Consider the following 115,508-nt stretch of genomic DNA (forward strand, 5'->3'; position numbering starts at 1 on the left):
GTAGTCGTTTTTATGATTTTTAGCCAATTTTAGTGTTTGTAGTCGTTTTTATGCTTTTTGGCCTATTTTATTGTTTGTAGTCGTTTTTATGGTTTTTGGCATATTTTAGGGTCGATATTTGGGATTTTGGCCAATTTTAGTGTTTGTAGTGGTTTTAATGTTTTTGGCCTATTTTAGGGTCGTTCTTTAGTTTTTGGCCAATTTAAGTGTTTGTAGTCGTTTTTATGGGTTATGGCCTATTTTAGTGTTCGTAGTTGTTTTTATGGTTTTTGGCCTATTTTAGGCTCGTTTATATGGATTTTGGCCAATTTTAGTGTTTGTAGTCGTGTCGTTTATATGGTTTTTGGCCAATTTTTGTGTTTGTAGTCGTTTTTATGGTTTTTGGCCTATTTTAGTGTTTGTAGTGGTTTTTAATGTTTTTGGCCTATTTTAGGGTCGTTTATATAGTTTTTTGCAAATTTTAGTGTTTGTAGTCGTGTTTATGCTTTTTGGCCTATTTTAGGTCGTTAATATGGTTTTTGGCCAATTTTAGTTTTTGTAGTCGTTTTTATTGTTTTTGGACAATTTTAGTGTTTGTAGTCATTTTTATGGTTTTTCGCCTATTTTAGGTCGTTTATACGGTTTTTGCCCAATTTTAGTGTTTGTAGTCGTTTTTATGCTTTTTGGCCTATTTTATTGTTTATAGTCGTTTTTATGGTTTTTGGCATATTTTAGGGTCGATATTTGGGATTTTGGCCAATTTTAGTGTTTGTAGTGGTTTTTAATGTTTTTGGCCTATTTTAGGGTCGTTCTTTAGTTTTTTGCCAATTTAGTGTTTGTAGTCGTTTTTATGGGTTATGGCCAATTTTAGTGTTCGTAGTCGTTTTTTTTATTTTGGCCTATTTTAGATCGTTTATATGGTTTTTGGCCAATTTTAGTGTTAGTAGTCGTTTTTTTTATGGTTTTTGGCCTATTTTAGGTCGTTTATATGGTTTTTGGCCAATTTTGGTGTTTGTAGTTGTTTTTATGGTTTTTGGCCTATTTTAGGTCGTTTATATGGTTTTTGGCCAATTTTATTGTTTGTAGTGGTTTTTTATGTTTTTGGCCTATTTTAGGGACGTTCTTTAGTTTTTGGCCAAATTAAGTGTTTGTAGTCGTTTTTATGGGTTATGGCCAATTTTAGTGTTCGTAGTCGTTTTTATGGTTTTTGGCCTATTTTAGGGTCGTTTATATAGTTTTTTTGCCAATTTTAGTGTTTGTAGTCGTTTTATGGGTTATGGCCAATTTTAGTGTTCGTAGTCGTTTATTTGATTTTGGCCTATTTTAGGGTCGTTTATATAGTTTTTTGCCAATTTTAGTGTTTGTAGTCGTTTTTATGGGTTATGGCCAATTTTAGTGTTCGTTGTCGTGTATTTGATTTTGGCCTATTTTAGGTCGTTTATAAGGTTTTTGGCCCATTTTAGTGTTTCTAGTCGTTTTTTATGGTTTTTGGCCTATTTTAGGGTCGTTTATATGGATTTTGGCCAATTTTAGTGTTTGTAGTCGTTTTTTATGGGTTTTGCCCTATTTTAGGTCGTTTATATGGTTTTTGGCCAATTTTGGTGTTTGTAGTTGTTTTTATGGTTTTTAGCCTATTTTAGGGTCGTTTAATAAGTTTTTGGCCAATTTTAGTGATTGTAGTCGTTTTTATGGTTTTGGCCTATTTTAGGGTCGTTTATATAGTTTTTGGCCAATTTTATGATTTTTAGCCAATTTTAGTGTTTGTAGTCGTTTTTATGCTTTTTGGCCTATTTTATTGTTTGTAGTCGTTTTTATAGTTTTTGGCATATTTTAGGGTCGATATTTGGGATTTTGGCCAATTTTAGTGTTTGTAGTGGTTTTAATGTTTTTGGCCTATTTTAGGGTCGTTCTTTAGTTTTTGGCCAAATTAAGTGTTTGTAGTCGTTTTTATGGGTTATGGCCTATTTTAGTGTTCGTAGTCGTTTTTATGGTTTTTGGCATATTTTAGGCTCGTTTATATGGATTTTGGCCAATTTTAGTGTTTGTAGTCGTGTCGTTTATATGGTTTTTGGCCAATTTTATGATTTTTAGCCAATTTTAGTGTTTGTAGTCGTTTTTATGCTTTTTGGCCTATTTTATTGTTTGTAGTCGTTTTTATAGTTTTTGGCATATTTTAGGGTCGATATTTGGGATTTTGGCCAATTTTAGTGTTTGTAGTGGTTTTAATGTTTTTGGCCTATTTTAGGGACGTTCTTTAGTTTTTGGCCAAATTAAGTGTTTGTAGTCGTTTTTATGGGTTATGGCCAATTTTAGTGTTCGTAGTCGTTTTTATGGTTTTTGGCCTATTTTAGGGTCGTTTATATAGTTTTTTTTGCCAATTTTAGTGTTTGTAGTCGTTTTATGGGTTATGGCCAATTTTAGTGTTCGTAGTCGTTTATTTGATTTTGGCCTATATTAAAGTGTGTATATGAAGCATAGCATGGCATATAGTTGAGTCATAGGTGCCAAATGGGGCGATTTGTTATTATGTGCCAAATGGGGCGAATACGCTACTTGGGGCATAAAATTCCAAGTGCCAAATGGGGCGAATACGCTACTTGGGGCGTTAAATTCCAAGTGCCAAATGGGGCGATTTGTGCCAAATGGGGCGATTTGTGCCAAATGGGGCGAATACGCTACTTGGGGCGTTAAATTCCAAGTGCCAAATGGGGCGATATCCGGATCATGGTCTAGTTGCATTTCATGCATCATTAGTTTGTATAAATTGTTATTAAAAAGAGTTTCTTGCATCGATTTTATTTTATTACTTTTTATGGCCGAGTATTTTATTTTTAGTTTATAACATTTACCTTCCGTTCGGCATGATTCAATTTGGATAAGGAAATTGACCCTTACATTAAATATGGTTGTAGGTACCAAAGGTGAAATATGAGGTGATGTGTTGCTTGTACGTGCGCGGGGCTAAACAAATTTGGGTTTTATAAATTTGTAATTTAAATGCAATATTCTCTTTTATTGTACAAAGATTATTTACAGGCTTAAGTAATTATTATTCTATATATATATATATAAAAATATATATATATATATATATATATATATATATATATATATATATATATATATATATATATATATATTCACACCTTTTTAAAGAAACAAAGTATTTTTATGAGTAAATTCTTTATAGAAAAATATGGGTTGTTACAATTGGTATCAGAGCAATAATCCTCGGACAAACATTTTTGGGTGGGAGCGATTTTGTGCGTAGGACTTTATTGATGTGTGAATTTTTGTGGTTGACTTTGTTATGGTTGGTGCTTCTTTGTTTGATTATTGGAAGTTGATTATGTGACGTTCGTGTTTGGGTTTAAAGAAATGACTTTGTGATTGTTTGCAAATATATTTCCATTTGTGAACTTTTTATGGAACAATTTTGTAGCTTACTATTACTTAAGAAAAAAAAAAGTTTATGATGAGCTAAAGTTTAAGAAATAAAATTATTTATTTTGGGTGAAATACTTGATTGAATAATTTTTTTTTTTTTTTTGTCATTAGTCTTGAAAAGAATAATTTTTACATGATAAGAATATAGTAGTAAAGCTCTTGATTCCGCCGTCTTAAATTATAAAATTAAGTGTTTCCACGATGATATTTTGTAGCACGATTGTACAATGGTATAGTCATATTTTTAAGAATGATAATTTTTTTAAAATATAATATTGTTTGTCTGTTTTGAAATTTTTATAGGTAATTTTGTTTCCAGGCTTGTATATGCTTGATTAATGAAGTATAATTGGATTTAGTAATTCATTCTTGACTTTGTGAATAAAATATATGACCTTATTGTGTGATTAGTTCGTAAGCACTTAAGGATATGTTTGGTAAAAATAAGCTATAAGCTAGCTGATAGCTGATAAGTTAGCTGATAGCTGTAAAACTAGCTTATAGCTGATAGCTGAAAAGCTAGCTTATTGAAATTAAAGTGTTTGGTAAAATAAGCTTTTAAAGTGGTTATTAAATATAAAATTACATAATTGATAGTGGGTAGTTTATTTTTTAGAGTGGGTAGTTATTAAATTAAAGGGTAAAAATGGAACAAAGTGTAAAAAACTATAAACTATAAGCTCAAATGCTACTTGAAATAGCATCTGAAAAAAAGCTATAAGCTAGTACAAAAAGCTTGTTACCAAACACCTCTAATTTTTTGAAACAAGCTTATAAGCTCATATAATAAGCTATAAGCTAGCTTATTTGTGTTACCAAACAGAGTGATTTTCTCCTCCCTTCGCTTAATGGGCCGTTTGTTTTTGTTTACTAATAAATATTTTTTAAAATAAATATTTAAGGTTAAATATGTTTGGAAAAGTATTATATTTTTCAAATGTTTTTAGATATATATATTTATCAGTACTAATAAAATAAAATATGGGTAAATAGAGTTTTACTCCCTCTAAAATAAGACAATTTTGCATTACCCCTGCAAAAAAAAAAACTTGGGATTACCCCCTGCAATATGAAGATTCTCTCTTTTTACCCCCTGCTTGACAACTTGGCATAGAATCTTTATTTTTTATGAGGTGTCATGCATATGTGGCATTTATTTATTTTTTATTTTTAAAAATTTGCACATGTCATTTTTATTATTAAATAAACTAAAAATTAAAAAAATAATAATAAATCCTTTTCTAATTTCTCCTTCATCCCTACCACGATAATTTTCATCATTCAACAAGAACAACAACATCAACACCACCAAGAATAACAACAACATCAACAAAATCATCAACACCACCAAGAACAACAATCCAAAAAGAACCCAATTTTTTTTATTCCAAAAATCAATCTCGGTAAACCCAGAAACATAATCATAAATTTCTTTTGTTCTTCTATTCTTCATCTCTTTGCAACAACTCAATTTCTTCCTAACCCAAAAACATAATTCTTCTTCTCAATTCTTCATCCCATCAATTCAATCCCTAACCCATAAATTCAAAAACCCAGTTTCTGCCTTTATAGGAAATCCGGTTCCTAGTTCCTGCCTTTGTTCTTCATCAATCATTTGTTTCGACGAATTCGGCGGAGTGATTCGGCGGATTTCTAGGTTTTATTTTAGAGAAAAAGGATTCTGGGATTCTGAGTTTGTGTTAGAGAAAAAATAATTTTGGGTTTTGAGAAGAAGAATGAGAAGGAGAAAGATTTGTGTTATGTTATAGTAAAAGATTGTGAGTTTTTTTTTTTTTTTTTTTTTTTTTGCGTTAGAAACAATGGATTAACATATCTTTTTGAATTAACATATTTTATTTTTAATAATTTTTTTTTGACACAATATTTTTTATTTTTTTAAAAACTAATTAAGTAGAATTTTTTAAATATTTGTCACCAATTTATTTAATAATAAAAATGACATGTGCAAATTAAAAAAATAAAAATGAAATAAATGCCACATATGCATGTCACCTCATCTATAACAATATATAAAGGGGATAAGGGAGTTTGGGCTGGATTTTTTTTTGTCCATTTTGCCCTTAACTTCCTTTATGGTTTTTTAATTATTTCATAATTGCCCTTAACTTCCTCTCTTTTTTTTTTATGGTTTTTTCATCTATATCTATTCTATACTATATCTATAACAATATATAAAGGGGATAAGGGAGTTTGGGCTGGATTTTTTTTTGTCCATTTTGCCCTTAACTTCCTTTATGGTTTTTTAATTATTTCATAATTGCCCTTAACTTCCTCTCTTTTTTTTTTATGGTTTTTTCATCTATATCTATTCTATACTATAATATATAAAAAGAATACATGAGTTTTGTGGTAGATTTTTCATAATACCAACATTACCCTTGCTTTTTTTTAGTAGCAACAAAAATCTTTTATTAACAAACTCATCATAACATAAAGCGTATCTTTTTTTTTGGGTACATAAGTTAGACACAGGCAGGCGCGGAACGCGCCTGCCTGGCCCGCTAGTAAAAAATAAAGATTCTATGCCAAGTTGTCAAGCAGGGGGTAAAAAGAGAGAATCTTCATATTGCAGGGGGGTAATCCCAAGTTTTTTTTTTGCAGGGGTAATGCAAAATTGGCTTATTTTGCAGGGGGTAACAGGGGGTAAAACCCTATTTACCCATAAAATATTCTATTTTTTTGGAAACATATTTAACCTTAAATCTTTTTAAAAAATTATTGTTATAAATAAATATTTAAAATTTTATTTTTAGTTTTATAAAAAAATTTAATTTTTTTCTCATAAAGCAGCTTTGCAAAAAAGGAGTTAAGTTTTAATCCCTCAAATATTTTCAGTCATTATTTTTTGTCATGCTTTTCAGTCAATTCGTATATATCATTCGAAATTTTAAATTTTTTTCCGCCATCATGTTTAGTACATTACGAGGATCTCTCTTGCAAAAGTTTAAATTTTTTTAACTAAGGATAAATTAAATATGAATATTTTAGTTTTTTCGCGCATAAAAATTCATAAAAAATTAAATTTTGTGGGAGAGGTTATTGTAATATAATACACATTAATACAAAAAAATCATTCAAAAATTTGAAAGTATATAAGAGTTTAATTAAAGTAAGGAGCAAAACTTGTGGAAGAAAATATTTTTTATAACGACTAAAAACACAATTCGAGATATTTATAGAGACCAAAATCTTATTTAACCCAAATTTTTATAACAAGTTTAGAGATTTGTGCAATTGTACAAGTTAGTTGAGTTTTATTCAATATTTAAATTCGTTATTGTATTAAGGTAGAAAAATTATTTAGAATGAAATATTTAAAATTTTGTTATAAAATATTAGTGAAATTACTGTAAAACTTATTAAATCAACTGTTAATATATATGTTTATGTGATTGCATTGAGTTACTGCAATTTTATTGTGCAGATATGGATAAAATAAATAAATTAGTTAGGCGTGTTAGAGGTAGTAGCTCCTGTGCTAGGCGGGGCAGGGAGGTGGAGCGCCAAATCGAGCTTGCGCCCGTTAATGATGAAGATAAAGCTTTGGATCTTGAGCCACGTGAAGATGAAGACATGCAGGAGGCTTAACATGAACCAGAGGCGGAGCAAGCAGTTGACAATGAGTCGGAGGTCGATGATTTATCGAATTTCCACAGTCCATTTTAGGGTCAGCCAGATCCAAACGTTTTTCCAGGAGGCCCGTCTGATAAAAGCGTATTGACTGAGTACGGTGGCCACATTCCAGGATGTATGTACGAAAATATTGTAAGTTGCTTAGTTGTATGACTTTTCTAAATATTATTAGCTGCATATGATTTAATTGTCTCATTTGTCTGATTATGGTTTAATTGTCTGATAAGTATGTTATGTTTATTGGTTTTTGTAAAATCGTGGGGTGATAAGCATTGTCAGCAACATGAAGAAGCTAACAAATTTGAATAAATTGGTTCCAACTAGTGAAGAGTGGTGGGATCAAACCAATAGAGCTACAGGGTGTGGGGCCTAGCCAACACAGGTTTCTCATTTCTTGATCGGACACTGCTGGCTTCGTTTGTGGATAGGTGCCACAGAGAGACCAGCAATTTTGACATCCCTAGTGGGGAGATAACAGTCACTCTACATGACATGTACTGTATGTTTTATTTCCCCATTGAGGCTACTCTGTTAGACCACCACAACATTATCAGTAAAGCTGGAGGTATTTATTTGATGGTGAGGTATATTGGTTCAAGCGCCGCTGCCGCCGACGGTGAAGTTACTCAGACCAGGGGGGCTCATGCTCGGTTTACATACTTGAAGAGGCTCTTATGCACCACCTTAGAGTTGCACTTCAGGTTGAGTGAGATGGTGAGGTTGCAAGCATGCTTATGTAGCGAGATACGCTACACTGTTTCATGTAACCAAATTTTTTTTTTTTTTTTTATAATTTAACTTTTGCGCATGTTTACATGATTGTTACTTACTTATATTTTTATACAGGCACGGATTTACCACCACTTCAAAGGTATTGGTGGGGAGGAGAATGTTAGGTATGCAGAGCACTTACCACGTGCGCGAAAAAATGTTCTTGTCAGAGGACAGACGAGAGTCATTGCAGTTTGAAAGACAGTTGATTGGTTACTTCCGCACGATATTCCTATTTTTTGCATATAGGAGTATATAATTTCTTTGTTGTATTTATATTATTTATTCCTATTTTTATGCATATTATCTTTTTATTGAATTTATCTTATAATCTTTTTATATATTTGTTTATATTTTTTAGTGAAATTACAATGAATGATACAAAACTTGAAACGTGATTAAAATTACTAAGGATAAATTAGTAAATTTGGTAGTGATTAATTTTATTATAGTATAATAAATAAGCCCATACATTTCTTGGAAGAAAGTAATTAATTTTATTATAGTATAATAAATAAGCCCATACATTTCTTGGAAGAAAGAAAAATCTTGTTTTTTGACAACGGAAGAAAGAAAAATCATGGAATAAAAAAATCGTGAAGGCTGGTAAAAAAAATAAAATAAAATCGTGAACTCAGAAATCCCAACGAAATCGAAATTGAAACCCTAAACCAAACGATTTTTGATTCCTAATTCGATTCGATCAATCAAACACTGCAATTCCATCGAATTGCGATTCGTTCCAATTCCATGACGACGCCACCTTCTTCATCATCTTCTCAATCGCAATTCGTATATTCCAACGCCCCTTACTTCCCTGTTCCCTTTCATCTTCAACAACCCGCAACCACCACTCACTACGCCGCACCGTACGTTGCCACCCCTGCCGTTCAACTTCCTCCGCCACCAGTCGTCGGTCCCGTTCCACCTCCGGCTGCTTACTCCGTTCCGCAATATCAGGTACTTTTTTAAATTTCTATTTGTATTTGGAATTTATAGAGAATTTGGTATTACTTTGATAAATTGCTTAATCGCGATGTGTGGTTGAACAGGCACAGCAACTATTTGAGAGGGATGCACAGATAATTACGCCGGAGGCTCTCGAGAATGTGAAGGCTGCGATTGCGAGTAGCGACGTTGAGCATAAAGCTGAGACGAAAAAGAAAGCGGTTCCTCGTAAAGCTGCTGGTCAATCTTGGGAGGATCCTATACTTGCAGAGTGGCCTGAAGGTATTTTCTGATTATGTTTTTGTTATTGCAAGTTAATTTATTTTGATTTTAATGTATTTTGGGAGTTTGGTTTTGAGAGATGTTGTTATTCACTAGTTTGGTTTTGTTGAAGTGATTTGGATTGCGTCCTTGTGTTTTATGTTTGTTTCCTGAGACTATATGAAATTGCATTCGTGAATTTGAGCGTTTTGGTTAGGTATGTCACATGATTGTAACCTGTCCACGTAGTGTTTGATTATGAATTATGATACTAGGGGGCTAGGAAGGTTTTTAACTTGAGGACCGTGATTGTATGGCAACAGTCTTGATATGTTCAAATGCAAGGTAGAAATAAAAGTTACGCCCGAAATATTATGAGAAACAAGAGGTTGAAGCATAGGTTATTTATCATAGGGGTCTTTTTATGTGGATTTACTTGATGCAAGTTTTTTGTTGATATTTTGAGCAATAGATAGAGAAATTAAAGTTGTCGGTGTAGGGACCTGAAGTTTTATTTACCTGTCTCCAGCCTTTCTTGGTTACAAACTATATGCAGAGATTAACTATTCCCTTGATCCTTAATTGATGAGCATGATTTCATTTTTGATGGATTCTTTTCTTCAGGAATTAATCTTTATCATTTTTATGCAGAGACTGAGTAGTGTATCATTTTCTTTTTGTGACATTTACACAAGTTAGATAACTATTCATGGATTGATTTGTCTTTACTGCTTTGTATAATCAGATGATTATCGACTCTTCTGTGGTGATCTTGGTAATGAAGTCAATGACGATGTTCTTTCAAAAGCATTCACAAGATTCCCTTCTTTTAACATGGCACGAGTAAGTGGACGCCTTATCTAACTGAAATTCTTTTATTTTTAGTAATGATTGGGTTAGTTTTAGCATTTTGTATTTCCTCTTCAGATTTTTGTTTGAAGGGACAGAGTTGTTAATGATTTGTGTATCTTAAGGTAGGTCTTGCTTCATAATTTAAATTTTATCAGTCACTTTTTTATTATTAAATTGATGCATTATTTTGTCATCCCAGGGCTTCCTTCATCATTGCTCATTGTTCACTAATCAGGGGCACTTGAAATTATTAAATGGTGACATAGTTTAACATGATTGAATTTAAATGCTTAATTTGTTTTAAATTAGTGTTGTGTCCATTGTTTATTTTGTTTTATTTAATTGATATTTGTTTGATGCATTGTTCACTACACATGTAGTATAAGAATAAGAACATAAATTACATAGGAAAAAAAAATCATTCTTGTTCAATATATACATAGGAAAAGAATCAGTCAAGTTTAATATACAAATCGTGTTTTTGGTGCTCAATACATGCATATAAGGCCATATTTCCTTTTTCTTGCATAGTTTCATGTGTACATTTCAACTTCTGCGAATGATACCTGCAAGAAACATTAATTAAGATATAAAGCCAAATTTCCATCAAAGAGAAATGCATATATTCATAATCTAGTTGCAGAAATAAAACATATAGAATAAACATTACCATAAATCCCACCAAACATAGAATCATATAGAGACAAAATAAGATACATCGAGAACTCTTCTCGTCCATAGCAAAAGTAAACCATGAAAATAAGCATCAACTTAGTTCCTGTAAAATTAATTTAAAGAGAATGAGGGATTACAAAGATCTGAAACCAAGATAATAACAAAAAAATAAAAAATAACTATCAATCTTTACCCCACCGCATCAGCAACACCATTTTGTTTTTCATTTGGGTTCCTTCGCCATTTCCAATGAGGCGTTTCAATGAAAGAAAGCAACTCAAAGGTTGAGGAGAGGTTTTTGAAAGGGAGAGGATAGAAAGAAAGAGGTTCCCAGAAGGGAGAGAGATGAAGAATTGCAAAGATAAGATTTAAACATTTTGAATTTGAACTTCCAAAGGAAGGGGTATGGACACACAAAACATAGATCGTATAATAAAGTCTAAATAAAATCATAGAGTCCCCGTGCATTTTTGAGAGATACGAAATTTGAAATTTATTTATGGTAAAAGATATATCATATTACACGGTTACATTATGAAATTATAAATTCAATTAAAAAATTAATGTAATCTTGAATGGATAGACAAAAATGGATACACAAAACATAGAGCGTATAATAAAGTCTGCATAAAATCATACAGTCCCCGTGCATTTTTGAGAGATACGAAATTTGAATTTTATCTATGGTAAAACATATATCATATTACACGGTTACATTATGAAATTATAAATTCAATTAAAAAATTAATGTAATCTTGAATGGATAGACAAAATGGATACACAAAACATAGAGCGTATGATAAAGTCTACATAAAATCATACAGTCCCCGTGCATTTTTGAGAGATACGAAATTTGAAATTTATTTAGGGTAAAAGATATATCATATTACACGGTTACATTATGAAATTATAAATTCAATTAAAAAATTAATGTAATCTTGAATGGATAGACAAAATAGATACACAAAACAAAGAGCGTATGATAAAGTCTACATAAAATCATACAGTCCCCTTGCATTTTTGAGAGATACGAAACTTGAAATTTATTTATGGTAAAACATATATCATATTACACGGTTACATTATGAAATTATAAATTTCATAAAAAATTAATGTAATCTTGAATGGATAAACAAAAATGGATACACAAAACATAGAGCGTATAATAAATTCTACATAAAATCATACAATCCCCGTGCATTGTTGAGAGATACGAAATTTGAAATTTATTTATGGTAAAACATATATCATATTACACGGTTACATTATGAAATTATAAATTCAATTAAAAAATTAATGTAATCTTGAATGGATAGACAAATGGATACACAAAACATAGAGCGTATGATAAAGTCTACATAAAATCATACAGTCCCCGTGCATTTTTGAGAGATACTAAATTTGAAATTTATTTATGGTAAAACATATATCATATTACACGGTTACATTATGAAATTATAAATTCAATTAAAAAATTAATGTAATCTTGAATGGATAGACAAAAATGGATACACAAAACATAGAGCGTATAATAAAGTCTACATAAAATCATACAGTCCCCGTGCATTTTTGAGAGATACGAAATATGAAATTTATTTATGGTAAAACATATATCATATTACACGGTTACATTATGAAATTATAAATTCAATTAAGAAATTAATGTAATCTTGAATGGATAGACAAAAATGGATACACAAAACATAGAGCGTATAATAAAGTCTACATAAAATCATACAGTCCCCGTGCATTTTTGAGAGATACGAAATATGAAATTTATTTAGGGTAAAAGATATATCAAATTACACGGTTACATTATGAAATTATAAATTCAATTAAAAAATTAATGTAATCTTGAATGGATAGACAAAATAGATACACAAAACAAAGAGCGTATGATAAAGTCTACATAAAATCATACAGTCCCCTTGCATTTTTGAGAGATACGAAATTTGAAATTTATTTATGGTAAAACATATATCATATTACACGGTTACATTATGAAATTATAAATTTCATAAAAAATTAATGTAATCTTGAATGGATAAACAAAAATGGATACACAAAACATAGAGCGTGTAATAAATTCTACATAAAATCATACAATCCCCGTGCATTGTTGAGAGATACGAAATTTGAAATTTATTTATGGTAAAACATATATCATATTACACGGTTACATTATGAAATTATAAATTCAATTAAAAAATTAATGTAATCGTGAATGGATAGACAAATGGATACCCAAAACATAGAGCGTATGATAAAGTCTACATAAAATCATACAGTCCCCGTGCATTTTTGAGAGATACTAAATTTGAAATTTATTTATGGTAAAACATATATCATATTACACGGTTACATTATGAAATTATAAATTCAATTAAAAAATTAATGTAATCTTGAATGGATAGACAAAAATGGATACACAAAACATAGAGCGTATAATAAAGTCTACATAAAATCATACAGTCCCCGTGCATTTTTGAGAGATACGAAATATGAAATTTATTTATGGTAAAACATATATATCATATTACACGGTTACATTATGAAATTATAAATTCAATTAAAAAATTAATGTAATCTTGAATGGATAGACAAAATGGATACACAAAACATAGAGTGCATGATAAAGTCTACATAAAATCATACAGTCCCCGTGCATTTTTGAGAGATACGAAATTTGAAATTTATTTATGGTAAAACATATATCATATTACACGGTTACATTATGAAATTATAAAATCAATTAAAAAATTAATGTAATCTTGAATGGATAGACAAAATGGATACACAAAACATAGAGCGTATGATAAAGTCTACATAAAATCATACAGTCCCCGTGCATTTTTGAGAGATACGAAATTTGAAATTTATTTATGGTAAAACATATATCATATTACACGGTTACATTATTGTTAGATATAAATTTGGTACTTATCAATGAAATATAATTGGTAGGTCCAACATTTATTTGAAGGTTATATTGTTAAAGTAAAACTTTCAAATGTTGTGTCGAAGTATCAATCATGTCGAAACGGAAGAGGGTTTCGAAGACTTTGAAAGGTACGTTTGGGTTTAGTTTTGTCAAGAACCTGTCGAAAGCACAGATCGAGTCGAAGGGCTAGCTGGGTCAGGCCCAAAAGAAACAGCAACGGCCCAATAAGCATTGGCGCGCACTGAAGGAGTGAAGATTGAAAGTGGAGAACGTGGGTCGACGTGGCCGATCGAAGGACGTCCAGATGATCAAGAAGCAGTTACCACTTCACTTTAGTATTTATAGCAGTTTTTCATTCAGAACAAGGGTCACAAAATTTTATACAAAACTCTCTCTGAAAATTCTAAGTACTCAGCGTTCGAACGAAAGGAATATCTGAGGAGAAATGTATGTTTTGTGAACCATTTACTTGTAACTGCTTTACATTTCAATGCAATTTACTTTCCAGCAATGTTCTTTAGCTTTATTTAATGTTTATTTATGAAATTGCTGTTTCGAGGCGATTCGAACTAGCAATGTTCTTAAGTGTTTGTTTTTCTTTTAAAACGAACATTCGAACAATTTTTCTAAGTAAACAAAACACAAAATTGTCCTGAGATTTACTAGTTGGTCTCGCGAGTTTAAATACTTAAACTAGCGGTTGTTTACCAAATTTCCACGTAAACAAATTGGCACACCCGGTGGGACTGGTTTTGTGTTTGTTTAAAATATTTTGTGTGTTGTGGAATGAGAAACTTGTTACCTGCACATAACTGACGATAGGTTAGGTTATGGTTAAAACTACTTAAAGATCTAACTCTAATAAAAATCAAAGTTCTAGCGCAATGAGTAGTGAAGCAAGTTCGAGTGGTGGAGTCGATCCACCCCCACAGAGTTTGAACACGTCTGGTTTGGTAAACGTTCCAATATTTTCCAGTCCAACAATCTCGAGTGTTCATGATGTCATTCCAACTATGCCAATAACAACTATGGCAATCCCGTCCGTGACTGCTGGTCATGGACGCTCGAAACCACCATCAGGTTTTAATTCCATGTATGGGCCTCCCCCTACACTTGGCCTTGGGATGCCAGTTTTTGAATCTGATAGGTATACTTCAGCAAGGGTGACTCCCACACCCTTAACTACTGCGTCTGTGTTGTCTCTAAGACAACAAATGGATGAGAGTAATCATGAAATGGTTAATCTCTTGACGCAGCAAATTGGTACTGTGTTTAATCCATTGATTCAGAACACCAATGAAAGTTACCAAATGTTAGCATTCCAAATGAGTTGAATTGCTGATTTTTTTGGTACAACCCCTCCACCTCCCAGAGTAAATCCTGTTACCCCACAAGTGATATTACCTGCAATGTCTGCAACTCCAGTGCAACAAAGGCCAACTTATGTGGCCAATGAAACAGTTCCAAACCCAACACCTACACCAGTTGCACAAGAGGAAACTTATTACCCTTACGAGGTTAACCAAAATCCTCAGGTAGTAAATCAAAATCCTCAAGTGGTTCACCAGAACCCTCCAGTGGTAATGGTTAGGAGGAACCAGGATCCTAATGAGGTAGTGCGAGAGGTTCAGAACAATAACTTACTTGGCCAGAATAATTTGGCTAACATGGTCGAAACGATTTTGGCCCAAAATGGCCTAAACACAGGTTGTCGAAGGCTAAACTTTGTCTCTGCCTTCAATGAATATGTGTTGCAAACAGAGTTGCCAAGAGGTTGGAAAGTCCCAAAGTACACTAAGTTTGCTGGGGATACTAATTCTGTAGAACACATTGCTAGGTACTTAGCTGAATCTGGGAATTTGGCAAATAATGAAAATCTGCGAATGAAGTATTTCCATGAACAATTCTATATGGGCCAAACTAAGATAAGCCTGAAAGAACTTGCCAGTGTAAAAAGAAAAAACCAAGAGTCAATTGATGATTATTTAAATAGGTTTCGTTTACTGAAATCCAGGTGCTTTACCCAAGTGCCTGAGCATGAGCTAGTAGAAATGGCCGCGGGTGGCCTAGACTATTCGATTCGAAAGAAGTTAGATACACAATACCTTCGAGACATGTCACAGTTAGCTGACAGAGTGAGACAGATCGAAAGGTTAAAAGCTGAAAAAGCTAGAAATTCTAAGTTTCAGAAAAAGAAAGAAATCAGTTTTGTTGATTCTTATGATAATGAGGTCGATTATGAAATTAGTGATGAATACTTAGAATTTGAAGATAGTGATATTAACGTGGCTGAATTAAAGCCTGGAGCTCCTTACACATGTAAGTTGTTAAGGCCTTCGAATGGAAAAAACCCAGTCGAACCAAAAAATGATAAGTTTGTCACAAAAACTTATACCTTTGACATTACAAAGTGTGATGAAATTTTTGATTTATTGGTAGCTGATGGCCAAATTGTTGTGCCAAAAGACATGAAAATACCACCAATAGAACAAAGAAAGAAAAGGGGTTATTGTAAGTTTCATAATTATTTGGGACACAAGACTTATCAATGTGTTGTTTTCAGGGACTTGGTGCAAAAAGCGCTGAATGAAGGAAGGCTGAAATATGCTGATAAGGCAAAGCCTCCAATGAAGGTGGATGCAGACCCTCTGCCAACTGCTGATGCCACCTATGTCGAAGTGTATGACTACAACATGGTTGAAGTTGTAGATGCTACTGCTCCGATCGAGGCTGTGCCTGAAGAAGAGTATGAAAAGAGGGTTCGTGAAGTGTACCCCAATGCTGAGGAAGAATTGGTGGACTTCCTGAATAGGTGCAAGCTCAAGAACTCTGAGGTGATGCTTTGCCCTAGGTGTAGTGCTGTGTGTGACAAAGAGGCCACTGCAGGCCTTCAAAATGTTGTACCCTATGCTGAAAACAAGAGAAAATGGCCAAAGGCTAAGCCAAACCAAAAAGCTTGGCCATATAAAGGAGCCAATTGGGGAAAGCCTATTACTAAAGGTCTTTCGATCCAGCAAAGGCTAGGGCCCCAAAATACTTTCAAACCATCTGGAAGAGCACCCATTAACCAGTGGGTAAGTGGGCACTATGTAACGTTTAACAGGAGAATGATGGAAAACGGGAGTTCTAGCAATGTGAATGTGAACATTGTGTCTGAACCTAAGGGTTCGAAAGTGGCAGCTGGAAAAGAAACAATGAATGCTGCTACAGAGGCTAATAAGTACTCTTATAGAAACAACTATAAGGGGAAAAACCTATGACTCGCACTCAGTGGCGAAGGTTTCAAAGGAAAAAGGAATTGGCAGGTAAAGATGCTGAGGCTGGGGGCAAAACTGTTGCGGCCCAGAAAGTTGAAATGGCCAAAAGGTCAGTGAAAGAAAGGCTTTCCATAGTATTGGAAGAGCCAACAGTTGAAGCTGCCAAAGAAGTGGTAGAAGGTGAGGATGACATGGATGATGATGATCTCTTAGATGAGGGATCAGATTTCGACGTGATGGTTAATGTGGTGTCTATCTTGCCTTTAGAGTATGATGTGCCTACAGAAGTCAATGAGTTAGAAGAGGATTTTGAGGCTCTCAATTTGGCTGATCACAAGCCAATGTGTTACTATGTCATGCAGAATGGCTGTGTCGAAGAACAAAAAGCCGTCTTCGAAAAGCCAGATTTGGGAATGCAAAACCATTTGAAAGCTCTATTCATTAGAGCAAAAGTGAATGATGTGGGGGTGAATAAGGTCCTAGTTGATGGTGGAGCTGTAGTTAACATCATGCCCCACTTCATGTTGAAGAAATTAGGTCTTTATGACAAAGACATTCATTCACACAACGTGGTACTGGCCAATTATGAAGGCAAAACTGGTCATTCCCTGGGGGCAGTGCAATTAGAAGTGTGCGTTGGTAGCACAGTTCGAAAGACCCTTTTTATGGTCATTGCTGCTAGACCCAATTACAATTTGTTATTGGGAAGGGAATGGATTCATGGTGTTGGGGCTGTCCCCTCAACCATGCATCAGAGATTGATCATCTGGAGAGAAGATGGTTTGGTCGAAAATGTAGAGGCAGACTAGAGTGCATATGTTGCAGAGACAGACATTGTGACTTTACAGAATTTCGACAAGCGCCTAGCTTCAATTGCTCCTTGTGGTGAGCAAGATGCTGCCTTCGATCCAAATAAAGTGGTGTCAAAGAATGTATACCACTCAGTCAAACTGCATCCAACCCATGGCTTTTGTTGGGAAAGGGAAGACATAGAGAAGCCCTTATCTGAGGATGCTTACCCACCAGCTTCTGGGTGGGTCAATTTCAACGAGTATGATGATTAAGTCCCCAGCATGGGATCGTATTACGGCTTACGCAGCCGAAAATAGAATCAAAATGGCTCTCGAAGCCATTAGTTCACAAGAAGATATGGCTGTCGATGCCAATGTTAACTTAGAAGATAAACTGGCCTTGGAGGCTAGTGACGTGAATAATGGCGAAAAGCAAAGGTTAGATTGCATCTATGATGATGAACCTTTGGGTTTTGAAAAAGATCCACACAGTTCGATTCAAAGAATGCAAGCCCAAGATCCTTTGCAAGAAATTGATATTGGAGATGACTCTGTTAAAAGGCCAACTTACATTAGTGCCAATATTGATCCAAGCTTAAGAGAAAGAATGGTTGAATTGCTTAAGTACTACAAAGACTGTTTTGCATGGGATTATAGTGAGATGCCTGGGCTAAGTAGGAATTTGGTAGAACATAGGCTACCTCTTCGACCAGATAAGAAACCTGTGAAGCAGCTTCCAAGGAGGTTTGCGCCAGAAATCATGACAAAGATCAAGGCAAAAATTGAGAGGTTGCTCAAGTGCAAGTTCATTCGAACAGCCAGGTATGTAGAATGGTTAGCCAATATTGTTCCTGTTATTAAGAAAAATGGATCACTTAGAGTTTGTATAGACTTTAGGGATTTAAACAATGCTACACCAAAAGATGAATATTCTATGCCTATAGCAGAAATGTTAGTTGATTCAGCAGCAAGGCATGAATATCTAAGCATGTTAGATGGCTACTCATGCTATAATCAAATTTTTATTGATGAAGATGATGTCTCAAAGACTGCATTTCGTTGCCCTGGTGCCTTAGGCACTTATGAATGGGTAGTAATGCCCTTTGGCTTGAAAAATGCTGGAGCAACATACCAAAGGGCCATGAACTTAATTTTTCAAGATTTCATTGAAATATTCATGCAAGTTTATATTGATGACATTGTGGTAAAATCCTCTTCTCAGGATGAACACATAGATTATCTCAGAAAATCATTCGAAAGGATGAGAAAATGTGGATTAAAAATGAATCCACTAAAATGTGCTTTTTGTGTACGTGCAGGAGATTTCCTTGGTTTTGTTGTGCATAAAAAGGGCATAGAAATTAACCAAAACAAGACAAAAGCTATCATGGAGACGAAGCCTCCAGGAACAAAGAAACAGCTTCAATCCTTGCTAGGTAAAATCAATTTCTTGAGAAGGTTTATTTCAAACCTAAGTGGTAAAGCTCAGCCATTCTCTCCATTGTTAAGGCTCAAGAAAGATGACGTATTCGAATGGGGAACAAAACAGCAAAAGGCATTTGATGAGATTAAGGCATATTTGTCGAGAAGCCTCCAACTTTAATGCCTCCTATTCGAAACAAAGCAATGAAGCTGTATATTGCAGCATCAGATGCAACTATTGGAAGCATGCTCGCTCAGGAGGACGAAAATGGCGTAGAAAAGGCTATTTACTATCTAAGTAGAATTTTAAATGATGCTGAAACTAGATATAGTTCAATTGAAAAGCTTTGTCTATGTTTATATTTCTCTTGTACCAAACTTAAGCAATATATCAAGCCAGTTAACGTTTATGTTTATTCGCACTTTGACATCATTAAGCATATGTTATTAAAACCAATTTTGCATAGTCGAATCGGGAAGTGGGCTCTGGCTTTGACTGAATACTCATTAACTTACCAGCCTTTAAGAGCGGTCAAAGGCCAAATAGTTGCTGATTTCCTCGCTGATCATTCAGTAGTCGAAGTTTCAATAACATATGTAGAGTCTGAGCCTTGGACTTTATATTTTGATGGCTCGAGACATAAACATGGTACAGGAATTGGAATCTTAATTATTTCTCCTTTAAGAATTCCAACAAAGTTTAGGTAAAAGATTAATGGAACTTGCTCCAATAATGAAGCTGAGTATGAGGCTTTAATTGCAGGCCTAAAGATTCTCTTAGACCTGGGGGCAAAACATGTTAAAATCAGAGGAGACTCTGAATTAGTAATAAAGCAATTAACAAAAGAGTATAAATGCATTCAAGAGCATTTGATGAAGTACTTTGTTATTGCATTTTCTTTGCTAAAACGTTTCGATTCATGTGATATTCAACACGTACCTCGAATTGAAAATCAAGAGGCAAATGATCTTGCCCAAATTGCCTCTGGTTACAAGTTAACAAAAGAAAAACTAGAGGAGTTAGTGGAAATTAAAGAGAAGTTAATTTCATGTGAATCAGTGCCAAATATGTCAACAATGTTCGAAACACTGGGGGCAAATGACCAAAATGTCGAAACTGATTTCGAAATAGTGGATACTCATTTTGATGAGGCGATGGCGGAAATCTTTGTCATTGATAACCTAGCTGACAATGATTGGAGACAACCTATTGTCAAATATCTGGAAAATCCAGTAGGTACGACTGAAAGAAAGGTCAAATACAGAGCCTTAAGCTACACAATCATTGGAAATGAGTTATTTAAGAAAACATCTGAGGGAGTTTTGTTGAAATGTCTTAATGAAAATGAGGCATATGTAGCAGTTTCCAATGTTCATAGTGGAGCATGTGGGGCTCACCAAGCAGGCCACAAAATGAAATGGTTGTTGTTTCGACAAGGGTTGTACTGGCCATCCATGCTTAAGGATTGTATAGAATATGCAAAAGGATGTCAAGAATGCCAAAGACATGCAGGGATACAACATGTTCCCGCAAGCGAATTACATTCGATTGTCAAGCCTTGGCCTTTTAGGGGTTGGGCCTTAGATTTAATTGGTGAAATTAGGCCTGCCTCATCAAAGAATCAGCGTTATATATTAGTTGGAATTGATTATTTCACTAAGTGGATAGAAGATGTGGCTTTAACAAATGTGGATCAGGAAGCTGTGATCGATTTCATCCAAAATCACATCATCTATAGGTTTGGGCTTCCTGAGACTATTACCACAGACCAAGGAACAGTGTTTGTTGGACGAAAGATGCAAAATTTTGCTGAACAAGCAGGCTTCAAATTAACGACTTCGACACCTTACTATGCTCAAGCAAATGGGCAAGTCGAAGCAGCCAACAAAGTCATAATTGGTCTAATTAAAAAGCATATTGCTCAAAAGCCAAAAAATTGGCACAAGACTTTGGATCAAGTCTTATGGGCATGTAGAAATTCTCCTAAGGAGTCAACAGGTTCAACTCCTTTTCGACTAACATATGGCCATGATGCTGTATTGCCAGTGGAAGTTATGATGCAATCAATACGAGTGCAAAGACAATTGGAATTGCCTACGGACCATTATTGGAATTTGATGTTAGATGAGTTAGTAAACATAGATGATGTAAGATTGCAAGCATTAGATGTGTTGGTTCGACAGAAGGAGAGAATTGCCAAAGCCTACAACAAGAAAGTTAAACTTAAAACCTTTAACTTAGGGGATTTGGTATGGAAAGTTATCCTTCCCATGGATAGAAGAGATAGAGTCTTTGGGAAATGGTCACCTAACTAGGAAGGACCATTCAAGATTTCTCAGGTGCTATCCAATGGGGCATATAAAATTGAAGAATTAACGCCTGAACAACGTTCAGTAAACATGAATGGCAAGTATTTAAAGAAATATAAGCCAACGTTACAAGAAGTATGCATAAAGAATGAATAGTTCAAGAATTAAAGGTGCAAAATGGTAAAGAAAATTGCCAAGAAAATAGATGTTTATTCATTAAAATCAACATTACAACCAAGCATTCAAGAATGTTCAAGAAAAGACAAGAATGGTTGAATGTTGCAGGATAACCACTTAGGGTTTACCCTGTTTCTTAGTTCCTTCATCCTTCGAATCAGCACTGGAAAGCTCAGATGCCTGAGATTCTTCTTTCTCAGACGAAGGAGATCTTGGAAATTCTTCATCATCAGGCTCCCAGGTGCTGAGGAACTCAGCATAATCTTCATCAGTGTCATCTGAACTTGAAGAATCAGAAGAGAGGACGATGGTTTCCACTTCTTTACTTTGAGACTTCTCAGAGGGAGGAAGTCTGGTGTAAGCAGGTTTGAAGGCTGGTTTCTTTATTCTTCCCCTTCCAAGGGCGCGTAGGGCTTTGCAATCCTTGGTGGTGTGAGATTGTTCTTTGCCTCTATTCATTTTCAAAGGTTATATTTTCGTTTGTGTGATTGATTATGAAAATGAAAGAAAATGGATATAAAGGCAGTATTTATAGATGAATTTATGAGAGATGATGCGCTTTTAATGTCTAGATGGTTACAAAAAAAAAAGGGGGCCAAAGTTCAAACATAGCTTAAATCACAAAGAGCCTAAGGATGCTGGTGTGACGACGAGGGGGGCTTTCGATTAGCTGCTTGGAATTGATAATATTGGTTTCGAATGGAAACCAACTTACGCTGCAGCATCTCTTTATCATTGGTCAAACGCTCCACTCGTTTCTGAAAAGCCAAGCCATCACTATAGTGTTGAAGTCCTTCATGGGCTAGTTCATCAATCTTGATCCTATGGACTTCGACAGCTAGATTGGCAAAGTGCTCCATCTTGGTCTCCTCTTGTCGAATCTTCTCTTCTAACTCTTTGATCTCAGAGCGCCATTTGGTGATGTTGCCCTCACAAGTGACAATCTGGTTGAGAGCATCAGAGGTAGTAGCTTTGACCCTCGAAACTTCTGCATTACAGTGGGCAGCCTGGTCGAAGCTACGTTGTTGTGTAGAGAGTTGAGACTTGAGCAACTCATCAGTTCTGCTCAGGAGCTGAGATTGATTGACATACTGCTCAAGGTAGGCTTCAGCTTGAGTAACCAAGAGGAACATTGCTTCGTTAGTCATTGGATTTTGAAGCTTTTTGAACAGGGCTTTAATGTTGTAATATATGGAGGAATCACGTTCAAGTAGGCCTAACATATCCCCATGAAGAATTTCTCGCCTAAACATGATCTCCTGCTCAAATTGCTCTTGCCCGAGCAAGCTTTCCTTATCTTCAGCAGTAGAACTAGAGGCACCATGGCTTGAAAGAAGTTTATTAAGTGCGTCTGCTGGAGTTAAATCCTTCAATTCTTTAGCAAGTTCAGCTGGCAGGATAATGGTAGGAGGTGGTTTCGAAACAGAGGTACCTTCTTCATCAAACGAATCTCCAGTGTGGGAGTCGCTATCATCAGAGTCGAAGGTATTAGCATTCATCGAGCCGGAACCACGGCTTGGCCCACTTGGTTGGGGTTGATTGGTAGTAGAATGCTCACCATCGAATGATGGTCTCTGCTCAGTGGAAAGGTTGGCAGCATGATCAGATTGAGCATTGGTTGGAGGTTCATTGGCAGTCGACACTTGAGCTGGATTTGGCAAAGGGTTCTCATGTGGTGGCCTTTGATCAACATTAGTTTCTTCATTATTAGGCTCAAGAGTGTTGCCCTCTGCGCCATGATGTGGTGAACCAGTAGGCTTGGGTGATGGTGACTTGTTAGGAATAGCAGTTTCGACAGGCTAAGCAGACGGAGTCCTTTCTAGCACAGTTTCATGCTGCGCAGCAACTGGTTCTTCGACCACTTCTTTAGCCACTTGGCTGGGAGAAGGATTATCCTGAGGGACAGCTTGTGAAGGATTTTGTGGCTGAAATAAATAAAGTCATAAGATAAATAACAAGCCCAAGGAAATAGTAAGAAATAAAAGAGATGGCTTACTTGGGTTTGATTGTCAAAAGCAGCTTCAAGTACTTGAGGCGCTTCTGTTGTGACAGCAGGAGTCTCGACAGCAGTAGTCGAAATGGGAGACTCTCTATGCTTCTTCTTCTTCTTCTTCTTTTCTGTCTGCTCTAGAAGAGGATTCTCATGAGGCATAGGAGTGTCTGTTTGTGCCTCAACCTCAGAGGATTGATTTTCAGGAGTAGCCATTTGGCTAGATTGTCGATCCTTCTTTTTCTTCTTGTCTTTGGTGGGTTCATCATTATGGGGAGGATCTTGTGTGGTGGTAGTGTTTGTTTGTTCAGGAATAGCTGAAAGAACGTGTGTGTCCTGCAAGCCACATTTTCAATAAGGTTGCATCCAAATCAAAGGAAAAAGAAGTTTATGGTCAAATAGTTACCTTATCTGCAACGCTCGAACAAGCAGCTGGAGTAGGCTTTTGCTTCTTTGAAGAGGAAGGGACCTCACTTGAATGTGATCTTTTGCGTGAAGTAATCTGAAAAGGGCATAGCAAAGTCAATATGGAAAACTCCACAGAAAGCTTGAGAGTTAATAAAAGGTAAATGCTTACCCTTAGCTCAACCTTTGGTGGTGGAAGGGGAGGTTTGTTGGAACTGCTAGAACATGCTTTCGACTTACTCCCTGCACAAAAGAGGTGCACATAAGAGAAAAGTACGCAAGTTAAAAACTATGTAAACAGAATTCGAAACAAAAGGTTACCTCTGGTGTTCAACTTTGACTTGATCTTGTTCAAAATGGATGTAACATCCCACTCTAATTATTAGAATTAATAATAATTAATAGTGTATGGGAGTAGTAAATGGAAGTTTGTCTCATGATTCAAACACCACACATGGAGGGACCACACTTTAGTAACCCAAGAAATTGAAAGAAACAAAATTTATCACAAACTTGAAACTTCCCTTAATTTCCCTTATCCCTCCACGGCTCCACGTGAAGTAGAAGCAAAACAAGGGTCAAGGGACACTCACCAATAAAGGAAGACAAGTCTATTCCTTCTTTCTCTCTTAGTCATTACCACAACAACACACAATGTCTTCTCTCTCTTTTCACGCATGAAAACAGAACAAAGAAACTCTCTTCTATTCCTCACGCAAACAACAACACCCACCCCCTTTATCCTTCATTTTAGTAATTCAAGAAACAAGACAAGTTATTCAAGCTCTCTCTCTCTTCCACCCCTCACTCCACGCCTCTGTCAAATACCCAGAAAATCCATCTTCAATTTCTTATGGGTTAGTGCTTGCATGTAACAATCCTGAGTCTTGAATCTTGTTACAAGACCATCAGTTCTGGATGTGAGCAAATTAAGGTAAGAATCACTAGTTTTCCCTCTCAAATGATTGCTCTTTCCCTTTTAGTCGTTTGGAAATCTCATGAGATTCATTGCTCCTACTCTTACTATTTGTATGTGAGTTTCTATGGTGTAAAGAGGACATTGGGAAATTGTGGTGGAGCTGGAACAAAATCAAAAGGGGTTGAATTTGAAATTAATTAAGGAGCTTGAAGGAATCTAAGAAAAGGGCAAAAACTTAAATTAATAGAAGCAACTGAGTTGGAGCATAACTAAAAGATTGTCATCATCTTATATTTTGGGGAACTGAGGTAAGGTTCAAGATTTGGTTTTCTCTCCTTTCTTCCTCTGTCCAGCAAGCTCTAAGCCTTAATTCCATCTCTTAATTTTTGTATTGTTGTACGTGGTGTTTTGAGGAAATGCAAACTCGTGGGTTTGAGGGAGATCAAGTTCATAACCTTTCAATTAACCATTCAGGAAAAATAAGAAAGAGCTTTCAAAGTTTTGGAGTTTAAAGAATTGTGTTGGTGATTTTAGAGAAACTTATGTTGAAACCCGTATTCCTGGATATACCCCTCACTAAAAAGGTAACTGCTCTTTCTCTGTAACTCCGATTGAGATTCCGTCTGTTTCTATGGAAAGCTGACGTTTTTCCCGTCGTTTCGGCACCTGATTTGTAAATTATGGATTTGGGATGAGCTCTATGGACGTGTTTGAAGTTGGAGTTCTGAAGCTGATTATGCAGAAAAATCAGTCATGGAAGTTGCGTATTTGAGCGACACCAACGGATGCTTAAGAGTGTGTGGAATAACTCGGAATTGCTAGACATCGCAGGTGGGTTCCTTTAGAAGCTTAACTTTTAGATTAGTTAGCACCTTTAGTTTCCCCGAATTCAATATATGTATGATAATATTATATGTATGATAATATTAGTATTAGTTAGGAAATTAGTCTCCCCAAAATTATGCATGACAACAATAGGGAAAATTAGGAAATAATTGTGTGAGAAGGTTTAATCCCAAAACCATCTCCATTCTAATTATATAATAATATTTTAGTTGCTTATGACTGGACATGAATGAGATTGTAGGTGGAATCTGATAAACTCTTTTAAAAGTAAAAACTGAGAATTGAACTGGTATTCTCGCATAGCGAGCATCTTGCTTCGCTAAGCGAGCGTATCAGATTAGGACTCGGTAGAATCAACATTTTAAATAAAAATTCACTCGTTTTATATCCCTGACTATTCTAGAATATTTCGTAAGCAGCGTAATAATATTATGTGATTAGAATGTTTATCACGCTCAGGAACTTAGGTTCTGGAATCAGGACAATTAGAATTACCCCGGGAAGGTTTTCTTTCTTTTGGGTAGGATAACCATTCAGGATTAGAAATTATGTTTCAGAATTTATCAGGATTGTTTGGTCATTAGTACCAATATCAAGAAGCGTGGTCATTAGTACCTTGTCAGGGGATTCATTCAGAATCCAAAATCATGTAATAAGAACTGTAAGCTCATGTTGTATTCCGACGTACATTATTATCGGTAAAACTAGGCCAGGCACTCTGGGACCGGCTTACCCCGGGGTGATCCTGTTATGATAAAATTGACAAGATAATTATTATGTGTGTTACACCTTTATTGCTTTATTATCATATTATGAAAACTTCAGGATTATGTCACGATTAGACTATTAGATATTCAGGTTCAGGTTAAAGTTAGAAACTATTAGTTTCAGTTGCCCAGGTGTAGTCACCAGTAGTTGGGTAGTAGGAGCTCACTGAGGCTTAGTGGTCTCATCCCATGACTTCCAATTTTTTTTTAGGTAAACAGGTTAACCGGAGCAAGGACCAGGTAGGAACTGATGATCGAGGTTGAGCTTGGATTATCGGATTAGAAGACTATCGACTTCTTCTTTGTTATTATGTTAATCTATTAAGTTAGAATTTAATTCTCTTCCGCTGTATTGTAACATATTATCACGTTATTCATGTGATATCTTGTAAGTCAATTAATTTATTCTGTAATTTTAATGTACTCAGATTCAATTATTAATATCTCGACTAAATATTCTAGACAATTTAGTTGGAGTGTTACAATTGGTATCAGAGCAGGTCGATCTAGTATCAGACCTTGCCATGAGTCATTAGAATTCATTCCTAAGTAGTACAGACCCTTTGGAGTCTGGACTGTTTACGCTGAAATCATCGCGTGCTGAGCCCGTACAACTCAGTATCGTGCGTGATATGCAGGGTATTACGGTTGAGAACCGAAGTGGACCAAAGAGGTCGAGTAGTAAGAACGGAGTAGAAGTGCAAACTCGGACGAAACTATAAGAACCAAGATCTTTGGAATCTAATGGTGGAACTGCAGCAATCAACGCCGCTTGAGTAAGTACCGTAGCACCAACAAGTGGCGCGTAGAATTTTGAAACCGTACGTGTTTTCGTGCCAGTAGTAAGAGGCATGTCAGGAGACGAAAGAACCATACACGATCAACTGACGGTAACATGTATAAGGATATGGAAAATTCTGGGAATGGAAAACTCAGTATCAACGTAAACGTTGACCGAAAGAGAATCGAGACTGAGTATAGTAAGATACCCCGATGTTAGTCGTAAATCCGGATTAGTAATGAGGCAAATAGATGGATGAGAAAATCTCTCAAAGTAGTAAATCACGAGCGGCGTATACCGAAGGTAGAATTGTTACACGGAGGGATGTAGATAAACCATTATACCGAAGTGTGTAGTACATAATAGTATCCAGCTGACACTATGTATCAGGTAAACTTTTCCGAACCTAGAAGTAACCACACTCTCTTGTGAACCTACTTACCAGAAGCATGTTGAACCAAGTAAAACCTAGCAGTCAGTAGACCGAAACTCTTCCTAAATACGTATCCGTCCATTGCAGCCAAGAAATTCATCCAATATTGTTAGAGCAATAAAAAAAAAAAAAAACCAATCACCTATACTAGAAAATTCAAATTAAGCCACATATACATATCATTATTTTTCGGATACCATCTTGTTAGATTACCCTATAAAATGTCAACATTAACTGTCCTCAATAAAAAGAATTCAACCTCTCAATTCGTAACCCGTAATCATACCACACCTTTAGAAGCCTAACCTTATTTAGTGTTGTGAATTCGTCTATAAAATCACACCAATAAAAGAACTTGATGTGTGGAGCAATAGAACGGCAACCAATGATTAAGCGGAATAAGCAATAATAATTAAAACCGATAAACAAGATAAAGGAGAAGAAAGAACACGATATTTGTTTACCCAGTTCGGTCCAATAATGACCTAGTCTTGGGGAGAGAGCAGCCCCTCCGTTCCACTATATCAAACGAGTAACTTTACAAAGAGTTCCAATTGAGTTACAAGAATTAATCCTAATTCTACCCAAATCCCGAATCTCTTCCCGTGGCCAAGAGACTCAATTTGATAAGTGTTTCCCAAGGTGTACCACAAAGATAGTTCTCCCACCCTAGAGTTGTACCAAGAGAAAAAACTTTTTTCCTCTCTAAAACCCTAGCCCTTGTGTGGTGGCAAACCCTAATTGAAAACCCTACATTGTTGCTCCCTTTCTCTCTCTCTCTCTCCTCTCTCTCTCTCTCTCTCTCTCTCTCTCTCTCTCTCTCTCTCTCTCTCTCTCTCTCTCTCTCTCTCTCTCTCTCTCTCTCTCTCTCTCTCTCTCTCTCTTTTTCTATGAATAAAGTGATCCCTATTTATAGAAAAATATATGCCAAAAAACTAGTAACAAATCTATTTTAAAATAAAACAAATCAAAGTCAGAATACCCTCAAAGAAAAGATTTTTCCCAAAAATACAGCAAAACAACACATGCTGTCAAAACGCGCTGCGCCTGGGCGTGAGAAGGCAGAATTGATCCCAGTTCTGCACGCCTGGGCGTGAGCAGGCAGAACTCCCAAAACCATGATTTTCTGACTTCTTGTTACCGAGATTTCAAGGCATATCCAACATTTAGTATAACAATCATAAATTCTCTCTTAACAATACCCGTTAAACTAACTGTCATCATTCAATTGTTCTTAAACTAGTAACTCAGTTAAGTACTAGTCTCAGTCAGTCACCAAACCATTTCATGTATCGAATCTATCAACTAATGACTCAACAAATCAATTAATCCCTCGATATCGGTAAGTTAAACTTGATATTGTGGAACGTCACTCTTAAGTAACCATATCAAATGTTTTCAGCCTTTAAGTTATGTTGATAGTAACTAATTTAGACCAAAGAAACCAATTACTCATGAGAAGTCACGAGTAATTTTAGTTCAAATTCTCACTCATCCTGTTAATCTGTTGATCATCGTCATTAAACTGTTCTAAAACGAATGACGTAGCTCAATGCTAGTTCTAGTAAGATATTTAAACCTTGAAGCACTCGAATGTCAGAATCATTCATCCAACCGAATTAGTTAACCTCCATGTAGGGTCTTATCAACTAATACCGAATAAAGTTCAGATTCACTCAATTCAGTGAAATTCAGAAATAGTAATGAGATCAATATTAGTATAGTGTGATCCCTTTAGTTTCATTCTCTATAACCATGTCAGTTCAGTGTAAACTCTGAGTATCTCTGCCAAAATGATTCAGCTCTCTAGTTTATTACCGAAAATCAGTTCAAGTCAGCATAGGTTGTAGTTACTTGTGTAAAGTAATGAAATGCCCTCACTCGTGACTAGCTAGCCAGATTCAGAATCCGACTATGTTTGTCAAATTTCCATCGCATTAGCTTACCAGTTACAATTTCAAACAAGTCTAACCCCTACCCTTAAGAGAAAATTCGAACTCAAGCTCATCTACACGTCAAATGTACAACTAGATCCTTTGTATTGTGCTAGGATGGATTGGAATGGTAGGTGGAAAGTTTCCCAAAGAACTATGAGTCCATTTGAAGAGGAGTTTAACTTATTGGCAAAATGATTTGTTGTATTTAGGCACTCTTCCACTCGTTTTATATTTCAATCGATTCTGGAGTATTTAAACAACGCATGTGCTATTTAGTGGTACATATGATATGTAGGCGCTTGTAGTGTTCGAAGATTAGAATAGCCATGAGAATGAAAACTTTTGGATTTGTTAGTATTAATACCCAAGCTTATACTCTCCAGATAACCTTATAACATTATTCAATGTCCCGTGTTACAGAGTATAACCCACCATGCCAGATACCGACCTACTAAATTAGTTGAGAAACCAAAGTTATTGCCGGAAGCAATAGAAAGAGATTAACCGTAGCAGAGATCGGTAGAATAAGAAGTTAAGCAGAACCAACTCCCGAATAGCATCAGTAGAGTAAGTCATAGTGGATGTTGAATCAAATAAGTTATTACAAGTGAATTACAACATGAAAAAGGAACGTAGAGAAATATGTGACACGGTGAGGAGACTAGGAGTATGAGACGACTGCAAGTGGTATGTATAGATGTGTCGTGTGACCGTAAGATATGGTAAAGTGTTAAATACAGTGGTGTGTCTGACGTCACGAAGTGGAACAAGTGTTAACTTGTGGCGTCCATTGATAGAAAGAGTAATAACAGCTGGAGTAATGCCGAATAAGATAAGATGATGTGTGACAGTGTCAGAGGGATCATTGAACAAGACTGTAATGACACAATTAGAAGAATGACAGTAAGTAGTCGAAATCAGAGTGCGCAACAAGTGTCAGAGAGAGGAATATTTTATTCCAAGGAACTGGACATAATTGACCGTGAGATGAATGACGAGTAAGTACGCATATGTTCACACTTAAACGTTGGATTAATAGTAGCAAAAATTGAGAAGTTTAACACCGTAAACTAGTAAGGAATAGTATGCTCCGAAGTTAATATGAAGAAGTCTCTGAATTTCGAGGGCGAAATTCTTTTAAGGGTGGTAAATTGTAACATCCCACTCTAATTATTAGAATTAATAATAATTAATAGTGTATGAGAGTAGTAAATGGAAGTTTGTCTATGATTCAAACACCACACATGGAGGGACCACACTTTAGTAACCCAAGAAATTGAAAGAAACAAAATTTATTGAAACTTCCCTTAATTTCCCTTATCCCTCCACGTGAAGTAGAAGCAAAACAAGGGTCAAGGGACCCACTCACCTATAAAGGAAGACAAGTCTATTCCTTCTTTCTCTCTTAGTCATTACCACAACAACACACAATGTCTTCTCTCTCTTTTCACGCATGAAAACAGAACAAAGAAACTCTCTTCTATTCCTCACGCAAACAACAACACCCACCCCCTTTATCCTTCATTTTAGTAATTCAAGAAACAAGACAAGTTATTCAAGCTCTCTCTCTCTTCCACCCCTCACTCCACGCCTCTGTCAAATACCCAGAAAATCCATCTTCAATTTCTTATGGGTTAGTGCTTGCATTTAACAATCCTGAGTCTTGAATCTTGTTACAAGACCATCAGTTCTGGATGTGAGCAAATAAAGGTAAGAATCACTAGTTTTCCCTCTCAAATGATTGCTCTTTCCCTTTTAGTCGTTTGGAAATCTCATGAGATTCATTGCTCCTACTTTTACTATTTGTATGTGAGTTTCTATGGTGTAAAGAGGACATTGGGAAATTGTGGTGGAGCTGGAACAAAATCAAAAGGGGTTGAAATTAATTAAGGAGCTTGAAGGAATCTAAGAAAAGGGCAAAAACTTGAATTAATAGAAGCAACTGAGTTGGAGCATAACTAAAAGATTGTCATCATCTTATATTTTGGGGAACTGAGGTAAGGTTCAAGATTTGGTTTTCTCTCATTTCTTCCTCTATCCAGCGAGCTCTAAGCCTTAATTCCATCTCTTAATTTTTGTATTGTTGTACGTGGTGTTTTGAGAAAATGCAAACTCGTGGGTTTGAGGGAGATCAAGTTCATAACCTTTCAATTAACCATTCAGGAAAAATAAGAAAGAGCTTTCAAAGTTTTGGAGTTTAAAGAATTGGGTTGGTGATTTTAGAGAACTTATGTTGAAATCCGTATTCCTGGATATACCCTCACTAAAAAGGTAACTGCTCTTTCTCTGTAACTCCGATTGAGATTCCTTCTGTTTCTTTGGAAAGCTGACGTTTTTCCCGTCGTTTCGGCACCTGATTTGTAAATTATGGATTAGGGATGAGCTCTATGGACGTGTTTGAAGTTGGAGTTATGAAGCTGATTATGCAGAAAAATCAGTCATGGAAGTTGCGTATTTGAGCGACACCAACGGATGCTTAAGAGTGTGTGGAACAACTCGGAATTGCTAGACATCGCAGGTGGGTTCCTTTAGAAGCTTAACTTTTAGATTAGTTAGCACCTTTAGTTTCCCCGAATTCAATATATGTATGATAACATTAGTATTAGTTAGGAAATTAGTCTCCCCAAAATTATGCATGACAACAATAGGAAAAATTAGGAAATAATTGTGTGAGAAGGTTTAATCCCAAAACCATCTCCATTCTAATTATATAATAATATTTTAGTTGCTTATGACTGGACATGAATGAGATTGTAGGTGGAATCTGATAAACTCTTTTAAAAGTAAAAACTGAGAATTGAACTGGTATTCTCGCATAGCGAGCATCTTGCTTCGCTAAGCGAGCGTATCAGATTAGGACTCTGTAGAATCAACATTTTAAATAAAAATCCACTCGTTTTATATCCCTGACTATTCTAGAATATTTCGTAAGCAGCGTAATAATATTATGTGATTAGAATGTTTATCACGCTCAGGAACTTAGGTTCAGGAATCAGGACAATTAGAATTACCCCGGGAAGGTTTTCTTTCTTTTGGGTAGGATAACCATTCAGGATTATAAATTATGTTTCAGAATTTATCAGGATGTTTGGTCATTAGTACCAATATCAAGAAGCGTGGTCATTAGTACCTTGTCAGGGGATTCATTCAGAATCCAAAATCATGTAATAAGAACTGTAAGCTCATGTTGTATTCCGACGTACATTATTATCGGTAATACCAGGCCAGGCACTCCGGGACCGGCTTACCCCGGGGTGATCCTGTTATGATAAAATTGACAAGATAATTATTATGTGTGTTACACCTTTATTGCTTTATTATCATATTATGAAAACTTCAGGATTATGTCACGATTAGACTATTAGATATTCAGGTTCATGTTAAAGTTAGAAACTATTAGTTTCAGTTGTCCCGGTGTAGTCACCAGTAGTTGGGTAGTAGGAGCTCACTGAGGCTTAGTAGTCTCATCCCACGACTTCCAATTTTTTTTTAGGTAAACAGGTTAACCGGAGCAAGGACCAGGTAGGAACTGATGATCGAGGTTGAGCTTGGATTATCGGATTAGAAGACTATCGTCTTCTTCTTTGTTATTATGTTAATCTATTAAGTTAGAATTTAATTCTCTTCCGCTGTATTGTAACATATTATCACGTTATTCATGTGATATCTTGTAAGTCAATTAATTTATTCTGTAATTTTAATGTACTCAGATTCAATTATTAATATCTCGACTAAATATTCTAGACAATTTAGTTGGAGTGTTACAATGAATGAGTCGAATCCATCAGAAATAGCAGTGAGCAAGGCAGCCCTATTGACCAGGCGTCCCTCGTAGTGGAGAGACCACCATTTAAAGAATTCCCTGTTGCAGGCATGAGAAGGAGCAAACTCGAATGGAGTAAGCTCATAGGAAGGTTTGCTGAAATGGTTCAAAAATGTACGGAACTGTGGCTCCGTCATGCTATATTTGCCTAAGCAAATTTCCCTTTCCTCCAAGTATATGTTCTTTGGGAGTATTTGGGTTAATCCAAATTGGCGAGACACCAAGTTTGGGAAGTAGCCAACCAGCCCAAAATCTCCAGATGTCAACCCAATTCGACAAGATAAAACTGTGGGCATCAAATAGGCACTCCAAATGTTGTCGACCACCTCCTCGAGATCTGGTGGAGAAGGAAAATGTTGAGTAAACCAAGGAGGGCCAAGTGGCCTGTCCACGAAGGGAGCAAAACTCGGCTTGAACTTTTTCAAGTTGAGGAAGGCATTGAAGTATTGTTGGAAGGCCACATCATAAGCAAGGCCTCTCTCCCTAGGAACCAGCCTTGCTAGCCTTGTGCCTTCGACTTGGCGCGCGAGCGATTCCTCATAAAATGGCTCAGGCAAGAAAAGGTCAAGTTCTGCATGAAATGTGGCATTCAGCCATAATTGCAGCAACCAGAAAGGGTCAGCTCCTAAGAAGGTGGATCTGTCACCTGTCTTCTTAAGATGCTCACAAGCATCTCTCATGGATTCATAAAGACATCCAAGAATAAGTCGAGCAAAACTAAATTGCTGACATTCATGCAGCTGAATGGCCATAGGAATGAATTTTTTGGCCACTTGGAGAGATTGAGTGTAGAAAACATACTGAGATAGCCAGAGGGTTAAAAAAGCAACATGTTCCTCAGCACTTACCTCATTATCAGTCTTTCAATTCTCAAGGATATATTTGGAGTAAGATTTGTTTCGAAAATCAAACTTGATGGTGTCAGAAGCTTTAGAGGGATCATAAGTGTCCCCAAGGGGTGATAAACCAGTAATAGCAGCAACATCAAGTAGTGTAGGGGTCATCATGCCACATTCGAAGTGGAAAGTGTTGGTGGAAGATTCAAAGAAATGTAAAGCAGCAATAATCATTTCTTGTTGATATTTAAGACCTGTCCTAGAGAGTTGAATAAGGTCATAAATACCACACGCTTGCCAAATATCAGCCTTGTCCTATTTTATTCTATCTAACCAATTAAGGTATTGGTCATTTAAAGAAGGAGTTGATCGAAACACCCTATTAGGCGCTTTAATGTAACTGAAGTTATAGGGTTCACTAAGAAAGACCCTAAGAGTACAGAGCTTGTAAACAGGAAAAATGGGTATGGTGTTAGGATTACGATTTATGTCATCTGGTTTAGGTCCCCCAAATGCATGCACCAGATTATCAATGGAATAAGGGAAGATTACCTGGCTTTCCCAAACCTTTTGTAAGTCAGTTCGCAGCGAGGGTTCTGGAACAACATCTTCTTCATAAGAAGAAAGTGTGGTAGTGGTCCACTTGCCGGCGTAGGGAAGTAATTTTCCAACGTTTGAACTTGACGCCATTGTTGAAGTTCAAGAACTTTGCGGAAAAGCGACGATTAGGGTTGAGATTGGGAATCGCGGGTTGTTTGGAACAGTTTAGAAAGAAGCTGAGAAAAGAAAAGGCTGGCGATGTGATGATAAGTAAAGTTTCAAAGTTGAAGGTGTTTGGAAGCAAGAGATTCGGCGAAGAATTCTCAGATGTTAAGGAAGAAGATGAACAGTTGAAAGAAAGAGTGTGGAAAAAGAACAACGAAGAGAGGATTTGGCTATTTATAGAGGCGTGTGATCGTAGGATTAAAATAATCCAAAAAGGAATATAACAACTTCTTCAACTTCTTGCGCAGACAAGTGTCCAAATCCCTTGACAAGTGGAAAAAGAAACAAATTTTGGAGCCAATCCAAAATTTTGGATATCAGCCCAAACGATAGGAGAAATAATTGAAAAAAAAATGAAGATATCCATTAGTACTTTCAAAAATGCTACTTCCTCCTTCGATAGACACAGTCGAAAGTGGCATTTTTGGGGGGCAATTTGTTGGATATAAATTTGGTACTTATCAATGAAATATAATTGGTAGGTCCAACATTTATTTGAAGGTTATATTGTTAAAGTAAAACTTTCAAATGTTGTGTCGAAGTATCAATCATGTTGAAACGGAAGAGGGTTTCGAAGACTTTGAAAGGTACGTTTGGGTTTAGTTTTGTCAAGAACCTGTCGAAAGCACAGATCGAGTCGAAGGGCTAGCTGGGTCAGGCCCAAAAGAAACAGCAACGGCCCAATAAGCATTGGCGCGCGCTGAAGGAGTGAAGATTGAAAGTGGAGAATGTGGGTCGACGTGGCCGATCGAAGGACGTCCAGATGATCAAGAAGCAGTTACCACTTCACTTTAGTATTTATAGCAGTTTTTCATTCAGAACAAGGGTCACAAAATTTTATACAAAACTCTCTCTGAAAATTCTAAGTACTCAGCGTTCGAACGAAAGGAATATCTGAGGAGAAATGTATGTTTTGTGAACCATTTACTTGTAACTGCTTTACATTTCAATGCAATTTACTTTCCAGCAATGTTCTTTAGCTTTATTTAATGTTTATTTATGAAATTGATGTTTCGAGACGATTCGAACTAGCATTCTTTCTTATTGTTTGCAAAAGATTTAACTCTTAAGTGTTTGTTTTTCTTTTAAAACGAACATTCGAACAATTTTTCTAAGTAAACAAAACACAAAATTGTCCTGAGATTTACTAGTTGGTCTAGCGAGTTTAAATACTTAAACTAGCGGTTGTTTACCAAATTTCCACGTAAACAATTATGAAATTATAAATTTCATAAAAAACTAATGTAATCTTGAATGGATACACAAAACATAGAGCGTATGATAAAGTCTACACAAAATCATACAGTCTCCGTGAGTTAGATGAGATTGAACTATTTTATCATTAAAATTGGAATTCTTAAGTCGTGAATCGTTAATACATAGAAGTTAGAATTACTAAATTGTAGTTAGTCTAATTAAGTGAGAAATATTACTCCATTTCCTTGTGATATGAAATTCATGCTCTAATATTATTGGTAAATTAATGTTTGGTCCATTTTGTTTTTCCTCTCCATTTAGATGACGTATTTTGTAGTTACCCTTAAAATTTTGTTAGATAACTATCAACATTGTTCATAAGCTCATGTGGATATATGTTGCAAGTTTGTGTGAAGAGTAAATGTTATCTGATAAATATAAGTTGTTGGCAAAATGAAATCTCTTGAACCAAGAAAAACTTAATGAATGGAACCCAATATTAGGAGATTTCCGATTACCTTCAAATTTATATTGTCATAAAATAACATTTGTATGATAATAATGAGAAACTAATGTCTTTTTTCAAAAATCAAAGCTTTTTGACATCTTTTTATACCAATTTTTTGAAAAAATTATATATACAACACAAAACTAATATGTCTCTTGTTTTAATTCATTTGGTTTACACTACTTCACCTATTTAAAAAACTATGCCGTAATTTACACAAGTTTTTCAATGTGCAAGCACTTTGCTTTCATTTTTTTCACTAAAATTATCCCCAAAAACATTGTAGGGAAAGCAACATATAAAAAGAGAAGTATGCTACAAATCATATCTAAAAAGATTACAAATAGATCACATGCCTAGAAAAGATTCAAGGCCTAGTTCCCATACAATCTCTATCATGACGGTAGGAGTAACAATAGGCTAATGGTATGCTCTTAATGTCCTCTATAGTTATAATTCTTGCACTTAGTAGTAATAATAAAATGAAATTAAGTAATGGAAAGGAAAATCAAAGAAATAATACACACTATAATAAAACTAAATATAATCCTCAAAATTATCTCATTGTTCTGTAACAATTTGTGTTAGCGCTATCTCCCTTTGTAACCTCCCTTCATCTTACCTCTTTCCTGCAACCATTCCACACTCATGTCAAAAATAGTTGATGACAAAATTATAACAGAAGACAATGGGTTGGTGATGATAAAACTAAAAGCAAAACCTTAGACTACCAAACACCCTTCAAAGTAAGGTATATGAGAGATTATACTACTCTCGATCAAATAGAAGCACATTTGATTCCTTTTCAATAAGCCTTACATAATTTAGCTTCTTCAAAAAAAATAAAAAAATAAGCCTTACATCAAATAAATGGCAGATTCTTTGCAACCTTACAACATTCCACAAAATTTATCTTATAATCTTACATTGCAGTTGAGGCCTATAAACCTTCAATCAAGCATTATATACTAAAAAATGAATTATTCTATAACATTAAGTTTAAATACCATAAATTGGGTGAACCTCTATTCTATCAATAAAGTAAACTAAAAAATAAGATGCATCTTACTTACTTATGAGCATCTGGAACAACCATTCAACTATTCTCTTGATCATCTTGTCATATCATATGGATGTAGGATTCTTTCATAAACCTTCAATCAAGCCATATACCCAACAATGAAACTAACAACTAAAATATCAATCAATATAGGAGAAAACATATAATCTCGTAATAACAATAACAATATAAAATGTAATTGAAGCAACTTGCAATTATATCTCAAAGGACCTAAATTCAACATATGTTGTGAATCTGGATGCAAGCAAACATACTAATACTAATCACTACAAAACAATTGAATTGTTGACTTTGTTATTTTCCTTTTTTCTATGGCACAACAAAGACACATGTGAAGCAAATCCATCCACTAATTTCAAATATAACAGTCACAATGTGAAGCACCATGTAAACAAAAAGTAACATATTTACTTTTTAAGACATAAAATTTACAAAATGGATGATAGAGACAAACAAAAGTAACAACAAATTCTAGGTAAGTAGTTTATTTAGCTTCTAATGATAGCTTACCAGTAAGCATGTGGTGGATAGAATGGTGAAGGCATGAAAGGCCTCCTTGCTCGTAAACCAGCAGGTCTTCTTCCAAAATACTGCTTCAATCCAGGCACATTTGTACATTTCGCAGACGCCTGAAGGAAAAATCATAATTCAAGTAAAAATGAATGTAAACATGGAGTGATTAATTGAATTTACACAGATAATCAGATAAAAATACCTTTAGCTGTCGGCCATGCAATTCAGTTTCATTTAAAATGAGATCATTCTGAACAACATGTACCTCAACAAATTCTAGGTAAGCAAATCCTTTCGATTGGCCAAATTTGTCTGTCAGTGTTGTCATTTAAATACAAAATAAAAAAATAAAAAAAGAAATAAAACTGATTGTGTTCAACAATAAAAGCAAGAACAGGGAAAAAAATTTATATAGATCTCACCTGATTGTGTTCAAGACATTAATCAACCAAAGTGAGGATGGAAATGCACCCCATCTCACCTATTATTGGAGATGGAGGAGGCAAAAAAAACAGAGAAGAGGGAGAATCCTTATAATATATACAAATTAAAATGATCTGACCTTGCCAATTTTTTTTGTTTGTGTTGGGAATTAAACTGGGCTTACGAAAAATATTGCCCATTACAACATTACACGATAACAATTGCTTCTCAATGGTCAATTCAAAAAATTGTCCAAAAGAGGAATCACAAAGGAAGAAAAAGAGGAGTCACAAAGGTAAGCATTGTTTTTTAAACTTCAGAGGGATTTTTGAAATTTGAATTTTGAAAACATTTGTCACAGCTTGTAGAATAGGATTGCAAAGTAACAACTTTTGATTTTTCACCAAAATGGGATGGTCAAGATGCACAAAGAAAAGAAGAAAAGCAGAGCTGAAAGTGACACAACACTGTGTGTTCTGCCTTGCCAATTTTTTTTTGTTTGACTGTGAAAGAATTACCAAAAGTAGGAGTTCAAGGTCAAAACGTGAAGTCTGCCAAAAAATGCATCCTTTCATTCAATATCATTAAAACAGGTGTTTTGGTCGTAAAAAATTAGAGCTTCAAATTAGCACAACACTACTTAGTGTTATTAAAAGCATTATGTTTCAACACACAAACCAATTAACTCATTCAAGTATTGTTCTAACCAATCAACCAATGAAAGTATTGATGAAAAATATCTTATGCAACTTCTTTTACATGTGATAGAAATAAACTTTGCATCATGATAATCAAAATTCCTAGAAATCTGAGGATTAAAGTTTTCAGAAATCTTTATCCTATAATTAATCATAAAGTAAAAAAAAAAAGCTTAACTACACATTTGGTCCCTTACATTTATTTTAGGTTTCAATTTGGTCCCTTACGTTTAAAAAGAATCAATTTGGTCCCTTACGTTTCTATTAGGTTTCAATTTAGTCATTTCCGTTAGTTTTGTCACTAACACCGTTTGAACTATACATGTGTCACTGTGTTAAAGTGTCCACGTGTCAGTCCACATATATGAATTGATTGCCACATGTGACAAAATTGACGGAAAGGACTAAATTGAAACTTAATGGAAACGTAAGGGACCAAATTGATACTTTTTAAACGTAAGGGACCAAATTGAAACTTAAAATAAACGTAAGGGACCAAATGTGTAGTTAAAGTATGCAACTAAAGTAAAATTGTAAAATTGATCAGGAAAAAATAAAAAAATTCCAAAAATAATCATATTTTTTCATATTCATTACACTAATTCAAGCAAATCTAATTCATATAAATATAGTTTCATAAAAAACTAATCCATGGAAATTCATAAACTTGACCCCTCAATTTGATAGTCTTCATCCCCTCAATTCAAATAAGATATTTCGAAATAAACAGAACGGAACAAAAAAACCTTGAGAAAAGATGAAGCAAATTCTCATCACGTTAGAAAGAAAATGGATAGTTGTTTTGATTGTTAACATGGCATACCTTTATTTATCCTCAAATTGATGAGCAGCAAGAACCTCTGATTGCACATGAAAACAAAAAAATAAAGCAAAGATCTAAGTAGAGCAGGAAGCAACATCATTACAAATTGAAGGAATAAAATATAATGATATGAAATACGAAAATGAATGAAACACAATAATGAGAAACATCTTTTTTCATAATCCAAAGCTGGTTGACATTTTTTTATACCAGATTTTTCTTTTCATGTAAATATGAGAGATTGAGAGTTCTTAATTTTTCTTAGGCTTATAAATAACAGCACAATAAAACTAACATCAACTAAAACTGTCACAAAGCACACCATCAAACCAAAACACCATAAAAAAAAAAACATTAACAATAATAATATCACTTGAACTGGTTCCTGCTATGTGTCCTTGCTAATAGCAGATCCGACGGTGTTTCCTTCTTGATGGAGGTTCCTTCCATTGCAGCTTCAATTGATTTTCCTTGTATTCAAAATCACTGTTACTTGTCTTTTGCCGAAAAAAGAGAATGGAATAAAATTAGGGATTGGTAAACGGCTAATTGATTTTATTTTTTATGCATTGATATATAATAAAGTGGTTGCCATCAAGAACAACTAATTAAAGTGGTTGCCACTTAAGTAAAATAAGTAACAACTAATTGATAGGATATTTTATATTAGTTGCTAATTTGAAATCAAATTAAAAAGAGGTTGTTATCAATTGAGAAAAATTAGGAACTGAGGTTATCCAACAATCAAAACTTATTTACAAAAAAAAAAAAAAAAAAACCAGTAACTACAAACTTTGTTGCAAGGTCAAAGTGAAAATTGCAGAAACCTGTGTCTTTAGATACATGAAAGGAAGAAATCTCAATTTGAACATGCATTTAATTAGTCATGAAATCCAAAGCCAAAATAATAATAATAATAATAATAATAATTTCAACAGAAATTCAAAGAAAAAACAAATAATCAAAACTCATGAAATCCAAGGAAAGTTTTTTCTTTGACACAAAAATCCAAATTAGGAAATTAGAAAACAATAAAGCAAATATTGAATGAAATTAGAAAACAAATTAGGAACACCAATTAAAGCAAATATTGAAATCAATAGAGTTAGAAAAACAATCATTATTATAGTAAAATATTTAAACAGTAGATTTAGAAAATCAAAAGACCTACCTTGTTTTTTGAGAAGCCCTTTGAACATTCCTTCATGAAAATCCAAAGATCACCAAAGTTACTTCAATACATCGCCGCTTCAATTGATATTTTGCTTGAAATCAAAATCAAAGTTACTCCATGTATCTAAGTGAAAACAGCAAAATAGATCAAAATTCATTTGAAACAACAATAACAGAAACAAAAAAAAAAAATTAGATATCTCTCACCTGATTGACGTGATTAATTTGTTAGGGTTTCAGACCAATTTTTTTGCCTCTAATTCAGAATTGAAAAAAACGATAAAGAGGGTTAGAAATACAATTGAAGAAAATTAGGGATTTAAAAAATGAAAGAACCTGAGATTAAGAGTGTTACCGGAAAAACAATTGTTGTCGGCATTTTTGGTTTCATATTAAAGGATGAGATGGTGGTGTGCCGATTTGATACGGAGGAAGGTTATCAGCTTTGTTGTTGTGCGTGAGTTGTTGTTTTGAGAGAGATGGAGGATGAAAAAAAGAAAAGAAGAGAGAGAATCTTGTATATGCAATGGAAGAAAGAAAGGAGGAGTCACAAAGATAAAGATTGTATTGAAGTTTTTGAATTTGAAATTTGAAAACATGCTTTTGGTTTTTTCACCAAAATGGGTTAGTGAAGAAGGAAAAAGAAAAGAGACAGAGAAAGCAACGTGGGAAGAGAAATGAAAGTGACACTACTTGCTAGCTCATTTTGTTTTTTTTGTTCATCCATGTGGGTTTATTGGACTGGGCCAGAGAACCAAGCTGACCCTTTGAAGCTTTTGTTCACCATTTTTTCCCTCCATTTTCAAATTTGAAAACATTGTCTAAATTAAGCTAATTTTTTGTCTTGTCATGAAACTTAAAATCCTATGTGGACTACCTTAGAGGATGACACCTGTTTTTTTTTTTTTGCTATTTATTGTTTTACGCTTGTGTAGTTTGAGAGATACAATGCAGTGTGACTTATTATCATATATGTATATATATAACTTATTTTTCGTTTTAATTTGATATAAATTTTGTTATAAATAAAAAATGTATATATACACTTTGACGTTAAATATATATTACATTAAAATTAAATTAAATTAAATTTGAGCATACACAAATTAATTTAATAATAAAATATAAGAAATATATTAATTAATAAATTTAAATTACTATCTTAATTAACAATGTCCTTTTATGTTATTTTACATTTATCAGTAAGTTGAACCGCTAACTTTACCAAACACTTCAATCAGCTTATCAATTATAAGATATCAATCATCAGCCATCAGCCAAAAACTATTAGCTAGTTTATCAGCCAAAAACTATTTTTACCAAACATAGCCTTAATGAAAGCATAGCTTTAATGAAAGCAGTGTGAGTCATCATAGGCTATCAACTAGTCAACGTTAAATTTTGATCCTACTAACTTGGTGTATAGGAAAACATATTTAGTTACGTATTATTAGTTTGTGTATACTGAAATTAAAAACAAAATGATTTAAGTGTTCAACTGAGTTTTAAAACAAAAGGTAATGTTAAATGGTGTCCTGATCCGAGAAATTCTTAGATGAGTCCTCATTTAAATATTAACGATTAGACACAATTAATTAACTCATTACTGTAACGACCCATTTTTCGTATTCGTATATTTTATTAAATGTTATTTTATTTATTAATTGACTTTTATTATTTTAGTGAGCGGCGAATAATTATTTAGCCGAACGTAAGTTATTAGACGCGAGAACACTTGTTTTGGGCTTAAAGGGCGTGAGAGGCCATATGGGCCTAAGCCAATTGGGCTTGGTTCATGACTTTTAGAGAGAGGTTTTTAAGGAAAACTTGTCATGAGACTTAGCTCATTTCATGATCTTTTGTCTTAGAAGCAAGATAGAGCTAAGCTAGGGTTTGATCAAGAGAGAAAGCTTGAGCAAGGGAAGGCTAGGAATCATCACCAAACTTAAGGTAAGAGATTAGAATTCATGATTCTTGAGTGGCAAGGAGAGGGGAGATTGTCTATGTCTCCATTCCCGAACTCTCCCACTCAATTTCTTTTAGACTTTTGATTAAGCTTTTGTATGTGAGTGTGATGTTCTTCATCATCACTTTGTATGTGTTAATCACTAGCTTGATTTCATGATAAATATGTATGTGTTTGGATCATGTTGAAAAAGTTTATGAAAGTTGCTTAAAACCCAAGAAATTGGCATGATTTTGATTGTTTGAGGTATTTGGATGTTTGGAAGAGATGATTAATGTTCCTTGATACCATATATGCTTGAAATAGCTGTTTATAAGAATTTATAACATGTTTGGATGAATTTTTGAGTTGATTCAATGTTAAACCGCCTTATTGAAACTCAAGAACAGATATTTTTCTGGTATAGTTCGCTAAGCGACCAGGAGTTCGCTGTAGCGAACATGTTCGCTGAGGCTCGCCAATGCTCGCCATGAGCAGGTGACTCCCGGGTGAGGTTCGCGTAGGCTCGCTAAGCCTTCGCTCAGCGAATAGTTCGTTGAAGCTCGCCAATGCTCGCCATGAGCAGGTGACTTCCTGGTGAGGTTCGCCATGTCTCGCTGAGGCTTCGCTTAGCGAAGGCCTCTGTGACAGCAATTTTTGTTGATGTTTGTAAGTGTGATTAGGCACTTGTAACATGGTTTAAGAGTATCCTTACATGATTGTTGATACATGTTGATACTGTTAATGCTTATTGTTAATCGTTATATGATTGATAAACGTGTATGCAATAAGTTGTAGCTTAAAATGAGCAATGTGATGTTTTGGCGTTAAATTGCAATGTTAAGTGAATGTGTTAGGATTGTGTTCCCGCATTCATAAAAGAGTAGCTTCGAGCTAGAGAATATCATATGGTTGATATGTGTATGCATACATGCATTCATGATTGTATGTGAACATTGGAAACTTGGGTTCCAATAACGAAAATGGATTATGTGTCCATAATGAAGCCGAGGATCGGATTAGATGAATCCATGAGTCCGGAGTTGCTATCCAACAGGATATAAAACTGTGTTGGCTTATCCAAGGGAGATAAGATGGTTCGGTAAGTTCCGACATATCCAGCAAGATATAAAACTGTTCTTGGTCCACCGTTGGTGAGACACCTTGGTACCACATGCATTTAGTTATTGATACGATCATGAGTTCCCTAAACATGTGGAAGGAAACCTATAAAAAAATGCATAAAAAAATATTTGGATGAAGATGCTTGAGCCCAACTTGAAACCCAATTCATATGATAAGAAGCATCCTTGGGCTGAATTGTGGTCTAATAATATTGGACTAAATAAAAAAAACAAATAAGTCCAATTTTCTTTATTTTTATTGTAATTTTCGTTTTTGGTATTAGGAGAGTTTTTAGATGACCTTTAGTTGCTCCCTAGGCTCTCTAGATGCTTCCTAGTGGTGCACTAAGTCATTATAGTGGCTAGTGGGAATTTATAAGCATGTTAGTGGGAATTTTCTAAGTCCTATGGTGAATGTATGGTAGTGGACAATAAATCCTACTATGTAAGGATATGCTATAAATAGTACTATCATGTACTTTTCAAACAACTTGGAATATAATCTAATTTGAGAGTTTCTCTTGTGAGAACTTTTTCTTTGTTCTTGTGATAAGAACATTGTTCTTGAGATAAGAACTTTATAGTGTTGGTTCTACCGGCAGGTCGCGGTTAGGGTCGCACTTTCTTTGATAACTTTGGTTCTACCGGCAGGTCGCGGTTAGGGTCAAGTTCCTCTTTTCCTTGATAACTTTGGTTCTACCGGCAGGTCGCGGTTAGGGTCAAGTTCCTCTTTTACCTGTTTTCAAGACGATCCTAAACAGTCGCTTATCAGTTGGTATCAGAGCTTCGGCTCTTGAAATCAGGTTTGATCTATCATTTTTTTTATCTTGTTAAAAAAAAAAGAGTTGAAAAAAAAATATGGAGGAAGAAAAGCATGTCTCCATGAAACATTTGGAGAAGTTATTATTTCAAGAATTTCAAAAGCTTCATGAAAAGTTTGATCGCATAGAGAGGAATTATAGAAAAAATTATAAAAAAAGAAACGGAGAAAAGGAGATAGAAAATAGAAGAATGAAAAGTGAGGGACAAACGAAAAAACATATTGCAAATTTTGATGTATTTTGGGGTAACTTCCAAAATAAAGAGATTGGTAGAGAGAAAAGAAAACAAGAGAGCAAGGAGAAACTTGAAAGTGAAGTGAAGGGAGAAGAAATTATTGAAAAAGAAATTGAGAACATTTTTGTGGCTATCGAAAATGTCACCATTCCTAAGAGTGAGAAAGAAAAAGAAGAGATTATCGAAAAAGAAATTGATAGCGTTTTTGTGGCTACCGAAAATGTCATCATTCCTTTTAATAATGTTTATTTTACTTCTTGTACTCTAGAGTCTTTATCTCAAGGAGAAGTTAGTGAAGAAGATAGAAATCTTACTTTTGAGAGAAGTAAAGAAAAGGAAGTAGAGAAGATGGAAAATTGTGAGAGAAAATATAATGATGTTATAGAAGTGGAGGAGAAAGAAAATATTGAGAGAAAAGAAGAAAAGAAAAATGAATGTGAAGCGAAGGAAATTTATGAGAGAAAAATAAATGAGGAGGTTGAAAAAGATGTCAACTTTGAGAAGATTGAAGAAGAAAAATTCAACTTGCAAAAAGAAAGGAAATATTCAAAAGAGAGAATTTTTGTTACTAATCTTTTAGTTATTTATGCAGGTTTGGATTTGAGGACAAATCCTCTTGAAGAGGGAGAGAATGATACGATCATGAGTTCCCTAAACATGTGGAAGGAAACCTATAAAAAAATGCATAAAAAATATTTGGATGAAGATGCTTGAGCCCAACTTGAAACCCAATTCATATGATAAGAAGCATCCTTGGGCTGAATTGTGGTCTAATAATATTGGACTAAATAAAAAAAACAATTAAGTCCAATTTTCTTTATTTTTATTGTAATTTTCGTTTTTGGTATTAGGAGAGTTTTTAGATGACCTTTAGTTGCTCCCTAGGCTCTCTAGATGCTTCCTAGTGGTGCACTAAGTCATTATAGTGGCTAGTGGGAATTTATAAGCATGTTAGTGGGAATTTTCTAAGTCCTATGGTGAATGTATGGTAGTGGACAATAAATCCTACTATGTAAGGATATGCTATAAATAGGACTATCATGTACTTTTCAAACAACTTGGAATATAATCTAATTTGAGAGTTTCTCTTGTGAGAACTTTTTCTTTGTTCTTGTGATAAGAACATTGTTCTTGAGATAAGAACTTTATAGTGTTGGTTCTACCGGCAGGTCGCGGTTAGGGTCGCACTTTCTTTGATAACTTTGGTTCTACCGGCAGGTCGCGGTTAGGGTCAAGTTCCTCTTTTCCTTGATAACTTTGGTTCTACCGGCAGGTCGCGGTTAGGGTCAAGTTCCTCTTTTACCTGTTTTCAAGACGATCCTAAACAGTCGCTTATCAGTTGGTATCAGAGCTTCGGCTCTTGAAATCAGGTTTGATCTATCATTTTTTTTATCTTGTTAAAAAAAAAAGAGTTGAAAAAAAAATATGGAGGAAGAAAAGCATGTCTCCATGAAACATTTGGAGAAGTTATTATTTCAAGAATTTCAAAAGCTTCATGAAAAGTTTGATCGCATAGAGAGGAATTATAGAAAAAATTATAAAAAAAGAAACGGAGAAAAGGAGATAGAAAATAGAAGAATGAAAAGTGAGGGACAAACGAAAAAACATATTGCAAATTTTGATGTATTTTGGGGTAACTTCCAAAATAAAGAGATTGGTAGAGAGAAAAGAAAACAAGAGAGCAAGGAGAAACTTGAAAGTGAAGTGAAGGGAGAAGAAATTATTGAAAAAGAAATTGAGAACATTTTTGTGGCTATCGAAAATGTCACCATTCCTAAGAGTGAGAAAGAAAAAGAAGAGATTATCGAAAAAGAAATTGATAGCGTTTTTGTGGCTACCGAAAATGTCATCATTCCTTTTAATAATGTTTATTTTACTTCTTGTACTCTAGAGTCTTTATCTCAAGGAGAAGTTAGTGAAGAAGATAGAAATCTTACTTTTGAGAGAAGTAAAGAAAAGGAAGTAGAGAAGATGGAAAATTGTGAGAGAAAATATAATGATGTTATAGAAGTGGAGGAGAAAGAAAATATTGAGAGAAAAGAAGAAAAGAAAAATGAATGTGAAGCGAAGGAAATTTATGAGAGAAAAATAAATGAGGAGGTTGAAAAAGATGTCAACTTTGAGAAGATTGAAGAAGAAAAATTCAACTTGCAAAAAGAAAGGAAATATTCAAAAGAGAGAATTTTTGTTACTAATCTTTTAGTTATTTATGCAGGTTTGGATTTGAGGACAAATCCTCTTGAAGAGGGAGAGAATGATACGATCATGAGTTCCCTAAACATGTGGAAGGAAACCTATAAAAAAATGCATAAAAAATATTTGGATGAAGATGCTTGAGCCCAACTTGAAACCCAATTCATATGATAAGAAGCATCCTTGGGCTGAATTGTGGTCTAATAATATTGGACTAAATAAAAAAAACAATTAAGTCCAATTTTCTTTATTTTTATTGTAATTTTCGTTTTTGGTATTAGGAGAGTTTTTAGATGACCTTTAGTTGCTCCCTAGGCTCTCTAGATGCTTCCTAGTGGTGCACTAAGTCATTATAGTGGCTAGTGGGAATTTATAAGCATGTTAGTGGGAATTTTCTAAGTCCTATGGTGAATGTATGGTAGTGGACAATAAATCCTACTATGTAAGGATATGCTATAAATAGGACTATCATGTACTTTTCAAACAACTTGGAATATAATCTAATTTGAGAGTTTCTCTTGTGAGAACTTTTTCTTTGTTCTTGTGATAAGAACATTGTTCTTGAGATAAGAACTTTATAGTGTTGGTTCTACCGGCAGGTCGCGGTTAGGGTCGCACTTTCTTTGATAACTTTGGTTCTACCGGCAGGTCGCGGTTAGGGTCAAGTTCCTCTTTTCCTTGATAACTTTGGTTCTACCGGCAGGTCGCGGTTAGGGTCAAGTTCCTCTTTTACCTGTTTTCAAGACGATCCTAAACAGTCGCTTATCAGTTATGTCTAGGGATGGCATGACAGTGAACTAATTGGCATTAGATACCTTAGGGTAAATGCGCATATATTTGATAAATGGTAAGTGACATTATTTGGTTGAATTGTGTTGAACCTTATTAATTGATAATCGTTTAGTGCGATGTTTTGGCGTGAGTTAGAATATGTATGATGTAGTTCGAAAGTGCAAGACCTTTCTTATGCTCGTATGATATGCGATTATGTTTTCTAACTCTCTGCTTTGTGTTATTTGCTGGACCTTTGGGGGTTCAGATATTCAGGCTGAGGACTGTGCCGACGTTTAGACTACTGTTTTAGCTGGGTGTTGAAGTACCTTTTGGTGAGGAGACTTAGCATAGATTACTCCTCTTAGTACTAGCTTTTGGTTAGAGTTTGTAAATAGTAGATGCTCTGGTAATGTAACATCGAGTCGGGGATTACGCTTGGATTTCATCGTATATCGGTGTTACCTTTTGATATGCTAGTTCTTGTATAAGTGACATCCTTAGGGATGAATATGGCTTATGTATATATATGCATGCTTGGTATGTATGAATCCGCTGTTGCTTTTCATGTTAAACTTCATGACGCTCTGTGTGTATGCTTGTGTTTTAATTACCGCGTGGCACTCTGCCTTTACACTTGTTAAAAAGTTTTTAAAATTACGTTTTTAAGGGTAGTATGGGTTAGGGTGTTACAATAGTGGTATCAGAGCAGGTCGGTTCGTGTGAACCAATTAGGACTTTTCTTTTCCCCGTATGAGCATGTGTAGGGAACACTGTTAGTACTTTCTAACGTCTAGTTGTGATTCGTTCAGGAATCATGGCTGCTGCGAGAACGAATGCTCAGATTGCGGAGGCTTTGGCCGCACTCACCAACATAGTGGTTAGAGATCATCAACCTGGAAGAGAGGTAGAGATGAGGTTGGAACGGTTCATGAAGCAGAAACCGCCAACATTTACCGGAGGTTACAACCCGGATGGAGCTCACAAGTGGCTGGAGGAACTTGAAATAATTTTTGAAGCAATGGATTGTTCCGAGGAAGGGAAGACAACCCTTGGAACATATGTGTTGCGTGAGGAAGCGAACGTGTGGTGGAAGAACGCCAAGTTGAGGCTAGGACCCGGTGGTATGGCTATACCATGGGCAATGTTTAAAAGAGAATTTTTGGTTAAGTATTTTCCTGTGGATGTGAAGAACAAGAAAGTGGTGGAATTCATGGAGTTGAAACAGGGAAATATGACGGTAGCTGACTATGCCGTCAAGTTTGAGACTTTGTGTGCGTTTAGCCCGCATTACAACACTTTGGAAGCGGAGAACGACAAGTGCGTGAAGTTTGAAAGTGGTCTACGTCCAGACATTAAGCATATGATTGGATTTTCACAGATAAGGGATTTTGCGACCCTTGTGAACAAGAGTAGGATCTGTGATGAAGATGGTAGGGCAAAGGTGAACTACTACAAAGCTGTGAACGACCGAAAAGGGAAAGGACAAGAGCGCGGAAAACCTTATGACAACCGCGGTAAAGGGAATACAAGTGGTGGTAAGAAGCCGGTGAATGGGAATTGTTACAACTGTGGAGAAAGGGGTCATATGTCTTATGATTGCCCGAAGAAGGGAGATAGGTGTAAGAATTGTGGAAAGCTGGGCCACAAGACCGAGGTTTGTAGAGGAAAAGTGGTGTGTTTCAACTGTGGAGATGAAGGCCACAAGAGTCTGACTTGTAAGAAGCCCAAGAATGTGATGGGCAAGGTGTTTGCTTTGAGTGGAGAGGATGCTAGCCTTGAGGACAATCTCATTAGAGGTACGTGTTTCATCTATGACACTCCTTTAATTGCGATTATAGATACGGGAGCGACGCATTCTTTTATTTCTTTGGATTGTGCGAAGCGTCTTAGTATTCCTTTAACGGATATGACGGGTAGGATGGAAATAGAAACTCCTGCTAATGGTTCAGTAATTACCCGACAAGTATGTCGTAACTGCCCCGTAACCATTTTTGATAGGCACTTTGGTATGGATTTAGTGTGTATTCCACTTAGTGGTATGGATGTAATTTTTGGTATGAATTGGTTAATCTTCAACCGAATTCATATCAACTGTCGTGAGAAGGCCGTTGTTTTTCCGAAGCCGGAGGAGAACTTGCATTTGATGAGCGGGAAGGAAGTATCGGAAGCATTGAAAGAACATGCCGAGATGTTCATGATGTTTGCATCATTGAAACTCGAAGGAGGAGTTAAGATAGAAGAGTTACCGATCGTTTGTGAATTCCCAGATGTGTTTCCGGATGATATATCTGACGTGCCTCCAAAGCGAGAGGTAGAGTTTTCTATCGACCTAGTACCTGGAACTAGTCCGATATCGATGGCGCCGTATCGGATGTCAGCGTCAGAGTTGAATGAATTGAAGAAGCAACTTGAAGAACTGCTTGAGAAGAGGTTTGTTCGACCGAGTGTTTCGCCATGGGGAGCACCTGTTTTGTTGGTAAAGAAGAAAGATGGAAGCATGAGATTATGTATAGACTATCGTCAGTTGAACAAAGTGACGATCAAGAATAAATATCCACTTCCGAGGATAGATGATTTGATGGATCAACTAGTTGGAGCTTGCGTGTTTAGTAAGATCGATTTGAGATCTGGATACCATCAGATTAGAGTGAAGACGGAAGACATACCTAAGACTGCATTCAGGACGAGGTATGGGCACTACGAGTATTCAGTTATGCCGTTTGGTGTGACCAATGCACCTGGAGTTTTCATGGAGTATATGAACCGAATTTTCCATTCATTTTTGGATAGATTCGTGGTGGTGTTCATCGACGACATTTTGATTTACTCAAAATCCGAGGAAGAGCACGAAGAGCACTTGAGGATTGTTTTGCAAGTCTTGAAGGAGAAGAAGTTGTATGCCAAGTTGTCAAAGTGTGAATTTTGGATGAAAGAGGTGAGTTTCCTAGGGCATATAATTTCAAGTGGAGGAATCGCGGTAGATCCTGCGAAGGTTGACGCTGTGTCACAGTGGGGAACGCCGGAATCTGTTTCAGAGATTAGAAGTTTCCTTGGTTTGGCCGGTTATTATAGAAGATTCATCGAAGGTTTTTCGAAGTTGGCTTTACCGTTAACCAAGTTGACAAGGAAAGATCAAGCGTTTGTTTGGGATGGTATTTGTGAGAAGAGCTTCCAAGAGCTCAAGAGAAGATTGACTACTGCACCCGTGTTGATTTTACCCGATGCCAAAGAGTCGTTCGTCGTGTATTGCGATGCTTCGAAGTTAGGACTTGGCGGAGTGCTTATGCAAGGGGGTAATGTGGTAGCATATGCTTCAAGACAACTGAAGGTTCACGAGAGGAACTATCCAACGCATGATTTGGAGTTAGCCGCAGTGGTGTTTGCTTTGAAAGTGTGGAGACACTACTTGTATGGATCGAGGTTTGAAGTGTTTAGTGATCACAAGAGTCTGAAGTACTTATTCGACCAGAAGGAGTTGAATATGAGGCAACGAAGATGGCTCGAATTCTTAAAGGACTACGATTTTGAATTGAGTTATCACCCCGGAAAAGCCAATGTGGTGGCCGATGCATTAAGTAGGAAAACTTTGCATATGTCATCATTGATGGTGAGAGAGTTAGAGTTGATTGAAGAATTCCGAGACTTGAGTCTTGTGTGTGAGGTTACTTCTTCAAGTGTGAAGCTTGGAATGTTAAAGTTGACGAATCCTTTTCTTGAAGATATTAAAGAACGTCAGAAATCGGATAAGAAATTGATGGAGAAGATGGTACTCATCAATGAAGGCAAGGAGACCAATATCAAGATTGACGAAGGTGGAGTCATGAGATTTCACGGAAGAGTTTGTGTACCGGATGTACCCGAATTAAAGAGAATGATCATGGAAGAAGGTCACAGAAGTGGTTTGAGTATTCATCCTGGAGTAACCAAGATGTATCAGGATTTGAGGAAGTTATTTTGGTGGCCGGGAATGAAGAGACAAATTTCTGAATTTGTTTATTCATGCTTAACTTGTCAGAAATCGAAGATCGAACATCAGAAGCCGTTTGGTTTGTTGCAACCAATGTTTATACCCGAATGGAAATGGGATAGCACTGCAATGGATTTTGTGGGAGGTTTACCGAAGACCAAGAAAGGTAACGAGGTGATTTGGGTAGTGGTAGATCGTCTGACGAAGTGTGCTCACTTCATTGCTATCAGGAAAGGTACTTTGGTGCCTAAGTTGGCCGAGATTTATGTGGAGCAGATTGTGAAGCTACATGGTATTCCAACAAGTATTATTTCGGATAGAGATCCGAGATTTACTTCCAGATTTTGGGAAAGCTTGCAAGAAGCTTTAGGAACGAAGTTGAGGTTGAGTTCAGCTTATCATCCTCAGACAGATGGTCAGTCGGAGAGGACGATACAATCCTTAGAGGATTTGTTGAGGGCTTGTGTTTTGGAGCAAAACGTGAATTGGGATTCTTGTTTGCCGTTGGTAGAGTTTACATACAACAACAGTTACCATTCTAGTATCGGAATGGCACCGTTTGAGGCTTTGTATGGGAGAAGGTGTAGGACACCTCTGTGTTGGTATGAAACTGGAGAAGGTGCAATTCTTGGACCAGAGATTATACAAGAAACAACAGAGAAGATTCGGATGATTCGTGAGAAGATGAAAACATCTCAGAGTCGACAGAAGAGTTATCATGATAAGAGGAGGAAGGACATTGAATTCCAAGAAGGGGATCATGTATTCCTACGAGTTACATCGACTACTGGAGTAGGACGTGCGTTGAAGTCAAGGAAGTTGACATCGAGGTTTATTGGACCGTTTGAGATTTTGAAGCGAGTTGGGAAAGTTGCGTATAGGATTGCATTACCGCCATCATTGGCGAATTTGCACGATGTTTTCCATGTATCACAGTTGCGCAAGTATGTGTCTGATCCGACACACGTGATTGAATCGGACGATGTTCAAGTGAGGGATGACTTGACCATCGAGACTGTGCCTTTGAGAATCGAAGGAAGAGAAGTGAAGAGGTTGAGAAACAAAGAGATTGCATCCGTGAAAGTCGTGTGGGGAGGACCGGCTGGTGAGAATGCGACGTGGGAGTTAGAAAGCAAGATGAGAGATTCTTATCCCGATCTGTTTCTAGGTAATTTCGAGGGCGAAATTCTTTTAAGGGGGGTAGGATTGTAACGACCCATTTTTCGTATTCGTATATTTTATTAAATGTTATTTTATTTATTAATTGGCTTTTATTATTTTAGTGAGCGGCGAATAATTATTTAGCCGAACGTAAGTTATTAGACGCGAGAACACTTGTTTTGGGCTTAAAGGGCGTGAGAGGCCATATGGGCCTAAGCCAATTGGGCTTGGTTCATGACTTTTAGAGAGAGGTATTTAAGGAACACTTGTCATGAGACTTAGCTCATTTCATGATCTTTTGTCTTAGAAGCAAGATAGAGCTAAGCTAGGGTTTGATCAAGAGAGAAAGCTTGAGCAAGGGAAGGCTAGGAATCATCACCAAACTTAAGGTAAAAGATTAGAATTCATGATTCTTGAGTGGCAAGGAGAGGGGAGATTGTCTATGTCTCCATTCCCGAACTCTCCCACTCAATTTCTTTTAGACTTTTGATTAAGCTTTTGTATGTGAGTGTGATGTTCTTCATCATCACTTTGTATGTGTTAATCACTAGCTTGATTTCATGATAAATATGTATGTGTTTGGATCATGTTGAAAAAGTTTATGAAAGTTGCTTAAAACCCAAGAAATTGACATGATTTTGATTGTTTGAGGTATTTGGATGTTTGGAAGAGATGATTAATGTTCCTTGATACCATATATGCTTGAAATAGCTGTTTATAAGAATTTATAACATGTTTGGATGAATTTTTGAGTTGATTCAATGTTAAACCGCCTTATTGAAACTCAAGAACAGATATTTTTCTGGTATAGTTCGCTAAGCGACCAGGAGTTCGCTGTAGCGAACATGTTCGCTGAGGCTCGCCAATGCTCGCCATGAGCAGGTGACTCCCGGGTGAGGTTCGCGTAGGCTCGCTAAGCCTTCGCTCAGCGAATAGTTCGTTGAAGCTCGCCAATGCTCGCCATGAGCAGGTGACTTCCTGGTGAGGTTCGCCATGTCTCGCTGAGGCTTCGCTTAGCGAAGGCCTCTGTGACAGCAATTTTTGTTGATGTTTGTAAGTGTGATTAGGCACTTGTAACATGGTTTAAGAGTATCCTTACATGATTGTTGATACATGTTGATACTGTTAATGCTTATTGTTAATCGTTATATGATTGATAAACGTGTATGCAATAAGTTGTAGCTTAAAATGAGCAATGTGATGTTTTGGCGTTAAATTGCAATGTTAAGTGAATGTGTTAGGATTGTGTTCCCGCATTCATAAAAGAGTAGCTTCGAGCTAGAGAATATCATATGGTTGATATGTGTATGCATACATGCATTCATGATTGTATGTGAACATTGGAAACTTGGGTTCTAATAACGAAAATGGATTATGTGTCCATAATGAAGCCGAGGATCGGATTAGATGAATCCATGAGTCCGGAGTTGCTATCCAACAGGATATAAAACTGTGTTGGCTTATCCAAGGGAGATAAGATGGTTCGGTAAGTTCCGACATATCCAGCAAGATATAAAACTGTTCTTGGTCCACCGTTGGTGAGACACCTTGGTACCACATGCATTTAGTTATGTCTAGGGATGGCATGACAGTGAACTAATTGGCATTAGATATCTTAGGGTAAATGCGCATATATTTGATAAATGGTAAGTGACATTATTTGGTTGAATTGTGTTGAACCTTATTAATTGATAATCGTTTAGTGCGATGTTTTGGCGTGAGTTAGAATATGTATGATGTAGTTCGAAAGTGCAAGACCTTTCTTATGCTCGTATGATATGCGATTATGTTTTCTAACTCTCTGCTTTGTGTTATTTGCTGGACCTTTGGGGGTTCAGATATTCAGGCTGAGGACTGTGCCGACGTTTAGACTGCTGTTTTAGCTGGGTGTTGAAGTACCTTTTGGTGAGGAGACTTAGCATAGATTACTCCTCTTAGTACTAGCTTTTGGTTAGAGTTTGTAAATAGTAGATGCTCTGGTAATGTAACATCGAGTCGGGGATTACGCTTGGATTTCATCGTATATCGGTGTTACCTTTTGATATGCTAGTTCTTGTATAAGTGACATCCTTAGGGATGAATATGGCTTATGTATATATATGCATGCTTGGTATGTATGAATCCGCTGTTGCTTTTCATGTTAAACTTCATGACGCTCTGTGTGTATGCTTGTGTTTTAATTACCGCGTGGCACTCTGCCTTTACACTTGTTAAAAAGTTTTTAAAATTACGTTTTTAAGGGTAGTATGGGTTAGGGTGTTACAATTACTACTCATTAATATATTAAATAATTGAAAATAAATAATAAAGTATTAATGAAACTAAATTGGGACCAAATATCAAAAGATAGGAAAATAAAAAAAAAATATTTTAAGTTTAACTAGGTGAGGAATATTTTAATTCATTATTTATTATATGTATAATAGTATTGTTTTACTATTTGCTACATACACCGAGTTTTACTAATTTTTATATTGATTTTAAATTGCAATTATAGGTTGGTACGATTTCATATATAGACATTATTTCATAATGCTAAATTTTGAGTTTATAAATTTATGACTTATAAGTTTATATAATAAGACATGTTTGGTAACACTATTTTATCACGAGGTTATAGTTTTTTTACTATGTACCTGCACATATTTTGATAAGCTAATTCAATTTGCTTATAGCTTAATAATTTTCTCCCAAATTCTTGCTTAAAAAAATTTAATATCAATTAAATATATTTCCTTTTTATCAAATTGAACCATAACAATTTGAATATCCGCTGAATTTCTAAGAAATATAAGACTCAAAAATAAAATTATAGTTTTTTTCAAAAGAAATATCAGCGTTTGAAACAAAAAATTATTAAATATTATTATCTTTTCTTATTATTTATCGTATCAGTGGTGATGGTAAGAACTGAGAAGGAATATATAAGTTAATATCAAATTTCAGTGCAGATTCAATGAGTTTAGAGTCATCAACGTTGCAGATTCGGAGGCATGACTATTCCGGATAATTAAATCTTGTTATATCAACTGTAGGCTTTGTCATATTTGTAGACATTAAGTCGTTTTATGCTATTAACTCATATGTTTGTGAGATTGTTCGTAGATTCATCGTTTTTAGTTTTCAGCAAAATTGAATCTATTATTTATATGTTTAGGAGTTTCTCTCTCTTGATCACTTTCATATGTGGCATTCTCTCATTTATCATAATCTATGTGGCAACTTGTGAGAGCATTTTTTCCTATGTGGCAACCTTTGAGAACTTCAATAGTATGTACTCATATAAGGAAATTTTTTTTTGGTGTCCTTCTCAATCAAAATTTAATGCTAATTCAAAAATAATCATTCAAAAGGAAACAATTGAATACATTCCAATTTTTTTAATGACAATGTCAATTTTTACTTCTAATTTGATTATTTGATATTTTATTCATTATTATTATTATTACATTATTATTATATTATATTATATTTTAGAAACAAAGTCATTTTGTCCCATAATTTGTCAATTAGATAATTGCTATTAAATGACATTTATAATTTCGATCTTCATTCTATTAATATAAATAGTTGTGATTTGCAACCGATTTCACACACTATTGCAATTCAAAATTATACTTTTTGCAATCTTTTATCTCTATTCTTTTTTTTGGGTGATTTCACTCTCATTTCCTTCAACTTTTTCGTTGTTCTATTTTCTTCTTTCCATGTTTTTTTTTCAAGTTTAATATTATATAGTATATTTTTATATTTTGATGCTATCCTTTTTTGTGCCTACATGGAGATAATATTCTTTTCTTATTTTACAGTAGGTGCCCGTCTTTTTTGTGCTTATAAGGAGATAATCTTCAACTTTTTCGTTGTTCTATTTTCTTATTTTCGAAGATGTTATATGCATTTTATATATATATATATATATATATATATATATATATATATATATATATATATATATATATATATATATATATAAGCTTTGTATTTAAATGATGTTTATGATTAATCATAATTATACTAATTTTGAGCTATAATTTTTTATTAGCAGGTCCATACGGAAGAACATATTGTTCGTTATTCAAATTAGGATTAGGTATTATCAACTGATGTTAGAGTTTTAAGTATTTATTTATATTTATTTATATTTTATTGTCATTTTTTTTAATCATGTTTACTTATTAAAAAACACTTTTTGTTCATATTATTTTTTATTGGTGTAAATCATGCTTATAAATGTTTTTTTTACTATTATTAATAAATGTTGTACTCTTTTTTTTACTCATTATTTTTTTGTTTGTCTAATTTTTCATGTGATATTTAACAAATATACCGATAAAATAATAGAAAATCCTCGAAGGACTATACTATAGAACGAATTGCTTATCAAAAAAAATTATATAGAACGAATTGGCCAAATATGGAACTGAGAAATTGAAGGCTTAATATGTTTCAAAACAAAATTGAAGGCTTAAGAATCTCTGAACAAAAATACTCACCTTAAAAGGAATATAAAAAAAAATAAAAATAGTAATTTAATTGTTCACAAAAAAAGTTATTCTTAAACTTCATACTTATCGAACAGAGAAAATGATGTGATTGTCTGAAATATAAAAGGAATGAAGTAATTGACTTCATAGATTATTTTTCTATTTTATTTTATTATTTTATTAATTTTATTAATAAAAAAAGTTACATAGTGATTTATACCAAACATAATATTACAATAGGGGGTATTGATCAAAAAATAATCTACATGGAGGTATTAAGCAAAAAATAACTTACACGGGGTGGGACATACATTTGTAGATTTTATTATATAAAAAATACGATAAATATCAATTGAAAGTAAGGAAAGTAACAATGATTTTATATATAAAAAAAGAAAGAATTAAAAGTAATAATATCATGTATTACTTTGTTTTTATTTTCCAAACATCGCTGTAAGATAAACAAATAGATAAATTTTTTAAAATTTGCACCATTAACAAATGAGATATGCATAAAAAAATGATATAATTTTTTTTGTGTCAAGCAAATGATAAATAATTATACTGTTCATTACACAAATGTGAAATTTTTTCACACGGGAACATGGGCTAAAATACTCCAGAAGAAAACAAATGTCTAAAGGAGAGAGATGACGATTAACAACTAATATATATTAACCGTTAGATTAGTTTTTGCTTAATGACTTTTTTTTTATGAAAATAAAAGAACAAATATACGAACATGTGGGTTGGGAACGGGGAGTGGAGTATCACTCTCCGTTCTACCATTTCTCCTTAAAATATCCAAAATTTGGATCATTTATCATATTTAAATAAATTATTACATTAAATATAAAATTAATTTTACAAATAATTAAAAAAACCACAAAATATTAAAAATTTAATAATCCATATTTTTCATGTGTCAAAAAAATATCTATATTTTTCATTGAACATTAACCCTGCATTTGCACGGGTAAGTTATACTAGTATGTAATGATTTCGATTGTGATATATTCTACCAATTTGAATGAATGGATATCGTTGTTTTTAGTAAAAAAAAAAAACAAACAAAAATCTGGTGCGAAAAAAAAAGAAAAACTTGGGGCATTAATTTTATTTTCTTCCTATTTTTCTAGATTCGGTCCAAATTTGGTTTAATTAATACTCAATTAATTATTTAATATATTTATGAGTTATGGTGATTTAATAGTTGCGCCTAATCATTAATACTTAGGTGAGGGCTTATCTAAAAATTTCTCGTATCGATCAATGCTAAACGGTGCACTAATAGGCGAAGATACGTAATGAAACAACAAAAGATTTGACCAACTTATATATAAATAAAAAATAAAAAAATTATGATTCCAATAAAATACATTCTTATGACACTTAAACCACATGTTAGAATTAATTTAATACATTAATCATAAAACATGTTCAATAACAAAAATTAAATATATAATCTTATAACTTTAGTGCGGAAAGTCGAATTAACATGTAACAAGATATACAACATGTTGATTTATCAAAGATAGATATTAGAAATAGGCAAAAGTTAATATGCATAAGCCTTTTCTTATGTATGGTGCATAAGTCATTCACAGTCATCAGATGATTTTACACATGTAATAATCATAACTGAAGAACTTTCTATTTTTGCTTGCTCAATTTCGGCCACATTTTACATGCGATTCGATCACCGATTTCGAAAACTAATACCGGAAACATTCATAAAATCGAACGACGATCAAAACGGTATAAAGAACGTCGAGTTTCGTTGATTATTGAGGGAGAACGAACCGGGTCGACGAACCGGGTCGTCGTGACCCGTTTCTGCAGAAAATGGGTGAGAAAGATGAACAGTGACGCGCGTCCACGTCCACTCTCAATGGCGGCGCGTGGGGGCGCGTGCGGTGCTAAGGAGACTCCAATTTTTTTATTATTTTTACATAAAAATAGTAAATAATTTTCTGAGAATTTTGGGACCAGTTTGGTATTTTTCTGAGACCTGGAACTATTTTTAGTTAATTAAATGAGGTAAATATGCTTTTATAAATATAAGATATTAATAAAATTTTCCCAAAATTTTATTTAGGGTATTTTGAATTATTTGGAACGGTTGGGGATACGTCACTCTCTTCGGTTTTATATCGTCTTAAAAATTTAAATTTATTTCACAATTTTTATTAAGGGTTAAATATGTTTTTGGAGAACAACTCTTTGAAACCATTCCACAGCAAAAATGGTTTCATACCGTTATACACTGAAACCATTAGTCTAGTTAAATGGTTTCATGGCGTTATACACCGAAACCATTATTATAGTTAAATGGTTTTATATGAGCATTAGTGTCAAGATGTTATACACTGAAACAATTAGTCTTGTTAATTGGTTTCAAGATGTTATACACTGAAACCATTTGTCTAGTTAAATGATTTGATACTGTTATACACTGAAACCATTATTATAGTTAAATGGTTTTATATGAGCATTAGTGCTAAGATGTTATACATTGAAACCATTAGTCCTTTTAATTGGTTTCAAGATGTTATACACTGAAACTATTTGTCTAGTTAAATGGTTTCATACTGTTATACACTGAAACCATTATTATAGTTAAATGGTTTCATAGCGTTATACACTGAAACCATTAGTCTTGTTATTTGGTTTTAAGATGTTATACACTGAAACCATTAGTCTAGTTAAATGGTTTCATAGCGTTTATACACTGAAACCATTATTTTTGTTAAATGGTTTCATATGGGCATTAGTGCCAAGATGTTATACACTGAAACCATTGTTATTAAGTAAAATATCACATAACCATTTTACAAAACCATGCTACATAAAGCAAAAAATCATATAAAGCAATTAGGGTTAGTTTAGTTGAAAAAAATTAGGATAGTATGCATGAGATATTGGATTCGATCATTTTTTTATTGTAAAGAAAAATTGATATATATATATATATATATGTAATTAATGTATGAAATTTTATTTATATTGTGATTATGATTGATAAAACTTAAAATTAAATTGTATGTTTGACAAGTATGCTTTATATATACATGAACCATTCGTTATTATGTTGGGCTTCGAGGGGGTGTATGACGAAAATTAATTAAAAATGGATTTTTATAATATATACTTCAAAGGAACAAAAATTATTATTTAATTGGAAACGGGGGGCGCGCTAGAAATTTGGGGGAGGGGTGCGCTAGAAGTTTGGAGTAGGGAAAAAAATTGGGGGCGCGCTAGAAATCTAGGGGAGGAAAAAAAATTGGGGGGCTCACAAGAAATCTAGGAGAAAAACGAAAAAAAACTGGGGGGTGCGCTAAGCAAAAGGGGGCGCGCAAGTAATGAGGTAGTATATGGGGGGCGCGCAAGTAATGAGGTAGTATATGGGGGGCGCGCGAGTAATTGATTGCCTAATTTTGGGTTTGGGCTGACCTTTGATTGACTTTTGGTGTAGGAAGCAAATATGGTGAGTGTAGGAAGCAAGTTTATGCATGGTGCATAAGTTTAGGCTTATACACCATAACCACACCCTTAGAAATACCTGGATTGATGGATTTATTGGACGAACTAACCCGAGTCTCTCATTAGTAATCCTGAAAACGCAAAGAGAGGAGCAGATATCATAGTTGAGATACTTGCTTGAGTTCATAGATAAATTTCTTAAATTTGCAAACCATATAATTTGAATTTTTTGAAACTAATTTTTCCAGTTGCACCATATATATTGTTTCATCAATATTATCATTTAGAAACGTTGTCTTTAGATCCACTCATATGACTTATTTTCATTAGTTGATGAATAAATACCCGCAACTTATAAAAGGGTAGAGTAGACCCCACCTTGATATTAATATTAATGTAGTAGTTATTATAAAGGATTTAATTGATATGCACCGACGGTGTAAAATAATTTTATACTATCAACCAATATCAACCATGTTTTCCGCCACATCACCTCACTTTCTTGACATGACATGACAAAATGACGTTTATTTATTGGACGATTGTGTAAAACTATTTTACACTGTGAGTGCATATTAATTAAACTCTATTATAAAATGGTAAAAATGGAGGGAGGGAGTAATCAATTGGAAGTAAATTGAAAAGCAACTAGAACATCGACCCGTGCGGTGCACGGGTCTGATTAACGGTAAGATATATAATAATTAAATAAGATATGATAATTCCAATAATGTAAGGTATACGAAAAAAGTTGAGTAACATTAAACGATAGTTCAACAATAATTTTGGATAAATATTCATACAAAGAAAATTATGTTATATTACGGAAGACTTCTTTATTGACCACATTCGAAGTCTTAATCGTATCTTCACCATCGTCATTGATGATCAATATTTTTAATCCTTTTCTAGAAGTAACTCTTGAAATTGCAACAAACAACTGACCATGTGAAAACACTGGCGACGGAAGATATATCCCAACATGCTTTAAAGATTGTCCCTGACTCTTATTAATAGTCATCGCAAAGAAATCATTATAGGAAATTGTCTCCGTTGAAATTTAAAAGGAATTCTCACGTCAGATGGTGTCAGAGAAAATCTAGGTATGAAAACCTGATCACCAATATTACTTTCTGAAGTAAATTTTCCTTCAAAAGCACGTTTTCTCAATCTCGTAATAATAAGTCTTGTTCCATTGCATAATTCTAATTTTTTATTCAAATTCCTTAATAGCATAACTGGAACTCCAACTTTAAGTCTCAACTTGTGATTTGGAAGTCCCGACGTATAAATCGTGTTCAAAAATTCGGGAGTATGAACATCATCCACTGTTTAACCGTCTACATTTTGTGTGAGTGGAGTATTATAACTCAAATATGTTTTTTCTTCATCGGGAATTAAATCCAACATATAATCATTTATTGTGTCGGCTATTGAATTTTTAAGAGCTAGTATAGCTCTATTTTGGAAATACGTTATATCGTTCATGCTTTGTAAAAGTTGGGGATAAGTGTTTTCAACGATAGAAGCAAGAGGATTACCTGAATTTGAAATCAATAAATCTGATGGAATGTCAAGTTCTAAATCATCGTCGTTGTCATCTCCAATTTCTCCATCGCCAACACCCAAAACTCATTCAGAAAACAATCTTCTTTGTTCAACGTCTGCACTTGAAGCACCACCGAGAAGCCTCATGTTTTTACTCAATGTTAAAACTTCAAAAAAATTCCAAAGAACCGAAGAATTAATAGTAGCATGAACAACTTCTGGCCTTGTACCTTTGGGTATTACTGGTAGAATTTGTCTAAAATCTCTGCCAAAAATTCCAACTTTTCCACCGAAGGAAATATGTTAATTTTTTTCATCAACAGACTTGAGAATATCTTTTAAAGTTCTATCAACAACTTCGAAACAGTGTTTATGCATCAGTGGTGCTTCATCCCATATAATGAGCTTTGCTTTTTGTATTAATAGCGCCAAAAGGCTTTTAGGAACTATAGTACATGTTGAAAACTCGTCAACATTTAGAGGAATACAAAACCTTGAATGTGCTGTTCTACCGCCATGTATAAGCAATGCAGCGATCCCACTTGAGACAACTGTTAGAACTATCTCACCTTTTGAGCGTAATGCGGCTGACATGGCCCTCTAGATAAATGTCTTCCCCGTACCGCCATAACCATAAAGAAAAAACACATCAGGTTTGTTTTCGTTAACTCTTGTCATGATTGTGTCATATAGTTTACGTTGCTATGAAATCATAGTTGACATCAATCTAACATGTTCCTCAGCTAATGATTGTTTGTTATAATTCAATTCGTCGTGTATTAAACTATTTTGTATATCAGGAACTAATGATGTGTCTGCTCTATGCATTGGAGGATAATCTTTTAAACTCTTCCACAACTACGTAACATCATCTCAATATCTGCTAGTGCATATTGTATCAATTGATCATCGGTTAATATTAAATCTGCAATGTTAAAATCAAAATAATGAATGTGATTAGTGACATGACTATGGTTGTGTTCGGTTGTATTGCAAAAAAAATTGATTTAGCAGAATTGAGTTTGATGAATTTGATTTTGGTTAAAAGTGAGTTAAACAGAATTGATTTATGTTTGAATACATTAACGTAAAAATAAAGGGTATTTATAAAAAATATCAATTCTTTTTCCATTATTTTTTTTGACAAAATTCTTTTTCCAATTTTAAAAAACTACAATTTAATAAACTGCATAATAAATAATTTAAAAAGTTATATAAGCAAGGTTACATGAGATATTGAAATGTGAAAGATGTTTTTTTTTAATAGATTTCAATATTGTTGAAGATGTTATAGTATGAGTATATATATATATATGGGGAGGGATCAAATTACACCGGTGTAACATTTGAGTAATGTTACACCGCTCAATAACACTTCAACGAATACAAATTTTACAAAATCCACCGTTGGATTGAAAGTTTATATCATATAGATCATTCATGTTCAATTATATAAAAATCTAAAATCATTTGATATGTTATTGAGATTGATCAAGCTTAAGGGTATTCAATAAAAACACATAAAGCGTTAATCTTGTTCGGTCTCAATAACATATCAAACGATTTTGATTTTTGTAAAATTGAACATGAATGATCTAAATGATATAAACTTTCAATCCAACGGTGGATTTTGTAAAATTTGTATTCGTTGAAGCGTTATTGAGCGGTGTAACATTACTCAAATATTACACCGGTGTAATTTGATCCCTATATATATATACTTTCCAAATCACACGTGATAATAACTTTCCAAATCTCACATGATAATTATTCTCTAAATTTATGATCCGGTAGAAAAAAAATCATTGATCAGGAAAGAAATAAAAATATTTCGTGATGAATAATATAGTCAACAATAATTTTGATATGATATACTTTTAAAATTGATGGTGCTTATCAATTATTGCACATAATTTTAATCACAATTCGTATACTTGCCATAGTGGTTGGAAATATTGCCTTGCATTGAAGGGTTGCGGGTTCGAATCATAGCTAAGACAAAATTGTATTATTTTTTTAATAAAAATTGCAAGATAAAATTGAGGGAAAACATGAAAAACAAACTAGAGCATGCGGTGCACGGGTCTGATTAGCTGTAAGATATATAATGATTAAATAAGATATGATAATTCTAATAATATAAGGTATATGAAAAAAGTTGAGTAACATTAAACGATAGTTCAACAATAATTTTGGATAAATATTCATACAAAGAAAATTATGTTATATTACGGAAGACTTCCTTATAGACCACATTCGAAGTCTTAGTCGTATCTTCACCGTCATCATCGTTGATCAATATTTTTAATCCTTTTCTAGAAGTAACTCTTGAAATTGCAACATACAACTGACCATGTGAAAACACTGGCGATGGAAGATATATCCCAACATGCTTTAAAGATTGTCCCTGACTCTTATTAATAGTCATCGCAAAAGAAATTATTATAGGAAATTGTCTCCGTTGAAATTTAAAAGGAATTCTCACGTCAGATGGTGTCAGAGAAAATCTAGGTATGAAAACCTGATCACCAATATTACTTATTGAAATAATTTTTCCTTCAAGAGCACGTTTTCCCAATCTCGTAATAATAAGTCTTGTTCCATTGCATAATCCTAATTTTTTATTCAAATTCCTTAATAGCATAATTGGAACTCCAACTTTAAGTCTCAACTTGTGATTTGGAAGTCCTCACGTAGAAATCGTGTTCAAAAATTCGGGAGTATGAACATCATCCACTGTTTGACCGTCTATCATAACTCAAATATGTTTTTTCTTCACCAGGAATTAAATCCAACATATAATCATTTATTGTGTCGACTATTGAATTTTTAGGAGCTAGTATAGCTCTATTTTGGAAATACTTTATATCATTCATGTTTTGTAAAAATTGGGGATATGTGCTTTCAACGATAGAAGCAAGAGGATCACATGAATTTGAAATCAATAAATTTGATGGAATGTCAAGTTCTAAATCATCGTCGTTGTCATCTCCAATTTCTCCATCGCCAACACCTAAAACCCATTCAGAAAACAATCTTCTTTGTTCAACGTCTGCACTCGAAGCACCACCGAGAAGCCTCATGTTTTTACTCAATGTTAAAACTTCACAAAAATTCCAAAGAACCGAAGAATTAATAGTAGCATGAACAACTTCTGGCCTTGTACATTTGGGTATTACTGGTAGAATTTGTCTAAAATCTCCGCCAAAAACAACAACTTTTCCACCGAAGGGAATGTGTTTATTTTTTTCATCAACAGACTTGAGAATATCTTTTAAAGTTCGATCAACAGCTTCAAAACAATGTTTGTGCATCATTGGTGCTTCATCCCATATAACGAGCTTTGCTTTTTTGTATTAATAGCATCAAAGGGCTTTTAGAAACTATGGTACATGTTGTAAACTCGTCAACATTTAGAGGAATACAAAACCTTGAATGTGCTGTTCTACCGCCAGATATAAGCAATGCAGCGATCCCACTTGAGACAACTGTTAAAACTATCTCACATTTTGAGCGTAATGCGGCTGACATGACCCTCCAGATAAATGTCTTTCCTGTACCGCCATAACCATAAAGAAAAAACACACCAGGTTTGTTTTCGTTAACTTTTGTCATGATTGTGTCATATACTTTACGTTGCTCTAAAGTCATAGTTGACATCAATCTAACATGTTCTTCAGCTAATGATTGTCTGTTATAATTCAATTCGTCGTGTATTAAACTATTTTGTATATCAGGAACTAATGATGTATCTGCTGTAGGCATTGGAGGATAATTTTTAAACTCTTCCCACAACTACGTAACATCATCTCAATATTTGCCAAAAGAAGATTCATGAAAATTACTTCATTAGGACGGTACTTATTAGTAACGCTCCACATATTTGCCACACGAATTTTCACCTTCAAATCCTTTTTTCCAGGATAGAGAGCAGCCAATGGAGTTAGAGTTGTTAATTTTCTAGCCATGAGTGATAAAGGATTGTAGTCAACCAAAAATTAACAAAGACGAAAGCAATTAGGCGGTGCTCTTTTTTTTTTTAGCTAAATATGCGGTGCTCAATTTGATACATAAGAGTTGTTATTTATATTGAAAAACATAATATTGATTTTTAATTAGGTTTTTGTATTCATGTCTTTTTATTTATTTCCACTTACTAATTTTACGCATAAACATTAAAAACCAAAAAAGAGACCAAAAAAATACTCGATAAAATAAAATCGTATTAATTATAGGCGTATTAATTAACTTCTAAAATTAAACGACATTAAATGTATTAATTAATTTCCAAAAAAATATGAAAATACAATTGTGTCAATAATAGAAACATAGAAATTGATTTGTGGCATAAATATTTTTGTAGTGACAATATTAGTTTAAATTATTTTGAACACAATCGGTGACATACTCCCCTCGGATAAAACTGATGGAAGTAAAAAAAGTATAAAAATAGTAAAAACGGTGTGGGAATAATTGACTTAAAATTGCTTTGATTGAAATGATAAAGGTCAACCAAAAATTAACAAAGATCAAAAGCAAATAGACAGTGTCCAATTTGATAAATGTCTTAATAAAAAACCTTACAAAAATAAGAAATATGGGAATAGAAAATTAAATGTATAATAAAAAATTGTGACAACATAATGATTAATAACGACACATGTATTTGTAACAATATATATAGAATAAATATATAGAATACAAAAGGACAACCAATATATATATATATAGAATACATTTAATCACTAAACAATATTTGAATCCTAAATACTTTGTAAACACGTAAAAAAAATATATTTAGATCTACAAAAGGACAACCAATATATATATATATATATATAGAATACATTTAATCACTAAACAATGTTTGAATCCTAAATACTTTGCAAACACGTAAAAAAAAAAAATGTTAATAAATATAAAGGAAATTATTGATGGTGTTTATCAATTATTGTACATAATTTTAATCACAATTGATATACTTGGCATAGTGGTTGAAAATATTGCCTTGCATTGAAGGGTTTTGAGTTCGAATCCTAGTCAAAATCCTAGTCAAGACAAAATTGTATTATTTTTTAATAAAAATTGCTTAATAAAATGGAGGGAAAACGGGAAAAGCAAATTAGGGTTTAGAGTTTGCTTATGTATACAAGCTTATAATATAAAAGATTAGGGTTTAGGGTTTGCTTGTGGATACAAGCTTATAATATAAAAGATAAAAATTTTATTTTCTCAACCTACCAACCAACCAGAAAAGAATGAAATACGTAATGAAGAAAGTGAGTACAAGAAAAATGAAAAATCATCATTAAGCAACTCGAAGCAAACGTGCAGATTTTTCTCAGTCTCTGCTATTATCCAATCAGATACTGACACGCTGACATATCAAACACTATTCTATTATTTAGTACTAGTAATTGTTATTTTTACATATTTTATTTCGAAATATTTATAAAATTAAAAACCAAACCAAACCGAACCAAACAAATCTCGATCGCGCTCTTCACAAAATCGCTCTTCGTTTCTTTCAAATTTCAACTCAAATTTCAATTCCACCGATTTTCCCTCAATTTCTCCTTTTCCTCTCAACAATTTCCCCCCCAATTCTCACTCCAGCTATTTGTTAGGGTTTTTTCACTTTCCACTTCAAACTTACACACTATGCGTTTTCGCTTCACTTTCCATCGATCTTCCACTTCATCGATTATCCACAAGTTAGTTCTTGTGAGTTTATGATTTCACCGTTAAATTTCGTTTTTCCCACAATTTTCGAGCTATTCGGTGTCTGGTTCGGTTGATTTTGGAGAAGGTGGAATTAGGGTTTGTAAAGAGGGGTTTTACGGTATCCAAAAAAAAGAGAGGGATTTTTACGAAGTTGGTATGATTTGTGTACTTTTGGGTGTTTTTGTGGACGGGGATTGAGATTTAGGCAGTGTTTGGTGTTGATTTTAGGAATTGGGAATTTGTGAAGTGTAGTGAATATGTTTTACTCTCAGTTTATTTTGGCGAAGAAAGGTCCGCTTGGGACAATATGGATAGCTGCACATTTAGAGAGGAAGCTCCGGAAGAATCAGGTGGCCGATACTGACATCGGCGTCTCGGTTGGTATGTCTGTTAGTTTGTTTCTCTAGATTTTTTATATGTGCAATTGTTTTTGCATTATTAGTGAGGTATATATTTATGATTTTAGATAATTTGAAAACCCTAGTTTCTACAGCGGTGTGATACTTTGTTGGTTCCTGATCCACTTGTCTTGAACTCCTGTGATTTGAATTGGTGGTACTAAACATGGTCTTGTGTGCAAAAGATCATGTTTTGATGTTTTACGTTTGTCATGAAAACCATGTTTTGAGTAGAAGTGGAAAAAATGTTGCTTTTGACTTGAGTTGACCAGATATTATTATTATTATTATTATTATTATTATTATTATTATTATTATTATTATTATTATTATTATTATTATTATTATTATTATTATTTACGAAGTAGAAAAATTTATTAATGTAAATTAGTTCTCTTATAACTTAATGTTGACTAAAATCAATTTGTAAAATCAAGATTATTTGTAGTTGAGTGTTGAGTGTGACAATTGCTCATCCAGTCATATACTTAGTCTCGTGATAGTTGGTTACCGCATACACATGCATATTCAATTTTTACCATTTTGTACTGTAAAATCTTGGCCGTTTACTTGCTACAAATTCACAATTGAATAGGCTACTGACAAGTTTGCACCAACTTAGGATTGCACTATTAGACCAAGCAGTTCACCAATCCAATCTGCCCCCTCCCAAAACATACAGAGATGCTGCCTAGATTAGTGACTGTGCTTTGGGTAATAGCTTGCATGGAATTTTAAAAATGGCGAGGGGATTAACATTTGGTTAGTGTTGTCTGTCTTGCTATGTGGTCTAAGTGGTTGAAGTATTTTCTGAAGATTTCGTGGGCAAGCTTTTTTGGTTTTTCCTATGTCATTTGTTGGTAGATTTCCCCCTCATACCCTCATGTATTTGTGTTCCTTTGCTAGTGGTTAGACTTGTGGACAGCATCCTTGTTTATTTGCAGATGAACAAGAGGGCTCATATGTTTTATGAATGTTTTCCCTGTTCAAATTGTACACATGGTTAAAAGGATGCCTTATCTTCTTTTGAGGGGACAAAGTACTTAAGGATAGAGATTTTGATCACATATTTCCTAGAAATTCAGAAATAGAGATTCTAAAGTGGTTTATGATGTTACAATATCTGTGTTGTACAGGGAACAGAAACAGCAGAGGTTTTGAGACAAGATTAGCTCCAATGTCATTTAGTGACCATCATGATATAGCTATTACTTTAGTTTTTGCTAGATGTTTGAAATAGAAACACAGGATTTTAGTAATATGTTTTTCTTGCAAACCGTTATTTAAATTTCTTAGTAATTATTTCTTACCATCTAAGATTCTTTTGTAGTTTTTTTGCATGAGAAGATTATTCTTACCATAATGCAGATTGACTTTTAAATTTTGCTCTTTGGTTTTTTGAATTAAATATCATTATCGATTTAATTTATGTGAGGATGTTGGACATGTTATCCTGCTTTGTTGTTGCATTTGCCCCCCCCCCCCCCCCCCCCCCCCCCTATTTAATGGTTAATTCAAACAAATTTGTATATCCTTTGTTGATAGTTCAATGCTATGAATACTCTACAATATTATGATATATTATTCTTCGACCAATTTTCTGAAGTAAAACTAGCTAGAGTGGTTTGAGGTATCGTACCTGGTTATTAACCTAAAATGATGGATGCTGCACCTTAACTCAATTGGAGGTTTATATAATGTATTCTCTTTTTCTAGCTTTGGATTATTTTTATTGTCCTATAGGTAGAGAAATATACTATTAGAAGTTAGAAGAAAATTGTTTAAGGGAACAACATGAATAGAAATTGTTGTAAAATGAGAACTCAAAAGTGATAATTCAAAAGTAAGAGAAACCCCTAAAGTTTTTTGAAGTTGTTCTAGATTAAGAGGGCATACTTAGCTGACAACAAACGCTTAAGCTAGCTTATTCCTGAGTATTTTTATAAACAGAAATGAAGTGCAAAGGCAACACTAGATCGGTCTATTTCAGATTGATCTAGCTGTAAGATAATTTTAAAAAAGTAACTCTCTGAATTAAAGCCTAGCGTCCAGATGAAAGACTTAACCTTGGTTAGGATAATTTTCTCAGTGGAACTTCAGCATGCAAATTATTTTAATATCTGTAGTCTGATTGTAAAAAGCAAGCCGAGAATCAGTTACGTTACTGTATGCAGCGAAGGATCAAGGACTAGCTATTATAGCTAATGGTTACATGATATACTTATTGATACTGAAATTTTGTTATGAGCCCTCTGGAGTCCGGAGGAGATTAATTCCAATGTCGAGGGAAATTGATAATCCTTAGTATGTTTGACATGCATATGTGGCTTTTATTGTCGTCTAGTTTTGACTATGTTTAATTGTCTCAGATTAGTCATTATTCATGTAGCCACTTTTATGGATGAACAGATTCCATTCTTTTTCCTGAAGTACCAATTGCACTCCGTTTATCCAGTCATCTTCTGCTTGGTGTGGTAAGGATATATTCTAGAAAGGTGAATTACCTTTTCGATGATTGTAGTGAAGCCTTGCTTAAGGTAAAGCAAGCTTTCCGCTCTGCTGCAGTTGATTTGCCTCCTGAAGAATCCACTGCACCATACCATTCCATCACCCTACCCGAGACTTTTGATCTTGATGATTTTGAACTGCCAGATAATGACATTTTTCAAGGGTTAGTTCCATAGTACTTGATTATATGACCACTTGTAGCTCCAGCTGTTGTTACTGCAGCAACATTTTTTACTTTATTGAGCTAATATTTATCTAATTTAATTAATTTTGTTTGATTTGAAAGATTGTTGGTGATTCCATAATCCATATGCTCTTATGTATCCGTTTTTTCCTGGGTATTTTCAAATGATTGATATAAACAAATTCTGAACTAGTGATATAACTTGGTTTTAAGTTGCAGACCTTGTATTTTTTCTGATTTGGTAGGCAATTTCAAGTAAGACGGATCATGTGGAAGAGTTATTGGTTTATTAATGGAAGATTGTATATCTTGTGTGAACTTGCAGAAACTATGTTGATCGCCATGTCAGTTCAAAGGAGCAGATTACACTGCAAGATACTTTGGAGGGCATGGTTTACAAAACATCACAGTTTGGATTGGATGGTTAGCCTTCTTTCACCTCTTTATTATTGTACTGGTCACTTAATTTTAAATATACAATAACGAGAGCTGTACTTAAAAGTAGTGATTGACGTCAAGCACATTTGCAGAGCGCTTTGGAGATGGCGATGCTTCTCAAATTGGATTAGACCTTGATGAGGTAATTAGTATTTGCTTTTCCCCTTTGGCACTCTGTGCATGGTGCAGATTGCTGAAATACAACTTTTGTTTTAAGGCTCCAACATATTGATTTGAATTTTGTTGTCAAGTTATGAATAGAAGCATATATTATCATGTTGGTGATACTGGTACTAATTTAGTATATATAACATCCAAAATGTGCAAGCTTTTGGTGGGCCAGTGACCTGATATAAATCATGCTTTTCATTTGCTTATCATGTCTTTTACCTTTGGCTAAATTGCACTTTTGGCCCCCTGGCCAAGTCAACACGCACCTGGCAAGCGACTCACATGACACGTCAACATGTCTTGCCATATGGACAATGGCTCACATGCCATGGCAGCCTATGTGGCAAGTCATGATAATGTGGCATGTGAGTCATTGTCCACATGGCAAGACATGCTGACATGACATGTGAGTCACTTGCCACATGTATGTTGACTTGGTCAAAATCAGTGGGGGCCATCCTTTTGCAAAAGGGACTAAAGTTAGGGGGCCAAAAGTGCAAATTAGCCTTTACCTTTTGTTTACATCTTAAATCGGGAAAATTATTATTTTATAGAACTAATATAATTTTTATCTCAAAAAATGTTATAAAGAAGGTAGTTTTTTTTTCTATTATATTCAATTCTTTCATTATCAATATTGCTTTTTTTAGATCAGCCACTGTGTACATTATTCTATGCTTTTTTGTTGTCTACTATTTTATATATCAGTATTGGTACATTGGTTGTTGGACCACTGTCATGTCTGATTTTAATTGACGTGGTTTTGAAATAAAACATCTTGATGTGTATATTACTGGAGAATAATGTACTACATAGATACGTTTTTCTGATTTTACTTTTGCATATTTAAAATATGATTTGGTAATTTCAGGTTATGTTAAACAAAGACGCCACTTTGGAGCATGATGACTTCAGTGCTAATCCTCAAGTGTCTCATCAAGAAGACGAAAACAAGGAGGAGGTGAGTGCAACTTCAGATGAAATACAAGTAGAAAACTGTGGAAGCTAGATTGGTTTGATATTTTAAATTATTTTGATGTGTATATCTATAGAGATCACAGATAGATCTATGGTTTGTCTTTATGCCTGCTTCTCTTCGTAGTATTAAGGGGGCAGTACCATGAGGGAAATCGACTAGGAACGCAATGTTAACTACATAGATACATTCTTCTCATTTTACTTTTGGATAATGTAATGTGATTTGGTAAATTCAGGTTATGTTAATAGATGCCACTTTGGAACATGATGACTTCAGTGCTAACCCTCATGTATCTCATCAAGAAGATGAAATGAAAGAGGAGGTGAGTGGAACTTCAGATAGAATGCAAGTAGAAGACAGTGGAAGCAAGAATGATTTGGTATTTTAACATGTTCCTGTCCATATTTTCCTTTACTCCTTTTCTTATTTTTTCTCTTTTCTTTTTTGGAGTGGATTAGGTGAAAACAGTTCTGTTAGCTAGAGATTGTAATTAGTGCCAATTTTAATTAATGAATTTGTCTGTTGGAACAGATTGATGGCTTACCTACTACTGCTGAATTCCATGAATATGCTCAAGGTCCATCTACTCCAGGACTACAGGAGCAAAACTTGTTTGGTACTCAGGCAGATCAGGTCATTAATGAAGCCGATTTTCATAATTCAGCAGATTTATTATCAATGGAGACGGCACAAAATGAATCTTGTGCTCATCAAACAGAGAACGATGTAATTGGTTGCTCCTTGCAAAATAATGGGAAGCATGTTGGTGTAGATTTGCATCATGAGGATAGCGACTGTGTTATGACTGAAGTGGATAGCAAAAGAGAGGAACAAGAGCATTTCACAAGTACAGTTGTGATGAAGGATCAGGAAAATTTGATACCCAATAATCATTGCTTAGCATCTGTACCCTTGATGGACTCCTCCAATAAAGATCACACAACCTCTGTGTTACCAGATTGTGCAGGTGGGTTGATTGATGCTTCTGGTATACTTGAGAAGGTGGAAAACTTAAATGATGGAGTTCTGTTGAACACTGAACCAGTTATGTCCACTTTGAACGGAACTGTTGTTGTTTCTGGCAGTGTTGGCATAAATGATACTATTGTGTCTCCTAGCTGTTCTCATGTTACATCTGTTCAAGAGGGCCTCTCATGTAAACTGTTGTCTATCGTGGATGGATCTCATGGTTCTGAATTTTATGGTCATTTGGTAGATGATAACACATTGACAAAGCATGAAGTTTCGAATAACAGTGATATTTCTAAGAATGAGGAGCAACCTTGTAATAACAGTGAAATTTCTAAGAATGAGGAGCAACCTTGTGTGGTTGATGAGGCTCAAGTATCCAACATCGTAAGTCCTCTAGAATCATCTGGTAGACCAGAAGTTGTTGAAGTGGAAGCTCGGGCATCTCAAGAACTGAATGGAGCAGATGTTTCAAACCATGTATCTCATGAAGCAGAGCAGCCCACCGAGTCACTCCTTCGGCCATGCACCTCCCGTATAAACCATCCTTCTCTGTTATCTATTGAAGGTATTAAATAACAATGCATCTCCTATAACTTGAGATTAATGTAGTTATTAATTTCTACCTTTTTTTTCCTCTTTTCAAATGGAATGAAATGCATACATTTCAGGAATATGTTGTTATAATACAATTTTACATTTCTTTATTGCATTTTGTAATATTGAATTATTGATAGGAATGTCACCACAATATTGTGTTGACTTCTACTTGTTGACCTGTGAACTTCCTATCATACTAAATTTTTTCCTTTGAATCTATTTGATTTTTTTTCTTTTATGTGTGGGCAATTAATTAATTTATAATAAAAGTAACTTGTGTTTGATACTTTGAGTTGATTCTTCTTTCTTTTAACTTGTTACTTCGGTAAAAAAAATAAAATACTTGTTACTTTTCTTTATATAATGTGCTTATCTGCTTGATTGACATTTGAACATGCGAATTCCATTATTGCTAATAAGTTGATTGGTTTTATTTTTACAGGTGATAAATGTCATGAAACTGATGTTTCAGATCCTACTTTGGGTTATCATGACACTGTAGAGCCATCTGCGTGTGAAGGAAACATGGACATGGAGCAATCAGGCATGCACACTGGTAGTCAGATAATAAGCAATGAAATGGAAAGTGTAAACAAATCTACTGCTTCTGACATACCTGAGACTGAAAAAATGCTCTCTGTAGCTCATCAACATGATGGTGAGATGAATCATTTGCTACTGGAGTCTACTCCAGGCAATCAGGGTATACCTGGAGGTCATACAGAGGCTGCAGGAGTAACATCAATGTCTGGTAAAAAGCGCAGCTACACAGAAAGTACTCTTACAGTGCAAAGCATGGATTTAGTCGAATCATATGGTGGGGCTCAATCCAAAAGAACTGCTGTGTCTATTCCTGATGATGATGATTTATTGTCTTCAATATTAGGTATATCTTGGTTCTTTATGCATTGTGCTTCATATTTTTAATTATAGTTTGTTTTTCTTGAGAACATGATTGTGGCCGATAATAATTTGTTGCTGCTTCAGCTGGTAGAAATTCTTCAGCATTAAAAGTTAAACCAACTCCAGCAGCCCCTCGAATACCATCAACAAAGCGGTTTCGTTCTACACCACACACTAGCACCATAAAGAGGAAGGTGCTTATGGATGATATGATGGTCTTGCATGGCGAGTAAGTTGTTGTATAGTTCCGTTCATTCATTTGTACATATCTCCCTTTATTTTCTGTTGGTTGGACTACAGTGAAAAACATGGTATTGTTTGCCCCCTAATTTCTAATCGTTCACTTATCTATTCTTTCCCCTCTTTTTTACCATTTTAGTAATTGACTGTGCATGGGTTCTCTGGTGATAGTTGTAATATACCCATTATTTTCTTACTTGTATACTTGCATTTATTATCAAATTTCAGTTTTTCCCTTATATCGCATACCACATTCAAGCACCGAAATATTAATATTTTGTCCTTTTTTCTTTGAAGTACAATACGCCAACAGTTGACAAGTACTGAAGACATACGTCGCATACGGAAAAAAGCTCCTTGCACACGTGATGAGATTTTAATGATTCAAAGACAGTTTCTGGAGGATAAAATTTTCCATCAACCAATATTTACAGGTGAATTTTGTGCATACATATTGTGCTGTTGATAATTTGGAGCCTCTCATCCCTTCTTAAACAAGTTAAAACCCTTAATATAACATGATTATTCTCCGGCGTCAGTATTGTAAATATTTCCATTCTCACTAAAAACATACTAAGTTAATTTTTCTCACTTCCTCCAGATGTGTCTGCTGATTTGACTATTCTGCAAAATGAGACATTTGATCTAAGTGGAATCAAGGTTGATTGTGGTTTAGATAGCTTTTCTGTGGAAAAAGCAAACGACCAAGAGTCCCATTCCAAAACAAATGCTGAAATTCATGTGGTGGAAGAACATAATGAGGCTATAGCAGCCCAGCCCCAAGAAGATGCTGAAGTGTCCTATTCTAAAACAAATGCTGAAATTCATGGGGTGGAAGCGCATAATGGGCCTATGGCAGTCCAACATCAAGAAGATGCTGAAGAGTCCTATTCTAAAACAAATGCGGAAATTCACGGGGTGGAAGTACATAATGAGCCTATGGCAGTCCAACCCCAAGAAGATGCTGAAGCTCAACCCACTGAGATACCTGTTCCGTCTGAGAGTCATCAGTCTGATGCTAATGCACATACAAATATTATTTCTGACGCGAAGGAGCTTGACAGTTCTCAAAATGCTGAAATGAGCAATGCTGGAGGAAATTTTGAGATTTCTGTAGCAGAGAATTACTCTGTTGTCCCTGGGAATGAAACTTTATCCCTAACTGAAGTCTTTGAAAATGAGCTTCGTATGCGAAATGATTTTGATGCATCACGGCCTCTCATTGATAAAACCAATGATCTTGATGGTTCTATCGATACAAATGCGTTGAGCATTCCAACCTCCGAGAAAATGGATACATTTGATATTTTTGCGGGTGAGTTTGTGGAGGATCAACGTGATAGAAGTGATGCAGGTGCTATTGAAATTACAGAGCATGCCATGGAAATTAGAACACAAGTTGAAACAGATGGCTTGGAAGCTGATAATTTATGTGCATCCTTGGCTACCGGCTCTAAGGAAGCTAATGAATATACTGACAACCAGGTTTCCGTTAATGAGGACGTACCTATGGAGGAAAATGGGAACAGCATTCTAGGAGGCTTGAATGAGGATCAAATTAATTCTTCTGGCTTGGGATGTGATGACAAGGATGCAAAGTCTGGCGGCTTATTTAGTGAAAATATTGAAGTAGATTGTTTACATTCTGTAGCACTTGTGGATGTAAAAGAAAGTTCTCTGAATGATGGGGAAAATCCACTCTGCCAAGAACCTGCATTACAAAATACAATGCATCCTGATGTCTCGGCTATTAGGAGTCCTTTTGTGGATCAGAATAATGTAAGTTGTCAAATTAGCATTAAAATGCTAGATGTGTCATTAGTATCATTTATATTTTGGATTTGTCTCTATTCTTTTGAGATACCTTTAGCTATAAATGCAATTAGAAGGATGCATTCATTTACCTTACACTTACAGTTTGGCTTCCAAAATGTTTCACTTGAATCATGTCAGTTTGGCTTCCAAAATGTTGCAGTTGAATTATGAGCATGTAACATAGGTGATAAGAGATGAAAGGTGCGACCAATGGTATAATTGGCTATTGATACATTCTTTTAGAAAAATTTGTTTCTGAAGCAAAATGTGATTTAGCTATATTTTTTTTTAAGATACTGTTTGTGATGGAAATTACATTGGCTATCTTCCCCTTTCAGTTCCAAGCTATATGTATTCTTTCTTCACTTTTTTATACATGCCTAATTATGTTCCATGGCTACATCGTGCAGGAAAACGATATGGCTGGCAATGACACAGGTTTTCTTCTAAATTCTTTCTGTTGCTCATTTATACAAATACTTAATGTGTTAACATTTTTACAGCCTTATGGGATGTATCTATAGGTAGTTTCTGGTTTGACTCGATAAGTGGTTTGTTGGGATTCTAACCTAGATTCATTGTTGTGGGATTTGATCTATTGGAGTATACTGGACAGTATTGGTGGGTTCCATGGAAATATTAGCGGGTGTGATTCATACTTCTAACCTAATATATGCAATACAAAGACAACAAAAGAAAATAAGAAAAATGAAAGCGATGATCCTTCTACTACGGTCCTTACATTTTGGTTTTTAAAAATTCTAGTCATATCTTGGTGAAGCTAGAGCTAGATGGTAGAACGTTAAAGTAAGTTATGCTTCTAGGTCCTTAAGAAATAAATCTTGACTCAGTTCTCTCTCTCTCTCTCTCTCTCTCTCTCTCTGCTTCTAGGTCCTTAAGAAATAAATCTTGACTCAGTTCTCTCTCTATCTCTCTCTCGCCCTCCCTCTCCCTCTCCCTCTCCCTCTCCCTCTCCCTCTCCCTCTCCCTCTCCCTCTCCCTCTCTCTCTCTCTCTCTCTCTCTCTCTCTCTCCCCAAACTCCACCTCTCACATTTATCCAAATTTCCTCTAACCGAATGCCACTGACACTACACTTTCACCTGCTGCCACATGTGGTGACGGCATATGCATATTCTCTTCTACCTCTGCTCTCGTTATCGTGCAAGTCATCAAACCCATTTTCATTTTATTTATCCTTTCAAAAGCTCTCGTAATAGGAGGATATATATTATAGACTAAGCACTTATGAGGTCCTCCTATCCAAGGAATGTAGGAAGACTGTAGTTATATCAGACCAAAGAGTATAATATAGTTGTCTATCAATTAGCCTCCAATCAATAGTAATCAATCACTCTTCATTTTTGGAGTCAACATCATTACATCATTGCACTTCCCTCACTATGTTCCTTCCTGTACAGTGTACTCATAACAGTGGTTGGTGTTTGCAGCTTCTTATTGTTGCTGGACATTGATTCCACCATTTGTTTTAGTTTAGAAGACAAAACAAATCATTTATATGGCACAAATTTCAACAGTTTGTGAAATAGGAGAGTGAAGCTTTTATTGTTGTTTTAAGTTATGTTTCTCCGATTTGTGTTCACTCTCCACATGTCTATTATCAGGATTTTTGAATGTTGGGGATGATGAGATAATTGATGAGGAGGATGATGCTGCTGATGGTTTTGCACCGGGTGCTGAAGGAACACACCTAGAGAATAGTGGATGGTCTTCTCGAACCAGGTGTGTTTATGTAAAGCTTGCTAAAAATCTAAATGTGTTTTATCTGAATTGTTGTGCTCTTTTAACTAGTTTTCCTTTTCTATAATGCCTAACTAATGCATTTATCCACAGGGCTGTTGCTAAGTATCTGCAGACGTTGTTCGATAAGGAAGATCTACATGGAAGGCAGAACCTGCATCTTGACAATATATTAGCCGGTAAAACACGGAAGGAAGCATCAAGGATGTTTTTCGAAACACTGGTATGGTCTCGAGGATTCTTTTGTACGGCATATAGACTGTTCACTGAACTTCGGCATTGATTTGCCATATTTGCATGTTTGGGATGATAATAACTGAAATATGATTCCCTTCCTTATTCTCTTAAATGAATTCTATTGGAGGAAAGAGAGAAAGGAACTAATAAGAATAAAAGCAACCAAAACACTAATAATGCATCAGGGTTACCCAATCCCTTCGTAAGCCTGCAAATGAACTAAAATACCTGATCTGGACACCAAGAGGGCCAAAAGTACGTTCTTTTATGACATTCATTGGTTATACCATTTACCAATATTATTGTAGAATCTATGTAGTTTGTATATTGAGTATGTATTTTGGAGGGTCATTGCTTAACATTTGTGGAGTGGGATTTTTCTGCTCAACCTATAGATAGTTGTGTTCCTATGGTTTGTTTGAATTCTTCAGGGATGCCATGCCTACGTGATATAATTCTAATTTTGACAATGATGGCAGGTTCTCAAGACAAGGGACTATGTTCATGTAGAACAGCCAAAACCCTTTGGCAATATTATCTTACAACCTCGAGCAAAGCTTATGAAGACAGATTTCTGAAACCTTGTCTAGGAGTGGCTGATATAGAGACAAAGATCCATGCAATGATAGAGTTTGGTCTGCAGGGTTGGGATAATGTTTTCACATCACTCCCTGATTTTAGTTAATGGTTTTTCATTAATAATTTTTTGGAGATATAATTTAGCTGTTTAGTTTTTACTTCTTTAATGGCTGGGGGGTTGAAATGGTTCATGTATCATTTCATCCTATTGATTATTCTAGGGCTTAATGTATATTTCTGTAAAATATATCATCTCATCAGTAGCTTACTGGCGCTAATTGTAAACGCATCCCTCCATGCAAGAATTCTGTTTTATCTAGGCATTAGTTGTTTTACTAAAAGTTCCTTGTAATTTATATAGCGATGGATAAGGATCGTCATTTATGTACCTATTTTATTTGTATAGTATCTAACTTCTTTTATCGACGGTATCCAGTGTAGTATTGTGTTTCCCTCTATTATTAAGGCATCGTGTCATTGTCTGCAAGTTTCCGTTTTAAAAGGCAGAAATTATGCTTTGCTACTTTGAACTTTTCTCGTGTCAAAACTCAAATGTAAAAGGAACTTCAGCCTTGTTGACAAGTTTTTGACAGCATAATTACTTGATCACAAATCAATGAACAATTCACAAATAGAATATACAATTTTGATGCAACAAAAACTAAACTATTGAGCTGCACTATTATGATTTGTCATTTTGATGCCTCAAACTAATTCTTCTACCACCAAATAAATAGCAGTATATTTGAAGTGTATTTTCAACTGTCATAGCTCTTTCAAAAAAATTAATACTAAATTCACTCAAAAGCATACTTGGATAAACATGGTGTATTTTTATTTTTATTTTTATTTTTTTCATACTTTCTGAACTGTAGCCTCCACTTTGGTAAAAAAGAAGATTTTCAATCTTTAAATTAAAAAATTGTGAATTTTCTTTTTATGTTTTTTTGTTTTATTTCTCCTGTTTTAGAATATGTTTCTCTGTAATTTGAATTTCAAAAGTCGACTACTTTATTTGCATATGGAAAAACATGTTTTAAACAGCGTAGATTGTTGCTCGTTTGTTTTTTACTCGGGTGTAATTATTTTAAATACTCCCTCTGTCCCATAATAATAAGAAAAAAAATATTTTCACACTTATTAAGATAAGTAAAATATGATGATTTCAAAGATGACTTTTTGTGTTTTTGTTGAAATAAGTTTAATGGAAAGATGTAAAAATAGTTTTTATTAATTATTGATTATAGGGAAAAGAAGAGAGAGAGTAAATTAAGTAAAAGTTTATCTTGAAAATCATAACAGTTGGTTTTTTTGCTTATAATTTGGGACATGAAAAAGTGATTTTCTTTTTCCTTATAATATGGGACGGAAGAAGTACATATATAATATATAAAAAAACCAAAAAGTATTTCTATTTGCATATGAAAAAATTCAAAATAATTTAAAGACTAAATAGTAGAAAATAGAAATCAAATCAGATATCGAATATATTAAAATTAAAAGAAAAAACAAAACGGCAACTGAGAAGGTAGAAAGAAAAGAAAACAAAAAAAAGTCTCATTAATAAACTAACCGTTACATTAAACAAGCATGAGCTGTGTGTTGTGTCTACTTTTTCCTCAACGGTCATATTCCACCACCTCAAACAAATCAAAATATGACCGTTTGGTCACTCACCACTATATTAACTCTTCTTCTTTTCTTCACAATCTCATCACAATTCACTTTCAATCTCAATCTCAATTTTCTTCACCACCCATCTCTCAAAGTTTCAATTTTTCCTCTCAAAATCCAAATGGGTCTCTCAATGAACTCTCATCCACCTACAATAACACCAAGACACTACAACATCCACAAACTCTTCCTTTTCTGTAACTACGTCCTCTTAGGTGCAGCTTCAAGCTGCATCTTCCTCACACTCTCGCTTCGTTTAATCCCTTCCGTCTGCGGCTTCTTCTTGATCCTTCTCCACATCTTCACCATTGCTGGTGCTGTTTCTGGCTGTGCTGCTGTTGGTGCTAACCGTTGGTATTCTGCTCATATGGTAGCAACTGTTTTAACTGCTATTTTTCAGGGTTCGGTTTCGGTTCTTGTATTTACAAGGACTGGTGATTTTCTTGGTGAATTGAAGTCTTATGTTAGAGAAGAAGATGGTTCTGTGATTCTGAAATTGTCTGGTGGACTTGCTATTTTGATCTTTTGTCTTGAATGGGTTGTTTTGACTCTTGCTTTTTTCTTGAAGTATTATGCATCTGTTGAAGGTGTGAATAATAATAGGGCTATTGTTTTGGGAAGTGCTAAGGTTCAAGATGAAGATTTGAAGGATTGGCCATGGCCTTTTCAGGTTTAATTTCTTCTCATCATGGTATGAAGAATGAAATGGTTGGGTTTGGTGACAAGATTACAAGACAAGTTTTAATATGCATTTTTTGTCTGTTACAGAATTTCTCTGTTTAGTAGTATATTTTTTAATTCATTGGGGAATTACATGTTTTTTCTCCTTGTTAGATATTGCATGTCAAAAGAGTATCTGTTTTGGAATGTAATTACTAAGTCACCTATATTGTGTGCTTTGTTTGTTGGTAATGAGAATCAGAATTTCAGTACTAAATTTGGCATTTTTGTTCAATTTATTGTGTAATGAGTTTGTTATATTTCAATATTTGTTCAATTTATTGGCATTCTATTTTGGATGAAGATTTGATCCAAAGTTAGGAAGGCATCTACTGGACACTCTATCCTATTGACACTTTGTTTCTCATTGGTAAAAACTAAAATGAAAGTTCAGATAGTGATGCTTGAAAAGTGCATTTCAAAAGTAAAATTGAAGGAAAATTTTTCCTGTTATGTTGTCATATTATGATTATCTCTTCTCCATTAAATCTGAAATTGGATTACAATTTACAACCAAAGTCTAGTCTAATATTTGGACTTAACTGAAATAAATTTGTTTTCAGTTTCTTTTCTAAGTCAGGTCAAGAAAGTTGTACCTTGTTCATTTAACTTACAAGCTTTATTAAATGCATAATTTCTATAACATGACTCGTCATTTTCACAATGAATTTGTAGTTATCAAGATCTCGAAAATAACACAATTCCCTATAGTAACACCAGAAACCAAAATAAGCAAAATTATGAAATGATAAAATTCAATGGAATACCAAATTCTTATGAACCTTATAGTAGGTTATCTTTCAATCTGTTACACTGTTCTTGAACCTTTACATATATGATTAATATGGGGATAGAACAAAATAGGGATTATAAACCACACATACCAAACAATATTAGAAAAAATGTGTTGCATCAAAGCAAGAAATTGGCTATTCTACTTAAATGTTTAAGAAGGATATTATGGTAATTCAACACCGCTGCTGTTCACCATTTTATACAATCCTTTTCAAATTGTAATAAGAAAATCTTGTGTATTGAAAGCACTTTAGTGTCCAAGTAGTTTTGTAGTGATTACTTGTTAAAGAATATAGCCTCCCCTCTCAAAGTGGTTTGTTCCCAACTTTTAGAAGTTGTTTACAAGGATTTATAAAACATATTTAAGAACTGTTAAATACAATATCACAACTTCATTTATCGAAATCTCGTAAAACATGTAGTCATCATACAGCTGCAGCTTTTAGTGAAAGAAAATCTGAAATTTTGTTGGTATAGAAGTCTGGTTGTATGGTGTTGTTTGGACTCTGAAGCACCGGCAGTGTGGTTACACCAGAGAGGACAAGTAGAGTTTTGCAGCCACCATTTTGTCCGAACAAAATGTCAGTGTCTAATCTGTCCCCAACCATACATATCTGTGACTTTGAAATGCCAAATCTGTTGTTCAATAAAATTACAACACAGACAAAGGAAAGTTATTATGTAAGCAAACTTGCATAATCATCAAGCTCTTCGAGCCTTTTTTCATGTAAGATTATGTCATTGACAGTATCATGCATGAAGAATATAAAGAAGTAAAATAGAAAAGTATACTCGTTTGCTAAGTAGTCCATCATGAAAGTTGAGGGTTTTCCAACAACTAGCGGTTCACGTTGAGTAGATCCAACAAGTGCACCAACCATAGAGCCCCCACCTGAAATTCAAACACATATTGTAGCCGATTCAACTACCTAAACACTCATTTTTAAGAATATCATACTACCTCGTGTTATAGATTGTGTTGATTGAATCGCTTAAGTTTGTAAGATAGCCTTCTAGAAAACCACCTAATTTACTAGTCGTTTTATGTAGCATGATCAAACGAATTTTGAAAACTCATTTTTTTATAGTCAAATGTTAGTGGTTAATTTGTTACGGAGAGGAGGAAATGTTAGTGGCGGCCAACATGAATCGAACCCTTAACCTCATACATAGAACGCCTATGGCGTCCCATAGAAATCGGCTATTTCTTTGGGGACATTTTGAAAACTCACTTTGATTATTATTATTATTATTATTATTATTATTATTATTATTATTATTATTATTATTATTATTATTATTATTATTATTATGCATATAATGTCGTAAAACAAAATCAATAATAGAAAGAGGGGGTAAGGACAAACCTGCCCATTCTTGAGCATCTGTGAGATGAGTAACAGCATCTCTATTCGTAGCAATGAAAAGACATCCAGGGTTTTCACGTATACACAGAGTTCCATACCTGCCATTTCGAACGAAAAAGTGATATTTAACAACTCATACAGAACCTCTATCCACTTCACTAGAACTTATACTTGCTACATGCTAAAATACATACTACATCAGGAAAAGTTCAATGCTGACAAAATTCAGATTTCCCCAAAAGGAAAACAAAGAACAAATAAAACATATCCTGCATGCACAAATACTATGAAAAAACATGTATTTTGGATGGAAACTGAATCGGTTTGCTGCAAGACATTAATATGTAAGTTACGAAAAAGTATCAATGTCAACAAGACTTCTTAGTTTTCTAATCACAAGGTTTCTTTGTCTCTAAATTGAGTGAAGCATGCATATGTAATTGTCATGTTTCAGTGTTGGTGTTTGAAATCTTACTGGACTTTATAGTAGTTGAAATAGCGATCAAACCCCACAACAACTGCTCCAACCTAATAATAAACACACACACACTTATAATAGGAACTAGGAATAATATTAAATGTTGCCAATTATCAAGAAAGGCGACATGTGCATACATCATCGTCGTGCTCCATCAAGAACCCTGGCTTAAGCTCGATCTTTTTCCCGCCATCTTCCTGAAACAATAACATGCACAATGAAGAGAATCAAACATGAGAATAATTTCCATACTAATAGAAGAGATTGATTATATATACCAAAAAAAAAAAAAAAAAAAAAGAAGAGATTGATTATATGCAATCAATTTGGAAAATGTTCAAATTGCAAATCAATGTATCAAAACCTCGTTGCGATTAGGTAACCTTTGTTCAATAGAATTAGAAATGTTTGAGCTACACCAATCTTTTACTTTATACATTATTTAAACAGCCTGCATTGAATTTTGCTTTCGATAATATATCTCATCTAGGTGACTCTCTTTTCATGGTTGTTTGACCAACCAGCCGAAGAGCTTATGCTATTAGGTGAAAGCTCATGAATGATTTTATAACTATAAGCAAGTTCTTCGGGTCAAGTGCAAATTTAAAATTGTTGGATGAAAAACAGTTTATTATTTAACCAATGGTTACAAGTTTTCACTTTATTATCAGCTAATGTATACTCCGTCCTGAGAGGAGCCAAATACTTAATTCTTACAATCCATTTCACTATAGTGTGTCATGATATGAAACGAAGTGGTTAAAATTATGATAAAATGGTATTGCACAATACCAAGTTATCGGATTTAAAAGTTCACAAAAGAACAGGCAGTGAATCTTCTACATATTCAAACACAACACGTACCGGCCCACCAACGTACTGATATCCAGCAAGCTCAAGCTCCTTCAAGATGCCATCTTCTCCAATGACATAAACCTAAATCATGCTAACGTATATCAGTACTATACTTCAACTTCATACACTGGTTTGAGTAATAGTTTGTGCAAAATATTTCAATGTAGAAATAAAATGATAATGTTCTATTATGTCATGATATGAAATATTGCAAAATATCTCAAGTAGTATGCGTAACAATGCAAACACAAACAATGCAAACACACACTAGTATTACAGTTCAACAAAATGATAATGTTCTATTATGTCATGATATGAAATATTGCAAAATATCTCAAGTAGTATGCGTAACAATGCAAACACAAACAATGCAAACACACACTAGTATTACAGTTCAACAAAATGATAATGTTATATTATGAGCAAGGTTTCTTTCAACATGTCTCAGGTTTTCCATTACCACTCTAAAGCCTATAGGAAAATCTTGTATTACAGTTCCATATGAACACACACTAGTGGTTACTATGCAACCTAATCATACACATCTACCGCCGTTCAAAAAAAAAATACACATCTTCCAGATGATATATAAAAGATGAAATATGTTACCAGAGGATACCTTTGGTTTACCAAAAAAAGATGAAATATGTTACCTTTTTATCTTTTGGGAAATCAATGGATTTCAAATACGCGGCAACCGCAAAAGACGATGCAAAAATCTCCTCCTGAAATAACTCAATAGTTAAATATTTTGAATTTATGAATACTGACCAAATTATTTCTGAGGAAACAGAAGAAGGAAAGAAAACATAAGTGGACAAACCGCGTTGACAGTAAGGCCAAGTGTTTCAAACTTCTTTCCATATTGTTTCCTAGACTTAGTTGAGTTGTTGGTGACAAAAACCAATCTTTTTCCCTACAGAAATTTATCAAGAGATCCAAATCTCTGAGTTTTTTTTCTAAAAAAGAACAATGACAGATTGAATAACAAGTTAACATTCAACTTGCAGATAAAGGCCTAGTTCCTACATTAGTACACAAACCTTTGCTCGAAGCATGTCGAGCGTTTCAGGCACTCCTTCTATTAAGCTGTCACCTTTCCATATAACTCCTGAAAATTAAGTTTCAAAGGACAAAGAACCCGAGGGAATAAATAAATTAAGAAAAAGAAAGCATCAAATGCTAACTAAATGTGTGTTGGTTTCACAGTAGGGACTAGGGAGAGCAAAAAATGATTCTAGACACTTAAAATTGATTTTGACATGTTTGGGTGATGTCAATTGGACTTGATTTTGCCTCTGCAATTGATAATGACTTGAAGTGCGGTCATTTATTGTTTTTAAGTCAAACATGATTTTTGCACTCAAATTTATCGTTCAACTCAGTATTATGTGAATATCCTCAAAACCAGGGACGGATATAAGGGGGGGCGAGGCCCCCCCTCTTGTCATATTTTTTTTCTTTCATATACTTGTTCTTGATATATATGTACTCATAAATTGATATTTGAGAGATGCCTTAAAAGATTAGTAACACCGTTTGGTGCAAAATATGCACCTACAACATAGTAATTGTAACAATTTAATTTAAAATATTTTGATAATATATATTATACACTATTAAAGTTCAAATTCAATTAAGTTAGTTCTCATTGTTTATTTTCTGCTATGAAGATTGTGAAAAATAAGTTGAGATACAAGATAGAAAATGAATTTCAAAATAATTAATACAAATTCAATTGTTGATGAATTTTATGATATAAAACAATGTCGTATACAATTTAGATAAACAATGTAATGTACATTTTTTATTGAGTATATTTAAGTATTATAATTATGATTTATTTAATATTTATTATTTAATTATTTCGGCCCCCGTTTTATAGATTTCTGGATCCGTCCCTGCTCAAAACATAATCCCCTTCACATTGAACTCACTTTTGTCACAGCCGAATCAAACACACACTAAAGAGTATAAGACCAAAATGAAATGCAAACATGAGGGACAAAGACAATGTTTAACTAAAAGAAAGGGAAAAAAAAAAAACTCGTGGTTTAGTTTAGTTCATATGGTTTCTATCAAATATAACTTGTTCCCCTTTTGTCACCTGCTGTAAATTTTCACAAAATGGAAACCAAATCAATGTTTGTATTTTGAGACAACAACAATAACCTTAAGAACACATAATTCAATCCTTAAACAGATACATAAAAAGAACTCAAATGAAAATGCTTTAGATCCTAGCAAAAATAACAGGATATGCATTTCATCAAACAAATAACTCAGTTGATGAACTAAGAGACACAAAAAACAGTTTTAAGCATGATGTCCATGTTCGAACTCTGGAATCTAACATAACCACTAACTTATAAACAATTTCTTCTACAATCAAACTTAATAAGATTATTACACACATATATACATTTTCCTCAAAGACCTAGCAAAAACTTCATCTTAAATCCATCATTCATCACCATTTTGTAATATTGTTTCCATTCCATTTGAATACTGATAGATAGCATAGCATAACATACCGTCACAGTCGAAAATAAAAGTCTCAACGGAATCAATGAGCTCATCAGCATTCTGAAGAGGTTGTGCCAATGCTTGTGTTGCCATTCTAAATCGGTTGTTATTAGAACTACCAATGTTTCTTTTCCATTTAACAAACGCAGAATTTGACAATAAAGGGTTACGAGAAGAATGAGAAAATCTATAATTTATGGGAAGTGTATTATGTGAGCATAATAATCTTTGAGTGTGACAAACACCAACGCTAGTAGCTGCTACTATAGTGCTGCTGCTCCTAAGCATCCTTGTTTGTAATTTCCCAAGTTTATGTTTTTTTGTTTTTGTTTTTGTTTTTGTTTTTGATTTATTTTAGGTTGTTTATTTTTGTGGTGTCGTGTGTGTACTTGGGTGGGGTGCACTTAGGAACAATGTCGTGTACACATAGATTGAGTGGACGAGGTACTTTGCCTTTTTGGATCATAATCTCTTGTTTTCTATGGATATGCTATTTTCTCCCATCGTAGTGCTTTAGAATTAGTATAAACCAATAGTAAAAGTGAATTTAATCTCTCCCATGAACTTAAAAGATTTTATTTTTCCGCTACTTCTCACGCGCCCTACGCGATTCTATTTTTACTCTTCTGCTACTTAAAATAGCGGAGGTTATAAAAATAATTTTTTTTAAGTAAATGTCAACCGCTACTAAGTAACGAACGTTATAAAAATGACGTTTATACTGTTCGGGGTACATATCAGCTGTTGACGACACATGATGCAGTTACTTTGGATGATGCGTCAGGTCTTATTTTGCACCGTCGGATTTTTTTGAAGGTTTCCATCTGCGTCTGGCGACTCTTGCGGGACAGGTTACCTACCAAAGCACACCTGGTTACTCGAGGGATTTTATCTGAGGCGACCCATCATTGTGTTTCTGGATGCGGAGAGGTTGAGACGGCTCATCACATGTTCCTTTGTTGCAGTACCTTTGGTGCTCTTTGGTCTCTTGTTAGCTCTTGGATTGACTCTTCTTTAATGACAGCTCAGACTATTCCCGATCATTTTGTTCAGTTTACATACTTAGCAGGTGGTCTTCGAGCACGGCGTTCTTTCATGCAGCTTATATGGCTGGCTTGTGTGTGGGTTATATGGACCGAAAGAAATCACAATTTATTCAGAGGCTCGACAAACACAGTGCATCATATGTTGGACAAGATCAAGACTTTTTCTTTTAGGTGGTTGAAAGCGACGAGTAGTACTTTAGCTTTGAACTGCCATAGTTGGTGGTCTAGTCCTATGCTTTGTTTGGGCTTTGTATAGTTTCTTTTGGTCCTTATATTTTGACTCTTTAGTACGTCTTGTGCTGAGTAGACTTTTATTTATATAAATATCTCATTTTAGCTTGTTCAAAAAAAAAATATAAATATCGTCCATTATTTAAGTAGCGGACGCGAGTATTTTGGTAAATTCGTACACGTTTGAGTAAGATGGTAAAGTTGAAGTGTTGTTTATATGGCTTATGATTTGAAGTAGGCATTAAACTTGATGTAATTTTAGTTGCCAATTTATGCCTATTAATTGCGGGACTGGACAAACATTATGTTGTACATGGATAGCTAATGGTGGAGAAAATTTCTCAACGCACCCACCCAATTTCTCCCTCACTCCCTAAAAAATTCGGAAAACGTTTTCCGAATTTTTTATAGTGTAAATTTTACACTAAAAAATAGTTCGGAACGTATTTTCCGAATTTTTTTAGGTGCGCTAGGGAGTGGTGGAGAAATGTTGAGGTGCGTTGAGAAATTTTCAATGGTGGATACACAGAGATATTTTAGGTTCGTGATGATTTTGGAAAATAGATCTTTATTCGGTAAATCTTTGTTTATTTTATCCTTAAATATCACATTAGTCCTTGTATGTTTTTGTTTTTTTTTTGTTTTAGTCTCCGTATGATTTTTTTAAAAAAAAAAAAAAACACTCCCTGCATGTCCAATTCCTTTAGATTTTCGTCCCTCCCGTCTCAAAAATGCTGATGTGGCTAACGACATGACATGTGGCAATGCTGACGTGGCAAATGAATGACCAAAACTAAAAAAAGTTATTAATGACGGACCAAAACCAAAAAAACAAAATCCCTAAAAAAAATCAATTTTTTAACGTTTTTACTTTTAAAAATCTGGCTATAATGCCGGTGTGCTTAAAATTGCACATCAACCTAGGCCCCGTCTGGATTGGCTTATTTTTGAGCTTATGCAATTTTTATGTATTACTCCCTCCGTTTCAAATTACTTGATGTTTTACTTTTAGAAAAAAACAAGATATTAAGAAAGTGTATTTTTGCACCTTATTTTCCGGTTTGGATTTCCTGCAGTTGAAAATATTGCAGTAAAGGTGCGGTAATACATTTTGTGAGAGAGGGGATTTTTTTATAGGAGAGAGAAGATATAATTTTAACAATAAAATAAAAGGGGATAGTTTTATGTGTAAACTTTGGGAACTGCAGAAAATCTCAATCCCTTATTTTCCTATTATACCCAAATTACTTTGTCAAGGTAGTTTATGATAAAATTACTTTGTCAAGATAGTTTATGATAAAATAGCTTATAAAAATACAATTTTTACTAGTGTGAATTTATAAAATAGCATAAAACCAAAATTATATTGCATAAGCTGTTTGCATAAGCTCAATAATAAGCTAGTCCAAACGGGGCCTTAATATTGCACAAACCATTAAGTTACTTAAAAGTTGTTAATTTTTTATTTTTTTTATAAAGAAAATTGTTAATAATATACTTGTCGTATGTAAAAAAAACTTAAATATCACATTAGTCCCTGTATGTTACCGTTTTTTTATTTTAGTCATGTATGTTTTTTTTTTTAAAAAAAAGTCTCTGCATGTCCAATTCCTTTTGGTTTTCATCTCTCCCCTCTCAAAAATGCCGATGTGGCTAACGGCATAACATGTGGCATGCTGACGTGGCAAAATGAAGGACCAAAACAAAAAATAAATTATTATTGAAGGACCAAAACCAAAAAAAAAGTTTAAAATTCCTAAAATTAAAAAAAAAACGAAAAAAAATTGTTTTTACTTTAATGTTTTTTAATTTTAAAAATTTAAAAAAAAACAATTTTTTTATGTAAGACAAATTATATTATTAACAACTTTTTAGTGCATTAATGGTCACTTGTTATTAGTTTGTTCAGTATTAAGGCTCCGTTTGGATTAACTTATTTTTGAGCTTATTCAAACCGTTTATACAATATAAATTATGTTTTATGCTATTTTATAAGTTCAGACTAATGAAAATTGTATTTTATAAGCTATTTTATCATAAACTACCTTGACAAACTTATAATACTCCCTCTGTTTCAAATTACTTAACATTTTAGAAAATAATATTTTTTTAAATTACCTGTCGTTTTGATAATTTAAGGTTATATTTTGTCTATTATACCCTCATGTAAATTCCAAATATTTACGAGTAGTTGTTGAAACTGAAAAAGATTTAATATATATTTGAAAAACTATTTTTTTTTGTACATAACATATTAATATTTTTTGGTACATAATATATTAAATTTATTGGAAAGAGAAAGTATGTGCAAAAATAAATATTGGTGAATTAAATTAAGGGTATAATAGGAAAATAAGGTGCAAAAATACATTTTTTTTAATTTTTTTCTAAAACGTTAAGTAATTTGAAACTGAGGGAGTAATACATAAAAATTGCATAAGTTATTTGCATAAGCTCAAAAATAAGCTAATTGAGCACACTTTCATTATAGCCAGATTTTTTAGCATGTCCTAAACCAATTTTAGCACAAGTTTTTACAATATAAACTTATGAATTTTAAATTTTAAGGAGGGTTATATTGACTCCAAGAGTAAGTTATAAAAGTTACTCTAAATCATGACCTTTAATTTTAATATTTATTAATGGCTAAGATTGATTGATCATAAAACACAAAGTGAAACTTATTTTTTTATTGTATTGAAAAATAATCAAAACATATCTTAAATAGACTTATCTTTTCTCTCAATTTTTTTTAACGCTACTCCCAAATTTTTTTTCCTTCTTAACCACCGCTTAACCTTATCTCTCATCTTTGCTTATTGTCTCCATCAACGACCATATCCTCTCAAGATGGTTGTAGCCACGATCCCTTTTTCCTATCCTCCAAAACTTAATTTCAAAAATTTCAACCCAATTCTTTACTCAGTTTTTCAAGATCTAAAACCACAATTTTTAGTTCTCTGTTATCATTAGATTAATTTTTTGGTACTCTCTTTTCATCACTCTCTTTTCTTGATGTTTTTCTTTACATATCTCTTTATCCTTTATCAAACTCATATTGCAATGGTTAGGAAATAGAGTATCCTAATTGATGGAAGATTAAGAACAAAAGTTGGGGCTTTATGCAATTCGCTCAATTAAAATCTTTTGCTTGAGAGGTGGTTATTTAGGTTTAGGTGATGGAAGCCACTAAGATAGTGAAGCAATATAACAATGGAAGGGTAAATAGCGGTGCGAAAACTATAGAGAAGATGTGAAGAGAATCGTGGAGCGGTTGGAACAAAATAAGAGTTGTGATGATAGAGGTGGTGGAAAGACGCCACAATCGGGATGGAAAAATCCGATTGATAAGTCGAAGAGGACGCCACAACCGGCTATGGAGGCTCCGGTTGATAAGTCAAAGATTAGCGTCATGGCAAGCCGATAAGCTAAAAATGAGGTTTAGAGAACCAAAGAGAATAAATCTCATATTTTTACTCAATCCAAAATATTTTTTACCAAGAGTTACATGCCTCCTTTATATAGGAAAGACTTATGATGATGTAATAAGCAAAAAGTAACTCCTAAGAAAGCAAAAGGATTTCAGCCACTAACTATCATGATAGTGGGGCTGAATTATTACAAGGAAAATGCAAAATACAAGAAGAGATAGTGGTGCTCTTTTATTGCTTGGTGCACCACTTTCATATGCTAAGTGGAGGAACTCTTTATTTTCTACTATCACATGCTTGGATGATAATCTTCAACTTTGATTCTTTTATTATTCCATGACCGAAATAATTCTTCTTGTTAAGGGATAGAATTTTAGGATCACATCATTCCCTCCCTCTTCAAGAGAATTCGACCTCGAATTTGTAGCTTGAATACCTCTTGGGTCAAAAATAAATCTAAAGAATCCATCACATATAACTTTCACCTTTGATAAGTTTTCATTTTGATTTAAAAGATATGTTTGCCCTTTTATACATTGTGATTCACAGACAAAATGATCGTAATTTATTTCCACTGGTTGAGGAAATCCTTCTTCATTTACTTTGTTCCCTTCATGACATAAACGAGAAATGTTAGACAAATCAATATACAAACCAACTTAGAAGAAGGAACTAGTGTAGTTGCATGCCATAACTTCTCAACACTTTTCTCTTTCTCCCTCTCATTGATCTCTATTTTTTCTTTATTTTCCATTTGCTCCACTTCTTCTTCTTCTTCTTCATAAATTTCTTTATTGTTCGCCTCTTTCACAATTATCTCTTTTTCTTTCACCTCACTTTCAAGTATCTCCTTACACCTTTTTTTTTCTTCATTTTCTTTATCCTTATTCTCTAGATTTTTGAGGAGATCCTCCCACAATACTTCAAAACTTGTCATATGACTTTTTATTTGTTCCTCACTTTTCTTTCTTCTATCTTCTCTTTCCTTTTCTCTATCTCTTTTATCATAATTTCTTCTATATTTCCTCTCTATGCGGTGTAACTTTTCATGAATTTTTTTAAACTCACTATGAAATAACTTCTCTAAATCATTGGTGAAGACTTGCAACATTTCTTCATCTATCTTTTTTTTTCCGATTTTTTTTTTCAAACTATGAAAAACAAAAATAAAACCAACAACAAAATTGAAAAGGATAGATAACACTTAATTTGAACCCGAGCTCTGATTACCAAATGATGAGAATCGCGGAGCGGTTGGAACAAAACAAGAGTTGTGATGATAGAGGTGGTGGAAAGACGCCACAATCGGGATGGAAAAATCCAATTGATAAGTCGAAGAGGACGCCACAACCGGCTATGGAGGCTCCGGTTGATAAGTCAAAGATTAGCGTCACGGCAAGCCGATAAGCTAAAAATGAGGTTAAGAGAACCAAAGAGAATAAATCTCATATTTTTACTCAATCCAAAATCTTTTTTAGCAATAGTTACATGCCTCCTTTATATAGGAAAGGCTTATGATGATGTAATAAGCAAAAAGTAACTCATAAGAAAGCAAAAGGATTTCAGCCACTAACTATCATGATAGTGGGGCTGAATTATTACAAGAAAAATGCAAAATAAAAGAAGAGATAGTGGTGCTCTTTTATTGCTTGGTGCACCACTTTCATATGCTTAGTGGAGGAGCTCTTTATTTTTTACTATCACATGCTTGGATGATAATCTCCAACTTTGATTCTTTTTATTCCATGACTGAAATAATTCTTCTTGTTAAGGGATAGAATTTTAGGATCACATCAAGATGAGAGAAATTATTGTGCTGGAACTAAAAATAGCGGTGGAAATTAACTTCGTGGTAAATAGCGGTGCTAAAAAACAAATAATTGGTCTAGACCATAAAAGAAAAAAATCGGTACATGTTCTATATAAATACTAGCACAAAAATTGTAAGAAAAGAAGCTGGATTGTCAAAAGATTAGTGTTAAGCCATTTCAGAGTGTGTAGAATCCTTGTCTCCAGTGTGATAAAAAAATAAGTCTCAATCAATCATTATAATTAATTCATTCTTTTTTATTCAAAGTATGTTTTGATAATTTTTCAATACAATAAAAACAATAAGTTTCACTTTGTGTTTTATGATCAACTAAACTTAGCCATTAATAAATATTAAAATCAAAGGCCATGATTTGGAGTAACTTTTATAACTTACTCTTTGAGTCAATATAACCCTCCTCATATATATTAAATTTTGTATTCTATTTGAAAAAAAAAATGGTTTTTTTAAAAGTAAAAATGTTTATTTTGTTTTTTAAAAAAATTATTTTAGATTTTGTTTTTTTGCTTTTCGTCTTTCATTAATAATTTTTTATTGTTTTTGTCTTTTCATTTGCCACGTCAGCATGCCACATGTCATGTCGTTAGCCACATCAGCATCATTGAGAGGTGGGACGAAAATCAAAAGAAATTGGACATGCAGGGACTGTTTTTTTTAAAAAAAACATACAGGGACTAAAACAAAAAAAAAATAACATACAGAGACTAATGTGATATTTAAGCCTAAAAAAAATTATTTTTTTTAAAAAAAAAAAAATTAAAAAAGTTAATGTAAAAACAAATTTGTTTTTATTTTTTTTATTTTAGGGATTTTAAACTTTATTTCTTGGTTTTGGTCCTTCAATAATAATTTTTTTTTTGTTTTGGTCCTTCATTTGTCACGTCATAGTTGCCACGTGTCACGTTGTTAGCCACGTTAGCATGCCACATGTCACGCCGTTAACCACGTCAGTATTTTTGAGACGAGAGGGACGAAAACCAAAAGGAATTGGACATGCAGGGAGTGCTTAAAAAAAATACATACAAGGACTAAAACCAGAAAGACGGGAATATACAGACACTAATGTGATATTTAAGCCTTTACTTTATGTTAGTCACTACTAGTTTACAAAAATATTTAGATTTTTTTTTTGCAACTATGCTTGAATTTTTTTTTTTAAGGCACAACTATGCTTGATTTAACTAAAGAATTGATTACGTTTTCGTCATTTTAGGTATTTACAGTATTTGTAGTAATTATATTTTTATAGTATTTTTTATGTTACGCATATGACCCGTGTGAATGCACGTGCATGATATCTAGTTAAGACAATGATTGTAATTTTAATGTATCCGGTACTATTATGTATGTCTCGACCGAATATATGTTGTAGCAATAATATTAAGATACTTTTAATCCTCTGTCTTTGTAGTGAAGTAAACCGATCTTTGCGATGGAATAAGAGTACCATGCAAAATAGGAGGTTTGATAGATGTTAGTGCCACAATAAAGTCAGCTAGCTTCACTGCTTTGAGCTCAACCTTGTCATATAAAACGAGAAAGAACGAGATTTGAGACAAAATAGCATGAGGTTTCAAATTTTGTAGTTTCAGTCGTTTCAGCATCGCTATTGAGAGAGAGAATGAGAATGTTAGTGTCACTGTGATTTGGATTTAGCAAAAATATGTGATTTGGGAATGAGAATGAGAATGTTAGAGAGAGAGCGGGGGGGGGGGGGGGGGGGAATGAGAATGTTAGTGTCACTGTGATTTGGATTTAGCAAAAATATGTGATTTGGGAATGAGCAAAAAATCGGAAGAGTGAAACGTCCCTTTAATGTGTGTTTTGTGTGTGTGTGGGTGGGGGGTGGAAAATTTCTCATCCCACCATCCACTTTCTCACCTACCCCCTGAAAATTCCATTTTTACCCTTGGTCAAAAAATTCGGAACACGTTTTCCAATTTTTTTTTGTCTTTAAAAACAACTTCGGAATGTGTTTTCCGAATTTTTTCCAAATTTGAACTAAAAAAAAGTCGGAAAACGCGTTCCAAATTTTTTGACCAAGGGCAAAAATGGAATTTCCAAGGGGTGGTGATCGCGTGTTTATCAACTTAACTGCAAGTATACAGTTGTGTCGTGTAGTTTTAAAAGATTATCGAACCCAAAGGACCAATAATCGACCTACCGTTATCTAGTGTTGCTTTGTAAATCTAAGGCTAATGATTTAAAGGGTTTTGAATAATTAAAATAAGAGAAATAAATATTTTTTTGATTTTTAATATGTAAATAAAATATTGCTAGGACGTGCTATTAGTTGCTTCAGAGAGTTCAATACCTAATTCGTGCTAGACAAACTGTTAAATTTTCGAAACTATATTGATTTAAAAATACTAATCTCAGCTCTCGCAAATCTTGACCAGCATTATATAATATAAAGGTGATGCTTAACTCTCGTTCTCACATCCGCTAATAAAATACTCTTTGAAAAGCAATATAATTTGATTAACTCTAATCCCAACTCTCGTTGCGAATTAGAGTTAATGTTCAGTTTTTACTATCTAGTAGAAATCTCACGCTCTCGCTCTATTGATTTTTACTTTAATTAATTCTCACTCTCGTGACGAATTATAATCAACGTTTAATTAAAAACTGCTTAAGAAAATAAAACAGTCGCCAGTTTTCAAGAATTATATTTGATTTAAAAACACTAATCTCAGCTCTCGCAAATCTTGACTAGCGTTATACTTAGATAAAATAAATGCTCTGCTCTCACGCGCTCACTTACCTATATAAGTACCTTTGAAAATCAATATAAAACTCATCAATCCTAAATAGCTCTCGCGGACTTTAGAACTAACAGTCAGTTTTAACTATCCGACCCTAAACCTCAACTCTCGTCAATGTTGGTTTATTGCCTTTAAAATAATCCTCACTCTCGTGACAAATTATTTGAAAACGTATTATTTAAAAGTTAAAACTAGTGGTTGAAAAACTATTAGCACGAATTAACTATCGAATTCCTATTAGCTACTAACTACACATCTTAGCAATGCTAAATTTAGCTAGACATAACTAAAAATAAAGACATAAAATAAATAAATAAAAATAAAGACATTAAATAAAAACAGAAAAATAAAATAAATAAAATAAACATAAAAAGAAAAGAAAATAAAATAAAGAACTTGAATTAATAAAAGAAATCTTGAGTACGGACACCGACAGCGCAACAGCAGGAAATAAAAATATTAAACTAAGAGAAGAAACCAAGAATAAATCTAGTCTCAATTCTCTTCCTCAACTGTTACAAGTTGGTGTGTCTACTAAAGTATAAGAAATGACACATATTTATACTAGTATCTAGGAGACAAAACATATGAAATAACCGATGTGGGACTAAAATATGTGTGGCGAACGCCACACGATGAAAGCTGAGTGGACGGCCAGGATGAATGATGGCGGCCGCTATTGGGGGTAGGTTGGGGAGCGCCACTAGGCCCAACTTGGCGTGCGTCATTGTTGTTGGGTTGGCGTGCTTGATGGGCTGCACATGTATGGCCCTTTTTGTCCATTTTTGCTCCTTTTGAGTCCATTTTCGCTTCTTTCTTCAACTCGTACACTTTTTATCTGTTTATTTAAAATACGAGAAATAAGTAACTATTTATATAGTAAAACTCCGAAATCGAAATAAAAACATATAAAATATAATAATAATTTAACTAAACAAATAACACATTTTTAGGTGTATCAGGTGGGTGAGAAAGTGGGATGAGAAGTTTTCGGGGGGGGGGCTGAACTCTATTGTGTTGTTATTCTTCATCTTCAAATATTTTAGGTTATTGTTTATAATGTGAATGTTGACACTTGAACATCTTGAAACAAGTTAATTAAACATGTTAGTTCACCTCAGTTCCCTTTCATTTATGAGAGAACAAGCAGCATCGTTGAAGGTAAAGTTTTTTTTTTTAATCGGACTTGTTTTCATGTGTTGAGATTTAATTTGATTCTTTTATTTTTTTTGTGTTTCAAAGTTGTGGCCGATGAAATGCTTTATGGTAAGTGTTTTTTTTATTCAAATTTGTGGTCGATCATCTACTGTTTGATAAGTCTTGCCAGATGGAAAATATCCACGAGGTAGTTCTTTCTCCTTAAAACCCCTTTTCTTAGCATGTGAAACATTTCACAAATTCTAGGAATACAGAATTATCTTTTACTAGTAAAAGGAAGGTTGAATTGCTCATAGGCCTTCATTGTGATGATGTGGCACATCTAAAAAAAACTCCATATTTTTATTGAAAATTTACCAACTTCTCTTAATTATTAAAAATATCTAAAATAAAATTTATCCTCCACAAATTAAATTTCATGTCTAATGATTAATACATGAATAGAAAAAGAAACCCCCATAATTCCAAAAGACTATATTTTGGCATATATAAAATGATAAATATGGATTAATAGAAAACGTAAATGACTAAATAATTAAGAGTAACCTAAATATCCATATACTTGCCCAAATAAAAAATTTAATTCGTATATATGGATCAATAAAACATTCATACGTAAAAACCAAAAAAATATATCCATATGTCACTAAAATATGTACATATAAATTATATGTATATATAATTTTTAGTATTGTTATTAAATATATATAATCTAATTTTCTAAAAAAACCAAGATAAATCATATTAATATATTATTACACATTGCAAGAGGTTAAATCAACAATCAAACGATTAGCTTATCAAAAAAAAAAAAAAACAATCAAACGATTAATTACAAGGAATAAAAACAATTATGATTGACCCTTAGGTATTCATATGATGCAACTATAACTGCAAAATTATTATTATTATTATATTATACAATTAACCCTCATGATTGTTGGAGTTCCTTTCAATAATTATATATAAAAAAAAACTGTATGTTTTACCACAATGGTCTTTATAAATATTGATACTCACACATCACTACTTGCCCATGGTCTCATATTTTGTAATCTTGTTTTTTTCTTTTTTGTGTTTTCTAACCTTCTTTGTAGTAATTTCATCAAGTCATGTCTACTCTTGAGTAAATCAACTACACTATCTTATTGTTTCAAGGAAAAATGTAATTCTATTTTCAAATGTATTTTCCTCATTGTTTTTGGGATAGGTTCTTTTTTTTCTTTCAAATATAGCAATGAAATGTATATTCAAGAATAACATTGCGACAATGAAAAATATATATAACTGCAATTTCTTAACTTTTTTTTAGTGATACTTGGTTTTAATAGAGAAGATTTGGAAATGTAATACAAGTTGGTCGTATGAAGCAAATTTGGAAGAATTTAATCTCTACTTGGTTAGAGGTGTTTTCATATGCTTAATCATCTTGGTTAGGATTCAAATTAGTGGATTGGGCTGGTACGAAGGTTTTCAAGTTTGCAATTGAGCTAAGTTGTATTTTAATTTCTTTATTACTTTTAGAATAAACTCATTTAAATCACTAAGAAAAATCGTAAGATTCCATTTAGTTTCTAAGACAAATATTAAAAGTATCTCACTATCTACCTTAAATTTTGTTTGATTGATGAATGAAAAGTGGCGTAGCAATTTAGTCACTACTTTACAATTTATACTTTTTTATTACACCAACATTTTAACTACTAATTTTGATATTCCATTGCTTAAAAAGATACATAAAATTAAAGATGCAAACAAATTAAAGAGAGGATAGTGGCATAAACCTCACTAAGAAAAATAAAATTAAACCAAAATAGAAAAGAAAAAGAATTAAGTATATGGTGAAAATGATAAACGAAACCACTAGCTAAATAATTCTGACAAATAAAAGGCAAAGAAATCTTAATAAGTAATATAAAATGTTATTTTATATTTATCTATTTTATTATTTAAATTACTCTCTAAGCATAATAGTATTTAGGAGATAAGATATTATAGTTATGAGTGAGTACATAGTGAGATAGTCTTAAGAATAAGATGACATGTTGAATGTTAAATTCTTATAATATCATGCAAACTAAAAAAAGAAGAATAGTATTTCTTAATCTTTGTACTATCGAACAGGTGGAGGGTGTTGAAAAAACTATTATACTAAAAAAATGACCAACCAAAAAAAATGTAAAAAAAACAATAGACTTAAAAAATTAGGAATAGTAAAGTCTGGATAAAATTCCACCGAGTCAATATGTGAAAAGAAACTTCAAAAGAACGAGAGGAAAGTTTGTAGAAAAGCTACTTGATACCTTGAATTGCATAGAAGGAAATAAACAGTTACGCTATTCGATATGTAATTTTCAAAAAACGAGATCACGCGGTAAATAAAAGTATTTATATATGCATGCCTCCAACTCTATTGAAATAAATAAGGGTTACATCAAAAATAAAAAGCAAGGCCACATTTTACTATACAATTGCAACTCATATAAAGAAAGCTACGATTACACTATTAAAATAAAATATAATGCATCTTTTCAAACTTATAAAATATTATAAGAGATCTATTACATTAAAATATAAAAAAGACTACGATATAAATCAATGAAAAATATCATTTCTAAACAACTTTTTTATTTATTTGTAGACACGGGCCGGCCCAAGGGTAAAGCGGCCCAAACCCTAGATTTAGACCCCCAAAAATAATTTTTTTGGTAAAGGATTTAAGCCCCAAATTTTTTTTTATCACCTTTATACTATAAGAAAAGTTTACAATCTCTATTAAAAAACATTTTCACCATCTCCTTTAATTAAATTAAATCATTTTAATTTTAATTATCAATATATCAAATTATCACTATATAACTTCTTACGCAAGGGACCAACTAACTAAAATGAAAAATTAAATTAAAAGGGACCAACTAATTTATAAGATTTATATAACCACAAAATATTCATGACTATTGAAATTCTTTCAATACTAATAAAAAAAAATGTGTGTCTCTCTTCATTGCATAGTTAATTGGTTCCTAAATGAAAAATTTAATTAAAAGGACCAATATAACCACAAAATATATTCTTTCAATACTAAGAAAGAAAAAAAAAAGTGTCTAAGACTATTGGAATTCTCTTCATTTCATAGTTAATTGGTCCCTAAATGACAAATGAAAAATTTAATTAAAAGGGACCAACTATCGATATCGATTTATACATATCCATTAGAATTATCAAAAATTGGATGGATTTTCAAAAGAAATTGGATGTGGCACTCTATAAAAAAAGTTTCGATCTCTATTAAAACCTTTTCATATTTCATATAATAGAGTTACTCTAATAATAAATAATAAGCAATAATAATATATTAAAAAAAAACTAACACAATTTATTGTTGTTTAATTGAGACAAAAATGAATTGCAAGCAATGAAAGGTGGAACGATGCATCATGTTATTGTTTTATTAATTGCATTGCAATATATTATTAAAATATATATTGTATGTTACAATTCCCTATTAATGCAATTGAAAACAAAGAATTCTTGGAGACACTAATATTGAATATGTAAATTTAGCTAATTATCAAACACAAGCTCTATATAAAGTTAACCCAAAAGCTAATTATCACCACCATATTGAATATGTAAATTTACATTGAAGTCTAGCTTCTATGTTTTAACAAAATTTTAATTTATCTATCTCATGGCAAAAACTCCATGGTTTCTTTGTCTAACATCTCCATGAGAAACAATTATGCATCTTCACCTTCCATATGTTAAAGTTACACATTATAGTGTCTTGAATTGATTTAAAAGCTATCGTGTACATATATATAGTTACATCATAAGTATATTGGTTTTTGTCCTTGGTAGGTGATAGTGTCTAACCTCTTAGAATATCAGGTATGTCTACATGTGATTGATTAAGAAATTGATATACATATATGTGATAGTTGCCTATTAATATGTTTGTAAATTGGAATTTTTCTACTACTCTGAGTTTAGAACATCTCTAATCATTTTTTATATTTCTTTTTTAGGTTGGATATTTTTTTAAATATCAACCGGTGTTTTGTTCGATGATTAATTAAACTTTGAGTTGAATCGATTAATATGAATATGACTATTTTTTCATGTGAAGGAGGAGAACAGGATAAAACATACTTCTATTTTTGCTTACGTTGCATCCTTGCTCCTTATAAAGCCTATGAAATGACACATCATGTAAGGATGTGTATTTAACTCTAATGGGAGTTTGTAAACCATCATTTTTTTTAATTGATATCATGTTTGTAATTAGACAACTTTTTTTTTTCATTTATTATTTTATTAGTCTAATGTTTTAGCTTATTTGTTTCTTATTTTCTTTTTCATTTATTATTTTATATAAGGTAGAAGATTTGTATAAAAAATTGTTGATTAATAGGAATATAATTAATTTTTTTCATGTGAATAAGTTGAAGAGGATAAAAGAGACTTCTATTTATTGATTTTGAAGTGCCTTAAAATTTATATAGATCGAGGGTATATTGATGTTGGAGACATTCAATTAAAAGAGGACAATCCAAATAATTTAGAAATATAAATATGTGTCTCATTTTTAAATATTATATTATCTACAATGTGTAGGTGATCTACTTGATCTCGATCAAGAGAAATATAGAAACAAAAACAAAGTAGAAATTAAAATAAGTTTTTTTTTTGTAGTTGACACTCAAGTCATGCGGTTCTTATAATTGTAATACATGCAAGAAGTATATTGATTCAACTTGACTTAGAGGTTGTCCAAATATATAATCTTCATGCATTTATCGTATAACATTTGCCTAATTCTGGATGGTTCAATATGAATATATATGAATTTTAATAGACGGTCCTATTTTAATCTACGCATGTCATCTTATTCTTACAACCATAAAATGAATCGATGAAAATAATTGTGCTAAATACTTTTTCCTCCCACTTAGAATTGTACTAAAAACTTTCTAAATTAAATTAAAAAAAGACAAAAATTATTAAATAAAAATTGTTGATGCTCATTTGTCAAAATAAATTTTAGAAATTATTAAAACCGTAGATGTTAAAATATATTTACATATATTTAGAAAATATAATCACACATATATTTAAACATATTTACACACAACTAAAATTCATCAATAATTCAAAAATTATTAATTTAATTTACATAATAATATAATTTTTTGGATAAATTAAGTACATATTCTAAAATATTATTTACGTTACGGCTGAAAATAAAATAGTGGAATATTTATAAGAATAAGATGACATTTCTTTAAGCAAATAAGAAGATGACACATGTTAAATCTTAAATTCATCTATAAGAATTTCTTTACCTTAACCAAATAACTAAACCTAAATTCAAATATATAAAATCTTCGTCCAAACTTATATATTAACAACAACAAATATTCGAGTTTATATAATATAATAAGAAAAAAAAAATGTTCAAGAAAATATTAAATAAGAGGGACAAAAACTAACAATAATTTTGAAGAGACACAAACCTCGCCAAGTAAAAGAAAAACAAACCAAAAACAAAAGGACCAAGCAAAAATAAATGTGAACCAAACAATAGACTAAAAAATTGGGACTAATAAAGTTGGAATAAAATTTCACCAAGTGAATAAGTGAGAATAAACTCCAAGAGAACGAAAGATGAGTAAGTAGATAAGCTATTTGGAACCTTAAATTACATAGAACGTAGTAAGCAAATACACTATTTGATACATAATTTTCAAAAAATGAGATCACGTGGAACAAATAGGCAAAGCCACCATATATGAATCATATTCTATAATCAAAACTTATTTTAACATTTAGGATGAGCAATATTGTCTACAAGTATAATTAGGTATGCCTCTAACTCTTATTGAAAATAATAAAATAAGGAATACATCAAAAATAAAAAACAAAGTGACATTTGACTATAAAATTGCAACTCATATAAAGAAAACTAAAATCTTATATGATTACACTAATAAAATAAAAAATGATACATCCTTTCAAACTTATGAAATATTATAAGAGATCTATTACATTAAAATATAAACAAACTATAATATAAATTAATAAAAAATCTAATATTTCTAAACAACTTTTTTTTTTACTCATATACTAATATTAAACATAATCATATTTTAAAATAATATATATTATTTAACTATATGTGATTATAATTATCACAATAATTATTTTTTTATTTATAAAAATATTTTAATTATATATTTTAATCGAACCCGTGCGTTGCACGGGTTTATTCCTAGTGTCTATTAATTGTGAGACTGAACAAACATTGTTTTGTACAAGGTTATTTTGGGTTCGTGATGATCTTGGTCGGCAAATGATCTTTATTCGGTCAATTTTATATATATATATATATATATATATATATATATATATATATATATATATATATATATATATATATGGGGGCTGCTAATTTAGACCCAGTTGGGTCTAAATTAGCAAAGTGCACCTTTTCAGTTGGACCAAAATACCCATTCTTTTTAATTAATTAACCAAATTACCATCAATGGACGCGGATCCAGTGTCGCGCGCGTACCGCAGGACCATGGTTACAGGCCGTTGATTTCCATCAGACAGCCAAGATCTGATCTCATCAAGACTGTCTGATCAATCAGACAGCCCAGATCATCCGAATCCATCAGATTCCAGCGCGTGCACCACACTGGATTACACCCTGGAGAGAGAAGAATCTACTTTTTAAAAGCAGGACACGTGTCGCTGTCTGATTGGCTGGGCGTGATTTTTTTCCATTTAATACTTTGAACTCAATTATTTCGTTGTAAATTAATTTTTTATTTTTTTTTTATACCAAAATTCATAATTTTTTTTTGAACACAGAAAAAAAAAACCCAATTTTTCACTACCTTAATCTCATTTTTCACTACCTTACATCAACTCACTGAAACCATTCTACCAGCTAAATGGTTTCAGAAGCAAACACAATTAATAAATTACTCACTAAAACCATTCTACCAGTAAAATAGTTTCAGAGTATAACTATGTGCAACCATTCTACAAGCTAAATGGTTTCAGAAGCAAATAACTAATAATCAACTTACTGAAACCATTCTACCAGCAAAATGGTTTCAGATTACAACTCTCTGAAACCATTGTACCAGATAAATGGTTTCAGAAGCAAACACAATTAATAAATTACTCATTGAAACCATTCTACCAGTAAAATGGTTTCAGAATACAACTATGTGCAACCATTCTACCAGTAAAATGGTTTCAGAAGCAAACATTAGTTTTTAATTACCGTTTTATCTCATTTAATTAACTAAAAATAGTTTCAGGTCTCCAAAAATTTCATAAAATATACCAAAAGTTCCAAAATATTATCTACTATTTTCCTGGTATAATGGTTTCAGTGAGTTGGTTGAGTGGTGCGTGTTAAATTACAACACACAAGTAACGTATTTAGTAGACAAAAAATGAGATTAAGGTAGTGAAAAATTGCATTTTTTTTCTGTGTCCAAATCAAACGAACCAAGTCTCTATTTGTAGAAAAAAAAAATTATGAATTTTGGTATAAAAAAATAAAAAATAAAAAATAAATTTACAACGAAATAATTGAGTTCAAAGTATTAAATGAACAAAAATCACGTCCAGCCAACCATTGTGTGACACGTGTCCTACTTTTAAAAAGGAAATTTTTCTCTCTCCAGGGTGTAATCCAGTGTGGCGCACGCGCTGAAATCTGATGGATCAGGATGATCTGGGCTGTCGGATTGATCAGACAGTCTTGATGAGATCAGATCTTGGCTGTCTGATGGAAATCAACGGTCTGTAACCATGGTCCTTCGGTACGCGCGCGACACTGGATCCGCGTCTATTAATGGGTATTTTGGTTAATTAATTAAAAAGAATGGGTATTTTGGTCCAATTGAAAAGGTGCACCTTGCTAACTTAGACCTAACTAGGGTCTAAGTTAGAAAACCCCAATATATATATATATATATATATATATATATATATATATATATATATATATATATATATATATTATTTTTTATTTAACTATGCTTGATTTAACCAAAGAATTGTTATGTATGATTATAAACAAGAAAAGAAAAACTTTACCTTCAAAGAAATGGTGTCGTCATGTTCGCCGCTTGTTTTAGTTTCGTTATCGCATTTTAATTGTTGTTATTAATTTGCGTTGAAAATGTAGAGTCTTTAGAGTTTTTCTTTTTGTTGTTGGACTAATCTTTAGAGTCGTAAATTGTGAATTAATATTGACGTGGAGGACAAAATTGAATTTAATGTAAAAAAACAAAAAAGTTGAATGTTTATCGTAAATTATAGAGGTTGCAAAGTAAAGTCGTTAATAATAATAAGTTAATAATAATTTAGATACTTCCTCCGATTTTTTTTATAAAAAACACTTTGAAAAATTTACACAAATCAAGAAAATTAATTTTTCTCATTAATGATTCTAAAATTTTATGTTTTATTCCAAAATTAACCCTGAACTAGCATGAAAAACATGCCTCTCGAATTAATGCATTATCATTGAAATGATTTATTTGATTTTATTATTTAATAAATGTACAAATAGAATTGTACATTTAATAAAGAATAAATTTAAAGAATATTTCTTTGTCAAAAAAGAAAATTTAAAGAAAATTTCTTATAAAAAGGACAAAAAAAATACTTCAAAATATTGATTATAAAAATGACCAGAGATAGTAATAATGAAATACTATTAACTTCAATTTTATTTATTTATTTTTGGTTTTAGACAAAACGATTAATTAATATAACTAAAACTTACGCATAACATCATATATTGAGTTTGAATTAAGTAAAGTTGTTTAACCTAATAATATCACAATTTATGTCTAGAGTTAAAATTCGTGAAAGAAAAAAAAAAAAAGAAGAAAAAAATTATTTTTATAATTATTAGTATTAAATTAAGAAAACAATTATTAGAAAAGAAAAAAAAAAAGAAATGAAATTGATGAAGGATATTGGCGGGATGTGTAGCGGGAAAAGAGATAGTGTCGCAAAACATTCAGAAAGTTTAAGTAATAAATTCCTTTCCACCATTTTTTTCATTTCTTTCCACCACCGATTAGGGTTCCTTTTTTCATCTCAGATCTCACAATCTACAACCATGCAAATCGACAACACCGTCGTAATCGACATCGAAGCCACTCCTCCACCGCCACCGCCGCAAGATCCAACACCGAATCGCCCTAAAACCAACCCTAGGAAGCGAAAGAAGGATGCTAATTCGCAGTTACAGAAACTACGGAGTCCCGAAGAGAAACAGGCTCACATAGAAACCCTAGAACAAGAGCTTGAAGGTTTGTTTCGGTACTATAGGGTTGTTATGAGTCAGAAAGTTGTTGTTGACCTTAAGCAATGCGGTGGTTCTAGAAACGCTGTTGTTGCTGCGTTGATGGAGGAGAGCGAACTTCCGTTGTCGAAGCTTGTTGATGAGATTCATGGGAAGCTAAATAGTGAAGTGGCGAATGGGGGGATTGTGTTGGCGGAAGCTGTTAATTCTGCTTTGGTGAAAAGTAGTGTGCTGATTGTTGGTCAGAGGATGATGTACGGAGTTCCTAATGCTGATGCTGATATACTTGAGGATCATTCTGATTCATGTCTCTGGTGTTGGGAGGTGATCCTGCTTTTTTTAATTTTAATTAATGATTGTTGATGTTTTTTTTTTTCTTCAATTTCGTTGATATTTTGCTAACCCTAGTATAGCTGTTTAGTTTAATTGAATAATATGTTTGTATAAATCAATGTATTTTTGGAGGTTGGTTATGTTTGTAGTAATTGGGTTTGTTTTGAGGTTGAGTGTGTATTGATATTTGTTGTTTACACTAACCGTATAATATGCTCGTGTAAATCAATGTGTTTTTGGTGGCTGGTTATGTTAATAGTAATTGGGTTTGTGTTGAGGTTGAGTGTGGATTGATATTTTTTGTTTAATTTAGTTGTATAATATGTCTGTAAATCAATGTGCTTTTTTGTGTTGAGGTTTAGTGTGTATATGGAGTGCACTGCTTGTTTGTTACTGATGGATTTGCTATGCTATTATTGCAGACTAGGGATGTTAAATTGCTTCCGAAATCTGTTCGAGGAGAGCTTGTTATTCGACGCACTTGTCGCAAAAAGATCCATGACAGGGTTATGGCTGTATCCGGTACAGATTGCCTTGTTTTGGTTGACTATCGTAATTTGAATGTTGTTAGTTGATTGTTTCCTTTTTGGCGGGAGAGAAATATGCCGTTGATAGTGGAATATGCAAAAATTCGCGCAAATGACATTTATGGCGATGTTTTGTCGTGTTTAAATGTTTCTCCTTTTTATAGAATGTATTGTTTTGACCGATGTTTTGGGAAAATGACAGCGTGCTTGTTTACTGTGTATTTTATTGAAATTTTATCGCCTTGCAGAGATGATAGTGTCACTGAAGAAGCAAGAAAGTGAGTCTAATTATAGTCAAGGCTTAATTAAGGCCTCTAAAAAGCTGAGTAAAACTTCTAATGAGGCAGACATCCGCATGATAGTTGAAAGCTTGTTGCAGAAAAAGAGTGAAGACATGTACTTAACCTTATATTCCTATCCTAACATGTTTTATTTCTTCTGCAAAAGTATACGTTCTGTTTATTTGATTTTTTTTTCTAAGTTATAATTGTAGGGATAAGAAAAAAGCAAACCTAGAAGAAAAATTGCTAATTAAGCAGTTGAATAGAAATAGAAGAGAAGCCGAGAAAGAGAAAGAAAAAGAAAGCCTGCAATGTGAACTGCAAACAGAAACACTTGCCATTGTAAGTGCTGTTTTGATTCTGTTTTATTTTGTTTATAGCTTAAGTTACTTCTTACTTGGTGATGCTCTAATTGGCAGTAAAGTTGTGTTTGCTATGTGTTTAAGTTAAGTTTTCAATTTTCTGTTAGATTTGTCGGGACTTTGGAGACAATGAATATATAAAGCAAAAACCAAAAGTATTTGCAAGGCATTGAATAGGAAACGAAACTTACTTGCAGACAGCATTATGATAATCTGTTGCATTATGATTATCAGTTGCATTAGATGATAATTATTAAAGCCTAGTTGTATATATATTCTTAATTTTTTTACTTCTTCATTCATCTAATGAAAATAGATTTATGTTTTGACAATTGACAACTTTCCTTTTCTCCAACTGCCTAATTGTTCTAGCAATCAAATCTGAAATTGTCCCAAGGTGAGGCAAGAACTGATGAGAAATGTTGCGAACAGAGGAAACAGCAAAAGAAGCAGGTTGATGAAGTAGAAAAAGATCAGCGACGTCGAGAAAAAGATGAAGCTGAATTAAAAAAGAAACGAGAAAAAGAAGAGGCTGAATTAAAAAAGAAACGAGAAAAAGAAGAGGCTGAATTAAAAAAGAAACGTAGTTTACAAAAGCAAGCCTCAATCATGGAACGTTTTCTGAAAAGAAGTAAACCCAATCCCTCTGTTCAGAATGACAAGGTTTCAACTGAGCCAACTGCATCTGATTTGTTAAGCACCAAGAATGAAATTGTGTCTAAGTCAGCTACTCTTTCAATGGATAATGTTCTTGCATCAAGTAGTGATATCACCCCTGAGGATCTTCGCAGGTAAGTACTGTTTTATCCTCTTAAGCATGGGTACTCCAAAATTGATGTCTCCCTCGTAATTACCAAATTTATTTATTTATTAAGGGCTGGACAAGACAACTCAAGTTGTAATGTGTTTGATTTGTGAAAACATGTTTAAAAAACACCGATATTTATGCTCTTATGGCACTTGCTAGCATGACCCTAAATAGTAAATATATGTCTTTTATTACAAAAAAAATATTAAATTATATTTTCCCATTCTCTTTTGATGATGTTTATATATTTCCTATTATATTGTATATTCTTTCCCAATTTTTTTTCTACAAGTTTTTCCGATTTATCTTAATCATATCCTCTTTCTATCATAATTTCATTGGTTGATTGATTCTGTATATGTATTTCTTAATTATATTTTTATTTGTGATGTAAATTATGAATAACGTATATTCTTAACCTACCCGGTACCTGTACTGTACCTGTATCCATGAAACATATCTTTCTCTATGATCTCACCCACACTGTTCTCAGATCTTAAGAAAAATGTTTGACTTTGCAGGTCACACTTTTCTTCATGGCGCTTTTTAGGACAATCAATTCGCTCAAACAGAAAACAGAGATGGGGTTTACGTCGGAATCCCAAGACCGAAGCTTTTAACAAACTTAAGCTTACAGATACTAAAGCTGGAATTCATGAGGATGAGTTGGGCATGGAAAATGATAGAGACCGATTGGGGGAAAGTAGTCCAGATGGTAATTCATGCTCAGTGAATGCAGGCAGTAGTCATCTTGATGCCAAGAAGTACTATCGAGGAAGACAATTATTACAGTTTGATAATGCTCCTAGACCAGCCTTTTATGGTTTTTGGCCTGTTAAAAGGTTAGATCATGCTTCATGAGTGGATTTCAGATTGACTTTCAATATGCTATGTCTATACTTAAAAAATGGAAAACTCCAAAAATCAACCTTTTTGCTTATGGGTTCCTTCTAGTTTTGCAAATGTTTAAACTACTTTTCTAAAGGCTCATTGGTTGGTTAAGTTAAATGCACGTAATTGCTTCAGATCTAATATCATTAGTAATTTTCTTGTATGGTGTTATTTCTGGCTCTTGTATATCTAGTTGAGATTGCTTATGTATTAAAATTTGTATTTCTAGTTATGTTGTTGGACCACGACATCCTTCAAGGAAGGATCCAAGCATTGATTATGATGTCAGCAGTGATGAGGAATGGGAAGAGGTGCTTTGAATCTTTGCAATTCCATCTAATTTTCTTATCATATGTGAATGCATTCAATCTGCTAACAGCATTCTTTATTTTTAAGGAGGAGCCCGGTGAAAGTCTTTCAGATTGTGAGAAAGATGAAGATGAATGTCAAGAGGAATGCTCAAAATCTGATGGAGAAAGCGAAGATGGATTTTTTGTACCAGATGGATATCTCTCAGAGGATGAGGTAGAAGTTTAATGTTTTTACGGTAACGAATTTGCATTTACTGATGGAGAATGATTTTACTTAATAATGTTCTTAACCTTTTGGTGTCTTGAAATCGGTGCATGTTATGTTTATTTTTGTTTACTATTTTATGATCCTATGACAAGCTGAGGTTGTGTGCCATCAAATATTCTCAGATGTCATCACCTCGAGCACTTGTACCAACAATTGGCATCTGTTCTGTAAATTTGAAGGCCACTACAATTGGTTATTGAAATCTTCATTTATATGTAGGGTGCACAATTGGACAGAATGGAAACAGATGTTAGCCTTGAGGAGGCTGATAGCTCACTTTGCTCTAAAGATGATATAGAGACGGAGGAATTTTGTGCTTTACTTCGACTGCAGAAATATCTAAACAATTTGACAGAGCACGCTCTTCGTAAAAACAACCCTGTGATTATAACAAATTTTGTTCATGACAAGGACCTATCGTTATTGGATCACAATATTAGTGGCACTCCTAAGCAGGAGCAGATGTGCTTGCAAGCCTTGACTATGTACACAATTCCTGGTAGCTCGTGTATAGAATTAGAATTATCAACAAATAAAATACAGGATGAGGACCAAGAAGCCTCCCCCTCTACCGGCAAAGGTTCTGCTACTCCACCACCTGATTCGGCTGCCATACCGGACACAGATCTACCTATAATTGTAAGTTGTGATTTTGCATGGCCCTTGCCAGACACTGGTTGATTTGGCAACACTTCCCTTTTCCTTTTATCGCACATTTCTGAAATTGCAGCTGATTTTATACTGTACCATGCAAAGTTTATCACTGGGGGTGTTTGTTTCATGGATTATAAATTTATTCCCAGGAATGTAACTTTGGGAATCTTTTAATTCCTATGTTTGTTTCAAGTTTTAAAAACTTATGCCTAGGAATTTTTTATTCCTTGGAATATAAATTACACATGACTTTCCCACTTTTCATTCTCATGTTAAATGGTGGGAATCTTATATTCCCATGGGAATAATAGGTAACCACCCATAACTCCCCACTCTCCCATTATTTTTAACTCATTTATTTTTTTATTTTAATATTTTAAAATGTTAATTGAATTTATTTTAAAAATGTTCCAAGGAACTTTATTTATTTACCAAACACATTGATAGGAATAATATTCCCAGCAATAATGTTCCAAGGAATAATAATCCTAGGATTATAATTTTAATCCCCGAAAAAAACACACCTAAAATTGATTTTATTGATTTTTCAGGTGACCACTATTCAGAGTTGTTCTCAGGGAATAAATAAAGTGTTAGGGTCTTTGCAGCAGAAATTTCCTTCTGCATCAAAGGCATCACTGAGGAATAAAGTGCGAGAAGTATCGGACTATGTCGATAACCGATGGCAGGTTTGTGATGGTGGAGATCAGACAATCTAGTGATTACTGCTAATTTTTATAATGTAAATCATTAAAAACTAATGGCCAGATACAAATGTCACGGGACTAAATATCAACAGGCACACAATGGTATAGGTGTCTGCGTTTGATCCCTTTTACATTTGTTGTTGGTTGGGATCCTAGGTGTCATAATAACATTGCTCACCAAAAGACCCTGATATGATATCTGTTGGGAGTTCACATGAACTTAACCTGAATTGACCCTTCTGTGGATTAATATTGAGGGGACAAGCTGTAATTTATCAATTGAATTTAACCTGAAAGCTTCTTTGCAATGAACTTGTAAATATATGCCAATTCTTGCAAGCAGTATCCCTCTCTATGGTCGTTAAATGTTTCACAAAGTCAACAACAGGAATTGTTGGCTCTTATTTAATCATGGATCCCAATTCCATGAACTCATAGCTTTTCTTTCTGCTGATATATATTAGACCTGTCATTTCTTTATATGATTTGCTTGGATCTGTTTTGTGACCAAATGCTAAAACTACTTTTGCTTTATATCTGAGTTTTGTACTAACTAAGCTGAATTATTTTATTTTGTCCAGGTCAAGAAAGAAGTATTGGTTAAGCTTGGCCTTAAACCTGGTATGATATCTTGACTTTTTAAGAGTTTGACCTAAAATTTTGATTTCTTTCTCTTTTCTATATTAATTGTGTGGTTGAACACTTGAACTTCAGAAAAGAGCAGCGGGGGACCAAAAAGTATCGCTGCATTTTTCTCTAAAAGGTGCTTGCCACCTGCAGAAGAAAGCGTGAAACCTGGTGAAACATCACCACTGCCATCCCTGAAATCATTTTCTGCCATTCATGATGCACCAAACAGCCAATCACATGAAATCTAGTAATCTGATTTCATGATGGAGAATGGTATTTTTGCTACTTTTGGACTTTCTGTAAAAATTAGAGATGGTGGTTGCACTTGACGCTCGTTAACCACTGCGAGGAAGTTTCTGCATATCATTTGACAATACTGTTACTTTTCTGTAATGTTGGCTATATTGTAAAGAGTAATGCTGTTTGCCTACATTTTCTGAGTCTCTTTTGCAACTATGATGACCAGATGCTATGATATCCGATGAAATGATACTTTTAGTTCTGTCTTTTACTCATAATTTATTAGTAATTTATCTTTTAATCGAATCAAATTTTGATTCGCTGTTAATTGTCTTGTGTGGTATAGGTCTTTTGGTCATTTATCTTTTAAGACACTATCTTCTAAAAAATCCTTAATTTGAGGTAGGATTCATTTTCTTCTCTACAAAATGCAATTGAGGGACATCCTCAAATGTTTCGTATAACTCATGCAACTGGGTTTTGCTCGCCAAGAATAAACATGAAACATCAGTTGAATATGTTCATCATTAAAAGCCTTCCGAAGTTCATATTGGACAACCACTTTCAAAGTAAACAAGGTGTTGGTAAACTATGTTAGATAGCTTCATGTTTTCAATGTTTGGGTTTTTCCTTT

The 115,508-nt window shown here is 33.6% G+C and overlaps 6 protein-coding genes and 1 long non-coding RNA gene across 19 annotated transcripts; 5 read left to right on the plus strand and 2 right to left on the minus strand.

Moving 5' to 3' along the window:
• Positions 1 to 8,361: 8,361 nt before the first annotated feature.
• Positions 8,362 to 11,012, plus strand: LOC123888498 (RNA-binding protein 42-like). 2 transcript variants are annotated; one of them, XM_045937580.1, is made up of 5 exons: positions 8,399 to 8,811; positions 8,904 to 9,081; positions 9,806 to 9,903; positions 9,988 to 10,034; positions 10,112 to 11,012. In XM_045937580.1, exons 1-4 carry the CDS (start codon positions 8,602 to 8,604, stop codon positions 9,997 to 9,999), a joined length of 498 nt encoding a protein of 165 aa, XP_045793536.1. In that variant the 5' UTR covers positions 8,399 to 8,601; the 3' UTR covers positions 10,000 to 10,034; positions 10,112 to 11,012. The 2 variants fall into 2 exon arrangements, with proteins under 2 accessions (XP_045793535.1, XP_045793536.1); XM_045937579.1 differs by lacking the exon at positions 9,988 to 10,034 and having other exon boundaries at positions 8,362 to 8,811.
• A 13,410-nt stretch (positions 11,013 to 24,422) lies between these two features.
• Positions 24,423 to 33,286, plus strand: LOC123888500. Of its 8 annotated transcripts, none has more exons than XR_006802136.1 (7): positions 24,460 to 24,814; positions 24,935 to 25,107; positions 25,213 to 25,630; positions 26,624 to 31,560; positions 31,727 to 31,834; positions 31,940 to 32,081; positions 33,057 to 33,286. It is a non-coding gene; the product is annotated as an uncharacterized LOC123888500 (long non-coding RNA). The 8 variants fall into 8 exon arrangements; XR_006802137.1 differs by having other exon boundaries at positions 24,461 to 24,814; positions 25,274 to 25,630; XR_006802135.1 differs by having other exon boundaries at positions 24,423 to 25,107; positions 25,274 to 25,630.
• Positions 33,248 to 40,562, minus strand: LOC123888499 (polyadenylate-binding protein 1-like). Of its 2 annotated transcripts, XM_045937582.1 has the most exons (4): positions 40,231 to 40,562; positions 38,489 to 38,598; positions 38,284 to 38,402; positions 37,525 to 37,846 (listed from the first exon to the last, which is right to left on the minus strand). In XM_045937582.1, the coding sequence occupies exons 1-4, from the start codon at positions 40,328 to 40,330 to the stop codon at positions 37,813 to 37,815; spliced, it is 363 nt and encodes a 120-aa protein (XP_045793538.1). In that variant the 5' UTR covers positions 40,331 to 40,562; the 3' UTR covers positions 37,525 to 37,812. The 2 variants fall into 2 exon arrangements, with proteins under 2 accessions (XP_045793537.1, XP_045793538.1); XM_045937581.1 differs by lacking the exons at positions 38,284 to 38,402; positions 38,489 to 38,598; positions 40,231 to 40,562 and adding an exon at positions 33,248 to 37,321 and having other exon boundaries at positions 37,766 to 38,039.
• Positions 40,563 to 68,378: 27,816 nt separating this feature from the next.
• On the plus strand, positions 68,379 to 81,073 carry LOC123888501 (sister chromatid cohesion 1 protein 4). Of its 3 annotated transcripts, none has more exons than XM_045937583.1 (15): positions 68,379 to 69,243; positions 71,670 to 71,931; positions 72,278 to 72,375; positions 72,483 to 72,532; positions 73,433 to 73,522; positions 73,776 to 73,919; positions 74,072 to 75,077; positions 75,552 to 75,995; positions 76,097 to 76,241; positions 76,550 to 76,686; positions 76,854 to 78,031; positions 78,478 to 78,505; positions 79,691 to 79,808; positions 79,920 to 80,049; positions 80,543 to 81,073. In XM_045937583.1, the coding sequence occupies exons 1-15, from the start codon at positions 69,120 to 69,122 to the stop codon at positions 80,639 to 80,641; spliced, it is 4,053 nt and encodes a 1,350-aa protein (XP_045793539.1). In that variant the 5' UTR covers positions 68,379 to 69,119; the 3' UTR covers positions 80,642 to 81,073. The 3 variants fall into 3 exon arrangements, with proteins under 3 accessions (XP_045793539.1, XP_045793541.1, XP_045793540.1); XM_045937585.1 differs by having other exon boundaries at positions 68,566 to 69,243; positions 76,854 to 77,933; positions 78,482 to 78,505; XM_045937584.1 differs by having other exon boundaries at positions 68,566 to 69,243; positions 73,776 to 73,862.
• A 1,262-nt stretch (positions 81,074 to 82,335) lies between these two features.
• Positions 82,336 to 83,253, plus strand: LOC123888502. The gene has a single exon (XM_045937586.1). The coding sequence runs from the start codon at positions 82,438 to 82,440 to the stop codon at positions 82,990 to 82,992; it is 555 nt and encodes a 184-aa protein (XP_045793542.1). The 5' UTR covers positions 82,336 to 82,437; the 3' UTR covers positions 82,993 to 83,253.
• Positions 83,254 to 84,047: 794 nt separating this feature from the next.
• Positions 84,048 to 89,606, minus strand: LOC123888503 (phosphoglycolate phosphatase 1A, chloroplastic-like). Its single transcript, XM_045937587.1, has 10 exons — positions 89,066 to 89,606; positions 87,575 to 87,642; positions 87,355 to 87,447; positions 87,185 to 87,256; positions 86,541 to 86,612; positions 85,814 to 85,873; positions 85,674 to 85,726; positions 85,199 to 85,296; positions 84,624 to 84,723; positions 84,048 to 84,467 (listed from the first exon to the last, which is right to left on the minus strand). The coding sequence occupies exons 1-10, from the start codon at positions 89,343 to 89,345 to the stop codon at positions 84,257 to 84,259; spliced, it is 1,107 nt and encodes a 368-aa protein (XP_045793543.1). The 5' UTR covers positions 89,346 to 89,606; the 3' UTR covers positions 84,048 to 84,256.
• An 18,918-nt stretch (positions 89,607 to 108,524) lies between these two features.
• LOC123888504 (chromatin assembly factor 1 subunit FAS1) lies at positions 108,525 to 115,202 on the plus strand. Of its 2 annotated transcripts, none has more exons than XM_045937589.1 (12): positions 108,525 to 109,186; positions 109,618 to 109,717; positions 109,971 to 110,118; positions 110,216 to 110,345; positions 110,738 to 111,156; positions 111,695 to 112,015; positions 112,294 to 112,375; positions 112,461 to 112,589; positions 112,863 to 113,282; positions 113,849 to 113,986; positions 114,586 to 114,625; positions 114,719 to 115,202. In XM_045937589.1, exons 1-12 carry the CDS (start codon positions 108,539 to 108,541, stop codon positions 114,880 to 114,882), a joined length of 2,739 nt encoding a protein of 912 aa, XP_045793545.1. In that variant the 5' UTR covers positions 108,525 to 108,538; the 3' UTR covers positions 114,883 to 115,202. The 2 variants fall into 2 exon arrangements, with proteins under 2 accessions (XP_045793545.1, XP_045793544.1); XM_045937588.1 differs by having other exon boundaries at positions 108,528 to 109,186; positions 110,204 to 110,345.
• The last annotated feature ends 306 nt before the right edge of the window (positions 115,203 to 115,508 follow it).

Source organism: Trifolium pratense, linkage group LG6 (genome assembly GCF_020283565.1).
Source record: "Trifolium pratense cultivar HEN17-A07 linkage group LG6, ARS_RC_1.1, whole genome shotgun sequence".
NCBI classification, from domain to species: domain Eukaryota; kingdom Viridiplantae; phylum Streptophyta; class Magnoliopsida; order Fabales; family Fabaceae; genus Trifolium; species Trifolium pratense.

Bases quoted from the DNA above. Each gene is read 5' to 3' on its own strand.
- LOC123888502 (XM_045937586.1), top strand. From the start codon at position 82,438: ATGGGTCTCTCAATGAACTCTCATCCACCTACAATAACACCAAGACAC.
- LOC123888499 (XM_045937581.1), bottom strand. From the start codon at position 34,138: ATGGCCATTCAGCTGCATGAATGTCAGCAATTTAGTTTTGCTCGACTT.
- LOC123888503 (XM_045937587.1), bottom strand. From the start codon at position 89,345: ATGCTTAGGAGCAGCAGCACTATAGTAGCAGCTACTAGCGTTGGTGTT. The intron at 87,257-87,354 runs GTTTGTCCACTT...GAGTTATTTCAG, and splicing joins TTGGCCTTACTGTCAACGCG to GAGGAGATTTTTGCATCGTC. The intron at 84,468-84,623 runs GTATACTTTTCT...ATTGAACAACAG, and splicing joins ATGGACTACTTAGCAAACGA to ATTTGGCATTTCAAAGTCAC.
- LOC123888498 (XM_045937579.1), top strand. From the start codon at position 8,602: ATGACGACGCCACCTTCTTCATCATCTTCTCAATCGCAATTCGTATAT. The intron at 9,082-9,805 runs GTATTTTCTGAT...TTGTATAATCAG, and splicing joins ACTTGCAGAGTGGCCTGAAG to ATGATTATCGACTCTTCTGT. The intron at 9,904-10,111 runs GTAAGTGGACGC...TTGTCATCCCAG, and splicing joins CTTCTTTTAACATGGCACGA to GGCTTCCTTCATCATTGCTC.
- LOC123888501 (XM_045937583.1), top strand. From the start codon at position 69,120: ATGTTTTACTCTCAGTTTATTTTGGCGAAGAAAGGTCCGCTTGGGACA. The intron at 72,533-73,432 runs GTAATTAGTATT...TGGTAATTTCAG, and splicing joins TTGGATTAGACCTTGATGAG to GTTATGTTAAACAAAGACGC. The intron at 75,078-75,551 runs GTATTAAATAAC...TTATTTTTACAG, and splicing joins TTCTCTGTTATCTATTGAAG to GTGATAAATGTCATGAAACT.
- LOC123888504 (XM_045937588.1), top strand. From the start codon at position 108,539: ATGTGTAGCGGGAAAAGAGATAGTGTCGCAAAACATTCAGAAAGTTTA. The intron at 113,987-114,585 runs GTTTGTGATGGT...TATTTTGTCCAG, and splicing joins ATGTCGATAACCGATGGCAG to GTCAAGAAAGAAGTATTGGT. The intron at 114,626-114,718 runs GTATGATATCTT...CTTGAACTTCAG, and splicing joins TAAGCTTGGCCTTAAACCTG to AAAAGAGCAGCGGGGGACCA.